This window comes from Hordeum vulgare, chromosome 4H (genome assembly GCF_904849725.1).
Source record: "Hordeum vulgare subsp. vulgare chromosome 4H, MorexV3_pseudomolecules_assembly, whole genome shotgun sequence".
Lineage (NCBI taxonomy): Eukaryota > Viridiplantae > Streptophyta > Magnoliopsida > Poales > Poaceae > Hordeum > Hordeum vulgare.
The window spans coordinates 498,010,824-498,155,002 of NC_058521.1; the positions used below are offsets into that span (position 1 = coordinate 498,010,824).

General features: G+C 44.8%; 1 protein-coding gene across 1 annotated transcript; it reads left to right on the forward strand.

Annotated features, from left to right (window-relative positions):
* The first annotated feature begins 140,382 nt into the window (after positions 1–140,382).
* Positions 140,383–141,400, forward strand: LOC123446693 (protein RADIALIS-like 3). The gene is made up of 2 exons (XM_045123251.1): positions 140,383–140,771; positions 141,053–141,400. The coding sequence occupies exons 1-2, from the start codon at positions 140,533–140,535 to the stop codon at positions 141,072–141,074; spliced, it is 261 nt and encodes an 86-aa protein (XP_044979186.1). The 5' UTR covers positions 140,383–140,532; the 3' UTR covers positions 141,075–141,400.
* The last annotated feature ends 2,779 nt before the right edge of the window (positions 141,401–144,179 follow it).

Genomic DNA, 144,179 nt, shown 5'->3' on the forward strand with positions numbered 1-144,179 from the left:
GCATCATTTGTATGGCAATCCCTACTCATTCACGTTGATATCTATTGATGAGCATCTCCATAGCTCATTGATATGCCTAGTCAATGTGACCATCTTCTCCTTGTTTGTCTTGCAACCTCCACTACACTCCACACCACTTATAGTGCTAAAACCATGGCTCACGCTCATGTACTGCGTGAGAGTTGAAAAAGTTTGAGAATGTAAAGGTGTGAAAAAAATTACTTGGCCAATACCGGGGTTGTGCATGATTTAAATTCGTTGTTCAATGATGATAGAGCATAGCCATACTATATGATTTTGTAGGGATAACTTTCTTTTGGCCTTGTTATTTTGAAAGTTCATGATTACCTTGCTAGTTTGCTTGAATTATTATTGTCTCCACGTCAATAGAAAACTATTGTTTTGAATCTAATGGATCTGAACATTCACGTCACATAAGAGGAGTTACAAAGGACATCTATGTTAGGTAGCATGGAAGCATCAAAAATTCATTCTTTATCACTTCCCTACTCGAGGACGAGCAGGAGTTAAGCTTGGGGATGCTTGATATGTCTCAAGCGTATCTATAATTTTTGATGGTTTCACGCTGTTATCTTGTCAACTTTGGATGTTTTGTTTACCTTTTATATCTTTTTTGGGACTAACTTCTTAATTCAGTGCCAAGTGCGAGTTCCTGTTTTTTCTGTGTTTTAAACTCTTTTCAAATCTGATTTTGGAACGGAGTCCAAACGGAATAAAATCCCCGAAATAAAATTTTCCAGAACGGAAGAAGATCGGGAGGCTTGAGGGCCAAGGCAGTGGGCCCACAGGGGGCCCACAAGCCGTGTTGCCGCGGCTAGGGGGGAGGCCGCGGCAACCAAGCTTGTGGCCCCCCTGGCGCTGCCCTGCCCTAGGTCTTTGGCCTATAAGTTCCCTAAAAATCCAGAAAAAATCAGGGCATCCATGAAAACACTTTTCCGCCGCCGCAAGCTTCCGTTTCCGCGAGATCTCATCTGGAGACCCTTCCCGGTGCCCTGCCGGAGGGGACTTTGGAGTTGGAGGGCTTCTACATCAACATCATTGCCTCTCTAATGACTCGTGAGTAGTCCACTTCAGACCTACGGGTCCGTAGTTAGTAGCTAGATGGCTTCTTCTCTCTCTTGCATCTTCAATACAAAGTTCTCCATGATCTTCATGGAGATCTATCCGATGTAATCCTCTTTGGCGGTGTGTTTGTCGAGATCTGATGAATTGTGGATTTGTGATCAGATTATCTATGAATTATATTCGAGTCTTTGCTGATTTCTTATATGCATGATTTGATATCCTTGTAAGTCTCTCCGAGTCTTGGGTTTTGTTTGGCCAACTAGATCTATGATTCTTGCATTGGGAGAAGTGCTTGGTTTTGGGTTCATACCGTGTGGTGACCTTTCCCACTGACAGAAGGGGCAGCAAGGCACACATCGTGTTGTTGCCATCAAGGGTAATAAGATGGGCTTTTATAGTAGATATGAGATTGTCCATCTACATCATGTCATCTTGCTTAAGGCGTTACTCCGTTATTTTGGACTTAATACACTAGATGCATGTTGGATAGCGGTCGACGTGTGGAGTAATAGTAGTAGATGCAGAAAGTATCGGTCTACTTGTTTTGGACGTGATGCCTATAGATATAATCATTGCCTTAGATAACGTCACGACTTTGAGCGGTTCTATCAATTGCTCGACAGTAATTCGTTCACCCACCTTCTACTTGCTTTCGTGAGAGAAGCCACTATTGAACACTATGGCCCCCGGGTCTATTCACACCTATCGTTTCCACTTTCACTTTTACTTTGCTTGTTTACTTTGTTGCTTTCAGTTCTCACTTTGCAAACAATCTATAAGGGATTGACAACCCCTTCATAGCGTTGGGTGCAAGCTCTTTGTGTTTGTGCAGGTACTTGAGGCTTGACGAGATCTTCCATTGGTTCGATACCTTGGTTCTCAAAACTGAGGGAAATACTTACCGCCGCTGTGCTACATCACCCTTTCCTATTCAAGGGAACACCAACGCAAGGCTCCAAGGCCGCGGGGAAATCCTTTGCATATTTGCTAAGGAAGTCCCTAAAGGCGTAGCCGTAGCAGCAGGATTCCTGACGCCGTACCAGGGAAGGTCTGTTGTCGCAGTAGCAATGTGGTTCATCATTTTCAAACTCACTCAATACATGAGCGTGAAGCATGGACATAGCGTATGGCTGGAATTTAATATGAACATAGGTATTAAAGAGTAAAAGTGGAGAATAAAGTCTCACATCAACTAGGTGGACCAATAGTCTATGGAGATGCCCATCAATCGATATCAATGTCGGGGGGATAACCCCGGGGTAGGCTCATCGAGCCTACTGCTTTGCCTTCAACCAAGAAGGAACAACAAGAACCATTCTGTAAAGACCAAGTCCCCCTGGCCGGCTAGGAAGTACTACTGGCTAGGGGCGAGACGGCCAACTCTCTGGCCGGCCAGGAAGCACCTGCCGGTTAGAGGCGAGACGGCTACCTCCCCCTGGCTGCCTAGGCAAAGCCATCCGGCTAGGGGCGAGGCGGCCGTGCCCAGGCCGGCTAGTCAAGCGACTAGCTGGCTAGGGAGCACAAGTCACATCACACCGTAGGTCATGACGAGACCCTACGGTTAAAGGTGGCTACGCGTGAGCAAAGGTACTGGATCGGGGTGCACGACAGGTACAAGCGTCGGTGGCCACACCGCTGACCTCCTCCGGCTCCGATCCATCACCCTGCACAGTGTCGGCCGTCAAACTCCCACTCCATTACTGCACTCGGCGTGGGAACAGTGGAGACGGTCGTATGATACATCTCCGTTGTATCTACTTTTCCGTACTCTTTTGCCCTTGTTTTGGACTCTAATTTGCATGATTTGAATGGAACTAACACGGACTGACGCTGTTTTCAGTAGAATTGCCATGGTGTTGTTTTTGTGGAGAAATAAAAGTTCTTAGAATGTCCTGAAAATTTACGGAGATTTTTTCTGGAATAAAAGAAAAATACTTGCGCTAAGATCCACCGGAGGGGGCGTGCGAGTGGGCCACAAGCCCACAGGCCGCGGCCACCCCCTAGGCTGCGCCGTGAGGGCTTGTGGGGCCCATGTGGCACCACCGCCCCCAAACTCAGCTCTAAATCTTCCGTCTCGCCCGGAAAAAATCAGAGAGAAGGTTTCATCGCGTTTTACGATATGGAGGCGCCGCCACCCCCTGTTCTTCATTTGGAGGGCAGATCTGGAGTCCGTTTTGGGCTCCGGAGAGGGGAAATCGTCGCCATCGTCATCATCAACCTTCCTCCATCGACAATTCCATGATGCTCTTCATCGTTCGTGAGTAATCTCATCGTAGGCTTGCTGGACGGTGATGAGTTGGATGAGATCTATCATGTAATCGAGTTAGTTTTGACGGGGATTGATCCCTAGTATCCACTATGTTCTAGATTGATGTTGCTACTACTTGGCCATGCTTAATGCTTGTCACTAGGGCCCAAGTGCCATGATTTCAGATCTGAACCTATTATGTTGTCACCAATATATGTGTGTTTTAGATCCTATCTTGCAAGTTGTAGTCACCTACTATGTGTTATGACCCGGCAACCCTGGAGAGACAATAGCCGGAACCACTCCCGGAGATGACCATAGTATGAGGAGTTCATGTATTCACCGCGTGGTAATGCATTGGTCCGGTTCTTTATTAAAAGGAGAACCTTAATAGCCCGTAGTTTCCATTAGGACCCCGCTGCCACGGGAGAGATGGACAATAGATGTCATGAAAGTTCTTTTCCCTAAGCACGTATGACTACATATGGAATACATGCCTACATTAGAATGACGAATGGGAGCTAGTTACATATCTCTCCGTGTTATAGCTGTTACATGATGAATCACATCCGTCATACTCATCCATCACCGATCCACTTCCTATGAGTCTTTTACTATTGGTCCTCGCTACGTTACTTTGTCTAGGCTTGTCCCTTGCTACAAAAGGGATTGGGCCACTTTGTTACTACTGTTGCTACTGCTGTTACTTTGCTGCTGCTACTACTGCTGTTCCTTGCTACTTCGTTGTTACTTGTTGCAAGATCTTTTCCGACACTGTTGTCGGGGAAGAATAGTTACTCGCTCACGTGCAACCAACTGGCGCTATTGATACAACAGTTAGGAATAGTCTGCCGTCAACAGATCGTCTCTGGCACCGTTGCTATCATACTACTTTGCTACTGATACTTTGCTTGCAGACACTAATCTTTCACGTGTGGTTGAATCTGACAAACTCAGCTGCTAATACTTGAGAATATTCTTTAGCTTCCCCTTTGGGGAAGCAACAAATTTGGGTTGAATACTCTACCTTCGAAAACTGTTGCGATCCCCTATACTTGTGGGTTATCAAGACCTTTTTCTGGCGCCGTTGCCGGGGAAGCACAGCTATATTCTCTGAGTCACTTGGGATTGACGTCTGCTGGTCACTATGAGGAATCCGAAAGATCCAAGAACTAAAATCTTGCCTTCCACTACGAGGAGAGGTAAGGAACTGCCATCTAGCTCTGCACTTGATTCACCTTCAGTTTTGAGCAAGTTTGCAATTTCGCCTCCTGCTAGAAATCTTGATATGTCGCCTTTGCTTGATGATGCTACTTCTGCTGCCCATGATGCTTATGATGATGCTATGCTTGATACTATGCCTGATGATGCTATGCTTGATGATGCTATGCTTGATACTATGCCTGCTATGCCTGATACTGCTTTGCCACTAGGTGTCGTTGATGCACAAATTGCTAGAGTTGCTACTAGACGTGATGATACTTGTGAAACTGCTGATATTATTGAAGTAGAACCTGCTACTATGCCTGAATTGCCTGTTATGCCTGATACGCGCTATGTTATGGAGGGAGAGATAGCTGAGGACTTTCTTGCGTGTAAGGATAGCTATGATGTTGAGAAACTACTACACAAGTGGAAAGAAAAATCTCTGAACGCTAGGATGAAATACGACCCGAAGTTTGCTACTTCGCCTATCTTTGTGACCGATAAGGATTATGAATTCTCTGTCAACCTTGAGCTAATCACTCTGGTCGAATCTGATCCTTTTCACGGTTATGAGTCTAAAACGGTTGTAACCCATCTTACCAAACTGCATGATATAGCCACCCTATTAACTAGTGAGGAAAAGATCCGCCACTACTATACCCTCAAGCTGTTTCCTTTCTCGCTAAAGGATGATGCTAAGACCTGGTTCACTTCTCTTGCTCCTGGTTGTGTGCGTAGCCCCCAGGATATGGTCTACTACTTCTCTGAAAAATATTTCCCTGCCCATAAGAAGCAAGGTGCCTTGCAGGAAATATAAAACTTTGCTCAAGCTGAAGAAGAGAGTCTCCCACAAGCTTGGGGGAGGCTCGTCCAGCTACTGAATGCTTTACCTGATCACCCTCTTGAGAAGAATGAAATACTTGATATCTTCTATAATGGACTTACCGATGCTTCCAAAGACCACCTAGATAGTTGTGCCGGTAGTGCTTTTAGGGAACGAACCGTAGAACAAGCTGAGATTCTGTTGAATAACATCTTGTGCAATGAGAATGATTGGACTATTCCCGAACCACCTCCTAAGCCAATTCCGAAGAAAAGAGGTATTCTATTCCTCAGTCCTGAAGATATGGAAGAAGCCAAGAAATCTATGCGAGAGAAAGGCATTAAATCTGAAGATGTCAAAAATCTACCACCTATCGAAGAGATCCATGGTCTCGATAACCCGACACAGGTAGTAGAAGTAAATTCTCTGCGTAGGTTTGATGAGAGTGATATTCCTCTTGATAAACCTGCTAGCTTATGCATGGATGAATTTGATAACTTTGTTGCCAAACAACAAAGTTTCAATGATTATGTTAGCAGACAATTGGAACAGAATGCTCATATGCTTAGTCATTTAAGTGCTTGTGTGGATAGAAACGTCAATGATCTTAAACTTCTGAGTAAGCATGCCTCTATGGTTACTACTCAGGTAGAACAAGTACTTAAAGCTCAAAATGACTCGCTCAATGAGTTGAATGCCAATTCTATCAGAGTCCTCACTAGAGTCGGTAGAATGACCCAGGAACCTTTGTATCCTGAGGGTCATCCGAAGAGAATTGAACAATATTCTCAAGGAGTTAGCACTGATGCACCTAGTCATTCTAGAAAGAAGAAGAAAGATGGTAGGAACTTGCACGCTAGCAACCTTGTTGCTGCTACCCCTGAGAGTCCAAACGATGCCTCTGTCTCTGATGCTGAAACACAATCTGGTGATGAACATGAGCCTAATGATAATATCAATAGTGATGTTCATGAAGATGCTCAACCTAGCAATGATAAGGATGTGGAGATTGAACCTAGTGTTGATCTTGATAACCCACAACCTAAGAATAAGAGATACGATAAGAATGACTTCGCTGCAAGGAAGCACGGTAAAGAAAGGGAACCATGGGTTCAGAAGCCTATGCCCTTTCCTCACAAACCATCCAAGAAAAAGGATGATGAGGATTTTGAGCGATTCATTAAAATGATCAGACCTGTCTTTCTGCAAATGCGTTTGACGGATATGCTCAAGATGTCTCCGTATGCTAAGTACATGAAAGATATTGTGACTAATAAGAGGAGGATACTTGAGGTTGAGATTTCCACCATGCTTGCTAATTATACCTTCAAGGGTGGAACTCCTAAGAAACTAGGTGATCCCGGTGTGCCCACTATACCTTGCTCCATTAAAGGCAACTATGTTAGAACTGCGTTATGCGACCTTGGAGCCGGTGTAAGTGTTATGCCTCTCTATCTTTATCGTAGACTTGAACTGGAGAAGTTGACACACACTGAAATCTCTCTGCAAATGGCCGACAAATCAACCGCTTTCCCTATCGGCATTTGCGAGGACGTGCCTGTTGTGGTTGCTAACGTCACTATCTTAACAGACTTTGTTATCTTGGATATTCCCGAGGACGATGCCATGGCTGTCATCCTCGGAAGACCCTTTTTAAACACCGCAGGGGCTGTTATAGATTGCAACAAAGGCAATGTCACTTTCCATGTCAACGGTAATGAGCATACGGTGCACTTTCCGAAGAAACAATATCGAGTACAGTGCATCAATGCTATCGAAAAAACTGCATCGATTCTTATTGGGAGCTTTGAATGCCCTATTCCTCGTGTCAAGATGAAGTATGATTTGCTTGTTGGGGATATACACATCCCTATTGAGGTAACCTAGTGACTATTCGGAAATTCTCCGTTCTCTTTTGCGATTCAAAAAGGTTTGTCGAGGAGACTTGATCAACCCCATTGACGGATTTCTTTCGATGACCATGAGATGGATGGAACAAGGAGTCACAAACCTCTGTTCCATGCTTTCACTTTAGGTTGCTTAGAGGAAAAATGATAGGTTTAGTTTAGTCTTCCCTGTTTTCTGTTTTAGCGTCCGGTAGAAAAGTACCCCAAAAATAAAAGTTCTCCGAACGTCCTGAAAATCAAGTATGATTTTTTCTGGATTTTTTGAAAAATTCTGAGACGAAGAGTTTGTCTAGGGGCCACACCAGTGGGCCACAAGCCCTTGGGGCGCGGGCACCCCCTGGCCGCGCCACCCAGGCTTGTGGGGTCCACAGGCACCCCCTCCACTCATTCTTACTCTCATCTAGTTCTCCTACCTCCAGAAAAAATCGTTTCGCAGCTCAAACCCTTGTTCTTGCTCCTCTTGCTGGGATTTTCGATCTCTTTGCTCAAATCACCATTCTCCAAAGTGTTTTGGGCAAATTACTCCTTGGTAAGTGACTCCTCCATTGGTCCAATTAGTTTTTGCTCTAGTGCCTTATACTTCGCGTATTTTTGTTACCTTGGTGACCCTGTTCTTGAGCTTTGCATGCTGATTCTAGCTGGTCCCAAGTAGTTTTGATGCGTAATATGGCCTCTAGGCACTTGTGGGAGTAGTTGCTACGACTTTCATTGAGCCTTATTCACTTTTCCTTAGAGTCACTGAAAATTTCAGAAATTTTCAGAGATAAGAAAGGGAAAAGATGAAGTGGTTCTTAAGAGGCTCGTCAAGCCGTGACCCCAAGGATGATGGGAGTGAGAAGAAGCCCAAGTATCTGGTCCCTCGAGTCGCGGAAGTTCGAGCTTCCGAATAGCCAAGTGACGTGTTCTGACGCGCCACTCGAATTTATGAGGACTTTTATCACTTGGTGGAGAACGCAGGCCTTACTGCCTTCGTTGAAGACAAGTGTCCGCAATACCTCCTCCTCACTAATATCTTCACACAAAGCTTTAACTTGTATCAGAGGAAGAATCCTCCTATGGTTGAGTTTAAACATTATGATATCCCCCAGCGCATGTCACTCCAGGATTTTTGGAATGTGTGCAAATTACCTTACATTGGGGATATTCATAAACCTCGTCCACGGGACTTGGAAGCTTTCATAGGCACAATTGTTGTAGGAGAGGAGAGAGGAGTGTCTTGCGCTAGAGCTGCTAGCATTCATTTTCCCGTGCTTCGGTACTTCTCATTATTTTTGGGAAAATGTTTGATTGGCCGTGGGAAGGCTGGGTCACTTAGTTCCCCAGATCTTCTGGTCTTGCACGAAGCCCTTTATAACGATAAAACTTATAGCTTGGGCGCTATAGTAGCTCAACGGTTGAACCTGAACCGTTCTAAATGTGCTGTCTATGGAGGTATCTATGCTACCCGTCTTTCCAGACAGTTTGAGATACCCATTAGACTGGAGGAGGAAGAAGAGGTTCTTCTTCCTGAGAGATATCTAGATTATGACAGCATGGTTCGCCATGACTTTCTTGATAGAGATATAAATAGAAGGATGATTTATAACCTGGTGTTTAGTCAGGGTACTCGTGAGACTATTACTTTGCCTGCTCCTTCTTTGTTCAATCTTCATGCAGACAGGTACATTATTATGCCCTCGGACATCTATGCATATTGGGGCTTGGCCGAGCCACAGTTGCCCGTACCCGAGCCGCCAGTCGTGTACCAGACGCCAGTTTATCAGTGGGAGCTAGAGGAGCTCACACAACAACGGCATCCTCAGTCCACTCCGGAGTACCCTGGAGCTGGTTATTTCCCTCCTTGGGAGTAGACCAAGTTAGGAAAAAAGCCTAAGCTTGGGGGAGTACGTGTTCTCACCGACTTTACATTCTTGCTTATGCTTTCACTTTGTTAGCCGGTGTTCACACTTTGCCACTGTATCATCCATGCTAGTTTATTTTCTTTTTCTCGTTTTCTTTTCGTGTGTCTATGTAGTTTGAGAAAAACCCAAAAAGATTTTATTTTTCTTCTTTTGCTTGTTGGGAGCTTTCCCGTGTAGATAGTTTTCTTTTTCTTTGGGTCAAGGTAGAAGATATTGGTTACAATGTTTAGTGGCTCTTGCATGCATACCTGTTTAGCTTTCAAAGAGCCATATTACTTTGTCTTCTCCTTTGTGTTTGCCTGCAGATTCCAGCGTAGTCCAATGCACGAGCACTCTTATTATTGTTCACATAATTCGGTCGTGCAAGTGAAAGGCAATAATGACGATATATGATGAAGTGACTGAGCCTGGAAAAGCTGGTATGAACTCGATCTATTTTGTTTTTGTAAATATGACTAGCTCATCATGCCTGATTCAGCTTCATTGTGAGAGAAACATGTTTCAATGACAACTTAGATATCATAGTTGCTTATGCCATGCTTACTTAGCTAGGAGCTTATAATGGTTTGTCTTGGTTGCCCACATGAATGTTGAGATGACTATGATGTAGTATGATAGGATGGTATCCTCCTTTGAATGATTCAAGTGGCTTGACTTGGCGCATGTTCACGCATGTAGTTGAAACAAAGTCAACATAGCCTCTATGATGTTCATGTTCATGGTGATTTATGTCCTACTCATGCTTGCACTCAATGTTAGTTAATCTCAATGCATTTTGATGACTGTTGTCGCTCTCTAGTTGGTCGCTTCCCAGTCTTTTGCTAGCCTTCACTTGTACTAAGCGGGAATATTGCTTGTGCATCCACCTCCATAAACCCAAAGTTGTGCCATATGTGTCCACCATTCCTACCTACGTGCGGTATCTACCTACCGTTCCAAGTAAATTTGCATGTGCCACTCTCTAAACCTTCAAGAAATAATCTGTTTTGCATGCCCGAACCGCTCATGTGGTGACAGGGGGCTATTGGTATCTTCCATGCTAGGCGTGTTATCCTCGATATGTGTTTATTCACTATCATTCACGAGAAATGGGCCGGTAATTGAAATTCCCAGTTCCATGCTCAAATCGAAAAGATAATCACCAACAAAACTCCCCCAGAATTGATGTTGGTATGGACGGTACCCGAGGATTTGGCTAGCCGTGGAATGTGATTGATTGGTGGTTAGGGGAGTCAAAACTTTACTTTTCTGTTTGGGAACCGCCTATAGCATGTGTAGCGTGGAAGATGTTGAGAACTCTTAGTCATTGCGTTTACAATGAAAGCATGCCACCCAAAATTATTATCTCTGTTTTCAAAGCTTGAGCTCTGGCACCTCTGCAAATCAATGCTTCCCTCTGCGAAGGGCCTGTCTATTTATGTTCCTGTTGAGTCATTCTCCTCTTACAAAAGCACCAATTAGGGAGCACCTCTCTCATTTTTATGCTTTGCTTTTAACTGTGTTGAGTATGACTATGACTAGATCTTCATTGCCTTGAATTACAATGTTTAGTCAGCCCTTGGTCTTTGAAGGTGCTCTGCATTTATGTTTTGCGGTCTCAGAAAGAGCTAGCGAGATACCATCCATTCGTACTGCTTCAAGTTGTTTTGATTGAAGTGTTGACACTTGAGGCTTATTATTATTTGCTCGCTAGTTGATTATGCCATTGATATGAGTTTACCGTGAGACCTAGATGTCATTTGCTTATGTGGTTTGCTTGTGATCTTGCTGAAATTCTGGTTATGAGTTAGACATAGTTGCAACAACAATATCAAATAGAGTTCGTCAAAGTTTTTCTTTTGTCTCTTTCAGTTTGTCAACTGAATTGCTTGAGGACAAGCAAGGCTTTAAGCTTCGGGGAGTTGATACGTCTCCATCGTATCTACTTTTCCAAACTCTTTTGCCCTTGTTTTGGACTCTAATTTGCATGATTTGAATGTAAATACCCGGACTGACGCTGTTTTCAGCAGAATTGCCATGGTGTTGTTTTTGTGCAGAAATGAAAGTTCTCGGAATGTCCTGAAAATTTACGGAGATTTTTTCTGGAATAAAAGAAAAATACCTACGCAAAGATCCACCGGAGGGGGCGTGCCAGTGGGCCACAAGCCCACAGGCCGCGGCCACCCACCTAGGCCGCGTCGTGAGGGCTTGTGGGGCCCACATGGCACCACCGCCCCCAAACTCAGCTCTATATCTCCCGTCTCGCCTGAAAAAAAAAATCAGAGAGAAGGTATCATCGTGTTTTACGATACGGAGGCCCCGCCACCCCCTGTTCTTCATCTGGAGGGTAGATCTGGAGTCTGTTTTGGGCTTCGGAGAGGGGAAATCGTCGCCATCGTCATCATCAACCTTCCTCCATCGACAATTCCATGATGCTCTTCATCGTTCGTGAGTAATCTCATCGTAGGCTTGTTGGACGGTGATGAGTTGGATGAGATCTATCATGTAATCGAGTTAGTTTTGACGGGGATTGATCCCTAGTATCCACTATGTTCTAGATTGATGTTGCTACTACTTGGCTATGCTTAATGCTTGTCACTAGGGCCTGAGTGCCATGATTTCAGATCTGAACCTATTATGTTGTCGCCAATATATGTGTGTTTTAGATCCTATCTTGCAAGTTGTAGTCACCTACTATGTGTTATGACCCGGCAACCCCGGAGTGACAATAGCCGGAACCACTCCCGAAGATGACCATAGTATGAGGAGTTCATGTATTCACCGCGTGTTAATGCGTTGGTCCGGTTCTTTATTAAAAGGAGAACCTTAATATCCCGTAGTTTCCATTAGGACCCGGCTACCATGAGAGGGATGGATAATAGATGTCATGCAAGTTCTTTTCCCTACGCACGTATGACTACATACGGAATACATGCCTACATTAGATTGACGAACGGGAGCTAGTTACATATCTCTCCGTGTTATAGCTGTTACATAATGAATCACATCCGTCATACTCATCCATCACCGATCCACTGCCTGTTACTTTGCTGCTGCTGCTACTGCTATTCCTTTGCTGCTGCTGCTACTGCTGTTCCTTGCTACTTCGCTGTTACTTGTTGCAAGATCTTTTCCGACACTGTTGTCGGGGAAGAATAGTTACTCGCTCACGTGCAACCTACTGGCGCCATTGATACAACAATTAGGAATAGTCTGCCGTCAAAGATCGTTTCTGGCACCGTTGCTATCATACTACTTTGCTACTGATACTTTGCTTGCAGACACTAATCTTTTAGGTGTGGTTGAATCTGACAAACTCAGCTGCTAATACTTGAGAATATTCTTTAGCTTCCCCTTTGGCGAACCAACAAATTTGGGTTGAATACTCTACCCTCAAAAACTGTTGCGATCCCCTATACTTGTCGGTTATCACCGTACTACCTGCCCATGATGATCCTTGTTGGACGAAGCCGGATGTACCACACATGTCCTGCGTTAACCTTATGCGAGAGCCTTATTGGCTAGCTGGCAGGTCCCACAGCCAGATGGGACCTCGCAGCCGGCGGGCCCCATCAGCGACAAGACAAGACCCCATGCCCCCCCTGGCCAGCCGGCGAGGCTGTCAGCCGGGCCCCACTCTTGTATCTTTTATCCATATTGTAGGTCGGTGGGTTCGTCTATAAACCCCCTGCCCCCTCCATGCACAGGGTCAGTCAACTCAGCACACACACACACACACCACATAGGAGAGGTAGACGCGAGCTGCAGCTCCTTCTTCCTCCTCCGCAATACAGCTCTAGGAGCACTTTGTAGTCCCATTCATAAATCATACACTCCGGCAGGATTAGGGGTGTTATCTCTACGGAGAGCCCTGAACCTAGGTACATCGCGCGTTCCATGCTTGTACCACCCTTGTTCCCAGTGCCCTCCGGTGCCACTTCGGTTCCCACCATATTTAGCCTACCCATGGCTTATGTTGTGAGTAAACACCGACATTTGGCGCCCACCATGGGGCCGTCCGCGGCATCGGCCGACTTCACGCGCTGGGCGGTGCCCTGCTCTTACACCGCCGGATGCATCGCGTCCGGAGCGATCTGCATGCCCGTGGAGCCTGCTTTCGATGAGGCTTCACCGATGACGATCGACGTCCCAGTCCATCATGCGGACTCGGACGGGGAGTCCGATGATGAGTCACTCCCCAGCGTCGTCGTCGCTGCTATGGAGAAACTCAGCGTTCTCTTTAGCGACTTGTGTCTCGGCGACGGTCCTTGCTACCCCGGCGAGGACTTCAATGTCGAGGCGTTATGCGCCAGCTTCAGTAGGCTCTCTATCACTGAGACGCCTACGTTCAACGTGTACACCAACAACGTACTCGTCTTCACCGGTCCTCCGTCTTCTGTGGGGCTCTTTTCCCCGTATCACGTGGCCACAGTCTCCAGTGTTGTGGAGGTGATGGTTATCGGTGCCGGCACCAGCAAGGCTCATGGCAAGGCGTCAGCAGACGCTGGTGAGCCCGCTGCTGTTTACGCCGATACGCTTCAGGCCACACCGGCTTGAAGACACCCATCGCCACCTCCACGAACCCCACCGACGCGCGGGCCTTGCTGGAGGAGGCTCGCAGGCAGATCTTGGAGGAGGGCATCACCATTGCCGCGGCTAAACGCCGGATAGAGGCCACACAACGCGAGTATAACTCCGCCTATGGCCTCACTCCGGTTTCCGAGGGCTCTAGCCGGCTTGGCGCGGTCATTGTCGAGATGCTAGGCGGCAAGCAGCCCATCTACGAGACTCCTGCGGCCAACTTACGGGCGGCCCATGCGGCCATGGCAAAAATGCCAGGTTTGGAGGGCGAGGAGCGTGTCCTTCAGGAGAAGCGGGTCAGGGATCTCCTTGACGCCGCCAACGAGCAGCAGACACAGCTTGACCCCAGTCAAGCTCGGTCGGAGTTTCCGGGACCTAATCCCGGAGCGCGCTGTAACCCCAACGGTCATCATCAAGTCGAGGGATCATCCTCGCATCGCACTTCCGACCGGAAGGGCGAGGGCAGCCACGACAGGCGTTCTCAGCGCCAGAGCGAGCCAACTTCGAGCCGGCGTTGCGGGGATGATGAGAGTGATTCGGTGTATGAGGTTCCTCGTCCGGGGAGGACCCATGCTGCCGGCTCAGAAGGCACCCTTCCGATCCTGGCTCGGATCGGCGCTCGCGTCCCACATGGCGACGGCGATGCTCGCAGGCGTCTCAACGCCTTGGCGCAGTCAACTCTTCTGGAGGAAGATGGTCCCATCGGTCCGGCGTGCTTCGGCCCTCGGATCCGAGGGGCCCTGTTTCCCTAAGGCTTCACTCTTTCTTGGGACACCCCAAATACAACGGCACAGCCAAACCAGAGGACTGGCTGATCGAGTACACCACCGCCGTTGGCATCGCCACGGGCAACAAGCACGTAGCCGTCTGCTACGTGCCACTCATGCTGGCCGGCTCCGCTCGGACATGGCTTAACAGCCTTCCAGCCGGCAGTGTCAACTCGTGGGTCGACTTCGAGGAGGCGTTCGTCCGCAACTTCACTGGCACCTACAAGCGCTCTGGCCGGCCTCGCGAGCTGGCCATGTGCGTCCAGAGGCCCGACGAACCCCTTCGCGACTACGTCACGCGTTGGACGGAGCTTCACAACTCCTGCGAGGGAGTGCATGAGGTGCAGGCCATCCAGTACTTCATCGACGGTTGCCGAGACGACACTCTCCTCAAGCACAAGCTCATGTGCTCTGAGCCCACCTCTCTGGCGGTGCTCATGGCCAAGGCGGACAAGTACGCCACGTACGACTCCACGATGCGGGTCAAGGTGACCGCCTCGGACAAAGCTGTTCCCACGCCGACTACTCCGAAGACGGCTGGCGACAATCGAGGTGGCTAGAACAACTACAAGCGCAAGGCGGATCAACTTGATTCGCACTCCAACAACAAGCTGGTAGCCAACATGGAGGGAGAGGCGCCTGCTACTCAGGCGGGCTCTCAACAGAGGCGGACCGGCAAGAACGATTGGCAGCCCAAGCTCAGCTTCGAGCAGATGCTAGACGCACCCTGCAAGATGCAATCTGGGGCGAAGCCCTCTACCCATACCCTTCGACAGTGGAGCTTTGCATGACGACTGTTGCAAGGGGAGGGCGTGCCGGCTGCCCTAGGTGCAGCTGCAGCGCTTCACGCTCCAGCTCTCGGTCTAGCTCCGGCTCCACCGCCGCCGCCTCACAACGACGAACGTCTCCATGACGACTACCCCCATCAAGACGGAGCATTTGTGGTCTTCACCAGTGAAGGCGAGAACAAGCACAGCCAGCGCCAACGTCGGCGCAAGGTTAATGCCATGGCCCCCCGGTTCCCCAATACATGCATTGGTATGAAAAGCCCATCACATGGAGCCGGGTTGACCATCCTGCAGTGATGCCAAACCCTGGCTCATACGCGCTCGTCCTTGACCCCACTTTCGCCTCCCAGAGGCTCACCTGCCAGTTCTCCCGGGTGTTGGTCGACGGCGCCAGCAGTATCAACATCCTTTACCGCGACACCCTCCTCAAGCTTGGGCTCATGGAGAAGGACGTCCTGCCGACCAGCACTGTCTTCCACGGCATCATGCCGGGACAGTCCTGCTCACCGATCGACAAAATCCAGCTGGACGTCCTTTTCGGTGACAAGGCTCACTTCCGCCGTGAGTCCATATGGTTCGAGGTGGTGGATCTCGGCAGCCCGTATCACGCGTTGCTCGGCAGGCCGGATCTGGACAAATTCATGGCTATCCCCCACTATGCCTACCTCAAGATGAAGATGCCGGGTCCGAAGGGCATCATCACCATCACTAGCGACTACAAGAAGTCGCTCGAGTGCGCACAGGATAGCAGCCGCCCGGCCGACACCAAGGTGATTGCTGAGGAGAAAAGGCAGATTGACCGGCTCGTGGCTCAAGCTACCGAGCAGCCAGCGATACCTACTCCTCCATCCCAGTCGGTCGGCGAAGGCTCCTTCAAGATGGCCAAAGAAACCAAGCAGGTGCCACTCGACCCTGCGAACCCCAAGCAGTGCGTCACCATCGGGGCTAACCTTAGCCCCAAATAGGAAGGCGAGCTCGTCGACTTCCTTCGTGAGAATCAGGACATCTTTGCATGGTCCCCTAAGGACATGCCTGGTGTTTCGAGGAAGTACGCCGAGCACAAACTTCACATGTGACCGGATGCAAAGCCGGTGAAACAACCTTTGCGCCGCTTCGCCGAGGGGAAGCGACGCAGAATCGGAGAAGAGATTGCCCGGCTCCTTGCAGCCGGCTTCATCATGGAGGTTTTCCACTCGGACTGGTTAGCCAATCCAGTCCTGGTGCTAAAGAAGAACAACACCTGGCGCATGTGTATCGATTACACGAGTCTGAATAAGGCATGCCCGAAAGACCCTTTTGCCTTGCCAAGGATAGATCAAGTGTTCGACTCCACAGTCGGCAGCGAACTGCTGTTATTTCTAGATGCTTATTCAGACTACCATCAAATCAAGCTGGATCCAGCTGATCGCCAGAAGACCTCCTTCATCATGCCCCACGGGGCCTACTGCTACACCACCACGATGTTCAGTCTAAAGAACGCTGGTGCAACATTCCAACGCTGCATGAAGCAGTGCCTACTACCACAGATTGGCAGAAACATCCACATCTATGTGGATGATATCGTCGTCAAGACCAAGCAGCATTTCAGCATCCTCGATGACTCGCGGGAGACGTTCGCCAACCTGCGCGAATACAATATCCGGCTCAACTCGGAGAAGTGCATCTTCGGGGTTCCAGGCGGCAAGCCCTTGGGGTTCTTCGTGTCCGCTTGTGGCATCGAAGCGAACCCTGAGAAAATCGGCACCATCGAGCGGATGGTGAAGTCGGCTCGAATCCTTGACGTCCAGAAGTTCGCCGGCTGCCTGGCGTCCCTTAGTTGGTTCATCAGCCAGCTCGGCGAGAAGGCGCTTCCACTCTACCAGCTCATGAAGAAAACCACCAAGTTTGAGTGGAACGACCAGGCGGACGAAGCCTTCCGCGACCTTAAGCGGGTCATCTCAAGCCTGCCAATCTTGGCGGCACCGGCTGAAAGGGAACCCATTCTCATATACATTGCAGCGACCACTCGCGTGGTTAGTGTAGTGTTGGTAGTTGAGCGCAAGGAGGAGGTCAAGGTACTGTTAGTGCAACGGCCTATCTACAACCTCAACGAGGTCTTGTCCGCCTCCAAGCAAAACTACCCCCACTACCAGAAAATGTGTTATAGTGTTTACCTTGCCGCAAAGAAGTTGAAGCAATACTTCCAAGAGCATGCCATCACTGTGGTGAGCTCTGCTCCACTTTCAGAAATCATGGGCAACTGTGATGCAACTGATCGGATTGCCAAGTGGTCTATCTCCATGGCCGACCACGACATCCGCTACGAGCCACGCACCACCATCAAGTCTCAGGTGGTGGCCGACTTCATTGTCGGCTGGGCTGAAACCCAGTTTGAGCCGCCACCTCCAGATTCCACTCATTGGCAGATGCACTTCGACGGCTCGAAGATGTGAACTGGTCTAGGAGCCGACATTGTCTTGACGTCTCCGAAAGGAGACCAGCTCAAGTATGCTCTCCAGATTCACTTCGCCGCTTCCAACAATGTCATCGAGTATGAAGCGCTCGCTCATGGCCTCTGGCTTGCCAGTGAATTTGGCATCCGACGACTCCTTTGCTTCGGCGACTCAGATCTCGTGGTGCAGCAAGTCTCTGGTGAATAGGATGCCAGGGACGCCAACATGGCGAGCTATCGCTTCCTCATCCAGTAGCTCAGCGGCCCTTTCGAGGGTTGCGAGTTTCACCACGTTCCCAGGGCGGACAATGAGGCGGCTGATACATTGGCCAAGATTGGCTCTACAAGACAAGCAATTACAGTTGACGTCTCCCTCGAACAGCTGCACAAGCCGTCCATCAAGCCTTCTCGAGAGTCGGCATCAATTTTTGTTCCGGCTGATCCCTTGGTACAAGCGCCGTCGGCTACGCCAGCTGTGCCGGCTACAACTCCTGTGTCGGCTACACTGGCTCTGCCGACTCCAATTGCTGCACCGGTTACAACTACTTCGCCGGCTACGACTACTTCGCCGACTACAACAACAAATCCGGCTCCATCAAGCCTCGAATCCTATCGTCTCGACACCCATTTGGTGGACGTCATGGAGGTAGACGGCGAGCCGGCTGCCACGACGGCATCAGAGACATAGTCTCGAGCCTGCGATGGCTTCATCAAGCGCGGGGGCTACAGAAGCCCCTGACACTCAGGTCGAGACAGAGCCAACCCTTGCATCGGCTCCGTCATGGGCTCAACCCATATTGGCCTTCCTTATTCGTGGCGAGTTTCCTCTAGATGAGGCAGAGGCAAGGCATATTCAGCGTAGATCAGCAGCCTACGCCATCATCAATCGCGAGCTGGTTCGGCGTAGCGTGACTGGCGTGTTCCAGCGCTGCGTCGAATCAGAAAAGGGGCAGGAGATCCTCAGAGACATCCACCAGGGGGAGTGTGGGCATCATGCCGCCTTTAGAACCCTGGTGGCCAAGGCGTTCCACCATGGATTCTATTGGCCCACGGCCCTCGAGGAGGCCGTGGACATGGTCAACAAATGCGAGGGCTGCCAATGCTTTGGCGCGCAGAGCCACATGCCACCTTCGGCCCTCAAAACCATCCCCTTGTCATGGCCATTCGCCGTCTGGGGGTTGGATATGGTGGGACCATTCAAGACCGCTCGAGGCGGCATGACTCATCTCTTGGTAGCCATCGATAAATTTACCAAGTGTATCGAGGTAGGCGCATCAAGAAGCTTGACGACCCCACGGCCGTCAGGTTCATCAAGGACATCGCTGTCTGATACGACATCCCCCACAACATCTTCACCAACAACGGCACCAACTTCGCCAAGGGTGCTTTGGCACTCTACTGCTACAAGGAAGGCATCCGACTCGACTTGGCGTCGGTGGCACACCCCTAGTCCAACGGCTAGGTAGAGAGGGCTAACGGCCTGATCCTGGCCGGCATCAAGCCAAGACTGGTGGCACCACTCGTCAGGTCAGCCGGCTGCTAGATCGAAGAGCTGCCGGCAGTGTTGTGGAGCTTCCGCACCACGCCCAACCGGTCAACCGGCTTCACCCCATTCTTTCTGGTATATGGGTCCGAGGCTATCATCCCTACGGATGTCGAGTTCGACTCGCCTCGGGTCACCTTATACACAAAAACGGAAGCGAAGGAGGCAAGAGAAGACGACGCCGATCTGCTCGAGGAGGCGCGGGATCTACCCTTGAGCTGAACGACCATTTATCAACAGAAGCTGAGATACTACCACAGGAAGAAGATCAAGCCTCTCTATTTTAGAGAGGGGGACTTGGTGCTCAGAAGAATCCAGCGAACAATCGGCCAACACAAGCTCTCATCCCCATGGGAGGGACCCTTCATCGTCAGCAGGGCATTGCACAACAATGCATACTACCTGATCGATGCCCAGAAGCCAAGGAAGCGCAAGAGAGATGACTCCGGCCAGGAGACAGAACGTCCATGGAATGCGGCGTTGCTTCGCCCGTTCTATTGCTAGAAGGCAAGTAAGAAAAATGGAAAGAGCATGTACATATGTATCTTTCTCCCTCTTCGGGATTTCTAATGAATGCAATGGGTGTTTCGTGCTGAGGCTTTAGGCATGCCCCCTTTGGATTCATAACTAGTCTTCACTCATTTTGTGAATCCCTTGGTCCAGCTCTAACGGGCTCGGGGGCTTGCTAGCCGCCTCGAACGATTACCTTAGTTGTAGAAGAACATATAGTGTACGCCGGGTCGAACCCTGGCCGTCTCGTAACATCTACAGACCGGCTCCCGGCTGTCTGGCTAGCGAGGCGGCGCCAGGTAAGGCTGGCTGCGTGAAAAGTTCAACTACAAAAAGGGTTGCCGGCTCGGGTTGGTTTGATCCTTTTTTGCGATCTTATTCTAGCCCACCTCTGCTGGCTTGTGTTTGAGTCTTTAAGTCTTGATGGCTTTGAAAAATCTAAGTCCAAAATTCTCAAAGGCAGAAGCCTTGACCCAGTCACAGACCGGCTCCCGGCTGTCGGGCTGGCGGGGTGGATGCTAGAGGGAGTAAAAGGGTTGGATAAAAAGAAGTCAAGTAGGAATCAAAAGATGAAAATACAAGGCGGCACACATGGTGTTACGAATTTCATGCAGAATTCATACATTCAAAAGCATTTGGCCCACGTCCGAAGTTCATTATACCCCCTAGTGGGTGGAACTGTTGGACTGACAATATATTGCAGACACCGAAAATCAAAAATAGGGCCAACTAAGGGGCGGAGACCTCGCCTGTTGCCCCGACTGCAGCTCCTGAAGTGCTGGCTTCACCATCGCCGGCTGCTCCTGAGGTGGTGGCACCGTCTCCTCCATGAGGGCTTTCGGCTCCGTCCATGGCGGAGTCGACATAAGCTTCCCTGCTGGAGTCGGCGTCTTCCTTCTCAAGGGATGCCTCGTCGGAGCTGCTATCGGCAACATATGGCGGAAGATGGTGCAAGTCCTCAGGGACCATGTTGCCTTCTTCATCCCGCTCCAAGTTGAGCTCGTCCCAGGCGGCATATGAGGCGATGTCGCTGGCCCTCATCCGCAGCTCGTCCTCCACGACCTGCAGCTCCTCCTCCGAGCTGTCGCGCTGGGCGACGAGCTTGCCCAAGTTCAGGTTCTGATACTAGGACTTGGCCAAGTGCAGCGCCATGTAGGCACCAGCAGACGCGGCTGAGGCGCACCAGGCGTCAAGGAGATCGCCACCAGCTGCAAGCCAGCGGGAGACCCGGCTCACTGACGCCGGCTCCACAACTTCGGGCCATAGAGCCTTTATCATCGATGTGCCGGCGCTCTGGAGCCGCTCCATGGATTCGGCCAAGACATGCAGGCGGGCTCTAAGGTCCACGCCAAGCTCCTCCACACTCCAGCCGGCACTGGCATCCACCTCCTGCCCGGTGGCGCGACACTCCTCCTGGCTGACCTCAACAGCCGTGTCAGCCGCTTCCCGTGTCTGAGGGAAGAGTCCTGGGGCAGGGGGAGGGGTGCGAAGAAGAATAAGAGGAGGGAGCAACAAAGAAGAAAAATTCAAGACAAAATGAAAGAAGGGCTTATGGTCGAAATGGCTATCGGTCTCGTGGGCATCCTCCAGGGCCTCTCCCCCCAAACCGTGCTTGCGTGGGCTGCACAGGAGAGCTCTTCCTGGAGGGTCACGACCATCTCCATCCCCTTGGCCAGATGCGCCTACTTCTAGATCAGGGCCTCCTCCTTCTCCTTCAGAGCGGCGTCCTTGAGCTTCATCTCCTCGAGATGGGCCGTCTTAAGACACTCCTTGTCTGCAGCATTGGAGGAGTCCTTCTCCTCAAGACTGTCACGCAGCTGGTCCAGTTCGGCCTGAAGGGCCGCCTCGCGATCCCTCTTCTCCGTCTGGAGAAGAGTCAGCTGCTGCTAGAGCCACTCGCCCGCCTCGCGCAAGACGTCTTGCTCCGAGACGGCCACGCCCAACCGGCCCTGAAGATCAGCAACCTGGCCATCAGCCGCTTGGGTCTGAGTCCGCAGCACATTATACGCCTGCACTTGGGCCTCATGAAGATCCTACGGGCAAAGAAAAAGAAAACAAAGGAAATAAGATTCGGCTCGGCTAATTCATAGCCGACCCGACTCTCGGGGGCTACACCGAGTGGGTGCGCTAGCACGCCCCCACTAGGAAAGCAAAGACAAGGCATACCACGAAGAGATTCGCCCCGACCAATGCTTGGCCGGTCCGATTCTCGGGGGCTACACCCAGTGGGTGCGCTGGCGCACCCCCACTGACTCAAGAGAAGAAAAAAATCAAAACCAAGACGAGGAAGACGCAAAGGATGAAGCACTCACCCTGGTGCATTCCTCCAGGCGCTCCAGATCGCTCTGGGCCACCCTGGTCGCTTGCTTCACCTTGTCCCGGCTGCTAGCAAACATTGCCACCAGCTCCGGGACATTGCTGAGCTCGGCGTCTCGGGTCAACGTCAGGCGCTCGGCGTTGGCCGCTCGCCAAGTCTTCAAGAGCCGGCTCCGGGAGCGGCCGGGCCACGGTTGGTCACAATGATGGCACCGGCCTCAGGTGGCTGGCTGGTGGCCGGCTCCATCGACGCCCCAGCCGGCGTCGTCTCGGCAGCAGGGGGAGGATCGGCCACATCCGACGCGTCCATGGCCATCTCCGGCGCCTCCAGGTTCATCTCCGGCGCGTCGGCCGCCTCGGCCTCCGGTGTGTCGGGGATCACCTCAAGGTCCACAGGTGCGGAGGCGTCCGGCTCGGACGGCTTGGCCGCCTCGGCCCTGTGGGTATGCCTCGGGGCTCCTCCGAGATGGCTGGGCTGAGATTGGCCCGCGGCCATCTTCTTCACCACCACTTCCCAGCGAAGGGCGGATTGATCGTCAAGAGCCTTCTGGGCAGCTTCAGCTATTGCCCAGCCGGCCCGTTCGACGGTGGAGGCAGTTTCTTGGTCCACGGCTTCTGCCTCCCTACAAGGCATGATTTGAGGAACCCATCCTCACTCGACAAAACTAAATGATAACAGCGAAGGATTCTTACCCCGCCACGACGGGCACCTGCTTCCTGATGGCGCCGACACGACTTTTCTTGGCGCCGCCTGCTCGCCCTCCGGCTGGAGGTCTAGGCGCGGCGCGTTTGGAAGCCGGCTTGGAGGTGGTGGCACCCTTGCCCTTATTCTTAGCTGCCTCGCCAGGCGCGGCCGTCTCACCAGCATGGTGGCGGCCTCGGGTCATTTGAGGGCTGGTGACTTCCTCCACCTCTTCGGCATCCTCCCCGAAGGCTACATCATATGAAGATGGCGGCGTCTCGTCATCATCCATCCAGTTAATAAGGGGAGGCCTCAGGTGCTCTCCAGACGGCTCGGAGCCTTTCGACTCCAGCGCCTCCTCCGAGATGGCATGCCGCGGATCGATCATCCCCTCGTCTTCAATCTCTGAGGGGTCTGACGTCTCCACGTCTAGAGCCGGCGGGGTGAGCTCTTGCAGCTTCCCAAACAGCTAATACAACAACAGTTGGCAGCCGACTTAACAAGAAGAAACAATAGTTTCAAGACATAAAGCAAATACCAGATCCATGAGGACACTTACCATTGGGGGAGGATGGTTCGTATCGTAAGGGACCAGCCCCCACTCCCAGTCTCCTCCTTCATCCATGTTGGCGGAGGAGATCTGGTTCACGTTCTTCGCCACCACTCCAGGGTGGAAATTCTTGGTGGAGGGCCGGCAAGGATCATGCCGGCCGCTCATCTGACATATCAGATGAGGCCGCCTCTGTACCGGCAAGATCCTGCGGGTCATCATGGTGGTAAGTAGGTCGCGGCCTATGAGGCTGCGAGCCTTCAGGCTGTCAGGGTAGACGCCAATCCGCGCTACCTCGGGAACCGACCGGGGGTACTTGGCCTGCCAGTTCTTCTTCGCCATCGGATGCTCGATGGAGAAGGGGGGCATGTTCATGGCGTCGCGGGTGGGGCTGGCATTCTTCATGTAGAAGAAGCCCCTCTGCCACTACTTGATGGAGTCTTGGAGCGACATCTGGGGGAAGCCGCACTTCGTCCGGTGATGCACCAGTGCTGCGCCGCACGGGGTCATTGAACGAGGGCCATCGAGCTTCTCCACCTCAGCCTTGTCCATCTTCTTGGACTGCTGCTTCAAAAAGAACAAGCTCTGCCAGAGGTCGAGGCGGGGCTCGATCCCCAGGAACCCCTCGCACAGGACGACGAATGAGGCGAGCTGGAGGATGGCGTTCGGCGCCAGATGGTGTGGCTATAAGCCGAAAAAGGTGAGGAAGTTGTTGAAGAAGGTGCTCGCTGGGAGCCCGAAGCCTCGGTAGAAGTATTCATCGGATACCACTACCTCTCCCTCCTGCGGCTTCGGAGCATTCTCGGATCCGGGGATCCGCACGGTCACAAGGGAGGCTAGAGGCAGCATTCGGTGGTGGCGAAGCGCGTCGATGTTCTGGGCACAGATATCGTTGCCGAGCCAGGCACCGTTGTTCTGCCCCTTCTTGGAAGAGTTGCTTGACATGGCGGCAAGCGGCAAGAACTCGAAGGGACGGCGGCGGTCTGCACGGCGGCAAAGACGAAGAAGAAGACGCGTCTCTCTCTCTGGGCTCAGGGAGGGAGGAAGCGCAAGTGTGGGGCGAGAAGGGGGGTGAATAACCTCCTCGGTACCCCCGCACCCTATTTAAACCCCAAGAAGGATCGTGGGGAGGGGATCCGGTGCGCATCGGTCCCATTACCTCCGATTATTACAAAGGCTTTTACGACTCCCTAAACCCAACCGTCACGGAGTAAATCCGCACAGGATCCTCCGCGCGGGGGCCGAGGGGGCGTCGTGGCGGGACCCAGGGCTCAGGCCCCATCCCGTCAAACTGAACAAACCATCACCACGTCAGGCCGGGTCTGGCATGTGGCGCGATCTGCGCGACCTACGACGAAGCCGAGCCGTCGCTTGGAAGCCACCCGGCTTCCGAGCCTGTGTCCCCTGCCGCACGCGGCAGTAGGAGTTCAACAACAAGCGATTTAAGCCGCGCGAGGCCGTCCGCTCCCAGTTGGCGGGCCTCCCCAGCTTCGGGGAGTACTGTCGAGGGGATAACCCCGGAGTAGGCTCATCGAGCCTACTCCTTTGACTTCAACAAAGAAGGAACAACAAGAACTATTCTGTAAAGACCAAGTCCCCCTGGCCGGCTAGGAAGTACGTGCCGGCTAGGGGCAAGACGGCCAATTCTCTGGCCGTCCAGGAAGCACCTTCCGGTTAGAGGCGAGACAGCTACCTCCCCCTGGCCGCCTAGGCCAAGCCAGCCGTCTAGGGGCGAGGCGGCCGTGCCCAGGCCCGCTAGTCAAGCGACTAGCCGGCTAGGGAGTACAATTTACATCAGACCGTAGGTCATGACGAGACCCTACGGTTAAAGGTGGCTACGCGTCAGCAAAGGTACTAGATCGGGGTGCACGGCAGGTACAAGCATCGGCGGCCACGCCGCTGACCTCCTCCGGCTCCGATCCATCACCCTGCATAGTGTCGGCCCGTCAAACTCCCACTCCATTACTGCACTCGGCGTGGGAATAGTGGAGACGACCGTACTGCCTGCCCATGATGATCCTCGCTGGACGACACCAGGCGTACCACACATGTCCTGCATCAACCTTACGCGAGAGCCTTATTGGCTAGCTGGCGGGTCCCACAGCCAGACGGGACCTCGCAGCCGGCGGGCCCCATCAGCGACAAGACAAGACCCCGTGGCCCCCATGGCCAGCCGGCGAGGCTGCCAGCCGGGCCCCACTCTTGTACCTTTTATCCATATTGTAGGTCGGTGGGTTTGTCTATAAAAGCCCCCGCCCCCTCCAATGCAGAGGGTCGGTCAACTCAGCACACACACACCACATAGGAGAGGCAAACGCGAGCCGGAAGCTCCTTCTTCCTCCTCTGCATTACAGCTCCAGGAGCACTTTGTAGTCCCATTCATACATCATACACTCCAGCAGGATTAGGGGTGTTATCTCTACAAGAGCCCTGAACCTGGGTACATCGTGCGTTCCATGCTTGTACCACCCTCGTTCCCAGCGTCCTCCGGTGCCACTTCGGTTCCCACCATCTTTAGCCTACCTATGGCTTATGTTGTGAGTAAACACCACAATCAATGCGAGGAGTAGGGATTGCCATGCAACAGATGCACTAGAGCTATACGTGTATGAAAGCTCAATGGAAGCTAAGTGGGTGGGCATCCAACTTGCTTGCTCATGAAGACCTCAGGAATTTGAGGAAGCCCGTCATCGGAATATGTAAGCCAAGTTCTATAATGAAAAATTCCCACTAGAATATGAAAATGACAACTCATGAGACTATCTATATGAAAAATATGGCGATCTATGTAAGCACAACTATGGAAAAAGAGATAGTACCACTGTCCCTTCTCTCTTTTATCTCATATTTTTTGTTTCTCTTTTTTCTGTCTTTCTGTCTTTCTTTCTTTCTAATTTTTTCTTCTTTTTATTTTCTTCTTCATTTGTCTTCTCTCTTTTTCTCAGCCGGAGTCTCATCCCCACTTGTGGGGGAGTCATAGTCTCCATCATCCTTCCTCATTGATACAATGCTCTAATAATGATGAACATCTCACTTCTATATACTTATAACTTGATATGAAAAACTACTAAACAAGACGACTCTATATGAAGGCATCTCACAGTGTAGCAGGATGTGTAATGATTAGCGTAACATTTAAATAATGATGAATGGTGGCTTTGCCATGAATAGTGTGTCATCTACATATTCATGCAAAGCAATATGATGATGAACACACAAGTCATGTGATGTAACGGTGGAAGTTGCATGGCAATATAACTCGGAATAACTATGGTAATGCCATGGTAGGTAGGTATGGTGGCTGTTTTGAGGAAGATATTAGGTGGCTTATGTGGAACAGAGCATATCATGTCGCGGGGCACGAGTGAAGGTTGCACTCACCCTTGAGGTGATAATGAGCAATGCAGGGTACTGAAGATGCTAGCAATTATGGAAACATGAGTGCGCATACATCCATGGATTCACAATAGTCAGAAAGAACTCATATAGTTATTGCAAAGACTTATTAGCTCTCTCGAATCAAAGTAATACTCACATGCCCCTAGGGAGGAGGTTTGTAGGAGTTAACCATCTAGATCCCCCGACGTGAACAATACTAGCATACCAACGAGGAATAAGAATGCTCACACATCATCATCATGCCATTACCAATATTTAGATGAACAACAAGTTAACACCCTTCAGTTATCAATATTTATACTAACCAAAAATCATGTACTCACGCCCTTTTATATTACCACATCAATATCATTAAACCAGAATTTCTCTTTTATGTGCTAAATGGAAGTTTTTATTATATCCTCCTTGAATACCTATCATTTTTGAACTAGTATTAAAACACATGAAAATTACCATTACCCCTATTAGACTCTCAAACAAACATAAGTGAAGAACCCGAGTGCAACTATTTCTACAAAAACTACACGCCACCGTACTCGAAAAGATATAAGTGAAGCACTAGAGCAACTACTTAGATAAAAAACATAAGCAAAGAACATAGAGAATTCTAACAAATCATGATGAACATGTGTGTCTTTCAAGTAGGTATGTCCATAAAACAATGACTGTCGAAAACTAAAACAAAAGAAAACTATAATACACGACGCTTCAGGCAAAAAACATATCACGTGATGAATAAAAATATAGCTCCAAGTGACATACCGATGGAATGGAGACGAAAGAGGGGATGCCTTCCGGGGTATCCCCAAGCTTAGATGCTTGAGTCTTCGTAGGATATTACCGTGGGCTGCATTGGGCATTCCCATTCTTAGTGTCTTGTTGTTCCTTATTCCTTCATCCATCGTGATTACACCCAAAACTTGAAAACTTCACCACAAAAAAACTCAACAGAAACCTCGCGAGATCTGTTAGTATAATAGTCAAATCATAAACTTTAGGTACTGTTATAAATTGATTCAGATTTAAGTATTGCATAAGTTACTGTATTCTAAAGTCTCCATGGCTTATACCCCCTGATAAAATCCATAACAACCATCAAAATAGCAAACTATGCAAACAAAAAACACTATATGTCTAAAATAGAACAATTTGTAATTATCAACACCAAAACCGTAGTTCTGTAACTCCGAAAATTCTGAAAAATTAGCAAAAATTTGAGAAATTTGTGTATCAATGCTATGTAAAAAATTCAAATCAAAACGATGTTCTAGTAAAATCACAGAAATTCTGCACCGAACATAAAAACACAATAATTAAAGTAGAAATTATCATGACAACACAAAATAAGAGAAAGTAGAACACAAAAATAAGATAACTATTGGTCTGCCTCCCAACAAGCGCTATCGTATTACGCCCCTAGCTAGGCATAATGCATAGTTTCAAGTGTTGTCATCCTTAACAGTTGCATCTTGGGATGTGTATTAATGAGGAAACACATCATCTAGTAAAATCTTAGCATTATCAAGGCTACTTTTCTTGAACCCTTCTTGATTATCTTTCACTATACAAGAATATTGTTTATTAATAGCATTGAAAATTGTTGCATAATATTCTCCGGACATAATTTTTTGCTTTCCTTCTTAGTATTTTCATCAAAAGTATGGTTATCATAAAATACACACCCCATCATATAGTCCTCATTGTATAAAATTTCATCTATCACATGATGTTCACGACTCATATTATGGAATTCAAAGATATCTCGAGCCTCTCGCACTATATAATCAAATTCATTCACGAGGATAAGAATGGCTATATTCTTAGCACTAGGTTTTTTTGATAACAGGTAATTCATAGAAAATCGTTTGCAAAGTAGGATGCGCGTGCATAAATCTACTTTCAAGTTTAAGAACCAATGCGGAAATAACATCGACATAACTATGGTTACTTTTAAGAATAGGCATGTCATTGCAAACCAAAGTACCACTACAATTAATTAATTCTTGGATAATGCTTTTCCCTATGATATTTTCCATTCCCGCAACAAAAAAAAAATTTAAATCTTGATTTTGGGGAATTTCCTCTTTAGGGATTTTTGCATCCTCACTTATCTCAATGATAAACTCAGACATGATAGCAACTTCAAGCAAGCAAACTAACAAGCGAAGCAAGTAGCTAGCAAGTAAAGCAAGGAAACAAGTAAACTAGCAAAGATAAATACTTTTTGTTTTTGATACTTTTAGGCAAACAAATATAAAGACATGTAAAAATGGAATAAGTAAATGGTAATTTGTGTGAAGGTACTTGATAAGAATTTGATGTCTCCTCGGCAACTGCGCCAGAAATTCTTCCTACTACTTGTAAATTGCATTGGATTTTACCCAAATAGGAGAGGAGATGCAATACATTAGAGGTAAGTATTTTCCTCAGTGATAACCAAGGTTATAGAACCAATAGGAGAACCACGCGAATTCCCGTCTTCAATGCCTACACACACTTGCACCCAACACATGCAAGAGGTTGTCAAGCCCCTTGAACTCGTTAGTTTCAAGGATTAAATATTGATAGATAGGTAATATAAATATAAAGTAAAATAACACAAAGTAAATGGCAGCAATATTGTTGGTGTTTTTGTAATATGATTTGTGAAGACCTGGGGGCCATAGTTTTCGTCAGTGGCTTCTCTCTCGAGGAAAACATGCAGTGGGTAAACAAATTACTCTTGGGAAATTGTTAGAAAAGCGCATAGTTATGAAATATTTATTCACGACAATGATCATATATATAGGCAACACACCCAGAAGCAAGTAGAACGACTCCTGCCTACATCTGATACTATTACTCCACCCATCGACTGCTATCCACCATGCGTCTAGAGTATTAAGTAAAAAAATAGTAATGCTTGAAGCAAGATGACATGATGTATATAAAGTAAAATCAACTAATATGAATAAACCCCATCCTTTTATCCTTAATGGAACTAGTACAATATGTGTTGTGTCCAATTCTTTCACTGGGATTGAGCACCCCCAGATTGAACCCATCACAACACACCACTCCTACTGAAGATAAATCAATCCAGTTGGCCAAACCAAATCGATAGATTGGAGAGAAATGCGAAGCTATCATAATCATGCATAACAAATTCAAGGAAGACTCAATATATTTTCATGAATAATCACATCATGAACCCACAATTCATTGGATCCCAACAAACACACCGCATAGAAGATTACATCGAATATATCACCACAGGAATCACGATGAACTTTGTATTGACCATCATAGAGAGAGATCTAGCCATCTAGGTACTAACTACAGACCCGTAGGTCTACGGTAGACTACTCACACATCACCATGGGAGCAGCAAGGTTGATGTAGAGGCCCTCCATGATTGACTCCCCCTCCGACAAGGCACCAGAACAAGGCTACAGATGGGATCACAATGGAAGAGAGAATTTCGTTGGCGGAGAAAGTATTTTGGGTGGCTCTCTGGTGTTTTCCCAACATATTAGGATTTATATAGTCACATTTAGGATGGGAGGCTGTGGGAGGTTGTCCCGTGCCATCAGGGCACATTCACCTCCCTAGGCGCACCCTGTTGTATCGGCAGCACACCGTGTGGCCTCTGGTCTCCCTCCAAAGCTTCGAGGTCATATTTTTATCCATAAAAAATCATCAAGAAGTTTCATTGCATTTGGACTTCGTTTGTACTATTTTTCTGAAAAGCCAAAAAACGCAGAAATCAACAACTGGCACTAGGCACTGTGTTAATAGGTTAGTTCCCAAAAATGATGTAAAACAACATATAAATGCATATGAAGTATCCAAGGTTGATAATATAATAGCATGGAACAATGAATATTATAGATACGTTGGAGACATATCACTTATATAAGCAAGATGCTATCTTACAAAGCGATCTTTGGAGGAACACAACTATATGATCCCGACTGCTAGTCACGGTCTATGAGATTGGGCTGATCTCTAATACGCTCATGAATAGGCCAAGAGTGTGACTAATATGCTCCACCTGAGGGGTTAGCCTTTGGCAACATAGTACTAGTAAGACATGTGGTGAAATTTATTTACGCCTAACTAACAATTCAAGGCATAGTCCATTGTTCAGTTGTGAAGGAGTGTAGATAATTTCTCTAGGTGAAGTTCAACCTTAACGGGTCTTCACTGATATATTGGTATATCGAAACAATAATTGGAACAAAGGAGAAAATGGGTCCTTGAGATCTGGTGGGGGATTGTTGAAATATCACTACAAGGGAAAACCTTATACGTGGAAGCTTAGCAGTAGTGCACCTTTGATCAGGGTGCTACTACTAAGTTAGAGTAGCTTGGTCATTACATAGGCGCTACTGCTATATTGTTAGCTATAACGTCCCTCTGCCTAAATGCACTACGGCTATGCGAACCAGACATTAGTTATTGGGCTTATCAGGGTAGCAGCGCGGCTCGGTGTAAGCGCGCTACTGCTAGATAGTTAGCAGTAGCGCGGGTAGAAGGCCCATCACTGCAAGAAAATCTGTACTGTGCCACATGGTGGGCCCCGAGTAGGAGTAGTGAAGCTCGTAAACACGCAATACTGCTAAAAGATTAGTAGTAGCGCGCTTCACCCACCGATGCTACTACTAAGGCACAACAACCACCTTTTCCCTCCCTCCCCCTCCCTTCTCCTCTCTCCTTTCACTTTTCCCTCCCCCTCCTCTCTCCCTCACTTTTCTTCTTCCTCACTACTTCTTCTCCCCCATTACTCTCTTTCTTCAAGCACGCTCTCTCTCTCTTTAATGCCCCTAGCTACTACACCACCTCCATGAATGCAACCCCTTTCTATTTTCCCCACTTTCCCCCTCTCCATTATTTAGAGCCATCTCCTTCCCCAGCTAGCTAGATAGATCTACCAATTTAATGAAGTGACCTATCTACCTCCCTAACTAGATCTAGCCCATGTCAAGGAGTAATCTTTGTCCACTTTTCATCACTATCTAGCTAGCTAGAGGTGTACGGAGACATGCAGATCAACCTCATCATCGTGCTTGATCTCTATCTCAAGATAGGTGAGTGAAAATTTGTGCTTTGCAATAATGGAAATATATATTTGTGTGTGTGTGTGCGATATATTGACCTAGTCGGGCGATAAGATGGAAATAGTGTGTGTGGCATGAGTTGCCGCTGAGTTTGCTTGAGTTGCCTATGTTTTGCCGAATTGTCGATTTATTTCCATTTTGACGAATTTTGGGAAAATTCTATATGTCCTATTTTTAGGGAAGGTCATGCCGAATTTTTGTATGACTTTGATGCATGCATGCATTTTTATAATAATTTTATTATTATTACCGCGCACGCGATCATGATGGTGAGTGGAACGATGATGGAAATGTGTTTGTGATTGGCGGTGCAGGACATGAATGAAAATAACCGGACATAGATCTTATATCCGTGTCGAAAATGCAAAGGAGGAGTTTAGCTCGACCTCAATGAGCATGGTCGTTTTAATGCGCACCTGCTCATGACTGGTTTCATGGATGGCTATACTCGATGGGTAATTGAAGAAGATGATGATGAGGACGTCGACGGGGCAACCAATGACGACATGGGGAAAGACGAAGAGATGAGAGACAATGGCAGCGGAGAAGGGGACAAACATGCAGCAGAGAAGAGGCCAGACATGATGGCAAAGAAGAAGCTGGACAAGGCTGCAGAGAAGAGGCTGGACATGGCGGCAGAGAAGACGTTGACACGCCACAACCTTCATTGCTAGTAAGTTCAATCGTGCGGGACCCTCATGTTTGAGAACTTCTTCGCAAGGAGACGAGTACCAATAGAGCTGCTTCCACACACGAGGCCAAGCTGGAGCAACTCTAGGTAGACTCGAACACTCCATTTTATGATGGTTGCGATCCCGAGGTGACCTGCTTGAGTTTCATGCTCGAACAGCTAAAGACGAAGGCTAAAAACAATGGATCAACATAGGCCTCAATGAGCTTCTCAAGTACCTAAAGAAGGTTGTTCCCGCAGGGAATCTATGTCCTAGTAGTGTGGACTAGGCCAAGAAGATCGTGTGTCCTCTTGATCTACCGCACATTAGATACCATGCATGCATCAACGATTGCGTCATTTATTAGAAGGAACACACAGATAAAACCAGCTGTCCGGTGTGAAATGCTTCTCGATACAAGAAGGCCAGAATGAAATCTATGCAGAAAATTATATGGTATTTACCAATCACTCCCCGTATGCAACGTTATTTCATAGATCGTAAGGAAGAAAATCTTATCCGTTGGCACGCGGAGAGGAAAAATCCCGATGATGGAGATGACCCGAAGCCGAGACACCTCGGAGATGCAAGCATGTGGAGAGCGTTCAACACCGAATATCGATATTTTGCAGGTGATGCAAGGAACATCGTGGTAGGCATGAGTACCGATGGCATGAATCCGTTTAGGGCGCCAACCATAGCACATGGCCCGTGTTTGCATGGATGTACACCCTCCCCCTAGTTGTGCATGAAGTCAAAGTAATATACATGAGCTTGCTTATTCAAGGGCCGAAACAACCAAGAAATAATATTAACCTGTATCTGGGGATACTTAAAGAGGAGTTAGACATGTTATGGAAAACACCAGCCAAGACATGGGATGCCAGTAAAGGCGAGTATTTCTATATGAGAGCCACACTGATGACGATGACGCACAACTATATAGGTTACGGACATGTCGCATGACAGGTGTGCCACGAATATTGCGGATGCATATGGTGCATGGATGATACAACGTCTCAGTAGCTAACATCAATGAAAGATGGCGGGTCTGGGAAGATTGTGTACATCGGGCATCGAAGATGGATGATGAAGGACTACCCATGAGGAACCGTGGAGATCTATTCAATGGTGAGGCTGAGCATCGAGGCCACCACGTAAGCGAAGTGGCACTAAAATCGATGAGTTGTTGAATAACTAGGAAAAGTGCCCCGCGTCAGGAAGGACGATGAAAAAGGCGCCGGAGCCGGTGCTGAAGGTATGGAAAACAAGGTCTGTTTTCTCGGACTTGGAGTATTGGCCCAAACTCCACACACCTCATTGACTTGATCAAATGCATATCACTAAGAATGTCCTTTAGTGCTTGCTTATGACACTGACGAACATGTCGGATAATACCAAGGATGGGCCGAAGGCAAGAAGAGACATGGAAGATTTGAAAATCATGGCAGATCTCCACATTCCACCACATAAAAATTCAAAGGAGACGGAGACGGAGATGGATGCACGAGACAAGGGCAAAAACACGAACAATAAGGAAGATAATTATTTCCCCCCTTCTTGCTTTACCTTAAGTCCGAAGGAGATAGATCAATTCTTCAAGTGCCTTACCGGAATGAAAGTTAGTTCTGGTTACCGTGGGAAGATAAGAAGATGTCTAGACACAAAGAAGAAAAGGTTCAGCGGGATGAAGTCTAATGACTGTCATGTGATGATGATGCAGACACTACCTATTTCCCTAAGAGGGATAATGGACAAGCACATCCGTGACACACTTATTGGTCTTTGAAACTTTTTCGATGTTATCTCTCGAAAGTCGATCAGTGTGAAGCGCTCCGAAGGCTACATGAAGAGAACGTTGTGATACTAAATGAGCTTGAGATGTACTTACTGCCCACATCCTTTAGTGTCATGGTTCATCCGTGTGTCCACATTGTGGATGACATAATAGACCTGGGACCGACATTCCTACACAACTTGATGCTATTCAAGAGGATGAATGGGGTCATCAAAGGATTCATTCGTAACATGTCCCATACGAATGGAAGCATCATCCAGGGTTATCTGACCCAAGGGTGCATCTCTTTCCGCGAGAGTTATCTGTTCAAGAGGGTGAATGGGGTCATCAAAGTATTCATTCGTAACATGTCCCATACGAATGGAAGCATCATCCAGGATTATCTGACCCAAGTGTGCATCTCTTTCCACGAGAATTATCTATATGGCAGAGACCCTATTGTTAGTTTTCCCGTTAAGAAGCACCTTGGGAGGCTTGAAGGAGAACGTCACTCCCCGGTCGCAGGGCACTGCATGTGGGTTACTCGAATCGATGCAACAACTTTGAAATAGCAAACTTAGTAGTGCTACAACACCTAGACATGCTAGATCCTTTCGTGACACTACAAAAATAAACCATCACAAAGAAGTATCATGATCGGGGCTATGCAGGACGAACGCCGAATTTATTAGAGAGAACAACTCCGCTTTACTGCCTGGGATCAAAGAGTATGTTCTTCCTAATCCCTTGGAAGAAGGCTCTACGGATGGGTTGCTCATGTACGCCTTAGCAAATGGCCCCGCGACCAACCTCGCGACCTATCAGGCATACCATATCAATAGATACACATTCTACACAGAGGCCGAAGATATAAACAATGATTTTCAGAACTCAGGGGTGACGATGGAATGCATGACCATCGACAACGCCGCAACATAAATATTCTACGGTAAGCTCGAGGAGAACTGGGAGCTTGACTACTCTCGACTGCTTAGTGCAACAATGTTTTGTATCAGATGGGCTAAGAATGTCGAAAGAGAAAACTCGTATTTCACTACGATGTCTATACCCGACGTCGATGGCAAGAGCGCTAATGTGAACTCCAATGCATAAAACAAGCCATGGGTACATGGTAAGCACGTGACACAATGCTTCTTCATAATCGACCCGAACAATCCCAGCCGTGCTGTCAAGAGAAGAGGCAAAATGAACATCATCCGAGTGGATGCAGTCGCCAACGAGGAAGACTATGACGAGTACATCAACCCGGTGAGGGAAGATGACGATGACAATGAAGTATACGTCAAAAGAAGAATCAATACTACATTAACTAAGAAGGATAGTACCCCATGGAAAAGTAAAAGACACATCGAGGGGCTCCATTATTCGACAACAAACAAGAAGGGAAAGAAGCTCACTCAAAAATGATAACATGGAGCTGAGAAAATAACATTTATATTTATACGTATTTTGTATACACACTTGACCACATTATCGGTCAAATGACGTAATATATATATATATCGCCTGAGTTATATACATTTTATCCGGCCCCTTCTTCGCACCACATGCACATGGTTACGCCTCGGTCATCTTTTGGAAAAGAAAAGAAAAAGAAAAAAAGACAAAGGAGAAACAAAAAATGAAAATAAAAAAGAAAAAAGGAGGAAGGAAAAATGAAAAGGAAAATTAATAGCAAAAATGAAATGAGAACGAAAAGGAAAAATGGGAAGAGAAAAAAATAGCACAAGCAGTAACTCGGTTTTAGTAAAACTCGCTACTCCTATTGATGATAGCACTGGTGCGGGTTATTGAAACCGCGCTACTCGTATTATTAACATAATGTAACCGACGTTGTTCTCTCCTTCTCTCCCTCTCCCTCTCCCGAGCTTCGCTGTCGGAGCTCCTGTCCTCGAGCGCTGCCAGAGCCCCACGGGAGCCCCTGCCCTCTTTGCGCTCCAGCCTCGTCACCTCCGGAGGCTCTGTCCTTCTCGATGTCGCCCCTCCGGTGTGCCAGCTTCATCGCTGCCTCGCCACCGTCTCCCCTGACCTCCACCCCCTTGTTGTTGTCTCCCCTGACAACCGCTATAAGTTGCTGCCCCTCCTCTCTCTCATTCTAGGGTTAGTTATTTTAGGTGTTTAGGTCTTTAGTTAACTAAATTCTAGGGTTAGGTGTTTTAGTTAACTGCATTTTAGGTGTTTAGTTAACTTAATTCTAGTGTTATGTAATTTAGGTGCTTAGTTAAGTTAAGGGTTAGGGTTTTTAGTTCCACCTAAATTAATTCTACGTATTTTAGGTGTTTTAGCTGTTTAATTAACATAATTCTAGTGTAATATTAGTAAGTGAGCGAGGGTGTGCCTGCTTGATATTTATGTGAGCTTTTTAGTGTAATATTAGTACCTTTCTAGTGTAATATTAGGTCTCATCAATGTTGTTGTGGACCAAATGTAGTTAACTAATTTTGTTTCTAGGGTTTATAGGAAATTTTCTTCTAGTCCGATTGTGGCCAAGTGGCCTATGAATGTGCCCAACTGGCCTTTTATTGTTTGTAGGGGATCCGAGTGGCCTATGTTTTTCCGGAATGTTGATTCATTTCCGTTCCGACAAATTTCAGGTGCTCGATATGTTCACTTTTTAGCAAAGGTCAGGCTGAAATTTCCCGTGAATTTCTGCATGACTTGTGCTAGAAAGTAGGACATATCGAGTGCCCAGGAATTGCCGGGATGGGAATGAAATGACATTCTAGCAAACCATTCGACTTTTTTATGTCATCACTCATTTTAATATAGTTTAAGAATTAAACGAGTAGACTAAATCATAGTAAACATGTCGAACAATGAAGAAACCCGGGCTTCTCACCACACTACAGACGACATACAATATGACCGTGAACATGATTACCTCGACTTTATGTCTAGTAAACATAGTCAAGGTTTGCAGGGCGCCCTCGACGACGATGGTACTGATGCTGACATCGACACCGATGGCACCGACACCGATGGCGGCGCCGAGATTGGTGCGGAAGGCACCGACACCTAAGCTACTAATTAATAGAAGAAGCAGAAGAAGCACAGGACATGAAAACCTAACAAACTAGGAATCGGAAGACTGTTGGTCACAAAGATGCACCCTGAACATTTGAGCCCGCAATGACTTAAGGAGTAAGCCAAATAATGAGCACTTTTTCCTAACGAAGCTGCACAAGAGATTCAAGTTCCTGGACCAGGATACGGACATAGAAGACCCGTGGAAAGATATTGCCATGGAGAAGATTAACAACCACGCCATGGACATGTCCAAGATTTTGGAGGAAAATCTGACACTTACAGAAGAGCAGTTCGAAAAGTTCAAGGACACTTGTGCTACCAACACAACCAAGGCTAAGTTTGAGAAATACAAGGAGCTTCAGCCAAGGAACACGGGGAACCAATGCCTCGAAAACTGTGTCTACCTTGGTAAAAGGCCCAGATGGGATAAGGAGGACGTGGAATGTGAAGCCACGGGGATTCCAGACCCCTTCACGCAGTTCACTGACCCACTGGAGCGTGACTTCATTAGGGCCCAGTACAAGTGGGACAAGCAAAAGAAGGTTTTTTACATGGAATCGATCACAAGGAAATTTATTAGATTACTGGTAATTATTCTTTTAGCACCTTACATTTAGCTTCTGATCAAGTCAGACTACACATTCGTAAACAATTCATGTTCCTTTTGCAAGAGAAGCAACACGGGCTTGCGGCCGAAAGCGACTCTTTGTCGAGGAGGCCCAAGTGGGACACCCCTCTCAAGAGGGCCTTGAACGAACTGAAAGGACTCCCTTTGCACCAGCGGTCGCAATATGGACGTGTGCACGGCGTCGGAGACGGTGCCACGTCGAAGTTCTATTACAACGAGGGCCCGGAGGCCATGAAGCAGAAAAAGAAGTTCAGTCAAACGGACATCAACGAGATGGTGAAGCTTGCGACCGAGAAAAAAGAAGCCAAGGACGAGGAAAAAGCAGCTCATCCCAAAAATGAGTTGCTCTAGCACACAGTTGATGCAGCTGTAGCCAACTGCAGAAATGATTTTGCTACTAACTTGATCCCGACTGTCATCAACTCGTAGAAGGAAAATCCAGACAAGACAACACATGATTTTCTCATGCCAAACTGCTTCATCGGAGGCAACTCGATGAACATCACAACCGCACCATCACCTGCTCTCGTAACCACACCTGCTCCCGCACCCGCACCCACACCCACTCATAGCAGACCTCATTTGTCTGTGATGTGCTAGGCGGGCCTTCTCTTTTTCTGACCTCGAATCCCTCATGGTAATTACCCGTCGCACCAACATATATCTACAATCTTCCATTTATGTTGCCTTTCTGATGTTTTACACTGCAGACATGTCTTTGGAGGCCAATGAAAACCCATGCACCATACTCTACATGATCAAAGGCAAGGACATGGATGTGGGAAAGGCAGTGATAATGAAGCCCTTGGAACTCATGTTCCACGGCCAGCCGATCCCTGTTGGCAACTTCAGGGTTAGCTTGTCGAGTGTGAAAGAGGGCGACGGGGATTTTCCTCCTCCAATACGGCTCGGGGGAGACGAGGACGAGACCCCGATGCATCTTGGAGATTGCAAGGGTTGGATTCTATTCTGGTTGAAGAATCTTCTTGATCCGAAGGCGACCGAGAGAACACCAATAACCACACATCAGCAAGCACGTATGAACACCACCACTCCGCCTACGCAATTACCAGTGGCTGTAGTGTCGGGTGTGAGCGGCGAACCACGCGAGCTAGGAGGTCTAATAGTGGATGGTGTGATCGCCCCCGTAGAACAAAGAATGGATGATGAGATGGACAAGGAATAACCTCTTCGGTTCCTCAATGAGGACGGAGAAATGATGAGTCAGCCATATGACTCCGGGTGTCAGCATGTGGTATTGGAGATGGATGATGTGCCCGGGCAGGAACGTCATAGGGTTGATTGCAAGAAGTCTGTCTTCATACAATCTGCACAGGACACACCTCCACATGCCGCCTCAATGCAGGGTCAACTAGCTGGGGTTCGTAGAGTGCTTATCCCGACAACACTGGTAGCGGTGTTAAGGAAGGGTCTGGAAGGTGAAACCATGAAAAAGGAGAGGAAGAGACCGCTGAAGAGAGGTTCTGGTGCCGCCAAAGCAGCTGCCCAAGCTTCTGGCAGCTAGTCGACTCCGTCGGCCAATTTTGAAGACCGTGTACCGGTCAAAGGTGCGGCGATGTTCCATGTCACGGGCGAGCTAATCCTACCACCAGGTCCGCTGGAGGGCATATTAGGGATCTCAGGAGACTTCACGGTCATGTGCTCTCGACTAAGATAAGCCTTCTCACCTCGCAGGATCCAGGATATCTGCTATACACTGTTCGTGTGCCTTAGGGGATGTGCTACGTCAACACACTACCCGCGGAGGTGTTCTTCTTGCGGGTTGATTTATATCTTTGACATATTTCACATGAGGCGGCTCGATTTTACAATCGTCCCCCTTTTTGCGCTTTGTTGTCAAGAGAGAACAAATCCCACAAATCTGTGTGGCGGATCCATACTACATGCACGAGTCCTTCTTAACTCTTGGTGACTTTGAGCGTAAAACTACTAGGAACTACATCGAAAACTTCATATTAAAGAATAAGGATAAGGAAACGGTTCTCCTGCCTTATCATCCAATGTAAGTCGTTGCCGAACAACCCTGTCGCACATTTCAATCATTCCTTATCGCTCATATGGAGAATAATTTGAGCTATTTTCTTTTTCACGCAGCAACGGGTGCGCCATCCTTATCATTCTTTTCCGGCGAGTCTCCCATGCGTTGTATTTTGACGCATCTAGAAACTATGAGAAGAATGACTACACCCACATAATGGATATTTTGGATGATGCTCTCCACACCTTCAGCATGAGGGGTGGCCACCTCAAGATCAGGAAACAAAGGAAGGGCTGGTCAGGTTTCTCGCATAAACCCACCTTGTGCTGCATGCTTCAACCGACATCAAGCAGGAACAATGGATTCTACCACATCCATCTCATGATGGAGCTCAGAAGGGATCACCAACAACTTTGCAGGAAAACCAGAAATGATGATCATATTCAAAAATGGGCAGAATCCTTAGGAGAAGAAACATATTATAAACCCAGAGATGACTTCTTTCGCATCTAGAGGGACATTGCAACGATCATCATGAAAGAAGTCGTCGAAGAGAAGGGGTTGTTCCACCATGGCCCTATATCGCGAGCTGACGTCCGAAATCGCATATGCTTACAACGTCAGAACCTGAGGCTGTTCAAGAAGCTAGGGTGCATCCTCAATGATCTGGATGGATGGAACTTATAGTAATGATTGACGATGCCTATGATGATGATGTGTTGGTTGAACTAGTACTTTATGTCGCGATGAAACTCTTTGTGATATCAATGATCCCTGCCGAACTTGCCTAACACTATATAGTTTGTTAGTTTGGGTACACGATGACCTGCATACCTCTAGTTAATTTGTTTGGGTACGGTGAACCTGCGTTGATTAATTATGTTTCCTATATGTTGCATCTATTTGCTAACACCCTTTCTTTTTGTGTTGCTCAATTACATTATGTTGCATATTTTTGTTGATTCCCTTGATGAAGATGCATCTCTAACACGTACATATATCCTTGATGGCAAAGAAGTGTTATGTCGTGTACATAGGGAAGGTTACGGGATTGTACGATGAGTGACCCGAGTGTCAGGCTCACGTGGATGGGTTGTCGGGTGCCAGCCATAAAGGGTTCGTTAGTAGACAAGAAGCAGAAGCTAGTCACTTGAGGTGGATGCTAGCGTGAGAGAGGAATCATTACCACGGCCTCATGTACTCCATAGTTCCGCTCTCACTCATAGTGTTAGCTCTTCTCTTCTACATCATTGTTTAGATGGATGGCGATGTAGTTGCAAGTATTTGAGACATGTCATAACTTGAATCGCTATTTCGAGATGATGACAAGAGACATCATTTGTGTTGGATAATTATTATGATGATGACATGACTTTATGACACTATTTGTATGTGTATGATATGATTAGATTTGCATGTATGATATGCTAGAGACTATTATATAAAACCTGTACAAATACAAAAAGGAAATGTGCACGCTTTAAATTGAGGCACTAAAGCTATTAGCAACAATGCAGTTTCATTACACCAGCTATTGCTATCTATAGATAGCAGAAGTGCGGGTCAACCCGTGCTACTGCTAAATGTTAGCTGTAGTGCCGCAGCAGTAACGCGGAACCCCGCGCTACTGCTAAATGTTAGCTGTAGTGCTGCACCAGTAAGGCGGAACCCCGCGCTACTGATATGTCTTTTAGTCGCGCTACTGCCAGGGTTTTCCCTAGTAGTGTATGAGGGTGGGCCTAGGGCCCATCTAACAATTTCAGAAAATCTACAAGAGCCCATGCAGGTATTATGGCAATGAGGGTGGTGAAAAGTTTAGTCCCACATTGCTAGTTGGAGAGGAATTGGACCTTCTTATAAGGGATTATCTTCCACATGCTATTGTATCTTTAGAATAGAAGTGGTTCCCACACATTCCTCCTCCGCCGCCCGCCTCGCCACGCCACGCCTCGGCACGAGCGCCGCAGGTTGTAGGAATGAGACGAGCTCACACATATACGCTTATTTTTGCAGGTTAAGAACGGAGAGTCTTTAAAAGACGAGCCACGATCTGAGACGTCGGATCGTAGGCTGTAACGACTCGGACGTGGGTCCAACCCACATCTCTCCACGGGGCTGCGCCTATATATTGGAGGTGCCAACCAACCCTAACCGTCACGAAACATATCACATGTGATGTGCCTCCATGCCAATTGTCGATCCTTTTGCTGCTACTGGCACTTGTGATCCCATCCTGTCCACCGCGTACACGGTTGACACGAGAACATGCCTCAACCCGCCTCTCTAGATCCTGCATGGGAGAGGTGCAATCAGGTTTTTAGGGAGCGTCTCCTACGCGACTGCCCGCTGCCGTTCGTCCACGTCTACGTCCACTTTGCCTTGAGCATAACCATGCCCAACAATGTTGAGAAGTCTTCTGTTTACGAGAAGGTGACAGAGGATGCTGCCACCGCAGGTGCTACGGCCAACTGGCCTACCAGAGGTTATAACATGTTTATCCTGCTCCTTTTTATTTCCTTGTGTGTAGTAGTAGCAATTTGCGTAGATGTTTTTACTATTTGACTAGTATGTGATAATATGATCTAGTATTACCACGTGGTTAGTGATGTTTACGTCATGCTCATCATATATACGTAGATTAAATTGATCAAAATATTGCTAAGTTACTCAACAATTTCTGCTAGCGAGCTCTCATGAGTTTAACGGGATCCAAACAAACATACCGGTTTTTGTTTGTTAAGTTACCAAGCTTAATGAGCCGAGCAACTCGTTAATTCACCACTACTTCAAGCTTCTGCTCCACTCCTACCTTTCCTCCACTTCTAGTCGAGCATACTTTGAGCGGGAGAGACAAATGTGTGTGTTTGAGTGAGTGGTCAAAATAGTTCGACCCAATCACTTCCACGCCTCTCTCTTGTTGGCCCGCTTTGGGTTGGATCTAGGACCAGTCCGAGGGGAAATCAAACCGAAGGAAACCGCCTTCCTACAACAGGTTGCTTTATTAATCAGTCCGGGGTGTCACAAACACTCTCAAACGTCCCAATGCGCCAGATAATCGGGGTATCATGATAAGATTATCCTCGGTTGTGTTTTGGTGAAACCCAAACCTGTTAGGCTACACAAAAATGGGTGTTTATTTCCCTCTGACTTGTGCACGGACGATTAGCCACCAACCCGATGACCTAAGGTTGCCGGGGAATTATACCACTCCATCAAGTCTCGGCCCAGGCCAGAGAAGCCGCCCTACGAGAGGTCAAGGAGCGCATCAAGAAGACCAAGACTCCGGCGGATGCGGCCCCCGATGGCCGACGACACCAGCAAACCTACGCAAGCAGCCCAAGACATGCTAAGAACCCCCGGTGCCTGCCAGAGGCGAAGGCACATACATCCTCGACAAGACCCGACATACGCCCCCGACAAGCATGGGATAGTTTGCGACCGCTCCATCTGATCGCTACACCAGTCACATATGGATGAGGTGTCAAGCTCCGAGATGGCTAAGTGGCTCTCACTAGATAAGTGGCGGCGCACTGAAAGATAGATTACGACCAGTTGACACCCGTCAATAGGCATGTCAAGACACCAAGCCCCGACCAGCTAATAGGTGGCAGGAGGTTGCTGGGAACGCACCCCTGCTCGCCACCCAAGGCCGCATTTATGACACTTTGTCTTATGTGCTAGAGTTAGGTATGATAGCACTGTTATCTATCTAATCATGACTATTTGCCACTGTGGACGCCCCTTGAGCTATAAAAGGAGGCCCAAGGAAACTTAGCAAAGGATTCGACACTTGGTAGATTCGGACCTCGAGGGGATTAGAACCAAGTGTATTTGTACGTATGTGATAACTCTCCGCGGCAACCCTTGCCGGGAGATAACTCCGTACGAATTTTGATACGTCTCAAACGTATCTATAATTTTGATGGTTTCACGCTGTTATCTTGTCTTCTTTGTATGTTTTATGTACCTTTTTATATCTTTTTGGGGACTAACTTATTGATGCAGTGCCAAGTGTCAGTACCCTTTTTTCCATGTTTTTGACTCTTTTCAGATCTGATTTTGGTACGGAGTCCAAACGGAATAAAATCCCCGAAATGATTTTTTCCCGAACGAAAGAAGACCAGGGAGCCTTTGGGCCAAGCCAGGTGGGCCCCAGGGAGCCCACAAGCTTGCACCACGCCACCAGGGGGGAGGCGGCGGTGGGCAAGCTTGTGGCTTCCCTGGCCACGTCCTGACCTAGGTTTTGCGCCTATATATTCCCAAATATTCCGCAAAAATTCAGGGGAGCCTCAAAAATACTTTTCCGCCGCCGCAAGCTTCCGTTTCAGCGAGATCTCATCTGGAGACCCTTCCCGGCACCCTGCCGGAGGGGACTTTGGAGGTGGAGGGCTTCTTCATCATCATCATAGCCCCTCCAATGACTCGTGAGTAGTTCACTTCAGACCTACGGGTCCGTAGTTAGTAGCTAGATGGCTTCTTCTCTCTCTTGGCTCTTCAATACAAAGTTCTCCATGATCTTCATGGAGATCTATCTGATGTAATCGTCTTTGGCGGTGTGTTTGTCGAGATCCGATGAATTGTGGACTTGTGATCAAATTATCTATGATATATATTTGAGTCTTTGCTGATTTCTTATATGCATGATTTGATATCCTTGTAAGTCTCTCCGAGTCTTGGGTTTTGTTTGGCCAACTAGATCTATGATTCTTGCAATGGGAGAAGTGCTTGGTTTTGGGTTCTGTCATGTGGTGACCTTTCCCAGTGACAGTAGGGGCAGCAAGGCGCACATCAAGCAGTTGCCATCAAGGGTAAAAAGATGGGGTTTTTATCATTGGTTTGAGATTATCCCTCTACACCATGTCATCTTGCTTAAGGCGTTACTCTGTTCTTATGGACTTAATACACTAGATGCATGCTGGATAGCGGTCGATGTGTGGAGTAATAGTAGTAGATGCAGAAAGTATCGGTCTACTTGTTTCGGACGTGATGCCTATAGAAATAATCATTGCATAGATATCATCACGACTCTACAAAGTTCTATCAATTTCTCGGCAGTAATTTGTTCATCCACCGTCTACTTGCTTTCTTGAGAGAAGCCACTAGTAAACACTACGTCCCTCGGGTCTATTCACATCCATCGTTTACAACTCCGCTTTTACTTTGCTTTGTTACTTTGTTACTTTCAGTTCTCACTTGGCAAACGATCTATAATTAAGGGATTGACAACCCCTTCATAGCGTTGGGTGCAAGCTTTTGTGTTTGTGCAGGTAGCTGAGATACTCTTCCGCCGGATTGATACCTTGGTTCTCAAACTGAGGGAAATACTTACCGTCGCTGTGCTACATCTCCCTTTGTGCTTCGAGGGAATACCAACGTGTCGTAGTAGGAGTATTTCTGGCACAATTGCCAGGGGTACACAGCAAACATCAAATTTCATCTTCCTCAATCAACCCACCAAAGAAGGAGTAGGGTTTTATGCTTCACAACGGCCTGATACGTCCATTTTGCATCATGTTTTCATGTTGATATTTATCGCTTCTTTGGCTGCTATTTCACTTCACGGTACAATTCTTATGCCTTTCTCTCTTATTTTAGAAGGTTTACATGAAGTGGGAGAATGCCGGCAACTGGAATTCTGGCCTGAAAGTGGAGGAAAGTTGAGATACCTATTCTGTGCAACTCCAAACACCGTAAAAATCAACGCGGAATTTTTTCCCGATTTATCAAAAATACTGGGCCGAAGAAGTGCCAGAGGGGCACCAGGGGGTGCCCACAAGCTGCACGGTGCGGCCACCCCCAGGCCGCGCCATGGGGGCTTGTGGGCAGCCCACTGGCCCACTGGCCCCCCTCTTTTGTTATATGGAGGGTTTTGTCCAGGAAAAAAAAATCCGGGAGGAGCTTTTTCGTGGTTTCGCCGCCGCCACGAGGCGGAACTTCAGCAGAACCAATCTAGAGCTCCGGCAGGACGATCCTGCCGGGGAAACTTCCCTCCCGGAGAGGGAAATCGTCGCTATCGTCATCACCAACACTCCTCTCATCAGAGGGGACTCGTCACCATCAACATCTTCATCAGCACCATCTCGTCTCCAAACCCTAGTTCATCACTTGTAACCAACCTCCGTTTCACGACTCCGATTGGTACTTGTAAGGTTGCTAGTAGTGTTGATTACTCTTTGTAGTTGATGTTAGTTGGGTTATCTGGTGGAAGAGTTTATGTTCAGATCCTTGATGCTACTCATTACCTCTCTGATCATGATTATGATTATGCTTTGTGAGTAGTTACTTTTGTTCCTGAGGATATGGGTTAAGTCATGCTAATAGTAGTCATGTGCATTTGGTATTCGTTCGGTATTTTGATGTGTTGTATGTTGTTTTTCCTCTAGTGGTGTTATGTGAATGTCGACTACATAACACTTCACCATTATTTGGGCCTAGAGGAAGGCATTGGGAAGTAGTAAGTAGATGATGGGTTGCTAGAGTGACAGAAGCTTAAACCCTAGTTTATGCGTTGCTTCGTAAGGGGCTGATTTGGATCCACTAGTTTAATGCTATGGTTAGACTTTGTCTTAATTCTTCTTTCGTAGTTGCGGATGCTTGCGAGAGGGGTTAATCGTAAGTGGGATGCTTGTCCAAGTAAGGATAGTACCCAAGCGCCGGTCCACCCACATATCGAACTATCAAAGTAACGAACGCGAATCATATGAACATGATGAAACTAGCATGACAGAAATTCCCGTGTCTCCTCGGGAGCGTTTTTCCTCCCATAAGACTTTGTCCAGGCTTGTCCCTTGCTACAAAAGGGATTGGGCCACCTTGCTGCATCGTTTCTACTTTTGTTACTTGTTGCTTGCTACGAATCATCTCACCACACAATCACTTGTTACCGACAATTTCAGTGCTTGCAGATTTTTCCTTGCTGAAAAGCACTTGTCAGATCCTTTTGCTCCTCGTTGGGTTCGACACTCTTACTTATCGAAAGGACTACGATTGATCCCCTATACTTGTGGGTCATCATGGCCCAAACCTGGGTAAAAACGCCCCGAGTCTCATCATCGTGCTGCCTTGTAGTTTCTGTTCTTTGTGCCACACGGCCTCCCCGCCGAACCACAAAGGGGCCAAAGGTCCCATAGTTGATCGAGTGCACATATTTGTTTTGTTCGCATCTTTGGCGCGCCACGTAGGGGGCTTTGTTTGCATAAACCCGAGATTGCAAGCGCTTCATCTATCTTCATCAGCATTCCCTCCGCCTGAAGCGTTGATGAAGAAGAACATCATTGCCTTACTGGTTTTTCATCTCCGTCTCCATGCCACACACAAATATTGTGGGTGGGTCAATAGCAATGACAACCATCGACGCCGCTGCTGCCGCGTCCAACGCGGACGACGCGACCATGGTGAAGACCTCGGCAGGGGAAGAAGCAGACTAGGCAACGACACCATCCCAATAACAATCATCGATCTGGCCCACCTACCCCTCGGGAGGTGCGGCTATGATTGAATGGGCAAGGTAGAAGGAAAGGTGCACGGCGATACCCTTCCTCTCTTCTCTCTCCCACATGTGGTCGGTTTTGCGTCACCGCGGAGTCGCCGAGGTCGATGAGCTCGTGTGCGACTAGATCCTGCATTTGCCCCATGTTGGTAAATCCCAGGCCAAACGCTCGAGCGAATCCATTGGTCGGCGACCCCGGTGAACGAGCTACATCGAGGTCCCATTTCCTAGCGTTTCCAACATCATGGTCGTTACGGGACTGTTGGGCAAGAAGGAGAAGAAGGAAGGTTCGACTGAGCATATTTACTATTACTTCCCTTCCCGCTAACTTGAGAACACTTGCATTGGCCGAGTAAGCTCTTGCCGCAGACCACGCTTATAACTAACATTTCCCTAAGTACCTCCATTTCCTATCATTTCGTTCTTCTCTTCCTCCCATAACATCAACATTTTACACCATGCTCGTGCTGGAAAACACGAAGGGAAGAAACACCGATGGAAGAAGGAGGGAATGGCAGATGTGAGCACATGAGCACCAAGATAGATAAGAAGCCTTAACGAAATATAAGTCGGCGCGACTGCCGGTTTTTCGTTAAAAAGCTTACATTTTGCATATTCCCCTTTGCTACCAAGGTTTTTGTATGGTGAATCTGCTACGTAATGGAACCTCGCTATCTTCTTGATCGCGCCCCTATTTTATTTTGAGCCTACTCAACGAAACCCACGACATCATCAAAGAAGGATGAGGAAAAACTCGTCGGCAGCGTGTCCTCGCGTGTATAATGCTAAGGACCCGTTCCTCGAGGCAATCGTGGCAGCACATTGTTGGCGGGCAACCAGAGTACACATCCAGAGTACTCACCTCGAACAGAAGCACAAATAGTTGCTCCTCAACCTGCTTTACCTACTGAAAATATTTGCTTTGAATTTCCTTCTGGTATGCTTGAGAAACTGCTCGCTAATCCTTTTACAGGAGATGGAACATCACATCAGACTTGCATCTAATCTATGTAGATGAAGTTTGTGGTTTATTTAAGCTTGCAGGTGTGCCCGAGGATGAGGTCGAGAAGAAGGTCTTTCCTTTATCTTTGAAGGATAAGGCGTTGACATGGTATAGGCTATGTGATGATACTGCATCATGGGACTACAATCAGTTGAAATTGGAATTTCATCAAAACTTTTATCCTATGCATTTAGTACATCGTGATCGGAATTATATTTACAATTTGTGGCCTCGTGATAGAGAAAGCATCGCTAAATTTTGGGGGAGGCTTAAATCAAAGTTATATTCATGCCCCAATCACGAGCTCTCGAGAGAAATTATCATTCGAAACATCTATGCTCGGCTTTCTCATGATGATCGCACCATGCTTGGCACTTCTTGTACCGCTTCTTTTTATGAAGAGAGATATTGACTTCAAATGGAATTTATTGGATAGAATTAAACGCAACTCTGAAGATTGGGAGCTTGAAGAAGGTAAGGAGTCAGGTATGAATTTCACGTTTGATTGAGTTAAATCCTTTGTTGAGACAAATACTTTTAGTGATTTTAGCACTAAGTATGGACTTGACTCTGAGATAGTAGCTTCATTGTGTGAATCCTTTGCTGCTCATATTGATCTCCCCAAAGAGAAGTGGTTTAAATATCCTCCTCCCTTAGAAGTCAATGTAGTTAAACCCACTCCAGTTGAAGAGAAAGTCATTGCCTATAATGATCCAGTTGTTCCGAGTGCTTACATTGAGAAACCACCTTTCCCTGTTAGGATAAAGGATCATTCTAAAGCTTCAACTGTGATACGTAGAGGCTACATTAGAACACCTACCCCCTTGAGCAAATTAGAGTTGAACCTAGCATTGCTATTATCAAAGATCTTCTGTCTGAAGAAGTTGAGGGACATAATATTCACTTCTGTGAAGATGCTGCTAGAATTGCTAAACCTCACGTTAGAGACAAACATAGGCCTGTTGTTGGCATGCCTGTTTTTTCTGTTAAGATAGGAGATCATTGTTATCATGGTTTATGTGACGTGGGTGCTAGTGTTAGTGCAACACCTCAATCCTTATATGATGAAATCAAAGATGAGATTGCACCTCTTGAGATAGAACCTATTGATGTCACTATTCAGCTTGCCAATAGAGATACTATCTGCCCTGTGGGAATTGTTAGGGATGTTGAAGTCTTGTGTGGTAAAATGAAGTATCCTGCTGATTTCCTCATTCTTGCTACCGCACAAGATAGCTTTTGTCCCATCGTATTTGGTAGACCTTTTCTCAATACTGTCAATGCTCATATTGATTGTGAGAAGCAAACTATCACTGTTGGCTTTGAAGGTGTGTCACATGAGTTAAATTTCTCTAAGTTTGGTAGACAACCTCATGAAAAGGAGTTGCCTAGTAGGGATGAAACTATTGCTTTAGCCTCTATTGTCGTGCCTCCTACTGATCCCTTAGAGCAATACTTTCTTGAGCATGAAAATGATATGCATATGGATGAAAGGGATGAGATAGATAGAGTTGTCTTAGAACAATAGATAGAGTTGCAGAGATGTAAAGATACCAATCTTGTCTTGAATTGGGAGAAGTGCCACTTTATGGTTAATGAAGGCATCATCTTAGGTCATAAAATTTCTGAAAGAGGTATTGAAGTCGATAAGGCTAAGGTTGATGCAATCGAGAAAATGCCATACCCCATAGATATCAAAGGGATAAGAAGTTTCCTTGGTCATGCTGGTTTCCATAGAAGGTTCATCAAAGACTTCTCTAAGATTTCTAGGCCTCTTACCAATCTCTTACAAAAGGATATTCCTTTTGTTTTTGACGATGATTGTGAAGAAGCCTTCAAAATACTTAAGAGGGCTTTGATAACTGCACCTATTGTTCAACCACCTGATTGGAACTTGCCTTTTGAAATCATGTGTGATGCTAGCGATTATGCTGTTGGTGTTGTTCTAGGGCAAAGAGTCGATAAGAAGTTGAATGTTATTCACTACGCTAGTAAAACTCTAGAAGTGCCCAAAGAAACTATGCCACTACGGAGAATGAATTTTTAGCAGTCGTGTTTGCATGTGAAAAGTTCAGGTCTTATATAGTTGATTCCAAAGTTAATATTCACACTGATCATGCTGCTATTAAGTACCTCATGGAGAAGAAGGACGCTAAACCTAGACTTATCAGATGGGTTCTCTTGCTACAAGAATTTGATTTGCACGTTGTCGACAGAAAGGGTGCTGATAACCCCGTAGCAGATAACTTGTCTAGGTTGGAGAACGTTCTTGATGACCCACAAGCTATTGATGATAGATTTCCCGATGAGCAATTGAATGTCACAATGCTTCACGTAGTGCACCGTGGTATGTTGATTATGCAAACTATATTGTTGCCAAATACATACCACCTAGTTTCACATACCAGCAAAAGAAGAAATTCTTCTTTGACTTGAGACACTACTTTTGGGATGATCCTCACCTTTATATGGAAGGAGTAGATGGTGTTATTAGACGTTGTGTACCTGAACATGAGCAGGGACATATCCTACAGAAGTGTCACTCCGAGGCCTACGGAGGACACCATGCGGGAGATATAACTGCACACAAGGTATTGCAATCAGGTTTCTATTGGCCCACTCTCTTCAAGGATGCCCGTAAGTTTGTCTTGTCGTGTGAGGAATGTCAAAGAATAGGTAATATTAGCAAACGTCAGGAAATGCCTATGAACTATTCACTTGTCCTTGAACCATTTGATATCTGGGGCTTTGATTATATGGGACCTTTTCCGAAATCCAATGGGTATACTCACATCTTAGTTGTTGTTGATTACGTCGTAAGTGGGTAGAAGCTATCACCACTAGTAGTGCTGATCACAACACCTGTATCAAGATGCTGAAAGAAGTTATCTTCCCTAGATTTGGAGTCCCTAGATATCTAATGACTGACGGTGGTTCACACTTCATTCATGGTGCTTTCCGTAAAACGCTTTCTAAGTACGATGTCAACCATAGAATTGCGTCTCCCTATCACTGTAAGTGCATCTAGTGCCCCTTAGTGATTTTGGTGGTTTGAAGACTTATAGGTTAAGTATCTAATGTGTTTGTGAGTATACACAGGATCTATAAGTCATTGAGGAGTTTGAGATATTTGAAGAATATTGACCCCTAAAAATATATGTCTTCATTTGAAGAAATTGGTCTGAAGCTGAAGAAATGAATCGCGAGGAATCTGCGATGAAATTGATATTCCTCATGAAGATACTGATATTGAGATGTCCGGTGGTTCCTGAAGAAAATCATTCTGAAGAATTTGAAGCATAAAGATTTACGCTTTCTGTTTTACTTTCTTCGCATTTGAGTAATAGGAACACCGTACTGTTAAAGGGGGTCGAAGTTACACTATGGAATGAATTTCCTCATGATGCTCAACCCAAGCCAAATCCTACCAAAAGCCTCAAGTGAGGAACATGAGTGACATGAGGACTCTCACAGTTGAGGGCTCTGACCGTTTCGATAACCTCGCCAAGTCACTGGTCTAATCCACTCCAACGGTCATATTATTTAAGGGCATTAGTGTCAAATCATGTCGGGATGCTCCCAGGCTATAAATAGCCACCCAAATTCCTTAGAGCCTTCGAGAGTAATTCATCAGTGAGGAAATACACCACCCACCGAAACCACAAACCAAACCTAGTGATTGAGCATCACTGAAGAAGTTGTTCCTGTGTGGGGCTGAAGCCTTTTACCTTTGAGGACTGTGCATCCTCCAAACAGTTAAGCGTCATGGTCTAGAGCTTTCCAGCAGTCAATTGTGGATCGCCGGGTGACCAAGTTTGGGAGGGTTTGGAAGTCTGCCCTGAAGACTTACCACGAGTGTTGGGCGAGGACTGTGTGTCCTTAGCTCAAGGAGAATACGGTAGGGACTGTGTGTCCCGGAACTGGGTGTCCTTTGGTTTCAATACCAAGCCGCTCCAAACCAGATGTACAACTGTCACGGCAGTTGGAACTGGGTCATCAACAACTGTCTTCGCTGAGAAACAGGTTCTAATTCCTCAACTCTTTACTTTCCTTGTATTGTGTGTTGATGACTTTCACTGTGACTGTTTGAAGAATTTGCTGAAGACTTTCTCTGAATTTCCTCAACCCCAAATTCTTCAGATAGTTAATCATCATCTGTATTCTGCGTGCCTGCTTACTGTGCAATCTGTTTTCACATTCTTCACTCTGAAATACTGCTGTTGTGAACGTTTGCACGTCTGATCCTTTACTGTTTCCGCTGTAAGTTAGTCATCTGTGAGGAATTTCCTCAACATGAATTTCCTCAGTGATGAAATTCTAAAAATCTCCTATTCACCCCCCTCTAGTCGATATAACGCACTTTCAATTGGTATCAGAGCAAGGTACTCCCTTGTTCTGTGTGATTTTGGTTTAACCACCTGGAGTTTTAGTTATGTCGACTGCAGGCATGTTTAAGGTGACTGCAGCATGTCCTACCTACGAAGGAAAGAACTTTCCCTTCTGGAAGAACGAAATGCAAATGCATTTACAAGCTATTGATAATGATCTCTGGTATATTGTGGAAACTGGTGTCCCCATTATCTCTGCCAGTGTCACTGCAGCTGATGTGAAGAAATTCAAGCAACTCGATTCTCAAGCGAAGAACATCATCAGTGGCCATCTGAGCCCAGGCCAGTTTGGAAGAGTAAGTTCTTTGGGCTCTGCAACACTGATCTGGGAGAGACTGTGCAAGGTAAATGAAGGAGTATCCACCCAGCGTGACTCTCGTGTTGATATTCTTCGCAATCTCTTCAATCGCTTCAAGAGACATGACAATGAAAGCTGCCAAGACACCTTTGATCGCCTCACTGACATATCAAATGAAATGCAAGCACTGGGAGCTCGAGACATCACTCATCACGAAATTGTGAAGAAACTGCTGAGATCTTTGGATTCTTCATTTGACACTTTAGTTCTGATGATTCAAGAAAGACCAGACTACAAGATGCTGGATCTAGGTGATATACTTGAAAGGCTAAATACTCATGAATTCCAGCTAGAAGAAAAGAGAGATCTGTATGGACAAAGCTATTCCAGACCACGTGCAATGAAGGCTAGAGAAATTTCCTCATCTGAAGAAGAAGACAAAGATGACAGCATTTGTGACCCTGAAGAATTTGGACAGGAGCTTGCAATGCTCGTGAGGAAATTCCAGAGATTTACACGACGTGGTCAGTTCGGTAAATCTTCAAGAAGAGACATGAGGAAATCAGAATCTTCATCTGAGGACTACAAGAAACGAACCTGTCACAAGTGCAAGAAATCAGGTCATTACATTGCTGATTGTCCCCGTTGGGGAAAGGAATCAAAGAAGAAGAAATACAAGGATGACAGTTCTGATGACTCGAAGAAGAAGAAGCAATCTTCAAAATCCTCATCTTCAAAGCCCTCATCACACAAGAAGACTAGTTTCAGAAAGGCTCGGGCTCTTATTGGCAAGGAAATGGACTCGAGGCAGAATCAGAGGAATGTGATGAAGAAGAGGGTTCTGGAGAAGACTCAGAATCTGGACAGGCTAGTCTTGCACTAGCAACCACTTTCGTCAGCAAGTCAATCTTCAATCTTGAAGAAAATGATTGCACCATCCATTCATGGCAAAAGGTTCAAAGGTATCAAATAATGCCTCCTCCAATGATTCAAGTGACTGTGAACCTAATGATTATAAGAAACCCAGTTACAGTAAACTTGCTATTGTTGCCACTAAACAACAAACTGCTCTGGAAAAGCTTCAGAAACTGCTAGACAAAAGTGATGATCTGTTGAATGATGAAATGAACCTTATCCAAATCCTCACTAATGACATGAAAAGTCTTCAGTCTAGATTTGATAATCTTCAGGATCGTTATGATACACTCTTCACTGATCATGAGAAGCTTTCCTATGAATTTCTTCAAAGGAAGCTTGATCTTGAGAAGCTGAGGATGTCTCATGATGATCTTCGTATGGAAAATGATTCATTACTAGCTCAACAGATCAGCGCTAGTCAAGTTGAATTTATTCCTCCATGTCTTAAATGCATTGAACGCAAAACTGCTAATTCCTCACCAGAATCATCAAATGCTACCATTGCTACAAATTCTTCAACTGCACCTGTTGTGTCTATTTCCTCACTTGAGGAAAACACAAATGTTACTGATGAAAATGCAGGGTTGAAGGAATTGTACGTGACAGGCATGTACAAAAGCCTCAAAGGACATCAAACCCTTTGTGATGTGCTCAAAAAGCAGATCTTGAACAGGAACCCTAGGAAAGAAGGAATTGCCTTTGAGAGGAAATTAAATGCTGATGGATCTTATTGGAAACCTGAGCAGTATCCCAAAACCTCATGGGTTGCTGCTACTGGGCCTCCTTTTGATCCATCTAATCTAACTGGCTTTTCATGTGAATTATCCTATTCCTCGGATGAGTCATTTGATTCCAACTGTAAACTGTTCAAAAATCAATCTGGTGAAGTATTTGCTCGATATGTTGGAACTAACTACAGGAATGGCCCTCCTCTGAGGAAATTCTGGGTTCCCAAAAGCTGTCTTGAAAATCTTCAGGTGAATGTCCTCATGACACCACCACTGAAGAATCTGAACCCAGATCAAATTCCTGAGGAGGATGAAAATCCTCAACTGGTCAAAACTATGCTCGTACCCCTGCTTATGCTTCTAACATGCAGGGAAACTACAAGGAATATGAATATGATCGTTACTCCTCAAATCATTATGTTCATAAATCCTCAAACCAGTTCTCTGCATATTCATATGAGTACTTTAATCCCCCTACTGTTAAGAGAAGTGCATTGGCTTCAATGCCACCTTTCTCATATGGTGCTCGCAGGATGATGTACGCTTTGCCACCCCTTCAGATGTGGGTGATGAAGAAATCAAACTAATCACTTCTGCAGGTCAGGTCTCCAGATGAAAATCATCATCTGCAGAATTTGCTGGAGACCTGAGGAATTGCTTGATAGGACGCAAGCTAATGATTGATGAAATAGAAATATTTCACACGTCCTTACATTTCTGTTATAATGAAATTACTGATCTGATGAAATTAGTATCATATTCTTCAAATCTGAAGCATATGAGATGGTAAGCTGTACTAATTCATCTGGACGATGACAAACCCAAGAATACTGAGTGGGTTCTTGATAGTGGCTGCACACATCACATGACTGGTGATAAAAGCTTACTGATGAATATGCCACTAACTCCATCACCTCTGAAGCAAATCACATATGCTGACAAAGGTAAAAGCAAGGTATTGGGACTTGGCAAAGTGGCTATTTCCAAGGATAGGCATATGGACAAAGTGATGCTTGTTGAATCCCTTGGTTTTAACCTTATGTCAGTCTCGATGCTTTGTGATCTTGATATGATTGTTATCTTTGATAGATATAGATGTGTAGTCATCATGGAATCTGGCAGATCCAAAGTCTTCGAAGGTGTAAGAAGAGGGGATTTGTACATTGTTGATTTCTCTACAGGTCCTCAACCAGTCACTTGCTTACTAGCAAAAACCTCAGAAGGATGGTTGTGGCACCGAAGATTAGGTCATGCAGGCATGAGGAATTTGCACACGCTCGCGAAGAAGAAGCATGTCATCGGCATCGAATCAGTCAAATTCCTCCAGGATCATCTCTGCGGTGCTTGTGAATCTGGGAAAATGACCAGATCCAAGCATCCCTCTAAAACCATCATGACCACTACACGTCCATTCGAATTGCTTCATATGGATTTATTTGGACCTACTCACTATGCCACACTAACCAATGCAACATCTTTATATGGCTTCGTCATAGTTGATGATTATTCCAGATACACTTGGTGCATATCATAGTGTATAAAACTGAAGTGCAGGAAATCTTCAAACGATTTTCTTCAAGGGCCTCGACGAACTTTGGCATCAAGATCAAACATATCAGGAGTGATAATGGAACCAAGTTCAAAAACACTGGTCTTGATGATTATCTTGATGAACTTGGTATTACTCACGAATTGTCTGCTCCTTATACTCCTCAGCAGAATGGTGTCGTCGAAAGGAAGAACAGGACTCTGGTTGAAATGGCTAGAACTATGCTTGAAGAATATCAGACTCCTCGTCGCTTTTGGCCTGAAGCAATCAACACTGCATGTCATATCATCAACAGGGTATATCTTCACAAATTCCTCAAGAAAACCTCATATGAACTCCTCACTGACAAGAAACCCAATGTAAGTTATTTCAAAGTCTTCGGTGCAAAATGCTGGATTAGAGATCCTCACCATAGCACAAAATTTGCAGCTAAGGCACATGAAGGTTTTATGCTCGGTTATGGAAAGGACTCGCACACTTACAGAGTCTTCAACAACTATCACAAAAAAGTTGTTGAGACTGTAGATGTGCGGTTCGATGAAACTAATGGCTCGCAAAGAGAGCAATTGCCTTCTGATCCAGATAAGCTGTCTCCCGAGGAAGCAACAAAGCTTAAGCCTACTTAAGACATTGTTCCCACTGAGGAAATTGGTGAAGAAACGATCCCCATCGCTGATAAAAACCAAGAAGATGCTCCTGAGGAAATTGCACCGGCACCACTTCCTCAGCCCAGACAAAATCCTCAACCAGCTCATCCGAGGATTGCAAATGAACTAGAACTTGACAAAATCCTCAACGACATCAACGCGCCAGGTCCTCTCACTCGCTCAAAAGCTTCACACTTAGTTAACTTTTGTGGGCACTTTTCCTTTGTATCCACCACAGAACCCTCAAAAGTTGCTGAGGCTTTTCTGGAACCGGAGTGGATCCAAGCTATGCAAGACGAACTTCTTCAATTAAAGCTGAATGATGTATGGGAGCTTGTCAAACGACCAGATCCTCGCAAGAACAACATCATCGGCACCAAGTGGATTTTCTGAAACAAGCAAGATGAGGACGGTAAAGTGGTGAGGAACAAGGCACGACTTGTAGCCCAAGGCTACACCCAGGTTGAGGAAATAGATTTCGATGAAACTTTTGCACCTGTTGCTAGACTTGAAGCTATTCGAATATTACTTGCTTATGCTAATCATCATAACATCACCTTATATCAAATGGATGTGAAAAGTGCATTCCTCAATGGTAAGCTTGCGGAAGAAGTATATGTTGCTCAGCCTCCAGGTTTTGAGGATCCAAAGAATCCAGACAAAGTCTTCAGACTCAAAAAGGCTCTGTATGGCCTCAAGCAAGCCCCTCGGGCATGGTATGATACATTGAAGGAATTCTTCATGAAGAAAGGCTTCAAACCTGGTTCACTCGATCCAACTCTTTTCACTAAATCCTATGATAATGAGCTATTTGTGTGTCAAATATATGTCGATGATATCATATTTGGCTGTACTGACAAACGATAGAGTGATGAATTTGCTTACATGATGAGTGAAGAATATCAGATGTCCATGATGGGGGAGCTGAAATTCTTCTTAGGTCTTCAAATTCGTCAACAAAGCAATGGAATCTTCATATCAGAGGAGAAATACCTCAAGGATGTTCTAAGGAAATTCGACATGCACGAATGCAAAGGTGCCAAGACTCCGATGCCTACCAACGGCCACCTCGGCACTGATGAAAATGGTAAAGATTTCGATCAGCAGGTATATCGTTCTATGATTGGCTCTTTATTGTATCTATGTGCATGTAGGCCAGATATAATGCTTAGTGTTTGCATGTGTGCACGTTTTCAAGCAAAACCGAAGGAATCACACCATAAGGCTGTGAAACATATTATTCGATACTTAGCTCATACACCAACACTAGGATTATGGTATCCCAAGGGCTCCAATCTTCATCTGGTAGGGTATTCTGATTCTGACTATGCTGGTGACCGTGTGGATCGCAAGTCAACTTCTGGCACATGCCATTTCCTCGGAAGATCACTAGTTTGCTGGTCCTCAAAGAAGCAGAACTGCGTATCACTCTCCACTGCTGAAGCTGAGTACATTGCTGCTGGTTCTTGCTGTGCTCAATTGCTATGGATGAAGCAAACCCTCAAGGACTACGGCATCAACATGAAGAATGTATCTCTCTACTGTGACAATGAGAGTGCTATCAAGATTGCATACAACCCAGTACAACACTCGAAGACGAGGCACATCCAGATTCGTCATCATTTTCTTCGGGACCATGTCCTCAAGGGCAATATCCTCATCGACCATGTGAAGACTGATGATCAACTGGCTGATATCTTCACTAAGCCCTTGGATGAGAAAAGGTTTTGCAAGTTGCGGTGTGTGCTAAATATGTTAGAATCTTCAAATGTTTTGTAAAAACATGCACACATCCTAACATTTATGCAAAGTTGATGACTTGGATGTGCAACACATGATGAATCGATTTTCTTCAAGTGATGAAGAATGTCACTCTGAATGTGAAGAAATTAACGAAGAAATTGATTCTCAGGGCCCTACGACAATTGTACGCGGCTTCTGTAATCAACATTCTTATATGGTGGGTAACGCCACCGCCCAATGTGAAATTCCTCAAGATGATTTTCTTCAAAAGATCAATTTCTTCACAATGCGTTTTTCTTCAAAACAGCTATTCTTCATTGTGATGATATATTACAAAATCTTCAAAAACACTTGATGACTTTCATTTGACTAGATAGACTGTGATTTCTAGTCCTCAACAGCATTCACTTATTGCTATTTCTTCAAGTTGATGTTTCTGCTAAGTGAATGTGATCGGACCCTACTTTCCCTTTATGCTATACTTATCCAGTCTATTCAATTCTTCATATGCGTTCTACTTGAAACTTTGTTCAAAATCCTCACTTCATCCTTGTCAGCTGATGATTTTGTAACGAAAATCCTCAAATCTTCAAAAATTGTTTCTTTAAAGACACAGTAACTGAACCCCCACTTCCCACGATCGGATAACCACGATCTCCACTATCTCCACCCCATCGTATGGGAGCTACACGTGTCCTGCGGAGACGTAGAGGCAGGGCTATTTTGTCCGACATTCTCGCGCCAATAGCAACTTTTGCCTATAAATATGTCCTTATCCCCCTCGGCATCCTCTTCTTCGCCTCATCGCTCTCCTGCCACAGCACACTCCACCGAACCCTAGCGCCACCGCTGGTAGTCTCGTCGCCGGTGAGGAAGAGCTTCACTGCCTCGACTTCTTCGTCGCCAAAACCACGCGGGAGACGTACCATCTTCGTCCGCCGCCGCCATAGACGTCCTCTGTCGCCAAGTTAGGGTGCATTGGACACTCGAACGAAGAGCCTCTCCAACACAACTTTCTATGTTCTTCGTGCGCACCTTCCAGGGTAAATATATCCCATTTTTACAGCAAGTTAGATCTAAAATTTTACATCTTCTATGTGAAATCTGTTCTTCCTCAAGATACGATGCGCACTTGATTCCTCAAACACTACCTATCACCACAATCATTGATGAACTATGCTAAGCATCTAAGATTATCACGAGATTCCTCAATTGTGTGAATTTTCAGATCTGTACAACTCTGGAACCCAAGAACAGTATGCTTAGGCAAATTCCTCAACCACTGGTTATATTTCTGAAACTGTCAAACTCTTTCATTTTCTTCAAATCTGAGAACGCATATGACCTCTCCAAATTCCTCGCAACTATACTCTGTTCACAGGTACACACATGGCAGCCGATGAATCTCTCGGTTCTCATCACATTAACTCATTTGCAGCGTTTATAGAAGAAACTCTTCAAGGCTCATCAAAATCCTCAAGAGTTCAAAATCATCAGCAAAATCCTCAACTGAGGAAAATGGAGGAAGACAGAAAACAGAAGGGAGGAAAGAAACTTGAGCAAAACATAGCTGCCGATATCCGTGAAGACATTTACTTGGACTATTGCACGCCTGCTGAACATGAGACAATGGCCAAGAGAAAGATACGGCTGCAGAAGATTGAACGCTGATGGGCGAAGGAATGGAAGGAGTACAGGTTTGTGACTCCCAAATATGCGAAGAAATTCGCTTTGAAGCCTCCTGGCAGAAGGGCCCGAGTTGAGGATCATCAAGTAGCACATCCCTCAAGCCTCAAGACCATTGATGACTATCCAGATGAAAAGGAAAAGCATCTGGCCAAGCTCAAGAGGCAGGCAGAAGCTGCAGTGAGGAAATTTAATGAATCCTCAGCTGCTGCCTCTGGCGCTGCTAATTCCTCAGCTGCAGAAACCTCAGGCTCAGAAATTCCTCAAATGCAGTCTGCGCCATCAAAGCCAAGGGCTCCAAAGCCTCAAGAGAAGTATGCTCACGCTTCTGTCACAAAACCCTCAGCACCAAAACCCTCATTACCAAAATCTTCAACACCAAAACCATCAGCGCCAAAGTCCTCAGCACCAATCTCCTCAGTATCAAAACCCTCAGCTCCAACCACAAAGCCTCAAGAGAAACCAGTACAGAAGCAAGTCGTGAAGCCTACGACCGCCAGCTCCAGCTCCTCACTCCCAGCTGCAACTAGCTCGGAGACAAAGTCTTCAACACCTCATGTGAAGACTTTGGCGACTGCTGAACGTGCACCTCTGCCCAGCCCCAGCAAAATCATTGCAGTCCCGTCTGCATCAGAGGGGAGTGATGAATATGATGATGAAACCCTGCAAGCCATCATCAGACTCAAGCAAGAAAGAGTAGCTCAAGCATCAGGCAGTGCTATTCCTCTGGCCATGGACCCCAAGGTCCTCCTTGACTACATCAATATCTGGTATGAGGACCCAAACACTCCTATTGATGATTTGAAGCTTCCCCCTGGCATCAACCACATGGTGGCCACTTTCATAAATGAAGCCAAGTGGAAAGAACAACAGGCCAGGCAGGCAAAGGTTGCAAAGATAAAAAAGGAGAAATTCCTCAGGCAGAATCTCCTCAAACTGACTCCTGATGCACTGGTGACAACACAGGCAGAGCTGCAGAAATTGACTGACAAGTATGCCAAGCTGTCAGATCGCAAAAACCTCAAGAGCAATTTCATCAAGCTGGCCACTAGTGCTGTTGATGACTACAACAAGAGAACCGCACCCCGAGCACCAACTCCTCAGCCCTTGATCAAGGAGCCAACAGATGCATCTCCTCATGAGGAGGAAACTCCTCAAGCTGGGGAAGTACACCAAGAGCGCCGTGTTGATGAACCGGCCATTGAAGAAATCATCACGGAAACTCCAACTGATGAAATTGCTGCCACTGATGAGACTGCTCCTGATCCAGCTGCTTCATCAAAGCAGGCTGATGACTCTGTTCCAACTGGTTCTTTAATACCAGCTGAAGAAACTATAGAGAGAACACCTTCACCAAAATCTGCATAGGTGAAGAAGATAATTCCGTCTGCATCAGACGTGAAGAAAACAAGGGCTGCTGAAAAGGAAGCCAAGAGGAGAAAAGCCTCCTCAGCAGTAGAAGAAATAGAGGCAAAGCGCCTCAAAGAAATTGAAGAAACTGCTCCTCTGGACCCGGTACCTCTCAATGTCGCCCCTTCCTATGAGATGGTCGTCATTGATGACCCAGCTACGAAGGCAAATGAGGAAATGAAGGATGTCGCTCCTGAGGAACACACTGATGAGGAAATTCAGATTGACGACAGTCCTCAACCTCTTATTCCTCAGACAGAAACTGCTCAAGCATCAGCTGCACCAGCTGATGAAAGTGCTTCTGCCACAGAACCAGCTGAGGAAAAACAAGCTGAAAATCCTCAGACTGATGAAATTCAACACTCTGAGCAGACTCCTCAAGATGAGGAACAGGCTGATCCAACTCCCCCAACTGATAAAGAAGCAGAAATTCCTCAGCCTAAAGCTGAGCCAGAGAAAGCACCATCTCCTCAGCACGAAGTACCAGCTGATGAAATTCCTCATGTTGAGCTTGAAGCAATACCTTGCCTGGAGCCAGTCCTCAGTGTACTCCACGATGCAGGTTTGCTCCCAATGTGCTCAGACATGTCAGACTGGAACAACGAGCTTATTCTTCAGTTCTATGCCACTCTTCACATATCTGGCAACCCTGAAGACATCAACACTTGGGTGTTTGAATGGATGTCACAAAACACTCACTATAAGGCTCCTGCTTCTGAACTCCTCAGAGAACTGCCCGTACCAATTCCCTCAGATGGGGCTGTGAAGCTTTATGGTGAGCGTGAGCTGCCAAATGGAATGATGGAAGTCCTCATGAAGCCTTTGGCTGCAGGCAAATCTTCAAGAACAACCTTCCTCGTCCACAAGCTGAAGTACACACCCCGGTTTGTCTACAGAATCCTCTGCAGTGTGCTCGCACCGATCAAAGGCCATGACGATGAAGAAGATGTTGTAGGCCTCATGAAGAATATCCTCTTCAACATCATCCACGGTATTCCTATCAATATCCATGATTTCTTCTTGAGGACTTTGGCTGACAATGCCATGTGCCCCTTTGATCACAAGATATATGCCCCGTGGATCATAAGATTCATCACGACAAGGACAGACATCAACTTGCACGCTGATTGTCAAAACCATGTTGGTTATATGCCTCCTATCCGAGTCAACAAGAAGACTTCCGAGCCCATTGAAGGAAAAGGAAAATCTGTGATTGAAGAAGGCAGCAGGCCCCTTGATGGCCAGTTCAGAGAGCCAAAAGCTTATTCTTCATGGGACGATATCGAGACTCGTCCAGAAAGCCCCGTTCCTCCTCGCATGCTGAATACCAGAGAGCTCCTCCTCAGTCTTCACCAGAAGGTGGATCGCAACCACAAATGGGTCAAACGCCAGTTTGGTGCCATTCTGAAAACCCTCACTAAAACACAAAACTCGATGAAGATTAACCATCACTATCTGCATGAGGTTTTTGATCGCACCTGGGCTATACTTGCACATCTGAAGACTCAAACTGAGCTTGAAGAAATGAACTTTGAGCGAGACTTTGACTGGTCGTGGCCTCCCAAGAAGAAGTTCAGGCACATTCCAGTGCCAGACCTTGAAGACAGCTCCTTTTCTTCATTCCGCACTGCTGAATCTGATGAAGAACAGCTCGACACTGCAACCGGCCCATGGAAGAAGACTACTCCCAAGAAGCATCATGCCTCTTCCTCGACCGCCAAGAGATGAAGTCTTCACGGGCGTTAGTCCTCAGTTTGTTCCTTTTTGTCACTTGATGACAAAGGGGGAGAAACTCGAGAGTTAGTCTTCAAGCGGGATATTTTTGGGGCTTATAAATTATATTTAAGTTAGAAACTTTTGGTTCTTCTGAAGTTTTTATGTAATGAGTTGTAACTTAAGACCGATGGTACTCTGGCGCTTTTGAACGTTTTTCTTCGCATGCTTATTCTTCAAGTTTTAATGCACGCATGCTGAAATTCATCAGATACCATTTGTCATCATGCATCTTCATTTTCTTGATCAGATATGTTACATATATGCATGATTTACAAGACTCAGGGGGAGATCTCCATGATATAAATCATCAATGTGCATTTGCTATAAAAGCAAAATCCTCAAGGTATGCACATCTTCAGGGGGAGTCTCTCTGAATCTTGTTTTCAAATTCCTCAAATGAGTATTTACACTTCATACTTTTGATCCCTGTTGTATACTTAACCTAATTGTCATCAACCACCAAAAAGGGGGAGATTGTAAGTGCATCTAGTGCCCCTTAGTGATTTTGGTGGTTTGAAGACTTATAGGTTAAGTATCTAATGTGTTTGTGAGTATACACAGGATCTATAAGTCATTGAGGAGTTTGAGATATTTGAAGAATATCGACCCCTAAAAATATATGTCTTCAGTTGAAGAAATTGGTCTGAAGCTGAAGAAATGAATCGCGAGGAATCTGCGATGAAATTGATATTCTTCATGAAGATACTGATATTGAGATGTCCGGTGGTTCCTGAAGAAAATCATTCTGAAGAATTTAAAGCATAAAGATTTACACTTTCTGTTTTACTTTCTTCGCATTTGAGTAATAGGAACACCATACTGTTAAAGGGGGTCGAAGTTACACTATGGAACGAATTTCCTCATGATGCTCGACCCAAGCCAAATCCTACCAAAAGCCTCAAGTGAGGAACATGAGTAACATGAGGACTCTCACAGTTGAGGGCTCTGACCGTTTCGATAACCTCGCCAAGTCACTGGTCTTATCCACTCCAACGGTCATATTATTTAAGGGCATTAGTGTCAAATCATGTCGGGATGCTCCCAGGCTATAAATAGCCGCCCCCACAACCACTAGCGGGTTGGCTGCTCCGTTAGAAACTCACACTTGTCATAAGAGCAACCCAAATTCCTCAGAGCCTTCGAGAGTAATTCATCAGTGGGGAAATACACCACCCACCGAAACCACAAACCAAACCTAGTGATTGAGCATCACTGAAGAAGTTGTTCCTGTGTGGGACTGAAGCCTTTTACCTTTGAGGACTGTGCATCCTCCAGACGGTTAGGCGTCATGGTCTAGAGCTTTCCAGCAGTCAATTCTGGATCGCCGGGTGACCAAGTTTGTGAGGGTTTGGAAGTCTGCCCTGAAGACTTACCACGAGTGTTGGGCGAGGACTGTGTGTCCTTAGCTCAAGGAGAATACGGTAGGGACTGTGTGTCCCGGGACTGGGTGTCCTTTGGTTTCAATACCAAGCCGCTCCAAACCAAATGTACAACTGTCACAACAGTTGAAACTGGGTCATCAACAACCGACTTCACTGAGAAACGGGTTCTAATTCCTCAACTCTTTACTTTCCTTGTATTGTGTGTTGATGACTTTCACTGTGACTGTTTGAAGAATTTGCTGAAGACTTTCTCTGAATTTCCTCAACCCCAAATTCTTCACGATAGTTAATCATCATCTGTATTCTGCATGCCTGCTTACTATGCAATCTGTTTTCACGTTCTTCACTCTGAAATACTGCTGTTGTGAACGTTTGCACGTCTGATCCTTTACTGTTTCCGATGTAAGTTAGTCATCAGGGAGGAATTTCCTCAATAGGAATTTCCTCAGTGATGAAATTCTAAAAATCTCCTATTCACCCCCCCTCTAGTCGATATTACGCACTTTCAATCACCCTCAGTCCAGTGGTCAAGTAGAGCTAAGTAATAGAGAGATTAAACTGATTCTGCAAAAGACTGTCAACAGGTCTAGAAAAAATTGGTCTAAGAAGCTCGATGATGCACTGTGGGCTTATAGAACTGCCTATAAGAATCCCATGGGCATGTCTCCGTACAAAATGGTGTATGGTAAAGCATGTCACTTACCTCTTGAGTTAGAGCATAAAGCTTATTGGGCAATCAAATAGCTCAACTTTGATTTCAAACTTGCCGGTGAGAAGAGGTTATTTGATATTAGCTCGCCTGATGAGTGGAGAACTCAGGCATATGAGAATGCCAAGTTTTTCAAAGAGAAGGTTAAGAGGTGGCATGATAAGAGGATACAAAAGCGTGAGTTCAATGTAGGTGATTATGTCTTGCTATATAACTCTCGTTTAAGATTCTTTGGAGGCAAGCTTCTCTCTAAATGGGAAGGTCCCTATGTTGTTGAGGAAGTATATCGTTCCGGTGCTATCAAGATCAACAACACGAAAGGTAATTGTCCGAGAGTGGTAAATGGGAAGAGAATCAAGCATTATATCTCATGTACTCCCATAAATGTTGAAAGCAATATCATCAATACCATAACTCCGGAAGAATACCTAAGGGACATTTATCAGCCCGTTTCAGACTCCGAAAATGAAGAGGTACGTGATTCGGTAAGATAATAGAGTCCAAAACTTTTCCAGTAGGAAATTTTCTCCGTTTTGGAATATTTGAAAAATACAAAAATTGGAAGTAGTTCGGAAAGTGCGCGAGGAGGCGACAAGCCTGCACGGCGCAGGCCCACCCTCTGGTTGCGCCGTGAGGGCTTGTGGCCACCTCGTGCGCCTCCCAGACTCCGTTTTCGTGCAGGGTACTCCTTCTGGTCTAAAAAAACAAATCATTATATATACTTCCGTTTGGTCTGACCCCTGCATGACGCAGATTTCCTCTGTTTTTCGTTTTGAGCCTGTTTCTGTTGCAGATCAAGATCGCCATGACTTCCCCCAAAGCTCTGAAGGACAAGATCTTCGAGAAGGTCATCAATCCCTACCTCACAGGAGTGCTGCAACACCCTCAATCTATCGAGATGCGTGAGGGGATGTTGCACATCCGTGATGCTGAGGGGCCCAAGAAGACCGGAAGCATGGAGACGAGGCTCGAAGCAATGGAGGAACAAGTCTTCAAGTGTCAAGGGATGGTGGAGCGTGGACTCAACGCCAACCACATGATGATCTCGGAGTTCACCAACAAGCACAGGATTGATGCCAATGATATTGGGAAGCATCTCTCTAGGCTCTATGACAGGATTGATCAACTCCAGGGCCAGATCTATGACCTGCAGAACCAAAACTGTGAGTATGAGTATAGATTTAAATCAATATGGTTGGCTGTAGATTTGAGGATTCCGGAGACTCGTTCATATTTCCATGATGGAGCACCTATGGCTTGGAAGACGGAGGATCAAACTCATGTTGCAACAACTCCAGCTTCACCACCAAAGGAAGACAACTGAGAATTGGTATGGGCAATCCCCTTGGGTTTTGCCAAGCTTGGGGTAGTTGCCCCGGTATCGTATCACCATCACATCTTTTACCTTCACCTTTGTTTTAGTTTTCCTTTTCAGTTTTCTTTTTCTCTAGTAGTTTAAAAGTCTTAGTGTTTTAGTCTTGAGTTTTACTTGGTGTCACCCCCGATGTATTCTTGCTCGTGAGCCTTATAATAAAGAGTGTCTTAGTTGAAGGGCTTTGCCTCTTGCCATGATCAAACGAGTAAGAATAGAACAAAAGCATAAAAGATCATGTAATGATCTTATGGGAAGTGATGGCTTCACATATAAAAAGAATGAGGATTGAAACTTGTTGAGGGTAGGCAAACGTAGACCTTGGTCATTGTTGCAATTAATAGGAAGTGATGAGGAAGGAGAGGTTCACATACAAATATATCATCTCTGACACCATCTATGATTGTGAACACTCACCAAACTATTGCATGCCTAGAAGTAGATGTTGGACAAGGAATACAACATAATGAATTGTGTTTGCTTGGTTCCGAACAATGTTATATGGTTAGAGATCCCTTAGCATGTGACGATTGCTTCCACCTCATATTAGCCAAAACCTCCAGCACCAAGTAGAGATACTACTTGTGCATCCATAAACCTTCAAACCAGTTTTGCCATGAGTATCCACCATACCTACCTATGGATTGAATAAGATCCCTCTAGTAAGTTGTCATCGGTGCAAGCAATAAAAATTTCTCTCTAATATGAATGATCTATTAGTGTGTGGAAAATAAGCTTTATACGAACCTATGATGAAGAAGACATAACATCGACAGACTGCATAATAAAGTTCTTTATCACACGAGGCAATGTAAAGTGACGTTCCTCCGCACTAAGAGGACATGCATCCAAACCTCAAAAGCGCATGACAGCCTCTGCTTCCCTCTGCGAAGGGCCTATCTTGTACCTTTACTTTTTGCCCTTGAAAGAGTCATGGTGATCTTCACCAATTCCCTATTTTGCCTTTGTCTTGGCTAACGTCATATGCTAGGGAAAGATCTATATTCATATGTCAACTTGGAGGGAAGCATTCATAAATTATTATTGTTGACATTACCCTTGAGGTAAGCAGTTGCGAGGCAAAACTGTAAGACCCTATCTTTCTCTGTGTCCAGCTGAAACTTTGATCTCATGAGTACCACGTGAGTTGTAGCAATTGTAGGGAACGAAAGAATGATTGAGTATGTGGATTTGCTTTACAAGCTCTTATTTGACTCTTTCTGATGTTGTGATAAATTGCAATTGCTTCAATGACTAAAGGCTATCTGTTGTTACTTCTCGGTAAGGTTCTTGATACATGCTTTACTTTGTGAAGGAATTATCACTTTAGCATCAGAGATTATATGTTGGTATTGTTGTTCTGATCTTGATCATGATGCATGAATGTTTGTATCTTGTTTTGTCGACACCTCTCTCCCTAAACATGTGGACATATTTAGTGAGCTAGGCTTTCGCTTGAGGACAAGCGAGGTCCAAGCTTGGGGGAGTTGATACGTCCATTTTGCATCATGTTTTCATGTTGATATTTATCGCTTCTTTGGCTGTTATTTCACTTCACGGTACAATTCTTATGCCTTTTCTCTCTTATTTTGCAAGGTTTACATGAAGAGGGAGAATACCGGCAACTAGAATTCTGGCCTGAAAGTGGAGCAAAGTTGAGATACCTATTATGCGCAACTCCAAACGCCGTAAAAATTAACGAGGCATTTTTTCCCGATTTATCAAAAATACTGGGCCGAAAAAGTGCCACAGGGGCACCAGGGGGTGCCCACAAGCCTGCACGGTGCGGCCACCCCCCAGGCCGCGCCATGGGGGCTTGTGCGCAGCCCACTGGCCCACTGCCCCCCTCTTTTGCTATATGGAGGGTTTCGTCCAGGATAAAATCAGGGAGGAGCTTTTTCGTGGTTTCGTCGCCGCCATGAGGCGGAACTTGAGCAGAACCAATCTAGATCTCCGGCAGGACGATCCTGCCGGGGAAACTTCCCTCCCGGAGGGGGAAATCGTCACCATCGTCATCACCAACACTCCTCTCATCGGAGGGGACTCGTCACCATCAACATCTTCATCAGCACCATCTCATCTCCAAACCCTAGTTCATCACTTGTAACCAATCTCCGTCTCGCGACTCCGATTGGTACTTGTAAAGTTGCTAGTAGTGTTGATTACTCTTTCTAGTTGATGCGAGTTGGATTATTTGGTGGAAGAGTTTTTGTGTAGATACTTGATGCTCCTCATTACCTCTCTGATCATGATTATGATTATGCTTTGTGAGTAGTTACTTTTGTTCCTCAGGACATGGGATAAGTCATGCTAATAGTAGTCATGTGAATTTGGTATTCGTTTGGTATTTTGATGTGTTGTATGTTGTATTTCCTCTAGTGGTGTTATGTAAATGTCGACTACATAACACTTCACCATTATTTGGTCCTAGAGGAAGGCATTGGGAAGTAGTAAGTAGATGATGGGTTGCTAGAGTGACAGAAGCTTAAACCCTAGTTTATGCGTTGCTTCGTAAGGGGCTGATTTGGATCCACTAGTTTAATGCTATGGTTAGACTTTGTCTTAATTCTTCTTTTGTAGTTGCGGATGCTTGCGAGAGGGGTTAATCATAATCGGGATGCTTGTGCAAGTAAGGGCAGTTCCCAAGCGCCGGTCCACGCACATATCAAACTATCAAAGTAACGAACGCGAATCATATGAACCTGATGAAACTAACGTAACTAAAATTCCCGTGTGTCCTCGGGAGCGTTTTTCCTCCTATAAGAGTTTGTCCACGCTTGTCCCTTGCTACAATAGGGATTGGGCCACTTTGCTGCACCGTTGCTACTTTTGTTACTTGTTGCTTGCTACGAATCATCTCACCACACAATCACTTGTTACCGACAATTTTAGTGCTTGCAGATTTTTCCTTGCTGAAAACCACTTGTCAGATCCTTCTGCTCCTCGTTGGGTTCGTCACTCTTACTTATCGAAAGGACTATGATTGATCCCCTATACTTGTGGGTCATCATGGCCCAAACCTGGGTAAAAACTCCCCGAGTCTCATTATCGTGTTGCCTTGTAGTTTCTGTTCTTTGTGCCACATGGCCTCCCTGCCGAACCACAAAGGGGCCAAAGGTCCCAAGGTTGATCGAGTGCACATATGTGCTGACATATTTGGCGATATGTGCACTCGATAACGTGTGGGACCTTTGTCCCCTTTGTGGTTCGGCGGGGAGATTGTGTGGCACAAAGAGGAGACATCTTTGGCGCGCCACGTAGGGGGCTTTGTTCGCGTAAACCCGAGATTGCGAGCGTTTCATCTATCTTCATCATCATTCCCTCCGTCTGAAGCGTTGATGAAGAAGAACATCATTGCCTTACGGGTTTTTTCATCTCCGTCCCCATGCCACCCACCAATATTGTGGGTGGGTCAATAGCAATGACAACCATCGACGCCGCGGCTGCCGCGTCCAACGCGGACGACGCGACCATGGTGAAGACCTTGGCAGGGGAAGAAGCAGACTAGGCAACGACGCCATCCCAATAACAATCATCGATCTGGCCCACCTAACCCCTCGGGAGGTGCGGCTATGACTGAATGGGCAAGGAAGAAGGAAAGGTGCACGGCGATACCCTTCCTCTCTTCTCCACTCCCACATGTGGTCGGTTTTGCGTCACCGCGGAGCCGCTGAGGTCGATGAGCTCGCGTGCGACTAGATCCTGCATTTGCCCCATGTTGGTAAATCCCAGGCCAAACACTCGAGCGAATCCTTTGGTCGGCGACCTCGGTGAACGAGCTACATCGAGGTCCCATTTCCTAGCGTTTCCAACATCATGGTCGTTACGGGACCGTTGGGCAAGAAGGAGAAGAAGGAAGGTTCGACTGAGCATATTTACTATTACTTCCCTTCCCGCTAACTTGAGAACACTTGCATTGGCCGAGTAAGCTCTTGCCGCAGACCACGCTTATAACTAACATTTCCCCAAGTGCCTCCATTTCCTATCATTTCATTCTTCTCTTCCTCCCATAACATCAACAGTTTACACCATGCTCGCGCTGGAAAACGCGAAGGGAAGAAACACCGATGGAAGAAGGAGGGAATGGCGGATGTGGGCACATGAGAACCAAGATAGAGAAGAAGCCTTAACGAATATAAGTCGGCGCGACTGCCGGTTTTTCGTTAAAAAGCTTACATTTTGCATATTCCCCTTTGCGACCAAGGTTTTTGTATGGTGAATCTGCTACATAATGGAACCTTGCTATCTTCTTGATTGCGCCCCTATTTTGTTTTGAGCCTACTCAACGAAACCCACGACATCATCAAAGAAGGGCGTGTCCTTGCGTGTAGAATGCTAAGGACCCGTTCCTCGAGGCAATCATGGCAGCACATTGTTGGCGGGCAACCAGAGTACACAAAGGAAGCATCCATACGAATACCAGAAGGAAAGAAAAGGGGGGTGGCATGCAATTACATAAAGACATTAATTTAGCACAAAGCAAAGATAGTGCATGGACTAATACGAGATACACATTGTGTCTTAAGTACATGGTGGCATGACGACAACAGGTGTAGGTCGAAGCTAACTCCGGCGGCCTCCTTGGACCCTGTCGGCAAGAGAGCGTGCCTTGTCCGCGGTAGCTGACATATTGGCCCCAAGAGGCAGCTTCTTGAAACCGTCGGAGAGGTCGAGCTCCGGGTGGAAGAAGGCAAGGTTGCTGAAGAGCATGGAGAGGGCATCACGAGTCCACTTTCGGGATTCGTTGGCAAAGTAGACAGCCCTCTCATCCTCATATGTCTTCAGCCCTTCGATCAAGCCCTCGAAGAAGAGTGTTAGCTTGACGCTTGAGACCTCATGTCGGCCGATGCAAAAGGCCCAACTCTTCATATTCATGTTCACAAGCTGGGTGGTTAGGTGCTGAGTGATGTCAACCATGATCTTGATGCATATGTCATGTTGCTCGATCTGGTTCTCCAGTTTGTACTCTGCCTCTTTCTGGAGATCTTGGGCATTGGTCAGGTCCTTCTGCAACAACTTCTCTCAAACACTGACAGATTCATGGTTCTTCTCCAACGAGGCAATTCTAGATCGCGGACTGGAAATGACATTGTCAGCCGTGTCGAGGCTTTGGCTCTTGGAAGAAAGCTGCGAGTGCGCGTCTTCCAACATGGTTTGCACTCTCTGTGCTTCTTCTTTGAGGGCCTTTGTCTCCTCGCCATTTATAGCAAGTTCCTACGTCAGTGTGCTCAGCCCGGCCTCCAGTTTGGTCTTGGCGGTAGCCGCGACAGCAAGCTCGTCGAACACCTCCTTCAACTGGGCAGCAAAAGTTAAGGAGAGCACGAAAAGAGTTGCTTTGTGGCCGTCCTCTAGCTCCTTGGTGCATTGAAAAATACGAACCTCCAACTCCTCTTCCTTATCACGAAGGGAAAGTTTGAGGACCTCTTCTCGGGAAGAGATCTCCATCTCTCTTGCGTCAAGATGAGCTTTGCGCTCCGCTAAACTGGCCTCATGGGCTGCGACATCTTCCTCAGCCATGGATAGCATCTCATGCTGCCTCTTAAGGGAATGGACCTGCTAGTTGTACCACTCCCGCAGTTTGTTTCCCTTGTGCCTCAATTGCTTGCCCACAAGGCGGGCCTGCTCGCCTTGCTCTTTGACTGCTTGCTCCTCGAGGTTGTACCTGCTCTGCATATCCTTGATCTCAGCAGGCATTGCTTCCAAGAAAGCCAAGTCCTTGGCATTGTTGACAGGGTCATCGACCCCTCCAACTTTCTGACGCAGCGGTGCTACCGCCCGCTCGATTCCTTCGACGATATCTGTGCCCGCTGAGAAGGACAAATCTGGAGTTGGAGGGCACAGTGCACCAGTGATCATCGCCAGTTGATCCAAGGAGGATTGCAGAGACGACGGCACAGGATGCCACGGAGGCAAGTGTGGGATCGAAAGAAGGTGCGTTTACAGAGGGGGGCTGAATAGACTACTTGTCAAGATAAAAATTCTAGCCTTACCAACTTTGATAGAGGGCAGAATTTCAGCAATACTAGAGAATTTAGTACACCCTACACATGCTAGTGAACACATATGGTAGCGGAAAAGTAAAGACTTTGCACATGTAAAGAAGTAGAGTTTAGGAGATCAAACACAAAGAGGTTGACACAACGATTTTTGCAATGGTTCCGATAGCTGGCGCTATCGTACGTCCATGTTAGTGGAGACTTCAACCAACAGAGGTAACGACTGTGAGAGTCCACGAAGGGCTCCACCCACGAAGGGTCCACGAAGAAGCGGCTATGTCTATTCCACCATGGCTTGTGTCCACGGAGGACTAGCCTTACTCACATTAGATCTTCACGAAGTAAGCGATCTCTTTTCCCTTACAAACATCTTGGTTCAACTCCACAACACAAAGTAGGAGGCTCCCAAGCGAAACCTGACCAATTTAGGAGGCACCACTCTCCAAAAGGTAATAGATGTGGTACAACAATGAACTCCTTGCTCTTGTGCTTCTAAAGATAGTCTCCTCAACACAAAATCAGTCTCTCAAAGAATAGGCATGGGTAGGAGAGATTGATTTGGTGGAAAGCAGTTTGGGGAGGCTAGAGATCAAGTTTCAAACGATTGGATTGGAATATCTTGGTCTCAACACATGAGTAGGTGGCTCTCACTCAGACAATGGATCTGGCAATGAAGTGTGTGTTCTGAGTGCTTCTCCCACGAATGAGAGGTGGGTGAAGGGGTATATATAGGCAACACACAAAATCCAACCGTTACACCAAAAGTGACGAACTCGGTGACACCGAAGTGGAAAACTCGATAGTACCGACATGCACTAAAGGCAACAAATTTTGAATCTCGGTGAGACCGATATACACAACTTGGTGGCACCAGAAAAGTAAATAATGGTCAGATGAGCAAACTCGGTGAAACCGATACTCAAACTCGGAAATTCCGATTTTGTGTATCGAGGCAACCGAAAGTTGGTCACCCAAAATCGGTAGCACCAATATGGTTTCGGTTGCACCGATTTCATGGGATGGTTAGGGTTCTGTCTGAGGTCAAACTCGATGGGGGCTGAAATGAAAAACTTGGTGGCACCAAATTTGAGTATGTAGTTTTGGAAAAAATGGTTATGTGGGAAAAATGACTGAATATTTTGGTGGCTAACTTAGAACACTTGAGCAACCAATTCATTTTAATACCTCACCCCCTTTTAATAGTATTGGATTTCTTAAGGACTCAAAAGTGATTTCTCAAAAATATAAAATGAAGAGTCGTCTAGCTTTAATCTTGAGCCAATCCTATTCTTTTCTTCGATCAAGGGGCATCTCCGCATAATCCTTAGCCAAAGCATCTCCATGGACTATTATGTAATATCTAGGTAAAAGTGTTAGTCCAAGAGACAAGGTAGCATATGTTCTTTGAATCTCACCCTTTTTGGTAATTGATGACAACATACAATTGAAGCTTCAAATAAAGATAACCATTGAATATGATGCATATACTTACCTTGAGGATCTTGAGCATCTTAGCAGTAGGAGTACGAATGGGAAAACAAATATTAGAGAACACAAGAGTACTCCATTGTAAAGATGTAAAGAGCTTCAAAAATACCAAGATATTGAAGACATATTTCAAATAGGATTTGACGATGGATATGTCTCCAAAATAAATAATAACTTTCTACCCCAAGAATGAATATGTAGGATTACCTCTCCCCATGAATCATAACATGTAGATATTGGGAGTAGGCAAGGAAAGACAAGTTCAATCTCTTAATAGAGATAACACAAACACATTTATCTCCCCCCCTTAATATGTAAGGTTTGATACATCTCCCCATAGGTAGATCTTCCTTTAGGTAAAACTTCCTTATGGAACATATATCTCCCCTTATAGATATTTTCCCTCTTTAAGTATATATCTCCCCCATAAATAGGTTCATTGGAAGCTTTGATATTTCTCCCCCTTTGGCATTAATTTCCAAAAAGATTAGAGGGTAAGGGCTCATGGAGAGCAAGGGATCCTTGATACTTCTCTCTTTAATAAGGGTTCCTTGAATTTGAGTTTTCTCCCCCTTTGATAGTTGGTAAGGGTTTATTGAAATTTCCCCCCGTTAATATGAATTAGAGTTCCTTGAACTATCTCCCCCTATGATAGGGATCCTGGATAACTATACCTATTATAATGTATGGGATCACTGAGGTTTTCTCCCACTAGAAAAACAATGCTAAGACTGATTTTGTTTTATAAAATGTTCAACAAAAACATATAAGGCAATGAAACAAGGGATCATTAATAATATTTCTCCCTCTGAGACAAAGATTCAGAAAATATCAAAAAGATAAAGGCAGTGATAATATCGGAGTCATCAAGGCAAAGTGATTCGGTAGAACCGAGAATGAGACTCACACCTTTGGGAGAAATCGGTTGGACCGACTTTCCGAAATAGGTGAAATCAAGTTACAGTGAAAATCAACTCCTTAATTGTAGAAGAATAGGAAATTTTCTTAAAGGAAAATAAAATGTCTAAAGATTGAAAGAAAATAAGATACCAATTGTAAAAGTAACAACTGTAAGAGAAAAGAAAAGAAAACCAAATAATATATTTTTTGATTTTATGAAAATATACATATATAGATGAGAGTTGAATGGTTCCAAGAAAGTATGCAATGACAAAAGTGGACCATACAAGAATCTCCATCTAGATGAGGGGCGGTCAGTAGGTCACCTATATTAGAGTATTTGACTTGAGGAGTCAAGAAGAATTACTTGATCATAGGCCATACTCATCGTTAAGCACAAAAATGGGGCTACCATTTTTCGAGTAAGCTTTTAATTTCTTCATATCACTTGAGTTGCTTTAACTCATGAGTTGGTGTAAAGCTTTATCAAGGATATGAGTACACACCTTAGAATGATGTCGATGATGTGGCATGTAGGTGAACTTGTTGTGGATGCTCAAGGTTAACGAAGATCATCTTGAGTTGGGAGCAATCCTTGTCATTTTGGTTCAATTTTCACCTACAATGGTTAATCATGCAAGGAATACTATAATATATCCAAATGACATAAGTGAATGAATTCAAGAAATTGTTGTCAAGGATATGATTTTGTTGTCTTCTTCATCCATCTCCGAAGAAGGGATTGTTGATACTTTGCCATATTAAGATTGCTTTTGATGTGAGTTGGTTGCAATCTTGTGAGATGTATTTCTTCCAAGTACCTACAAAAGATTAGGTGCACTACAAGGGAGCATAGTTTCCAAGATATAAGATAGTATCAACTCAATGTCATAAAGGAATAGTCATTCCAGCTCATGCCCTTGCATGGATCCGAGTGAGTCTAGCTTAGATTTGAAACATCAATGATGTTCAACTCACTTCTCAAATGACATAACACTTTCTCATCAAGTGGTATGGTAAAGATATCAGCTAATTGCTTGTCAGTACGAACATGCTTGAGATTTATATCTCCTTTAGCAACATGATCACGAATGAAATGATGTCTCACTTGGATATGTTTTGTCCGAGAAGACAGCACAGGATTATAGGCAATTTTAATGGCACTTTCGTTGTTGCATAAGAGTTTGAGTTTTCTAACATGAATGCCATAATCCTTAAGAGTTTGAGTCATCCAAAGTAATTGAGCACAACATGATCGAGCAGCAACGTATTCAACTTTGACAGTTGATACGGATACCGAGTTTTGTTTCTTGGATGACCAAGACACAACAGATCTCCCAAGAAATTGACATGTACCCGAGGTAGATTTTGTGTCAACCTTGTCTCCAGCATAGTCCGAGTCGGAATAGCCACAAAGATTAAAAGAAGATCCCTTGGGATACCATATGCCAAAGTTTGGTGTATGTATGAGGTATCTCACTATCCTTTTCACATCCAATAGATGACACTCTTTAGGTGCCGCTTGGTAGCGGGCACACATGCAAACACTCAGCATGATGTCAGGATGGGAGGCACAAAGATATAGTAATGAATCAATCATTGATCGGTAAACCTTTTGATCAACTGGTTTGTCCTCCTTAGTGAGGTCAAGATGTCCACTAGTAGGCATGGGGATTCTCATACCTTTGCATTCTTGTATGTTGAACTTCCTGATTAAGTCCTGGGTGTAATTGATTTGAGAGATAAACGTACCTTCTCTCAATTGTTTGATTTGCAATCCAAGCAAGAATTTCAGTTCATACATCATGGACATCTCATACTTCTTAGACATCAACTTTCCAAATTTCTCACTAAAATGTGGGTTAGTAGAACCAAAGACAATATCAACCACAAATATCTAGCACACAAATAGTTCACCATTAACTATTTTAGTGAATATGGTTGCATCAATCTTACCAATCTCAAAACCCTTTCAATGAGAAACCTCGTTAGGCATTTGTACCAAGCTCTAGGGGCTTGTTTAAGACCATATAAAGATTTACCAAGTTTGTAAACATGATTAGGTTTCTTAGGGTTCACAAAACCGGGAGGTTGTTTAACATAAACTTCCTCCTCAATTACACCATTTAGAAAATCACTTTTTATATCCATTTCGTAAAGAGTAATATCATGCTGATTGGCATAAGCGAGAAGAATGTGAATGGCTTCAAGGCTAGCAATAGGTGCATAAGTCTCACTGTAGTCCATACCTTCGACTTGTGTGTATCCTTGGGCTATGAGACGTGCCTTGTGTTGGAAATATTCCCTAGAGTCAATAATAAATTGGTTATTATTATATTTCCTTGTTCATAATAATTGTTTATTATCCATGCTAGAATTGTATTGATTGGAAACTCAAATACATGAGTGGATACATAGACAACACACTGTCCCTAGTGAACCTCTAGTTGACTTGCTCGTTGATCAAATATGGTAAAGGTTTCCTGGCCATAGACAAGTGTTGTCACTTGATAACGGGATCACATCATTGGGATAATGATGTGATAGACAAGACCCAAAACTATGAACGTAGCATATGATCGTGTCAGTTTATTGCTACTGTTTTCTGCATGTCAATGTATCTGTTCCTATGACCATGAGATCATGCAACTCCCGGACACCGGAGGAATACCTTGTGGGTTATCAAACATCGCAACGTAACTGGGTGACTATAAAGGTGCTCTAAAGGTATCTCCAAAGTAGTCTGTTGGGTTGGCATGGATCAAGACTGTGATTTGTCACTCCGTGTGACGGAGAGGTATCTCGGGGCCCACTCGGTAATACAACATCACAACAAGCCTTGCAAGCAATGTGACTAAGGAGTTAGTTACGGGATCTTGTATTACGGAACTATTAAAGAGACTTGCCGGTAACGAGATTGAACTAGGTATGGAGATACAGACGATCGAATCTCGGGCAAGTAACATACTGAAGGACAAAGGGAACAACATACAGGATTAACTGAATCCTTGACATAGAGGTTCAACCGATAGGGATCTTCGTAGAATATGTGGGAGCCAATATGGCCATCCAGGTCCCTCTATTGGTTATTGACCGGAGAGTGTCTCAGGTCATGTCTGCATAGTTCTCGAACTCGCAGGGTCTGCACACTTAAGGTTCGGTGACGTTTCGGTATAGTTGAGGTATATGTGTTGGTGACCGAAGGTTATTCGGAGTCCCGGATGAGATCCCGGACGTCACGACGAGCTCCAGAATGGTTCGGAGGTAAAGATTGATATATAGTAAGTCCTTTTTTGGTCACCGGAAAGTTTTCAGGCTCATCGGTAGTGTACCGGGAGTGCCGGAAGGGGTGCCGGGGACCATCGGGAGGGGTGTCACGCCCCAAGGTTGCCTCATGGGCTGTAGGAAGAGATAAACCAGCCCCTAATGGGCTGGAATAAGTTACCACTAAGGCCCATAAGGTTTGAGAATGAAAAAACACAAGGTGGAAAGAGTTTCCAAGTGGGAAGGGGGAATCCTACTCCAAATAGGATTAGAGGAGGACTCCTCCTCTCCTCCTTGCGGAAGGGAAGAAAAGGCTGTCCTAGGGCGCAACCCTCGCCCTCCTCTCCTCCTATATATACTAAGGGTTTTGAGGGTTTTAGACACAACAGAAAACAGCCACGTGCTGCCCTCTCTCTCTAGATCTGTTTCTCCTCTAGTTTCAGCGGTGCTTAGGCGAAGCCCTGCTGGAATAGCACCACCACAACTACCACCACGTCGCTGTGCTGGAGAACTCACCTAACTATTCGCCCCTCTTGCTGGATCAATAAGGTGGAGATCGTCATCGAGCTGTACGTGTGCTGAACGCGGAGGTGCCGTCCGTTCGACACTAGATCGGGAAGCATCGTGATGGGATCGCGGGACGGATCATGATGAGATCGCGGGACGGGCTGCAATTTGGATCACAAAGATGTTTAACTACATCAACCGCGTTATATACGATTCTGCTTAGCGATCTACAAGGGTATGTAGATTCACTCTCCCCTCTCGTAGATGATCATCACCATGGATAGATATTGCATGTGCGTAGGAAATTTTTTGTTTCCCATGGAACATTCCCCAACAATGGCATCATGAGCTAGGTTCATGCGTAGATGATATCTCGAGTAGAACACAAAAGAGTTTGTGGGCGTTGATGTTCAATTTTCTACCCTCCTTAGTCTTTTCTTGATTCGGCGGTATTGTTGGATTGAAGCGGCCCGGACCAACTTTACCCGTACGCTTATGAGAGACCGATTTCATCGACTGACATGTAACTTGTTGCATAAAGATGACTGTCAGGTGTGTGTTTCTTCAACTTTAGTTGAAGCATATTTGACCGAGGCAGTCCTTGGAGAAGGTTAAATAGCAATTTGCATATCACTGTTGTGGCTTTGCGTAAGTAAGATGCGATCATACTAGATACCCATAGCAGTCACGTAAAACATGCAACAACAAATTAGAGGACGTCTAACTTGTTTTTGCAGGGTATGCATGTGATGTGATATGGCCAAAGACATGATATGATATATTGGATGTATGAGATGATCTTGTTGTAATAGTTAAATATAGACTTGCACGTCGATGCTACGGCAACCGGCATGAGCCATAGGGTTGTCTTTAAACTAACGTTTGTGCTTGCAGATGCGTTTACTATATTGCTAGGTAGTAGCTTTAGTAGTAATAGCATAGATAGCATGGCAACCTCGATGGTGGCACAATGATGGAGATCATGGTGTGGCGCCGGTGACGATGAAGATCATGTCGGTGCTTTGTTGATGGAGATCAAGAAGCACAAGATCATGGCCATATCATGTCATTTATGATTTGCATGTGATGTTAATCCTTTTATGCACCTTATTTTGCTTACTACGACGGTAGCATTATAAGGTGATACCTCACTAAAATTTCAATATGAAATTGTGTTCTCCCCGACTATGCACCGTTGCGACAGTTCGTCGTTTCGAGACACCACGTTATGATCGGGCGTGATAGACTCAACGTTCACATACAACGGGTGCAAAATAGTTGCACACGCGGAACACTCGGGTTAAACTTGACAAGCCTAGCATGTACAGACATGGCCTCAGAACACAAGAGACCAAAAGGTCGAGCATGAATCATATAGTTGATATGATCAACATGGAGATGTTCACCACTTAAACTATACTAAACTCACGTGATGATCGGACTTGAGTTAGTGGATTGGGATCATGCGCTACTCGAATGACTAGAGGGATGTCTTTCGGACTGGGAGTTATTAGTAATATGATTAGCTAAACTCAATTCTCATGAACATAGTCAAAAGGTATTTGCAAATTATGTTGTAGCTTGCGCTGTAGCTCTACTATTTTTGATATGTTCCTAGAGAAAATTTAGTTGAAAGATGATAGTAGCAATTATGCGGACTGGGTCCGTAAACTGAGGATTGTCCTCATTGCTGCGCAAAAGGCTTATGTCCTTAATGCACCGCTCGGTGTGCTGAACCTCGAGCATCGTTTGTGGATGTCGCGAACATTTCACATTCACCTTTTTTATGAATACATGATATTTTAGTGCATAATGCTTAACAACTTAGAATTAAGGCACCGAAGACGTTTGAACGTCGTGGAACATGTGAGATGTTCCAAGAGATGAAATTAGGATTTCATGCTCGTGCCCTTGTTGAGAGGTATGAGACCCCTGACAACATTCTTTGTCTATAAAGTAAGGGAGAAAAGCTCAATCGCTGAGCATGTGCTCAGATTGTGTGAGTGCTACAATCGCTTGAATCAAGTGGGAGTTAATCTTCCAGATGAGATAGTGATGGTTCTCCAAAGTCAGTGCCACCAAGCTATTAGAGCTTCGTGATGAACTATAACATATCAAGGATAGATATGATGATCCTTAAGCTATTCACGAAGTTTGACATCGCGAAAGTAGAAATCAAATAGGAGCATCAATTGTTGATGGTTAGTAAAACCACTAGTTTCAAGAAGGGCAAGGGCAAGAAGGGATACTTCATGAAACGGCAAACTAGTAATATAGATATATTAATGCATATAAAACAACATATTAATGCATACAAAACATCCAAAACATATGGTATAATAGCATGGAACAATAAAAAAATATAGATATGTTGGAGACGTATCAGCATCCCCAAGCTTAATTCCTGCTCGTCCTCGAGTAGGTAAATGATAAAAACATAATTTTTGATGTGGAATGCTACTTAACATATTTATCCATGTAATATTCTCTAATGTGGCATGAATATTCAGATACATAAGACTCAAAACAAAAAGTCTATATTGACATAAAAACAATAATACTTCAAGCATACTAATAAGGTAATTGCTTCCTTTCGAAATAGCATGGTCTAAGAAAGTTATCCCTACAAAATCATATGGTCTCACTATGCTCCATCTTCACCACACAAAGTATCTAAATCATGCACAACCCCGGTGAAAACCAAGCAATTGGTTCACACTTTTTATGTTCTCAAACCTTTTCAACTCTCACGCAATACATGAGCGTGAGCCATGGATATAACACTATAGGTGGAATAGAATGTGGTGGATGTTGCAAAAAGAAAGGAAGAACATAGTCTCACAGCAACTAGGCATATCAAAGGGCTATGGAGATGCCCAACAATAGATATTAATGTGAGTGAGTAGGGATTGACATGCAACAACTGCACTAGAGCTATAAGTGTATGAAAGCTCAAAAAGAAAACTAACTGGTTGTGCAAAATATGTGTACCACTAGTTATATGAAAGTGACAACATAGGAGACTCTCTATGAAGAACATGGTGCTATTTTGAAGCACAAGTGTGGAAAAATATAGTAGCATTGTTCCTTCTCTCTTTCTCTCTTTTTTTCTTTTTATTTTCTTTCTCTTTTTTTTGATGGGCTTATATGGCCTCTTTTATTTTTTATGGGCTTCGCTGGCCTCTTTTTTTGCAAAGTCCGGAGACTCATCCCAACGTGAGGGAATCATAGCTTCCATCATCCTTTTTTATCACACAGGAAAATGCTCTAATAATGCAAAATAATCACACTTTTATTTACTTACAACTCAAAAGATTACAACTCAATAGCTAGAACAAAGTATGACAAGCAATATGGAAGTGATGGTGCATGTCATAAAAATGGGATGGTTGTGTTGCATGGCAATATATCTTGGAATGGCTGTGAAAATGCCATAATAGATAGGTATGATGGCTGTTTTTAGGAAAATATATGGTGGTCGATTTTAGGAAGGTGGGTTTAAAGTCCCAACAAAAGTTGCGGTACTAGAGAGGCTAGCAAAGGTGGAAGGGTGAGAGTACGTATAATCCATGAACTCAACATTAGTCATAAAGAACTCATGTACTTATTGCAAAATCCTATTAGTTATTGAAGCAAAGTATTAGACGCATGGTCCTAGGAGAAGGGTTGGTAGGAGTTAACCATCGCGCGATCCCGACCTCCACACAAAGGTTGACAATCATTAAACAAGTCATGCTCTGACTTCATCACACAACGGTTCACCATACGTGCATGCTATGGGAATTACAAGCTTCAACACAAGTACTTTTTCTAATTCACAATTACTTACTAGAATGACTCTCATATCACCACCCTCACATCTCAAAACTATATGGAAGGAATCAAACTTCTCATCATATTCAATGCACTTAATATGAAAGTTTTATTATATCCCTCTTGGATGCCTATTATATTAGCACTAAATTCATAACCTAAACCAGTTAACATGTTGTTTAAAGAACTCCCAAAATAATATAAGTGAAGTACGAGAGTTTACTAATTCCACAACACCGCCGTCCTCTAAAAGATATAAGTGAAGTACTAGAGCAACATTGCCTAGCTCAAAAGATATAAGTGAAGCATAAAGAGTATTCTAATAAATTCCCGATTCAGTGTGTCTCCCTCTCTCAAAATATGTGTGCATCAAGGATAATTTTGGTAAACTAAAAAGTAAAGGCTCATATCATACAAGATGCTCCAAGCAAAACACATATCATGTGGTGAATAAAAATATAGCCTCAAGTAAATTTACCGATGGATTGAAGACGAAACAAGGGATGCCTTCCGGGGAATCCCCAAGATTAGGCTCTTTGTTATCCTTGAATATGGCTTGGGGTGCCTTGGGCATACCCAAGATGAGGCTCTTTCCACTCCTTATTCCATAGTCCATCAAATCTTTACCCCAAACTTGAAAACTTCACAACAGAAAACTCATGAGATCCATTAGTATAAGAAAAGTAAACCACCACTTAGGTACTGTTGTGAACTCATTCTTTATTTATACTAATGTAATATTTAATGTATTCTAACTTCTCCATGGTTCATATCCCTCGATACAACCCATAGATTCATCAAAATAAGCAAACAACATAAAGAAAACAGAATCTGTCAAAAACAGAACAGTCTATAGCAATCTGTTTATTTCGCATACTTCTGTAACACAAAAAATTCTGCAAAATCAGGAAAATCTGTGAAATTTATAATCCAAACATTTGTAAAAACTTCAGATCAAAAGCACGTTCCAGTGAATTTATAAAATTCCTGGACTGAGAGCGAAAGTTTCTGTTTTTCAGCTAAATCAACTTGGAAGCACCATAGATCATCCCAAAGGTCTTACTTGGCTCAAACACTAATTTAAACAAGAAAACACAATTATTACAGAGGTAATATATGTGAAGCACACAAAAACAGAAACAAAAACAAAAGCAAAACAAATAAAATTGGGTTGCCTCCCAACAAGCGCTATTGTTTAACGCCCTTAGCTAGGCATAATGCAATAGATCTAAGTATTATCATCTTTGGTATTGACAATTTTCGTGAGGGCTTTATCAAATCCGGGGGGCTCTTTCCTCTTCCCCAGGTTTGTAGGTGAAGAAACCACCTTATTGCCCAAAATATCCAAAAGCTTATTACAAAGGCTAATCAAATTGTTCAAACGGTTGAGGTTTCCATTGATATGTTTAAGGGGTTCGTGGTATTGTTGTAACTCGATTAAGTGCTTATGTAAGTAACTCGATTTGTCGAGAACTTGAACTCTCTGTTCTGAAAAACTAAGCCCCTTTTTTTGCAGAGGAGCCCCCCCCAAATCCCCTCCAAGACTTCATAAGCAGCGTTTGTATTTAATTCAATAAAATTCCCTTTCGAGGCAAAATCTAAAAGGTCTCTATGATGCAAAGAAAATCCAATGTAAAAATTTCTGAGCAAAACCTTTGCATCCCCTTTAAAGTTGGAAACACGATAGGATTCCATTAGCCTATACCAGGCATCTTTCAAAATTTCCCTGTGTTTTCATTTGAAGTATAGAACTTCGAAATCTGGTGACAAAGGGGAAGTGGTAATGCTAGTCATGGAGACGAGTAAAAGACAAAGAAAAAACGCGAATAAAAGGGCAAATCCTTTTAGAAGTGGGGGAGAGGAAAAAAGGCAAATAAAAGGGTATTTTCTGAAAATCTTTTTAGAAGTGGTGGACAGGAAAACGAGAGGCAAATGTCAAATAAAGTAAATGCAAGAGATGAGTTTGTGATGGGTACTTGGTGATCTTGCTATGTATCCTCCCCGGCAACGACGCCAAAAATCCTTCTTGCTACCTCTTGAGCTTGCGTTGGTTTTCCCTTGAAGAGGAAAGGGTGATGTAGAAAAGTAGATAAGTATTTCCCTCAGTTTGTTGAGAACCAAGGTATCAATCCAGTAGGAGGAACAAGCAAGGCCCCAATCGTAGTATCTACACAAACAATCAAACAGTTGAACCCAACGCTAAAAAGGGGTTGTCAATCCCTTCAGAGTTATTTGCAAGGATGAGATATCATAGAGATAGATATAAAATATTGATAGATCTGAGAGTAAAACTAAAGTAAATAAATTGCAGCAAAGTATTTTTGGTATCTTTGTTTATAGATCTCAAAATATGATATGGAAAATAGACTCGGGGGCCATAGGTTTTACTAGAGGCCTCTCTCATAAAGGAAAATAATACGGTGAGTAAACAAATTACTGTCGAGCAACTGATAGAAAAGAAAATAATTATGAATATATCTAAGGTAATGATTATGCATATAGGCATCATGTCCGTATCAAGTAGACCGAAAGGATTCTGCATCTACTACTATTACTCCACACATCGACCGACTCCTTCCTGCATCTAGAGTATTAAGTTCATGAAGAATAAAGTAGCGCATTAAGTAAGATGACATGTTGTAGAGGGATAAACTCAAGCAATATGATGAAACCCCCATCTTTTTACCCTTGATGGAAACAATACAATACGTGCCTCACTACCCTACTGTCACTGGGTGACGACATCGCAAGATTGAACCCAAAACTAAGCACTTCTCCCATTGCAAGAATTACCAATCTAGTTCAGCAAACGAAACAAATAATTCGAAGAGACTTGCAAAGATATGAAATCATGCATATAAGAATTCAGAAGAGACTCAAATAATATTCATGGATAATCTGAACATAAAATCACAATTCATCAGATCTCGACAAACACACCGCAAAAGAGTATTACATCGGATAGATATCCATGAAGATCATGAAGAACATGGTATTGAAGATCAAAGAGAGAGAAGAAGCCATCTAGCTACTAGCTACAGACCCGTAGGTCTGTGCTGAACTACTCACACATCATCGGAGGGGCAATGGAGTTGATGTAGGTGCCCTCCGTGATCAATTCCCTCTCCAGCAAATTACTGAAAAAGTCTCCCAGATTGGATTTCTAGGGAATAGAGGCTCCCCGCGGTGTAAAAGTATTTCCGTGCATCTTTTTGACGTTTCCGGAATATTTGGGATTTTATAGGCCGAGAATTAGGGTTAGGAGAGCTGCAGGGGGCCCACAAGCCAGGGGCGCGACCACGCCCAGGGCGCGCCCTGCAGGCTTGTGGCCTCCCGAAAACTGCCATGCCCCCTACTCCAAGTAAGTTGCGTGTCTTCTGGTCCAAGAAAAATATTTCCGGAGATTTTATTCCATTTGGACTCCGTTTAATATTCCTTATCTCCAATATTCAAAAACAAGGAAAAAACATAAACTCGCACTAGGCTCTAGGTTAATAGGTTAGTCCCAAAAATAATATAAAACATCATATTAATGCATATAAAACATCCAAAACATATAATATAATAGCATGGAACAATCCAAAATTATAGATACGTTGGAGACGTATCAATGGTAAAGGCCATGAATGGCTCCACCCACGAAGGGTCCACGAAGAAGTGGCCTTGTCTATTCTACCACGGCTGCCATCCACAGAGGACTAGCCTTATTCACGGTAGATCTTCACGACGTAGGCGATCTCCTTGCCCTTACAAACATGTTGGTTCAACTCCACAACACAAAGTAGGAGGCTCCCAAGCGACACCTAACCAATCTAGGAGGCACCACCCTCCAAAAGGTAATAGATGTGGTAGAGCAATAAACTCCCTGCTCTTGTGCTTCTAAAGATAGTCTCCTCAACACAAAGTCACTCTCTCATAGAATATGCATGGGTAGGAGAGATTGATTTGGTGGAAAGCAGTTTGGGGAGGCTAGACATCAAGTTTCAAATGATTGGATTGGAATATCTTGGTCTCAACACATGAGTAGGTGGCTCTCTCTCAGAAAATGGATCTGGCAATGAAGTGTGTGTTCTGAGTGTTTCTCCCATGAATGAGAGGTGGGTGAAGGGGTATATATAGGCAGCACACAAAATCCAACCGTTACACCAAAAGTCACAAACTCGGTGACACCGGAGTGGCAAACTCGGTGGTACCGACATGTACTAAAGGCAACAACTTTTGAATATCGGTGAGACTGATACACACAACTCGGTGGCAACAAAAAAGTGACTAACGGTCAGATGAGAAAAATGAGTGACACCGATACTCAAACTTGGAAATTCTGATTTTGTGTATCGAGGCAATCGAAAGTTGGTCACCCAAACTTGATAGCACTGATATGGTTTCGGTTGCAACGATTTGGTGGGAATGGCTAGGGTTTTGCGTGAGGTCAAACTCGGTGGGGCCAAAATGGAAAACTTGGTGGCACCAAATTTGAGTATGTGGTTTTTCATAGAATGATTATGTGGGAAAAATAACTGAGTTTTTTGGTGGCTAACTTAGAGCACTTGAGCATACAGTTCATTTTAATACCTCACCCCCTTTTAATAGGCTTTCCTAAGGACTCAAAAGTGATTTCTCACAAATATAAAATGAAGAGTCTTCTAGCTTGAAGCTTGAGCCAATCCTATTCCTTTCTTGCATCAAGGGGCATCTGCACATAATCCTTAGCCAAAGCATCTCCATGGACTATTCTGTAATATCTAGGTAAAAGTGTTAGTCCAAAAGACAATGTATGTTGTCATGAATTATCAAAATCACCAAGGGAGCATATGTGATTTTAGCAAGGGCCCGAGAGAGTGAAGGGGGGCTTTCCCCTCAATGATTGAGGCTGGGACAATTGAGCTGTCGGGGTTTGATGCCGTTATCTTAAGGGAATCCTGAAGTTCCTCGGCAACCAAGACCCAGCCCTCCACGAAAGCAATCTTCTCCGCCTCCGCGGCGGCGTCCTTCCTGATAACAGCCACATCATCCAGCAGCTCTAGTTCTTTAGATGGCAATGATGTGATCAAAGGCAATGGACAGCAAGATAACACTCGAATATCATAACAAAGGAAAAATAAAGGGACAAAGGAAATAAAGTCACATGCAAGTAGGATACTCGATGGAGTGTGGCGCACAAGAACATATGTTTCACCGGCAAGATCAACTACTGGGGGACGGTCCTTTCATTGCTTCATCTGACAGCTTCTACGCGGACACACTCTTTGACGGAGGCCCTTGTCGGAGAATCCCTCCCCATGCAGATGTTTGTAGTGATGTCTTGAAGGAAAGGCCCCTCCTGGCGGGGCTCTCACTGATGAACCTCTCCCATTTTCCTGTCGAGGGTAGGTGTTGGGTAACGTAGCATAAATTCGAAATTTTCCTACGACATATTCAGATCTTCCTATGGAAAGACCATCTACGAGAGAGGGGAGAGTGCATCTTCATACCTTTGAAGATCGCTAAGCGGAAGTGTTGCTAGAACGCGGTTGATGGAGTCGTACTCACGGCGATTCAGATTGCGGTGTGATTCCGATCTAGTGCCAAACCACGGCACCTCCGCATTCAACACACGTGCAGCCCGATGACGTCTCCCGCACCTTGATCCAGCAAGGAGGAGGGAGAGGTTGGGGAAGATATCCGGTAGCATGACGGCGTGGTCTCGATGGAGAGACGAGGTCTCCCGGTAAGGCTTCGCCAAACACCGTGGGAGAGGAGGAAGAAGAAGAGCAGGGCTGCACTGAGAGAGATGGAAAACTCGTGTCTCCAATGGCCAAACCCCCCGCTATATATAGGGGGAAGGGAGGGTGGAACCCCCTTTAGGGTTTCCCCCTTGAGGGGGGGGAGGCAGCCCCAGATGGGGAAAGGGGTGGCGGCCAGGAGGGGAGGAGGGGGTGGCGCACCCCCTGGTGGGCCTTAGGCCCACCTGCGCTAGGTTTCCCCCCTTTCCCCCTCTTAGGCGGCATGGGCTGGGTGTGGGGGCGCACCAGCCCACCCAGGGGCTGGTTCCCTCTCACACTTGGCCCATGTAGCCTCCTAGGGCTGGTTGCCTCTCCCGTGGGCCTCCGGAACCTTTCCGGTGGTCCCGACACTTTGCCGGTGGCGCCCGAAACATTTCCGACGTCCAAACCCATCCATCCTATATATCAATCTTTACCTCTGGACCATTCCGGAGCTCCTCGTGACGTCCGGGAGCTCATCCGGGACTCCGAACAACCTTCGGTAACCTCATATAACAATTCCCTATGACCCTAGCGTCATCGAACATTAAGTGTGTAGACCCTACGGGTTCGGGAGGCATGCAGAAATGACTGAGACACCTCTCCGGCCAATAACCATCAGCGGGGTCTGGATACCCATGGTGGCTCCCACATGTTCCACGATGATCTCATCGGATGAACCACGATGTCAAGCATTCAATCAATCCCGTATACAATTCCCTTTGTCTGTGGGTATAGAACTTGCCTGAGATTCGATCGTCGGTATCCCATACCTTGTTCAATATCGTTACCGGTAAGTCTCTTTACTCGTTCCGTAGCACATCATCCTGTGGATAACTCCTTAGTTACATTGAGCTCATGACGATGTTCTACCGAGTGGGCCCAAAGATACCTCTCCGTCACACGGAGTGACAAATCCCGATCTTGATTCGTACCAACCCAACAGACACTTTTGGAGATACCCGTACTGCACATCTATAATCACCCAGTTAAGTTGTGACGTTTGATACACCCAAAGCACTCCTACGGTATCTGTGAGTTGCACAATGTCACGGTCGAAGGAAAAGACACTTGACATTAGAAAAGCTTTAGCATACGAACAACACGATCTAGTGCTATGCTTAGGATTGGGTCTTGTCCATCACATCATTCTCCCAATGATGTGATCCCGTTATCAATGACATCTAATGTCCATGATCAGGAAACCATGATCATCTATTGATCAACGAGCTAGCCAACTAGAGGCTTGCTAGGGACACATTGTGATATATTTATTCACACATGTATTACTGTTTCCTGTTAATACAATTATAGCATGAACAACAGACGATTATCATGAACAAGGAAATATGATAATAACCATTTTATTGTTGCCTCTAGGGCATATTTCCAACAGTCTCCCACTTGCACTAGGGTCAATAATCTAGTTACATTGTGATGTATCGAACACCCATAGCATTGTGGTGTTGATCATGTTTTGCTCGAGGAAGAGGTTTAGTCAACGGGTGTGCAATATTCAGATGCGTGTGCACTTTACAAATATCTATTACTCCTCTCTGGACCTGGTCCTGGATGGAGTTGTAGCGGCGTTGGATGTGCTTGGTCTTTCGGTGAAATTTGGATCCTTGGCTATGGCAATGGCTCGAGTGGTATCACAGAAGAGTGTCGTCGGACCAGATGCGCTTGGAACCACTCCAAGGTCGGTGATGAGCTCCTTCATCCAAATCCCTTCATGAGTCGCTTCTGAAGGAGCTATGTACTCTGCTTCACATGTAGATGCTGCCACGACGTCTTGCTTGCTGATGCACTAGCTCACTGCCCCACCATTCAATACATAGACGTATCCGGTCTGTGACTTAGAGTCATCCGGATCTGTGTCGAAGCTAGCATCGGCGTAACCCTTTACGACGAGCTCTTCGTCACCTCCATAAAAGAGAAACATCTCCTTAGTCCTTTTCAGGTACTTAAGGATATTCTTGACCGTTGTCCAGTGTTCCATGTTGGGATCACTTTGATACCTCCCTACCAAACTTATGGCAAGGTTTATATCAGGTCTGGTACACATCATGGCATACACTAGAGAGCCTACGGCTGAAGCGTAGGGGACAATACTCATCTTCTGTCTATCTGTTGTCGTGGTCGGTGACTGAGTCTTACTCAATGTCATACCTTGCAAAACTGGCAAGATCCCCTTCTTTGAGTTTTCCATATTGAACTTCTTCAATATCTTGTCAAGGTATGTAATTTGCGAAAGACCTATGAGGCGTCTCGATCTATCTCTATAGATTTTGATGCCTAATATGTATGCAGCTTCTCCAAGGTCCTTCATTGAAAAACTCTTGTTCAAGTAGGCCTTTATGCTCTCCAATAACTCTATATTATTCCCCATCAATAATATGTCATCCACATATAGTATGAGCAAAGCTACAGATCTCCCACTCACTTTCTTGTACAGACAGACTTCTCCATAAACATGTATGAACCCAAACGCTTTAATCACCTCATTAAAGTGAATGTTCCAACTCCGAGATGCTTGCACCAGCCCATAAATGGAGCGCTGGAGCTTGCATACCTTGTTAGCCCTCTCAGGATGGACAAAACCTTCTGGTTGCATCATATAAAACTCTTCCTTAAGATGCCCGTTAAGGAACACTGTTTTGTCGTCCATTTGCCAAATTTCATAATCATGAAAAGCGACAATTCCTAACATGATTCGGACTGACTTCAGCTTCGCTACGGGAGAGAAAGTCTCATCATAGTCAACTCCTTTAATTTGTCGAAAACCCTTTGCGACAAGTCGAGCTTTGTAAACGGTCACATTACCGTTTGCGTCAGTCTTCTTCTTCAAGATCCATTTATTTTCTATGGCTCACCGATCATCGGGCAAGTCCACCAAAGCCCATACTTTGTTCTCATACATGGATCCTATCTCGGATTTCATAGCCTCAAGCCTATTTGTTGGAATCCGGGCCCGCCATTGCTTCTTCATAGTTCGAAGGTTCACAGTTGTCTAACAACATGATTTCCATCAAAAAGGGTTGTCGTACCACTCTGGTGCGGATCGTACCCTTGTGGACCTTCGTGGTTCAGTAGCAACTTGATCCGAAGCTTCATGATCATCATCATTAACTTCCTCTCTAGTTGGCGTAGGCGCTACAGGAACAATTTCCCGCGTTGCGCTACTCTCTGGTTCGAGACGGGGTGTAATTACCTCATCAAGTTCTACTTTCCTCCCACTTACTTCTTTCGAGAGAAACTCTTTCTCTAGAAAGGATCCGTTCTTGGCAACAAAGGTTTTACCTTCGGATCTAATATATAAGGTATACCCAATAATTTCCTTAGGGTATCCTATGAATACGCATTTCTCCGCTTTGGGTTCGAGCTTTTCTGGTTGAAGTTTCTTCACATAAGCATCGCAGCCCCAAACTTTTAGAAACGACAACTTAGGTTTCTTGCCAAACCATAGTTCATACGGTGTCGTCTCAACGGATTTAGACGGTGCCCTATTTAAAGTGAATGCTGCAGTTTCCAATGCGTATCCCCAAAATGATAGCGGTAAGTCGATAAGAGACATCATAGATCGTACCATATCCAATAAAGTGTGGTTACGATGTTCAGACACTCCGTTACGTTGCGGTGTGCGAGGCGGCATTAGTTGTGAAACAATTCCAGACTTCCTTAGGTGTGTGCTAAACTCATGACTCAAATATTCTCCTCCACGATCAGATCGTAGACACTTTATTTTCTGTCACGTTGATTCTCAACCTCACTCTGAAATTCCTTGAACTTTTCAAACGTCTCAGATTTGTGCTTCGTCAAGTAGATATACCCATACCTACTCAAATCATCGGTGAGAGTGAGAACATAACGATAGCCACCGCGAGCTTCAATGTTCATTGGACCGCACACATCAGTATGTATTATTTCCAATAAGTCGGTTGCTCTCTCCATTATTCCTGAGATCGGAGTCTTAGTCATCTTGCCCATGAGGCATGGTTCGCATGTGTCAAATGATTCAAAGTCAAGAGACTCTAATAGTCCATCAGTATGGAGCTTCTTCATGCGCTTAACACCAATATGACCAAGGCGACAGTGCCACAAGTATGTGGGACTATCATTATCAACTTTAAATCATTTGGTACTCACACTATGAATATGTGTAACATCATGATCAAGATTCATCAAGAATAAACCATTCACCAGTGGAGCATGACCATAAATCATATCACTTATATAAATAGAACAACCATTATTCTCTCACTTAAATGAGTAGCCGTCTCGCATTAAGGAAGACCCTGATACAATATTCATGCTCAAAGCTGGTACTAAATAACAATTATTAAGGTTTAAAACTAATCCCGACAGTAGATGTAGAGGCAGCGTGCCGACGGCGATCACATCGACCTTGGAGCCATTCCCGACGCGAATCGTCACCTCGTCCTTGGCCAGTCTCCGCTTATTCTGCAGCTCCTGCTTTGAGTTGCAAATGTGAGCAACATCACCGGTATCAAATGCCCAGGAGCTACTACGAGCGCTGGTAAGGTACACATCAATAACATGTATATCATATATACCTTTAATGTTGCCGGCCTTCTTGTCCGCTAAGTACTTGGGGCAATTCCGCTTCAAGTGAACTTTTCCCTTGCAATAGAAGCACTCAGTCTCAGGCTTGGGTCCATTCCTTTTCTTCTTCCCGGTATCTGGCTTACCGGGCACGGCAATGGCTTTGCCGTCTTTCTTGAAGTTCCTCTTACCCTTGCCCTTCTTGAAACTGGTGGTCTTATTGACCATCAACACTTGATGCTCTTTCTTGATTTGTACTTCTGCAGACTTCAGCATCGAGTACAACTCGGGAATGGTCTTCTATATCCCTTGCATGTTGTAGTTCAGCACAAAACCTTTTTAGCTTGGTGGGAGAGACTGGAGGATTCTGTCAATTACAGCGTCATCCGGAAGTTCAACTCCAAGCGAAGTCAGACGACCATGTAACCCAGACATTCTGAGTATATGCTCACTAACAGAACTGTTCTCCTCCATCTTACGGCTAAAGAACTTGTCGAAGACTTCATATCTCTCGACACGGGCATGAGCTTGAAAAACTAGTTTCAACTCCTGGAACATCTCATATGCTCAGTGTTTCTCAAAACACCTTTGGAGCCCCGTTTCCAAACTGTATAACATGCCACACCTAACCAGAGAGTAGTCATCACTCCGTGTCTGCCAGCCGTTCTGAATGGCGTGGGCCGCTGCGGGAGCAGGAGGGTCACCTAGCGGCGCATTAAGGACATAAGCCTTTTTTGCTGCTTCAAGGATGAGCTTCAAGTTGTGGACCCAGTCCGCATAGTTGCTACCATCATCTTTCAGCTTGTTTTTCTCTAGGAATGAGTTGAAATTGAGGTTGACAGGTGCGTTGGCCATTGGATCTAGAATATTTGTAAAGATAACTTTTAGAATAAGTTCATGACAATTAAGTTCATTTAATCAAATTAAGTATGAAATCCCACTTAAATCGACATCCCTCTAGTCATCTAAGTGATACATGATCCATGTCAACTAACCCGTGTCCGATCATCACGTGAGACAGACTAGTCGTCATGGTGAGCAACTTCATGCTGATCGTATTCAACCATATGACTCATGTTCGACCTTTCGGTCTCTTGTATTCAAGGTCATGTCTATACACGCTAAGCTCGTCGAGTCAACCTAAGTGTTTCACGTGTGTAAATATGGCTTACACCCGTTGTATGCGAACGTTAGAATCTATCACACCCGATCATCACGTGGTGCTTCGAGACAACGATCCTTCGCAATGGTGCACACTTAGGGGAATACGTTCTCGAAATTTTTATGAGGGATCATCTTATTATGCTACCGTTGTTCTAAGCAATAAGATGAAAAACATGATAAACATCACATGCAATCATATAGTGACATGATATGGCCATTATCATCTTTGCTCTTTCGATCTCCATCTTCGGGCATCGCATGATCATCATTGTCACCGGCGTGACACCATGATCTCCATCATCCTGTCTCCGTGAAGTTGTCACACCAACTACTACTACTACTACTACTACTATAGCTAACCGTTAGCAATGAAGTAAAAGTAGTAAACACATGGCGTTGCATCTCATACAATAAATTAAGACAACTCCTATGGCTCCTGTCGGTGGTCATACTCAACGACATGCTAGTTGTGAATCCTATTACAATAACTTGATCATCTCATACATCACACATGTAACATCACAACTTTAGCCATATCACATCACATGTCAAACCCTACAAAAGCAAGTTAAACGTCCTCTAATTGTTGTTCCAAGTTTTACGTGGCTGATTTGGGTTTCTAGCAAGAACGCCTTCTTACTTACGTGACAGCCACAATGATGATATGCCAAAGCTATTTAACCTTCATAAGGACCCTTTTCATCAAATCCAATCCGACTAGAGTTGGAGAGACAGACACCCGCTAGCCACCTTTATGCACGGTGTGCATGTCGGACGGTGGAGCCTGTCTCACGTAAGCGTACGTGTAAGGTCGGTCCGGGCTGCTTCATCCCAGAATACCGCCGAAAAAGAATAAGACTAGTAGCGGCAAGCAATTGAAAAATCAGCACCCACAACCTTTTGTGTTCTACTCGTGCATGGAATCTACGCATAGAAAACATGGCTCTGATACCACTGTTGGGTAACGTCGCATAAATTCAAAATTTTCCTATGCCATATTCAGATCTTCCTATGGAGAGACCAGCAACGAGAGAGGGGAGAGTGCATCTTCATACCTTTGAAGATCGCCAAGCGGAAGTGTTGCTAGAACGCGGTTGATGGAGTCGTACTAGCGGCGATTCAGATTGCGGTGTGATTCCGACCTAGTGCCGAACCACGGCACCGCCGCGTTCAACACACGTGCATCCCGGTGACGTCTCCCGCACCTTGATCCAGCAAGGAGGAGAGAGAGGTTGGGGTAGATCTCCGGCAGCACGACGGCGTGGTGTCGATGGAGAGACGAGGTCTCCCGGCAGGGCTTCGCCAAGCACCGTGGGAGGGGAGGAATAAGAAGAGCAGGGCTGCACCGAGAGAGAGGTGGAAAAACCGTGTCTCCAATGGCCAAAACCCCCGCTATATATAGGGGAATGGAGGGTGGCGCCCCCTTTAGGGTTTCCTCCTTGAGAGGTGGGGGGCGGCAGCCCCAGATGCAGAAAGGGGTGGCGGCCAGGAGGGGACGAGGGGGTGGTGCACCGCCTGGTGGGCCTTAGGCCCACCTGCGCTAGGGTTCCCCCATTTCCCCCTCTTAGGCACCATGGGCTGGGTGTGGGGGCGCACCAGCCCACTCAGGGGCTGGTTCCCTCTCACACTTGGCCCATGTAGCCTCCTCAGGCTGGTTGCCTCTCCCGGTGGGCCTCCAGAACCCTTCCGGTGGTCCCGACACTTTGCCGGTGGTGCCCAAAACATTTCTGGCGTCCAAACCCATTCATCCTATATATCAATCTTTACCTCCGGACCATTACGAAGCTCCTCGTGACATCTGGCGTGTCATCCGGGACTCCGAACAACCTTCGATAACCTCGTATAACAATTCGCTATGACCCCAGCGTCTTCTAACCTTAAGTGTGTAGACCCTACGGGTTCGGGAGGCATGCAAACATGACCGAGACACCTCTCCGGCCAATAACCATCAGCGGGGTCTGGATACCCATGGTGGCTCCCACATGTTCCACGATGATCTCATCGGATGAACCACGATGTCAAGGATTCAATCAATCCCGTATACAATTCCTTTTGTCTGTTGATATAGAACTTGCCCGAGATTCGATCATCGGTATCCCATACCTTGTTGAATCTCGTTACCAGTAAGTCTCTTTACTCGTTCCGTAGCACATCATCCTGTGGCTAACTCCTTAGTTACATTGAGCTCATGATGATGTTCTACCGAGTGGGCCCAGAGATACCTCTCCGTCACACGGAGTGACAAATCCCGATCTCGATTCGTACCAACCCAACAGACACTTTCAGAGATACCCGTAGTGCACCTTTATAGCCACCTAGTTACGCTGTGATGTTTGATACACCCAAAGCACTCCTACGGTATCTGGGAGTTGCACAATCTCACGGTCGAAGGAAAATACACTTGACATTAGAAAAGCTTTAGCATACGAACAACACGATCTAGTGTTATGCTTAGGATTGGGTCTTGTCCATCACATCATTCTCCCAATGATGTGATCCCGTTATCAATGACATCTAATGTCCATGATCAGGAAACCTTGATCATCTATTGATCAACGAGCTATCCAACTTGAGGCTTGCTAGGGACACATTGTGATCTATCTATTCACACATGTATTACTGTTTCCTGTTAATACAATTATAGCATGAACAACAGACGATTATCATGAACAAGGAAATATGATAATAACCATTTTATTATTGACTCTAGGGCATATTTCCAATAGTCCCCGCCACGGGACGGGGATTGCGCCTGGATCTCATGGTGGAGGCTGGCCTAGGGGCTAGACATGGGGTTTTCCCATGCGTCTCCTGCCATGCTTGTGTGTGCCGTGCGATCCTGCCTTGTCGCGGATTTGGCCCGTTTGGTGGCACCTAATTTGAGTATGTGTTTTTGGACATAATGGTTATGTGGTAAAAATGACTCAGTATATTGGTGGCTAACTTAGAGCACTTGAGCAACCAATTCGTTTTATTACCTCACTCCCTTTTAATAGTATTGGCTTTCCTAAGGACTCAAAAGTGATTTCTCACAAATATAAAATGAAGATTCTTCTAGCTTGAATCTTGAGACAATCTTATTCCTTTCTTGTATCAAGGGTCATATCCACATAATCCTTAGCCAAAGCATCTCCATGGACTATTCTGAAATATCTAGGTAAAAGTGTTAGTCCAAGAGACAATGTTTGTTGTCATGAATTATCAAACTCACCAAGGGAGCATATGTTCTTTCAATCTCCCCCTTTTCATAATTGATGCCAACATACAATCAAATCTTCAAATAAAGATAAGCATTAGAATATGATAGCTTTGAAAGATACATGACTAGTCGAAGCTCCCCCTAAATGTGTGTAATCCCTCTTTAAAGGATAGTTGCTTTGGAATGCATGGGCACACACATAGTAGAAGGACAAGACAAGTTATATAGATCTTGGCTATATGCATCAAACATATGTGAATGAAGAGATTCCATGTTCAAGACTCCCTCTTGCAAACAATATGTGCAAGAAACAAGAGATCATCATGAACAAGGATATGATGCATATACTTACCTTGATGATCTTCAGCATCTTAGTAGTAGGAGTACAAATGGGAAAACAAATGTTAGAGAACACAAGAGTACTCCGTTGTAAAGATGTAAATAGCTTCAAAAATACCAAGATATTGAAGACATATTTCAAATAGGATTTGACGATGGATATGTCTCCAAAAGAAATAAGAATTTTCTCCCCCAAGAATAAATATGTAGGATTACCTCTCCCCCTGAATCATACCATGTAGATATTGGGAGTAGGCAGGGCAAGATAAGTTCAATCTCTTAACAGAGATAACACAAACAAATTTATCTCTCCCCCCTTAATATGTACTGTTTGATACATCTCCCCATAGGTAGATCTCCCCTTAGGTAAACCTTCCTTAAGGAACAAATATCTCCTCCTATAGATATTTTTCGCTCTTTAAGTATACTAGTCGTCAACCCATGCATTCGCACGGTCTAGCCAATAAACGGTATGTATTAATTGAAAACAACTTACTTATAGTTAACACAGAATGCCAACTACTGTTTAACCTAGTAGTTTTATTTAACAAAAATTTATAAATGTATCCTCTAACTATCAAATATATCATTTTTCTAGTTACTACACATAGTTTATTTAATACAAAAAATATTGTATTCAATATGATATTATTAAACTTTGATTTTTGTAGTAGCACAACACTTCAGAGACAAAGCTGAAAGCCAAGTATTGTCTTCCAATCACTTGTAACGTTTAACCGCGCTTTCTATTAGAAGCTAATATAACAAACAACATGCTACCTTAAAAATCAGAGTAGATCAATGATATATCATATGAGGCATCTGCCATCTTGCAAGGATGCAATTATGCATCTAGAAAAGTCTAAGGAGATGAGAACAAATCAATCAGGATTATATTTTACATTTACCCTTGACTTCTATTAAACTAACTATGTTCTAAAAATCATGACATGATGCTACTATTTTATGGAATACAATTACAGAAAATCATTGACTTGTCGTTGTGGTTTTAAGGATAGTTGTCCATAGCTAATCGCACATAGCACTTGATAGTCTAAAGTAAAACCATGTGAGATGTTGTAAAAACATTTGTGTATACCTAATTAATGAAGTGTTTCCGTGTCTGCACACATGATTTAGCACATGCCAACATAACTTATTAATATACCATGCCTAACCGTGTTGATATAGTAGCGAATCCAATTCTCCGTCTTAATCTATATATTTTTTCTAGGATATGAGTCAACCACATATATTGAATGCACCGAGAGGACATAATGAGATTTTTATAGAAAGGGCAACAAATTGCAAGTCCCATATATCTACAATTCTCATGTTTTTGCTGCTAAATTATATGCATAATTTTCTCGCAAATTGATTATGGAAAACAAAGTAGCGTACTTGTCAAATCTTTTCAGACTTTCGTATCTGGAGGGTACCCTGTATTCATATAGAGGAGGTATACAAAGTCATACTTGGGTATGGAAGGTTATGATAATTAGAAAAAAAACACTCACTTTAAGCACATCCATCATTTTGGGCTCATACTTTACCCAATAACTTCTATAAGAATATGAAAATGACCATTTCTTCAGCCAATCGCAGCTTGTGATAACATGTGGTACATATAGGTTTCCCAAATGACAAAACCATACCCTTAGGCATGTAATCTATATATTATCAACAACCTAGTTACACATATGGAGGCTATTTAAGGAGACAGTATAACATTTACCCAAATATTTACTTGCTTGACAGGTCAAAAAATCACTTCCGTTTGTGCGCAACAAAATTATTTATAAAACAGATACCCCGATTAGTCCAAAGCAAATCCAAAATTGAGTACTTGCTACCATTGTCCCCGAACACCAAATACTACTAAACATCTATGTTGTTAAAATGCGCGTCCAAGGATCCAGTGCCTCGGCAACTCTATTTGATACCTAAGTGCTGCATCTTGCATTACATGATGCTAATCCAGCTCTTCAATATCAAATTATGTACTTATTGTACCCTGCAGCTGCTTTAAGTAAATAAATACAACTTTTCATATCAGTTTACGTACTTATGCAAAATCTTCTCTAAGAAAACAAATGCAAAACTTCTAGTTTATTTTTCACTAACTCCTCACAAATCACAACTGGCTACCTGCTTGGCATGGTATGTTTCATCTCCCTTCTGACTGAATAGATAAAATATATCATATTTTTCATTGGGTTGCGCCACCCATAGTGATAAGGCAGCAGCGTGAGGAGACCTTCGTCATGGCCGGAAGCAACACTTCTATTTCCTTCCTTGCACTCGGAAGCAGTCCACAAAGACCACCGTCGTTGCAGGCGCCATGTGGTCATTGGCCCTTTGTTTCGTTTCCCCGGGGAAGACAGACCACCGTTGTTGCCGGCGCCATGTGATTTCGGGCAGCCATGGATTTCCATTATGTGACGGCTATAGATGACACAGAATTCTGAAGATCAGCGGAAGCTGATGATATCTCTGCATCGAAATTAGACGTACAGGGAGACCTCAAAGTTAGGATCGGATGGTGAGTGAGGATTTAAGAGGCGGCTGGAATCCATTATGTCATAATCTCTAAGTAGTTGTAGCTATTGATTTGTGCTTACCTACCATCCTGCTGAAGGCGCTAGGGGCACACGGCCAAATCTGAAAGTCCTGCTCTTGAATTTGTTAGTTGCATATCTGGAAGGAGTCATGCTATGAAAACGCCGAAGGTTGGAAGACAGAGATACTCGATTAATTGGATTTGTACCATGATATAAATCCTACGATGTGGATAGTATAAGGGGATCAAGACAGACACATGGAGAGGCGAGGCAAGGCGGCAACGGAGAGAGATTGTTGTTGGGTCGCTCGACGATGCATGCTGTTCTTTTACGTAGCAGATTGAATCCGACCTCATGTGTGCCATGGATAATTTTTTGTGAAGTGCCATGGACAGGGTTTTTTACGTAGATTGGTTCTTATTTTTTTCAATAAAATAATGAAAACCACAAGGTTAGCTCGATTATATAGGTCAAATGGTTAAATTATATTTGGTGAATGTGGATAGACAAAGGAGAATCCCACCGTGAAAGGGTGTGTTTTCCCACGATGGAATCGTGCATGCCATAGAGTCCAACCGTAAAAAGATTATGTGAGTTCCCTAGAAAAAACATTGCATCAATTAATCTACACCGTAATAATCCGGTCCCACAAGATAAACGGCTCCTATTTTCTAATTAACGTAGGAATTTCTAGAGAGTCCATAATAAGTATAAGTATAGATTTCTCCCCTATAAATAGGTTTATTGGAAGCTCTGATATTTCTCCCCCTTTGGCATTAATTTCCAAAAAGGATAGAGGGTAAGGGATCGTGGAGAGAAAGGGATCCTTGATACTTCTCTCTTTAATAAGGGTTCCTTGAATCTGACTTTCTCCCCCTTTGATAGTAGGTAAGGGTTCATTGAAAGTTCTCCCCCTTAATATAAATTAGAGTTCCTTGAACTATCTCCCAATATGATAGGGATCCTGGATAATTCTCTCTCTTATAATGTATGGGATCACTGAGGTTCACTCCCCCTAGAGAAGTTTTCTCCCCCTAGAAAAAACAATGCTAAGACTCATTTTGTTTCATAAAATGTTCAGTAAAAACATAGAAGGCAATGGAACAAGGGATGATTGATAATATTTCTCCCCCTGAGACAAAGATTCATAAAATATCACAAAGATAAAGGCAGTGATAATATCGGAGTCACTGAGGCAAAGTGATTCGGTAGAACCGAGAATGAGACTCGGGCCTCTAGGAGAAATCGGTTGGACCGAGTATCCCAAATTGGTGAAACCGAGTTGCAATGAAAATCAACTCCTTAATTGAAAAAGAATAGGAAATTTTCTTGAAGGAAAAGAAAATTTCTAAAGATTGAAAGAAAAAGATACCAATTGTAAAAGTAACAATTGTAAGAAAAAAGAAAAGAAAACATAATAATAAGTTTTTTTGATTTTATGAAAATATACATATATATGATGAGAATTGAATGGTTCCAAGACAGTATGCAATGACAAAAGTGGACCATACAATAATCTCCATCTAGATGTGGGGCGGTGACTAGGTCACCTATATTATAGTATTTGACTTGAGTAGTCAAGCATAATTGCTTGATCATAGGCCATACTCATCGTTAAGCACAAAAATGGGGTTACCATTTTTTATTAAGCTATTAATGTCTTCATATCACTTGTGTTGTTTTACCTCATGAGTTGGTGTAAATCTTTATCAAGGATATGAGTACATACCTTCGAATGATGTCGATGACATGACATGTAGGTGAACTTGTTTCGAATGCTCAAGGTTGATGAATATCATCTTGAGTTGGGAGCTATCCATGTCGTTTTGGTTCACTTTTCACCTACAATGGTTAGTCATGCAAGGAAGACCATAGTATATCCAGATGACATAAGTGAATGAGTTCAACAAATGGTTGTCAAGGATATGATTTTGTTTTCTTCTTCATCCATCTCCTAAGAAGGGATTGTTGATACTTGGCCATATGAAGATTGCTTTTGATGTGAGTTGGTTGCAATATTGTGAGATGTATTTGTTCCAAGTACATATAAAAGATTAGGTGCAATACAAGGGAGCATAGTTTCCAAGATATAAGATAGTATCAACTCAATGGCATCAAGGAATAGTCGTTCAAGCTCATGCCTTTGCATGCATCCGAGTGAGTCTATCTTAGATTTGAAGCATCAATGATGTTGAACTCTGTTCTCAAATGAGAGAACACTTTCTCATCAAGTGGTTTGGTAAAGATATCAGCTAATTGTTTGTCAGTACAAACATTCTTGAGATTTATATCTCCTTTAGCAACATGATCACGAATGAAATGATATCGCACTTGGATATTTTTTGTCCGAGAATGCTACACAGGATTATAGGCAATTTTAATGGCACTTCCATTGTCGCATAACAATGGAAGTTTTCTAACATTAATGCCATAATCCTTTAGATTTGAGTCATCCAAAGTAATTGTGCACAAGATGATCCAACAACAATCTATTCAGTTCGACAGTTGATAAGGATACCGAGTTTTGTTTCTTGGATGACCAAGACACAAGATACCTCCTAAGAAATTGACATGTACCCGAGGTAGACTTTCTATCAACCTTATCTCCAACATAGTCCGAGTCGGAATAGCCAACAATATTAAAATAAGATCCCTTGGGATACCATATGCCAATGTTTGGTGTATGTATGAGGTGTCTCACTATCCTTTTCACAGCCAATAGATGACACTCTTTAGGTGCCGCTTGATAACGGGCACACATGCAAACACTCAACATGATGTCAGGACGGCAGGCAAAGAGATAAAGCAATGAACCAATCATTGATCGGTAAACCTTTTGATCAACTGGTTTGTCCTCCTTAGTGAGGTCAAGATGTCCACTAGTAGGCATGGGGGTTCTCATACCGTTGCATTCTTGCATGCTGAACTTCCTGATTAAGTTCTTGGTGCAATTGGTTTGCGAGAGAAAAGTACGTTGTTAGGAATTTGTACCAAGCTCTAGAGCTTGTTTAAGACCATATAAAACTTTATGAAGTTTGTAAACATGATTAGGTTTCTTAGGGTTCACAAAGACGGGAGGTTGTTTAACATAAAGTTCCTCCTCAATTTCACCATTTAGAAGCACTTTTGATATCCATTTGGAAAAGAGTAATACCATGGTGATTGTCATAAGCGAGAAGAATGTGAATGGCTTCAAGTCTAGCAACATGTGGATAAGTCTCACTGTAGTACATACCTTCGACTTGCATGTATCCTTGGGCTACGGGACGCGCCTTGTTGCGTACAACTAGTCCTTCTTCATCTTGCTTGTTCTGAAACACCCATCTTGTACCAATGACGTTCTACTCTCCTTCGGGATTTTCAACAAGTGTCCACACTTTGTTCCTGTTGAAGTTGTGTAGCTCTTCGTGCATAGCATTCTCCCAATCCGGGTCTTGAAGGGCTTCTTCAACCTTCAAAGGTTCAGTGCTAGAGATGAAAGAATACTGCTCACAGAAGTTAGGTAAGCAAGATTTAGAGTGAGTGATTCTCCCATTTTTATATCACCGTAGATTCCATTCAGGGGGTGATCTCTATCCACTCTTGCTCTAACTCTTGACAGCTTCATATTGTTGGATGGAGGAGCTTCCTCTTCTTCATCATCATCATAATCTTGCACGTTGTCGTTGATGACATCATCTCCTTGAGGTGGTGGTGAGGAAGGTAGAGGTGGATCTTCATGATGTAATTCTTCCACTTCTTCATCATGTCGTGTACCGCTTGTGGATGCTTCCATGTCGTTTTGTGGTTTTCCTTGACGTGAAGTAGGAGCTTCCACTTGAGTTGATGAAGTACTTTCCATCACCTCCATGGGACATATCTTGCCAATAGGTACCTCTTTGATGGCTTCCGAAGGTTCCTTATCTCCTACATCATTTGCCAATTGTTCGACTTGCAAACCATTAGTCTCATCAAAATTCACATCTATGGTCTCTTCAACTTTTTGAGTGAAGTTGTTGTAGACACGGTAAGTGTGGGATCTCGATCCGTAATGGAGTAGGAAACCTTCATAAGATTTAGGAACAAATTTAGAGTGATGATGCTTATCAATAATATAGCACTTAGAGCCGAATACCCGAAAGTATCCAACTTGGGGTTTGTTACTGGTGAGTAGCTCGTATGCCGTTTTACCAAGAAGCTTGTGTAGGTAAAGTCGGTTTCTTTCATGGCAAGCTGTTTCCACGTCTTCTGCCCAAAAGTGTCTTGGAGTCTTGTATTCGTCAAGCATCACTCTTGCCATCTCTATGAGAGTCCGGTCTTCCTCTCAACAACTCCATTTTGTTGAGGTGTGTACGTCGCCGAGAACTAATGTGAGATACCTTCTTCGTCAAGAAAATTATCCACATTAGTTTTCTTGAACTCGGTTCCGTTGTCGCTCCAAACTTTCTTGATCTTCACTTCAAACTGATTTTGAGCTTTCCGAGCGATTTTCTTGAAGATATTTTGTACCTACGACTTATCATCAATAAAGGATACCCACGTAAATCTGGAAAAATCATCAACAATGACTAAACCATAAGAATTTCCACCGAGGCTCTTGTAAGTATTGGGACCAAAGAGATCCATGTGAAGTAGCTCGAGTGGTCTTCTTGTAGTCATGATTTTCTCTACGGGGTGACTTCCACCAACTTGCTTTCCTTCTTGACAAGCACTAAAAAGTATATATTTGTCAAAGATAACATCTTTAACACCAAGAATATGATTACTTTTGATAAGTTTGTCAAGATTATGCATACCTACATGTCCTAACCTTCTATGCATAACCAACCTTTAGAGGATTTAGCAATAAGACATGTACGAGGTTTGGATATTTTAGAGAAATCGACAATGTATAGATCACCTCTACGGAAACCTGTAAAGACAATTTTATGGTTGTCTCTACGAAACACTCGGCAGTCAACTTTAGTAAATAGCACATCAAAACCAAAGTCTACTAGTCTAAATACGGAAATAAGATTGTAACTGATGGATTCAAAAAGCATGACATTTTGAATGGAACTGTCATGAGATACGGCCACCTTACCAAGACCAAGTACCTTACCTTTGGAGTTATCTCCAAAAGTCACATACTTTCGAGGTCCACGGTTTGGTGTAATCTCATGGAACATGTCTTTATCTCCGATCAAGTGATCGGTGCATCCACTCTCGAGAACCCACTCCTTTCCACCAGCCATGTAGTCTCTAAGGTTAGCCATAAGACTAAGGTGTTGGAATTATGCCCTAGAGGCAATGATAAATAAGTTATTATTATAATTCCTGTGTCAAGATAATCGTTTATTATCCATGCTATAATTGTATTGAATGAAGACTTCGATACATGTGTGGATACATAGACAAAACACCATCCCTAGCAAGCCTCTAATTGGCTAGCCAATTTATCAAGGATAGTCAGGGTCTTCTGGCTATGAGCAAGGTGTTTTTGCTTGATAACTGGATCATATCATTGGGAGAATAATGTGATGGACTTGACCCAAACTAATATACGTAGCATGTTGATCGTGTCATTTTGTTGCTACTGTTTTCTGTGTGTCAAGTATTTATTCCTATGACCATGAGATCATATAACTCACTGACACCGGAGGAATGCTTTGTGTGTATCAAACGTCACAACATAACTGGGTGGCTATAAAGATTCTCTACAGGTATCTCCGAACGTGTCCGTTGAGTTAGTATGGATCAAGACTGGGATTTGTCACTCCGTGTGACGGAGAGGTATCTCGGGGCCCACTCGGTAATACAACATCACACACAAGCCTTGCAAGCAATGTGACTTAGTGGAAGTTGCGGGATCTTGTATTACAGAACGCGTAAAGAGACTTGACGGTAAACGAGATTGAAATAGGTATGCGGATACTGACGATCGAATCTCGGGCAAGTAACATACCGAAGGACAAAGGGAATGACATACGGGATTATATGAATCCTTGGCACTTAGGTTCAAACGATAAGATCTTCGTAGAATATGTAGGATCCAATATGGGCATCCAGGTCCTGCTGTTGGATATTGATCGAGGAGTCCCTCGGGTCATGTCTACATAGTTCTCGAACCCGCAGGGTCTGCACACTTAAGGTTCGACGTTGTTTTAGGCGTATTTGCGTTATATGGTTGGTTACCGAATGTTGTTCGGAGTCCCGGATGAGATCACAGACATCATGAGAGTTTCCGGAATGGTCCGGAAACGAAGATTAATATATAGGATGACGTCATTTGATTACCGGAAGGTTTTCGGAGTTACCAGGAATGTACCGGGAATGACGAATGGGTTCCGGGAGTTCACCGGGGGGGCAGCGCACCCCGGGGAAGCCCATAGGCCTTAGGGGTGCGGCACCAGCCCTTAGAGGGCTGGTGGGCAAGCCCAGAGAGGCCCCTGTGCAGGAGATAAGAAAATCAAAGAGAAAATAAAAAAAAGGGGGAAGTGGGAAGGAAGGGAAGGACGCCACCTTCCAATCCTAGTTGGTCTAGGATTGGAGGAGGAATCCTCCTCCCCCCCATCGGCCGAACCCCTTGGGGCCTCTTGAGCCCCAAGGCAAGGCTCCTCCCCTCCCACCTATATATACGGAGGTTTTAGGGCTGATTTGAGACAACTTTTCCATGGCAGCCCGACCACATACCTCCACGATTTTTCCTCTAGATCGCGTTTCTGCGGAGCTCGGGCGGAGCCCTGCTGAGATTAGATCACCACCAACCTTCGGAGCACCGTCACGCTGCCGGAGAACTCTTCTACCTCTCTGTCTCTCTTGCTGGATCAAGAAGGCCAAGATCATCGTCGAGCTGTACGTGTGTTGAACGCGGAGGTGCCGTCCGTTCGGCACTAGATCATGGGACGGATCGCAGGACGGTTCGTGGGACGGTTCGCGGGGCGGATCGAAGTACGTGAGGACGTTCCGCTACATGAACCGCATTTACTAACGCTTCTGTTGTGCGATCTACAAAGGTATGTAGATTGGAAATCCCCTCTCATAGATGGACATCACCATGATAGGTTTTCGTGCGCGTAGCAAATTTTTTGTTTCCCATGCGACGTTCCCCAACAGTGGCATCATGATCTAGGTTCATGCGTAGATGTCTTCTCGAGTAGAACACAAAAGTTTTTGTGGGCGGTGATGTGCGATTTTCTGCCCTCCTTAGTCTTTTCTTGATTCCGCGGTATTGTTGGATCGAAGCGGCTCGGACCGACATTACTCGTACGCTTACGAGAGACTGGTTTCATCGCTACGAGTAACTCCGTTGATCAAAGATGACTGGCGGGTGTCGGTTTCTCCAACTTTAGTTGAATCAGAATTAACCGAGGAGGTCCTTGGATGAGGTTAAATAGCAATTCATATATCTCCGTTGTGGTTTGTGCGTAAGTAAGATGTGATCCAATATATCAAAATTTTGACTATCACAATATTCATATTTATGCATGTGAATGGCTTCAACAATGATATTGTTATTAGTAATGACATCGCCTTTAGCACGCATGAGGTCACATAGCTCAAATAGACATTTATCAAAATTAGGATCGGTTGGCTTCATTTTGTGAAAGGCGATGCATTTGTGAAAAATGATATCAAGATTTTTCAAAGAATAATTTGGATAACTTTCCTCTAAGTCTTTCCACAAGGTATAAGCACACTCGAAGTTTTGCATATGATTAAGCACACTTCTTGGTAATCCTCTAATGATTAGATTAACAGTGTTAAGATTACCAAGCATGTCAACTTTATCATCTTGAGAAGGATTTATAGGATCAATGGGAGGTGCATAGGGTATTCAACATACTTACGCAAACGGAACTCATCAAATATATCAAGCATTTCATCTTTCCATTGTCTATAATACTCACCTTTGAGAATGGGCACTCTACAACTAAAAATCCTTGTACTAGTCACATTCATCTTCCTCCAATGGTGATTAAACAAAGGTTTTGGAGACTTTGCTCTGATACCAATTGTGGGATCGAAAGAAGGTGTGTCTAGAGGGGGGGGGTTGAATTGACTACTTGTCAAGATAAAAATCTTAGCCGTACCAACTTTGATAGAGGAAGAATTTCAGCAATAATAACAAGTCTAGTACACCCTACACATGCTAGTCAACATATATGGCAGGAGAAAAGTAAAGACTTTGCACATGTAAAGAAGTAGAGTTTAGGAGATCAAACGCAAAGAGGTTGACACGACGATTTTTGGTATGGTTCCGATAGGTGGCTCTATCGTATGTCCATGTTAGTGGAGACTTCAACCCACGGAGGGTAAAGGCTGCAAGAGTCCACGAAGGGCACCACCCACGAAGGGTCCATGAAGAAGCGGCCTTGTCTATTCCACCACAGCTTTCGTCCACGGAGGACTAGCCTTAGTCACGGTAGATCTTCACGAAGTAGGCGATCTCCTTGCCCTTAAAAACATCTTGGTTCAACTCCACAACACGAAGTAGGAGGCTCCCAAGCGACACCTAACCAATCTAGGAGGCACCACCCTCCAAAAGGTAATAGATGTGGTAGAACAATGAACTCCTTGCTCTTGTGCTTCTAAAGATTGTCTCGTCAACACAACGTCACTCTCTTATAGAATAGGCATGGGTAGGAGAGATTGATTTGGCGGAAAGAAGTTTGGGAAGCTAGAGATCAAGTTTCAAATGATTGGATTGGAATATCTTGGTCTCAACACATGAGTAGGTGGATCTCTCAGAAAAAGGATCTGGCAATGAAGTTTGTGTTCTGAGTGCTTCTCCCATGAACGAGAGGTGGGTGAAGGGGTATGTATAGGCAGCACACAAAATCCAACCGTTACGCCAAAAGTGATAAACTCGGTGACACCAAAGTGGAAAACTCGGTGGTACCGACATGCACTAAAGGCAACAACTTTTGAATCTCGGTGAGACCGATATACACAACTCGATGGCACCAAAAAAGTGACTAACAGTCAAATGAGCAAACAAGGTGACACCGATACTCAAACTCGGAAATTCTGATTTTGTATATTGACGCAACCAAAAGTTGGTCACCCAAACTTGGTAACACCGATATGGTTTCGCTTGCACCGATTTGGTGGAAATGGCTAGGGTTCTGTCTGTGGTCAAACTTGGTGGGGCCGAAATGGAAAACTTGGTGGCACCGAATTTGAGTATGTGGTTTTGGACAGAATCGTTATGTGTGAAAAATGACTGAGTATTTTGGTGGCTAACCTAGAGCACTTGAGCAACCAGTTCATTTTAATACCTCACCCCCTTTTAATAGTATTGGCTTTCCTAAGGAATCAAAAGTGATTTATCACAAATATAAAATGAAGAGTCCTCTAGCTTGAAGCTTGAGCCAATCCTATTCCTCTCTTGCATCAAGGGTCATCTCCACATAATCCTTAGCCAAAGCATCTCCATGGACTATTATGAAATATCTAGGTAAAAGTGTTAGTCCAAGAGACAATGTATGTTGTCATGAATTACGAATATCAGCAAGGGAGCATATGTGCTTTCATCAAGGGTCCCAAAGATTGAAGGGTGGCTTTCCCCTCAATGACTGAGGCTGGGACAGTTGAGCTGTCGAGGTTTGATGTCGTTATCTTAAGGGACTCCTAAAGGTCCCCAACAACCAAGCCCTGGTCCTATGCGTAAGCAATCTTCTCCGCCTCTGTGGGAGCATCCTTCCCGATAAAAGCCACGTCTTCCAGCAGCTCTGGTTCTTTAGACGGCGATGCTGTAATCAAAGGAAATGAACAAAAACATAAAAGTCAAATAGCAGAACAAAGGAAAGAGAAAGGGAAGTAAATAAAGTCACATGCAAGTAGGATACCTGATGGAGTCTTCCGCACAAGAACATCTGTTTCCCCGGCAAGATCAACTACCGGGAGACGGTCCATCACTGCTTCATCAACGAAAGCTTCTACACGGACAAGCTCTTCGGCGAAGGCCCTTGTCGGAGAATCCCTCCCCATGGAGGTGGTTGTAGTGATGTCTTGAAGGGAAGGCCCCTCCTGGCGGGCCTCTCCCTGATGAACCTTCCCATATTCCTGTCGGGGGTAGGAGGATGCCTTTCTTAGTCCTCGCCATGGGATGGGGATTGCGCCTGGATCACATGGTGGAGGTTGGCCTAGGGGCTAGACATGGGGTTCTCCCATGCGTCTCCGGCGAGGCTAGTGTGTGCCGTGGGATCCTACCCTGCCGCGGATTTGGACTGTTTGGCCCTATGCATGAGGGGCTCCTTGTCCTCATCCCTATCAAACATATGATTATACCAAATCAATCAAGGCATCAAAAATGAAGAGTTGTGACGACACTCGTGGTCGAAGGACTTTCTCTGAAGCCATGAGCATGGATCCCAGCTCATATGATGCAGGCGGCGGAGTTGATCTGCCCCTCTTCAGATTCAGTGAAGCAGGGTTTGGCGACACAGTTGGGGCTTCGGGTAGAGGCGAGGCAGGCGAAGAAGTTGGGCTTAACAAGGGGCTGGGGTCCACCCTGATACGTCCATTTTGCATGATGTTTTCATGTTGATATTTATCGCTTCTTGGGCTGTTGTTTCACTTCACGGTACTATTCTTATGCCTTTTCCTCTCTTATTTTGCAAGGTTTACATGAAGAGGGAGAATGCCGGCAACTGGAATTCTGCCATGAAAGTGGAGCAAGTTTGAGATACCTATTCTGCACAACTCCAAACGCCGTAAAAATCAACGAGTATTTTTTTCCGGATTTATAAAAAATACTGGGCCGAAGAAGTGCCAGAGGGGCGCCAGGGGTTGGCCACAAGCCTGCACGGCGCTGCCACCCCCCAGGTCACGCCATGAGGGCTTGTGGGCAACCTGCTGGCCCACTTGCCCCCCTCTTCTACTATATGAAGGCTTTCATCTAGAAAAAAAATCAGGGAGGAGCTTATTTGTGGATTCGCCGCCGCCACGAGGCGGAACTTGAGCAGAACCAATCTAGAGCTCCGGCAGGACGATCCTGCCAGGGAAACTTCCCTCCCGAAGGGGGAAATCGTCGCCATTATCATCACCAACACTCCTCTCATCGAAGGGGACTTGTCAGTGCTACTGCAACAAAAGACCTTCCAACGGCGCCAGAAACGTGCTGACGTGAGACTGTTCTTGTCTTGATGCTCCTCAGCAACGGCACCAGGAATCCTTCGGCTACGTCTACGCCTTAAGGGACTTCCTAGGCAAATACCTTGGAGCCTTGTGTTGGTGTTCCCTCAAAGAGGAAAGGGTGATGTAGCGCAGCGGTGGCAAGTATTTCCCTCGGTTTGAGAACCAAGGTATTGATCCAGTGAAGGAGTATCACAAGTACGTGCACAAACACAAAAAGCTTGCTCCCAATGCAATGAAGGGGTTGTCAATGCCTTATAGATTGTTCGCCAAGTGAGAACTGAAAGCAACAAAGTAACAAAGCAAAGTAAAAGCGAAAGTGGAAACAATAGGTGTGAATAGACCCGGGGGCCGTAGTGTTCACTAGTGGCTTCTCTCATGAAAGCAAGTAGACGGTGGGTGAACAAATTACTGTCGAGCAATTGATTGAACCGTGCAAACTCGTGACGTCATCTATGGCAATGATTATATCTATAGGCATCACGTCCAAAACAAGTAGACCGATAATTTCTGCATCTACTACTATTACTCCACACGTCGACCGCTATCCAGCATGCATCTAGTGTATTAAGTCCAAAAGAACAGAGTAACGCCTTAAGAAAGATGACATGATGTAGATGGACAATCTCATATCTACGACAAAGCCCACCTTGTTACCCTTGATGGCAACTACATGATGTGTGCCTTGCTGCCCCTACTGTCACTGGGAAAGGTCACCACACGGTAAGAACCCAAAACCAAGCACTTCTCCCATTGCAAGAATCATAGATCTAGTTGGCCAAACAAAACCCAAGACTCGAAGAGACTTACAAGGATATCAATCATGCATATAAGAAATCAGCAAAGACTCAAATATATATCATAGATAATCTGATCACAAATCCACAATTCATCGGATCTCGACAAACACACCGCCAAAGAGGATTACATCGGATAGATCTCCATGAAGATCATGGAGAACTTTGTATTGAAGATCCAAGAGAGAGAAGAAGCCATCTACCTACTAACTACAGACCCGTAGGTCTGAAGTGAACTACTCACGAGTCATTGGAGGGTGATGATGTTGATGTAGAAGCCCTCCAACTCCAAAGTCCCGTCCGGCAGGGCACCGGGAAGGGTCTCTACATGAGATCTCGCGGAAACGGAAGCTTGCGGCGGCGGAAAAGTATTTTCGTGGATCCCTTGATTTTTTTCTATATTTTAGGGAATATATAGGTGAAGGAGCTAGGTCAGGGGGGCGCCAGGGAGGCCACAAGCCTGCTAGCCGCCGCCCCCCTGGTGGCGGCTACAGGGCTTGTGGGCCCCCTGTAGCTCTCCTGGCTTGGCCCTCAAGCCCCCTGATCTTCTTCCGTTTGGGAAAAATTTATTTCGGGGATTTTATTCTGTTTGGACTCCGTTCCAAAATCAGATCTGAAAAGAGCCAAAAACACAGAAAAAACAGGAACTGGCACTTGGCACTGAATTAATAAGTTAGTCCCAAAAAAGATATAAAAGGTACATAAAACATCCAAAGATGACAAGACAACAACATGAAACCATCAAAAATTATAGATACGTTTGAGACGTATCAAGCATCCCCAAGATTAACTCGTGCTCGTCCTCGAGTAGGGAAGTGATAAATAATGAATTTTTTATGCTTTCATGCTACCTAGCATAGATGTCCTTTGTAATTCCTCTTATGTGACGTGAATGTTCAGATCCATTAGATTCAGAACAATAGTTTGCTATTGACGTGGAAACAATAATAATTCAAGCAAACTAGCAACGTAATCATGAACTTTCACAATAACAAGGCCAAAAGAAAGTTATCCCTACAAAAGCATATAGTCTGGCTATGCCCTATCATCATTGCACAACGAATTTAAATCATGCACAACCCCGGTATTGGCCAAGTAATTGTTTTCACACCTTTACTTTCTCAAACCTTTTCAACTCTCATGCAATACATGAGCGTGAGCCATGGTTTTAGCACTATAAGTGGTGTGGAGTGTGGTGGAGGTTGCAAGAAAAACAAGGAGAAGATAATCACATTAACTAGGCATATCAATGAGCTGTGGAGATGCTCATTAGTAGATATCAATGTGAATGAGTAGGGATTGCCATACAAATGATCCACTAGAGCTAAGAGCATGTGAAAGCTCTTAAAGAAAACTAGTGGGTGTGCATCCAACTTGCTTGCTCACGAAGACGTAAGGCAATTTTGACGAAGCCTATCATTGGAATGTACAAGCCAAGTTATATAATGAAAATTTCCCACTAGCTATATGGTGGTGACAAAACGAGAGACTCTCAATCATGAAGATCATGGTGCTTAATATGCACAAGTGTAGAAAGGTGGTAGCATTGTCCCTTCTCTCTTTCTCTCTCATTTTTTTTGGTGGTCTCTTTGGCCTCTTTTTTTTATTTTTTTATTTTGGTGGGCATCTTTGGCCTATTTTATTTCCTCACATGGGACAATGCTCCATCAATGATGATCATCACACTTTCAACTCAAAACTTAGAGCAACGATGACTCTATATGGAATGCCTTCGGTAGTGTACCGTGACAATGATCTAGCATGGCATAGACATTAAAGGAAACATCATGCTAGCTATCTTACGATCATGCAATGACAATGTAGAAGTGCTGGCACATGTCATGTTGGTAGTTGCATGGCAATATATCTCAGAATGACTTTGAAAAAGTCATAGTAGGTAGGTATGGTGGCTGTTTTGAGGGAGGCTAATGGTGGGTTTTGTGCACCGGCGAAAGTTGCACGACACTAAGAAGATAGTGATGGTGGAAGGTGAAAGTGCATCTAAACCATGGACTCAACATTAGTCATGAAGAACTCATATACTTGTTGCAAAAGTTTTATTAGTAATCGAAACAAAGCATTCAACGCATACTCCTAGGGGAATGGTTGGTAGGTATAAACCAGCGCGCGATCCCGACCGCCACACAAAGGATGACAATCAAAAGACTAATCATGCTCAGACTTGATCACATAGCGGTTCACCGTACGTGCATGCTATGGGAATCACTAACTTCAACACAAGTATTTCTAGATCCACAACACCTTACTAGCATAACTTCAATATTACCATAACCACAACTCAAAACTAATTGAGATGAATCAAACTTCTCTAAGTATTCAATGCACATGAAGGTGGAAGTTTTCGTATCCCTTTGGATAACTACCCCTTTTGAGACTACTTTCAAAGCATAGATCAACTAGCAAGCCACGCACCGCTGTGCTCTAAAAGATATAAGTGAAGCACAGAGAGCAAAAACATCTAGCTCAAAGATATAAGTGAAGCACATGTGAGTTGAATTGTCTACCAACGGATATAAGTGAAGCTCGACAAAATCATGGTGAGTGCATGTCTCTGTCTCTAGGTGTGCATCAAGGATGATTGTGACACAACAAAAATAAAAGACTCCTACGATACAAGACGCTCCAGGCAAAACACATAACATGTGGTGAATAAAAATATAGCCCCAAGTAACGTTACCGATGGATTGAAGACGAGAGAGGGGATGCCTTCCCGGGGCATCCCCAAGCTTAGGCTTTTACGACATCCTTGTATCTCTTGGGGTGCCTTGGGCATCCCCAATCTTGAGCTCTTGCCACTCTTTATCTCTTTGTCCATAAGAACTTCACCCAAAACTTGAAAACTTCACAACACGAAACTTCAACAGAAACTCGTCATAACATTAGTATAAGAAAGCAAACCACCACTTCCTTAGGTACTATAGCAAACTTAAATTCTACTTATGTTGATGTTGGGTTACTGTATTTTCAATCTTCCAAGGCTAATACCCCCCGATACTATCCATAGTTTCATCAAAATAAGCAACCAACACAACAAAAATAGAATCTATTAACAGCAGACCAGTCTGTAGAAATCTGTATACTTTGTATACTTCTGGTACTTCAAAGATTCTGAAAAATTACGACAGTCTGAAGAATTTGCGTAGAAATCAGCAGCAAAAAGAATCAACTCAAAAGCTCTTACAGAAAAAAAAAATGAAAATTGTTTTCGTGAGCAGAAAGTTTCTATCTTTTCCAGCATGACCAAACGATCATCCCCAAGACTAATCATAACGGTTTTGCTTGGCACAAATGCAAAAAGAAACACAAAAAGCACAATCATAACAGAATTATGAAAGTGTGGAAAACACAAAACAGAAATAAAAAGGATAGATTCGTTGGGTTGCCTCCCAACAAGCGGTTTTGTTTAACGCCCTTACCAAGGCAAAAGGTGATGGAATCACGTATAGTCATCTTTGGTGCTCAAACCATAAGTAGCCCTCATCATAGATTCATATGGAAATCTTATTTTCTTTCTAGGAAAGTTCTCCATGCCCTTCTTTAAAGGAAATTGAAATCTAATATTCCCTTCCTTCATGTCGATGATAGCACCAATAGTCCTTAGGAAAGGTCTACCAAGAATAATGGGGCATGAAGGATTGCAATCTATGTCAAGTACAATGAAATTCACGGGGTACATAGTTCTAATTTGCAACTATAAGAACATCATCGATCCTTCCCATGGGTTTCTTGACAGTAGAATCCGCAAGATGCAAATTAGGAGCACACTCTACAATCTCATGAAAACCAAGAATATCACATAAAGACTTTGGAATCGCGGAAACACTAGCACCCAAATCACACAAAGCATTGCACTCATAGTTTTTTATCTTGATTTTGATAGTAGGTTCCCACTCATCATGAAGTTTTCTAGGTATAGAGACTTCTAATTCAAGCATCTCTTCAAGAGATTTCATCATAGCATCTACGATATGCGCGGTAAAGGCTTTGCTTTGGCTATAAGCATGTGGAGACTTTGCAATGGATGGCATCAAAGAAATGCATTCAAACAAGGAGCAATTATCATAATTGAATTCCTTGAAATCCAAAGTGGGAGTTTCATTACTACCCAAAATTTTGATTTCTTCTACTCCACTCTCCACACCTTTATCATCAAGATGGGTGGACTCCGAATCATTGGGGCGTTTTTCAACCAAAGTGGATTCATATCCAGCCCCTTCATCAATAGGTTTGACACGCGAAAACAAAGATTCAAGAGGAGTCACACCAAGTACTTTAAGATCTTCGTGATTTGCATCACTAGGACGCACCCTTTTAAACCATTCATGCCTAGCGCGAATTTGGGCGGTTCTTTCTTTGCTCTCATTCATGGAGACACGCATAGCTTTCAAAGTTTCATCCAAGTTGACCATGGGAGGAGCACATCTAACTTTCAAACCATCAATATCACAAGACATCCTATCAATGCTCTTAGCCAAAACGTCTATTTTGAGTAGTTTTTCCTCTATGGACGCATTGAAAATCTTTTGAGAGTTGATGAACTCTTCGATATTACTCTCTAAATCAGAGGGTAATTTGTTGTGATTTCCATAAGTGTTGTTGTAGGAATTGCCATAATTGTTAGAGGAGTTACTAGGAAAAGGCCTAGGAACATAGTTTCCTCTAAAAGCATTGTTGTTGCCAAAATTGTTCCTACCAACAAAATTCACGTCCAAACTAGTTTTGCTACTCTCAATCAAGGAAGATAGTGGCATGTTAGGATCTAAAGGAGCATTTCTACTAGTAATCAAATTCATCAACTCGTCCATCTTAGCACTAAGCGGGTTAATTTCTTCTATAGCGTGTACCTTTTTGCTAGCAGGTGACCTTTCAGTGTGCCACTGAGAGTAGTTGGTCATGATATTGTCTAGGAGTTTTGTAGCGTCTCCAAACGTGATTTCCATGAACGTTCCACCTGAGGCGGAGTCCAAGGTATTGCGAGAAGCGAAATTCAAGCCAGCGTAAAAGATTTGTATAATCATCCACAAACTCAAGCCATGAGCGGGACAATTTCTAATCATAAGCTTCATCCTCTCCCAAGATTGTGCAACGTGTTCATGATCAAGTTGCTTGAAATTCATGATATCGTTACGTAAGGAGATGATCTTAGCCGGCGGAAAATACTTGGGTATGTAAGCATCTTTGCACTTATCCCAAGAATCGATACTATTTTTAGGCAAAGAAGAAAACCAAGTTTTTGCGCGATCTCACAACTAGCAAGAAAAAAGCTTCAACTTAATCACGTCATTATCGAAATCTCTTTTCTTTTGCATATCACAAAGCTCAATGAAGGTATTGAGATGGGATGCGGCATCTTCACTAGGAAGGCCAGAGAATTCCTCAGCAAAGCTGTGTTGATTTCATACGATTCCGCACTAGTGGCGGGAGCAATCGGAGTACTAATAAAATTATTATTATTGGTACTCGAGAAGTCGCAAAGTTTGGTGTTTTCAGCCATGATGACTTCAAAAACAAACAAGCACACAAGCAAGCAAGAAAATCGGCGAAGGAAAACGGCAAAAAGGCAAAAGGCAAAAGAAAACGGAAAAGGAGAAAGGCAAATGAAAACGTCAAATGTGAAGTGGGGGAGAGGAAAACGGGAGGCAACTGGCAAGAATGTAAATGCAAGAGATGAGTTTGTGAGACCTACTTGGATAGATCTCTCCTTCCCCGGCAACGGTGCCAGAAATACTTCTGCTACTGCAACAAAAGACCTTCCAACGGCGCTAGAAATACTTTTGCTACTGCAACAAAAGACCTTCCAACAGCGCGAGAAATGTGTTGACGGCAGAGTGTTCTTGTCTTGATACTCCTCAGCAACGACATCAGGAATCCTTCTGCTACGGCTACGCCTTAAGGGTCTTCCTAGGCAAATATGCAAAGGATTTCCCCCGTGGCGTTGGAGCCTTGCGTTAGTGTTCCCTCGAAATGGAAAGGGTGATGTTGTGCAGCGCTGGTAAGTATTTCCCTCAGTTTGAGAACCAAGGTATCGATCCAGTGAAGGAGTATCACAAGTACCTGCACAAACACAAAAAGCTTGCTCCCAACGGTATGAAGGGGTTTTCAATCCCTTATAGATTCTTCGCCAAGTGAGAACTGAAAGCAACAAAGTAACAAAGCAAAGTAAAAGCGAAAGTGGAAACAATAGGTGTGAATAGACCCGGGGGCCGTAGTTTTCACTAGTGGCTTCTCTCATGAAAGCAAGTAGACGGTGGGTGAACAAATTACTATCGAGAAATTGATAGAACCGCGCAAAGTCGTGACGTCATCTATGGAAATGATTATATCTATAGGCATCACATCCAAAACAAGTAGACCGATACATTCTGCATCTACTACTATTACTCCACACGTCGACTGCTATCCGGCATGCATCTAGTGTATTAAGTCCAAAAGAATAGAGTAACGCATTAAGCAAGATGACATGATGTAGGTGGACAATCTCATATCTACGACAAAGCCCACCTTGTTACCCTTGATGGCAAATACACGATATGTGCCTTGCTGCCCCTACTGCCACTGGGAAAGGTCACCACACGGTAAGAACCCAAAACCAAGCACTTCTCCCATTGCAAGAATCATAGATCTAGTTGGCCAAAAAAAAACCAAGACTCGGAGAGACTTACAAGGATATCAAATCATGCATATAAGAAATCAGCAAAGACTCCAATATATATCATAGATAATCTGATCACAAATCCACAATTCATCGGATCTCGACAAACACACCGCCAAAGAGGATTACATCGGATAGATCTCCATGAAGATCATGGAGAACTTTGTATTGAAGATCCAAGAGAGAGAAGAAGCCATCTAGCTACTAACTACGGACCCGTAGGTCTGAAGTGAACTATTCACGAGTCATTGGAGGGGCGATGATGTTGATGTAGAAGCCCTCCAACATCAAAGTCCCCTCCGGCAGGGCACCGGGAAGGGTCTCCACATGAGATCTCGCGGAAACGGAAGCTTGCGGCGGCGGAAATGTATTTTCGTGGATCCCTTTATTTTTTCTGTATTTTAGGGAATATATAGGCGAAGGAGCTAGGTCAGGGGGGCGCCAGGGAGGCCACAAGCCTGCTAGCCGCTGCCCCCCTTGTGGCGGCTACAAGGCTTGTGGGTCCCCTGTAGCTCTCCTGGCTTGGCCCTCAAGACCCCTGATCTTCTTCCGTTCGGGAAAAATTTATTTCGGGGATTTTATTCCGTTTGGACTCCATTCGAAAATCAGATCTGAAAATAGCCAAAAACACAGAAAAAGCAGGAACTGGCACTTGGCACTGAATTAATAAGTTAGTCTCAAAAAAGATATAAAAGGTACATAAAACATCCAAAGATGACAAGACAACAGCATGAAGCATAAAAAATTATAGATACGTTTGAGACGTATCAGTCACCATCAACATCTTCATCAGCACCATCTCATCTCCAAACCCTAGTTCATCACTTGTAACCAATCTCCGTCTCGCGACTCCGATTGGTACTTGAAAGGTTGCTAGTAGTGTTGATTACTCTTTGTAGTTGATGCTAGTTGGATTATTTGGTGGAAGAGTTTATGTTCAGATCCTTGATGCTACTCATTACCTCTCTGGTCATGAATATGATTATGCTTTGTGAGTAGTTACTTTTATTCCTGAGGACATGGGATAAGTCATGCTAATAGTAGTCATGTGAATTTGGTATTCGTTCGGTAATTTGATATATTGCTTGTTGTTTTTCCTCTAGTGGTGTTATGTGAACGTCGACTACATAACACTTCACCATTATTTGGGCCTAGAGGAAGGCATTGGGAAGTAGTAAGTAGATGATGGGTTGCTAGAGTGACACAAGCTTAAACCCTAGTTTATGCGTTGCTCCGTAAGGGGCTGATTTGGATCCACTAGTTTAATGCTATGGTTAGACTTTGTCTTAATTCTTCTTTCGTAGTTGCGGATGCTTGCGAGAGGGGTTAATCAGAAGTGGGATGCTTGTCCAAGTAAGGGCAGTACCCAAGCGTCGGTCCACCCACATATCAAACTATCAAAGTAACGAACGTGAATCATATGAACATGATGAAACTAGCATGACAGAAATTCCCGTGTGTCCTCGGGAGCGTTTTTCCTCCTATAAGACTTTGTCCAGGCTTGTCCCTTGCTACAAAAGGGATTTGGCCACTTTGCTGCACTGTTGCTACTTTTGTTTCTTGTTGCTTGCTACGAATCATCTCACCACACAATCACTTGTTACCGACAATTTCAGTGCGTGCAGATTTTACCTTGCTGAAAACCACTTGTTAGATCCTTGTGCTCCTCGTTGGGTTCGACACTCTTACTTATCGAAAGGACTACGATTGATCCCCTGCACTTGTGGGTCATCAAGACTCTTTTCTGGCGCTGTTGCCGTGGAGTGAAGCGCCTTTGGTAAGTGGAACTTGGTAAGGAAACATTCATTTAGTGTGCTGAGATTTATTGTTACTTGTCGCTATGGATACTAATCCTTTGAGGGGCTTGTTCGGGGTACCTTCACCTCGAACGGAAGCACAAATAGTTGCTCCTCAACCTAATGCACCTATTGAAAATATTTGCTTTGAATTTCCTTAGGGTATGCTTGAGAAACTGCTGGCTAATCCTTTTACAGGAGATGGAACATCACATCCAGACTTGCATATAATCTATGTAGATGAAGTTTGTGGTTTATTTAAGCTTGCAGGTGTGCCCGAGGATGAGGTCAAGAAGAAGTTCTTTCCTTTATCTTTGAAGGATAAGACGTTGACATGGTATAGGCTATGTGATGATACTGGATCATGGGACTACAATTGGTTGAAATTGGAATTTCGTCAAAAGTTTTATCCTATGCATTTAGTACATCGTGATCGGAATTATATTTATAATTTTTGGCCACGTGACAGAGAAAGCATCTCTCAAGCTTGGGGGAGGCTTAAATCAGTGTTATATTCATGCCCCAATCATGAGCTCTCGAGAGAAATTATCATTCAGAACTTCTATGCTCGGCTTTCTCATGATGATCGCACTATGCTTGACACTTCTTGTACCGGTTCTTTTATGAAGAGAGATATTGAATTCAAATGGAATTTATTGGAGAGAATTAAATGCAACTCCGAAGATTGGGAGCTTAAAGAAGGTAAGGAGTCAGGTATGAATTTCACGTTTGATTGCGTTAAATCCTTTGTTGAGACAAATCCTTTTTGTGACTTTAGCGCTAAGTATGGACTTGACTCTGAGATAGTAGCTTCATTGTGTGAATCATTTGCTGCTCATATTGATCTCACCAAAGAGAAGTGGTTTAAATATCATCCTCCTTTAGAAGTCAATGTAGTTAAACCCACTCCAGTTGAAGAGAAAGTCATTGCCTATAGTGATCCTGTTGTTCCCGTTGCATACATTGAGAAACCACCTTTCCCTGTTAGGATAAAGGATCATTCTAAAGCTTCAACTATGATACGTAGAGGCTACATTAGAACACCTACACCCCCTGAGCAAATTAGAGTTGAACCTAGCATTGCTATTATCAAAGATCTTCTGTCCAACGATGTTGAGGGACATAATATTCACTTCTGTGAAGATGCTGCTAGAATTGCTAAACCTCACGCTAGAGACAAACATAGGCCTGTTGTTGGCACGCCTGTGGTTTCTGTTAAGATAGGAAATCATTGTTATCATGGTTTATGTGACGTGGGTGCTAGTGTTAGTGCAATACCTCAATCCTTATATGATGAAATCAAAGACGAGATTGCACCTGTTGAGATAGAGCCTATTAATGTCACTATTCAGCTTGCCAATAGAGATACTATCTGCCCTGTGGGAATTGTTAGGGATGTTGAAGTCTTGTGTGGTAAAACGAAGTATCCTGCTGATTTCCTCGTTCTTGCTACTGCACAAGATAGCTTTTGTCCCATCATATTTGGCAGACCCTTCCTCAATACTGTTAGTGCTCATATTGATTGTGAGAAGCATACTATCGCTGTTGGCTTTGAAGGTGTGTCACATGAGTTCAATTTCTCTAAGTTTGGTAGACAACCTCATGAAAAAGAGTTACCTAGTAAGGATGAAACTATTGCCTTAGCGTCTATTGCCGTGCCTCCTACTGATCCCTTAGAGAAATACTTGCTTGAGCATGAAAATGATATGCATATGGATGAAAGGGATGAGATAGATAGAGTTGTCTTAGAACAATATCCTATTCTTAAGAATAACTTACCTATTGAACTGCTTGGGGATCCACCCCCACCAAAGGGTGATCCTGTGTTCGAGCTTAAACAGTTGCCAGATACTCTTAAGTATGCCTATCTTGATGAAAAGGAGATATATCCTGTCATTATTAGTGCTAGCCTCTCAGAGCATGAAGAAAAGAAGTTGCTAAAAACTCTGAGGAAGCACCGTGCTGCTATTGGATATACTCTTGATGATCTTAAGGGCATTAGTCCCACTCTATGCCAGCACAAGATTAAAACTAATCCTGATTTCAAACCAGTTGTTGATCATCAAAGGATATTAAATCCAAAGATGAAAGAAGTAGTAAGAAAAGAAATACTAAAGCTCGTGGAAGCGGGTATTATCTATCCTGTTGCTCATAGCGATTGGGTGAGTCCGGTGCACTGCGTCCCTAAGAAGGGAGGCATTACCGTTGTCCCTAATGGTAAGGATGAATTGATCCCACACAGGATTATTACTAGCTATCGGATGGTGATCGATTTTAGGAAATTGAATAAAGCCACTAGGAAAGATCATTACCCTTTGCCTTTTATCGACCAAATGCTAGAAAGGTTGTCTAAACACACACACTTTTGCTTTCTAGATGATTATTCTGGTTTCTCCCAAATACCAGTTGCACAATCTGATTAGGAAAAACCACTTTCACCTGCCCTTTCGGTACCTTTGCTATTAGACGTATGCCTTTTGGCTTATGTAATGCACCTGCCACCTTTCAAAGATGTATGATGGCTATATTCTCTGACTTTTGTAAAAAGATTGTCGAGGTTTTCACGGATGACTTTTCCGTTTACGGGTCTTCTTTTGATGATTGCCTCAGCAACCTTGATCAAGTCTTACAGAGATGTAAAGACACCAATCTTGTCTTGAATTGGGAGACGTGCCAATTTATGGTTAATGAAGGCATCGTCTTAGGACATAAAATTTCTGAAAGAGGTATTGAAGTCGATAAGGCGAAGCTTGATGCAATCGAGAAAATGCCATACCCCACAGATATCAAAGGTATAAGAAGTTTCCTTGGTCATGCTGGTTTCTATAGAAGATTCATTAAAGACTTCTCTAAGATTTCTAGGCCTCTTACCAATCTCTTGCAAAAGGATATTCCTTTTGTTTTTGATTATGATTGTGAGGAATCCTTTGAAATACTTAAGAGGGCTTTGATAACTGCACCTATTGTTCAACCACCTGATTGGAACTTGCCTTTTGAAATCATGTGTGATGCTAGTGATTATGCTGTTGGTGTTGTTCTAGGGAAAAGAGTTGATAAGAAGTTGAATGTTATTCACTATGCCAGTAAAACTCTAGACAGTGCCGAGAGAAACTATGCTACTACGGAGAAGGAATTTTTAGCAGTCGTGTTTGCATGTGAAAAGTTCAGGTCTTACATAGTTGATTCCAAAGTCACTATTCACACTGATCATGCTTCTATTAAGTACCTTATGGAGAAGAAGGACGCTAAACCTAGACTTATCAGATGGGTTCTCTTGCTACAAGAATTTGATTTGCACGTTGTCGACAGAAAGGGCGCTAATAACCCAGTAGCAGATAACTTGTCTAGGTTGGAGAACGTTCTTGATGACCCACAACCTATTGATGATAGCTTTTCCGATGAGCAATTGAATGTCATCAATGCTTCACGTAGTGCACCGTGGTATGCTGATTATGCAAACTATATCGTTGCCAAATAGATCCCAACTAGTTTCACGTACCAACAAAAGAAGAAATTCTTCTTTGACTTGAGACATTACTTTTGGGATGATCCTCACCTTTATAAGGAAGGAGTAGATGGTTTTATTAGACATTGTGTACCTGAACATGAATAGGGACAGATCCTACAGAAGTGTCACTCCGAGGCCTACGGAGGACACCATGCGGGAGATAGAACTGCACACAAGGTATTGCAATCAAGTTTCTATTGGCCCACTCTCTTCAAGGATGCCTGTAAGTTTGTCTTGTCTTGTGACGAATGTCAAAGAATAGGTAATATTAGCAAACGTCAGGAAATGCCTATGAACTATTCACTTGTCATTGAACCATTTGATGTCTGGGGCTTTGATTATATGGGACCCTTTCCAAAATCCAACGGGTATACTCATATCCTAGTTGTTGTTGATTACGTCACTAAGTGGATAGAAGCTCTCCCCACTAGTAGTGCTGATCACAACACCTCTATCAGGATGTTGAAAGAAGTTATCTTCCCTAGATTTGGAGTCCCTAGATATCTAATGACCGACGGTGGTTCACACTTCATTCATGGTGCTTTCCGTAAAACGCTTGCTAAGTACAATGTCAACCATAGAATTGTGTCTCCCTATCACCCTCAGTCCAGTGGTCAAGTAGAGCTAAGTAATAGAGAGATTAAACTGATTCTGCAAAAGACTATCAACAGGTCTAGAAAGAATTGGTCTAAGAAGCTCGATGATGCACTGTGGGCTTATAGAACTGCCTATAAGAATCCCATGGGTATGTCTCCGTACAAAATAGTGTATGGAAAGCATGTCACTTACCTCTTGAGCTAGAGCATAAAGCTTATTGGGCAATCAAAGATCTCAACTTTGATTTCAAACTTGCTGGTGAGAAGAGGTTATTTGATATTAGCTCGCTCGATGAGTGGAGAACTCAGGCATATGAGAATGCTAAGCTTTTCAAAGAGAAGGTTAAGAGGTGGCATGACAAGAGCATACAAAAGCGTGAGTTCAATGTAGGTGATTAGGTCTTGCTATATAACTCTCGTTTAAGATTCTTTGCATGCAAGCTTCTCTCTAAATGGGAAGGTCCATATGTTCTTGAGGAAGTATATCGTTCCGGCACTATCAAGATCAACAACACGGAAGGTAATTGTCCGAGAGTTGTAAATGGGTAGAGAATCAAACATTATATCTCGGGTACTCCCATAAATGTTGAAAGCAATATCATCAATACCATAACTCCGGAAGAATACCTAAGGGGTATTTATTAGCCTGTTTCAGACTCCGAAAACGAAGAGGTATGTAATTCGGTAAGAAAACAGAGTCCAAAACTTTTCTAGTAGGAAATTTTCTCCGTTTTGGAATATTTGAAAAAATACAAAAAATGGAAGTAGTCCGGAAAGTGCGCGAGGAGGCGACAAGCCTGCATGGCGCGGGCCCACCCCCTGGCCGCGCCGTGAGGGCTTGTGGCCACCTCGTGCGCCTCCCGGACTCCGTTTTCGTGCGGGGTACTCCTTCTAGTCTGGAAAAAATCAATATATATACTTCCATTTGGTCTGACCCTGCATCACGCAGATTTCCTCTGTTTTTTGTTTCGAGCCTATTTCTGCTGCAGATCTAGATCGCCATGACTTCCCCAAAAGCTCCGAAGGACAAGATCTTTGAGAAGCTCATCAATCCATACCTCACGGGAGTGCTGCAACACCCTCAATCTATCGAGATGCGTGAGAGGATGTTGCACATCCGTGATGTTGAGGGGCCTAAGAAGACCGAAAGCGTGGAGACGAGGCTCGAAGCAATGGAGCAACAAGTCTTCAAGTGCTAAGGGATGGTGGAGCGTGGACTCAACGCCAACCACATGATGACCACGGAGTTCACCAACAAGCACATGATTGATGCCAATGACATTGGGAAGCATCTCTCGAGGCTCTATGACAGGATTGATCAACTCCAGGCCCAGATCTATGACCTGCAGAACCAAAACTGTGAGTATGAGTATAGATTTAAATCAATAAGGTTGGCTGCAGATTTGAGGATTCCGGAGACTCGTTCATATTTCCATGATGGAGCACCTATGCCTTGGAAGACGGAGGATCAAACTCATGTTGCAACAACTCCACCACCTTCACCACCAAAGGAAGACAACTGAGCATTGGTATGGGCAATCCCCTTGGCTTTTGCCAAGCTTGGGGGAGTTGCCCTGGTATCGTATCACCATCACATCTTTTGCCTTTACCTTTGTTTTAGTTTTCCTTTTCAGTTTTCTCTTTCTCTAGTAGTTTAACAGTGTTAGTGCTTTAGTCTTGAGTTTTGCTTTGTGTCACCCCCGATGTATTCGAGCTCGTGAGCCATATAATAAAGAGTGTCTTAGTTGAAGGGCTTTGCCTCTTCCCATGATCAAAGGAGTGAGAATAGAACTAAAGCATGAAAGATCATGTAATTATCTCATGGGATGTGATGGCTTCACATATAAAAAGAATGAGGATTGGAACTTGTTGAGGGTAGGCAAACGTAGACCTTGGTCATGGTTGCAATTAATAGGAAGTAATAAAGAAGGAGAGGTTCACATATAAATGTATCATCTCTCACACCATCTATGATTGTGAACACTCACTAAACTATTGCATGCCTAGAAGTAGATGTTGGACAAGGAAGACAACATAATGAATTGTCTGTGACATCCTCGACTTTTGCTACAGTAAAGATTGTAATTAAGCGACAGTGATCCCGCGCTAATGATGCCACGTCATCGTTAATTATATCAATGATCTCGTGTTGGTTGAAACCGAATCAAAATTCAAAGCTTTAAAATAAAGTCAAACGAGAAAAGATTTTATGTTGTTGAAATAAAAACGTCGGAGAGTTATAAAAATTCCCTAGCGGATTATAATTTCAAATCGGGCACTTTAGGAATTATGGGTAACCCCCTATATATTTAAAAGTGGAGTTTGAAATCAAATAAAGAAAAGAAATATAGTAAATGTAAAAGAAATAAATAAAAGAAAGAACTAAAAGTATATATAATAAATTATAAAATATAGTAAATAATATTAGGTAATAAAAAGAATTAAAAATAATAGGAAAATAAAAAAACAAAAAGGAAAGGAAAGGAAAAAGAACCCCCACCCCGTGGCCCAACTAGGCCTAGTGGCCCATCCGGCCAGGCCACAACCACCCGGGGGGGAAACACTAGCGAGACCCCCGCTTCCCTGCTGCCGCCGCGAGCCCCCACGACCGAGAGGATCCCATCCCCCTCGGTCCTCCTCCCGTCTCACCAACCCTTCGTGGCCCCCCACCGACGAGCCCCCCCACCTCTCGTTGCCCCCCCATTGTCCCTCTCCCTCTCCTGCTAACTCCCAGACCGAGCCACCTCGTCCGCTCGTTCCCTCTCCTCCCCACGAGGACCCCTCCTCCCCTCGGTTACTCTCCCTTCACTCCCCCACGACCGAGACAGCCCCCAGATTCCTCCCCACCTCACATCCTCTAAGGGACCGAGCCCCTTCCCTAGGTTCCTCTCCCCTGCACCCGTCGGTCTCCCTCCCAGATCGCCACCGAGCTCAGCCCCTCCCCTGCGCTCCTCCCGCCGGCGGCCCCCCTCCGGCTCCCTCCCGAGCCCCAGTCCCTGGAGCCCCGTCGACCGGCCCTCCCGGTTCCCCCTGTCGGCCGAGGCACCCCTTGGTCACCCCGTCGGCCGAGCTCCTCCTCGCCATCCGGCCGGCCCCGACCTCCGGGAAGTTTTCTCCGGCGACCCACCTCGCCGGATCCGTCATCACCGCCTCCGGGAACGCCTCCACGTCGTCTCCTCCGCCCCTTCCCGTGAACTCCGGCTTCACCGGGCCCTCCCGTCAACGTCGGTGAGCCCCTCCTCGGGCTCCTCCCACCATCTTGTTCTCCTCGTCGTCCCGATTCCGTTCCGGCAAACGGGGCTTCGATCCGTCGACGGTAGAGACCGGTAGGGAGGATTGAAGATTTTGTTCTTCTATGTTGAGTTAGCACAGAGAACTCTGTGTTGTCTCTTCTGTTAACACAGAGAGTTATGAGAGAGATGAGAGTTAGAAAGAAACAAAAACAAATGATGTATTCTGTATGTGTGTATGTATGTATTTGATGCCCGTATTCATGTATGTATTTGCGTATATAGGTATGTGGAGGAATACGATAATTGTATGGTTATGTATCTGTGAATAAAAATATGTTTTTGGCCTAAAGCCACTTACCGGTGGGGCCAACGCACCCCGCTGTCTATGACAGGGAGGCCCCACACCCCCTTTTAAAGAAAAGTGAAAATTACAATATAAAAATAAAAATAATGTTTTTATTAAATAAATAAATAGATATATTAGTTAATTAATTAATTAGAATATGACACGTGGGTCCCCCACTAAATTAATCTGATTAATTAAATATTTAATCTTAATTAAAACTTGTGCCTATGACGTTTGGGACCCGCTCGTCAGTTGACTAGTCAACTGTTGATGTCAGCATGACATCATGCTGATGTCATAATAAAATTTTATTAAATTATTTAAATCTGTTTTTAATTCTAAATTATTGAATAAAAATTTAATATTTAATATTAAATAATCCGTAAGTCAGATCGAAATATTTTCAACATGAAAATTGATGAGGAGAACGAGACGAACCCGGATACATGGTCCATTCGTGTGTCACGCGTCCCTAGCATAGCAAACATGGAACATTTTCATCGTTTCCAGTCTGACCGGAATTAGCCCGAGACCTGGAAAATATCGTCAGTTCCGACCTGACTATGACGGATGTTGCTGCGTTAGCTCATGTCTAGCCTGCATCTTGCCATGTCATGCTTTGTGTTGCACCGTTGCTATTATTTATTGTTTCTTCCCCCTCTTCTTACCGGTAGACCCCAAGACTGACGCTGCTGTCGGGTACATCTACGACCCTGTCGATCAGTCCTTTGCCGCAGAGCAGCAAGGCAAGCAAACCCCCCTTGATCATTCCTATATCGCCTATGTCTTTCTTCCTACTGCTTGCATTAGTATTTTGCTACTGTTATAGTTAGCTCCTATATCTGATGCATAGCCTCTTTTTGATGAACTGCTACTTTCAGTCATGTACCTTTAATCTGCTTAGTATAGGTGGAGCAGTCATCCCCTCTGACCCCGTAGTCCAGTTGCCTCGCTTGTTTTCAAATCTCGATCCCTGATCGATGAGCCAGACCTGACACAGCACATACACCCCCCTTAGTTGTACGACGCTAGAGAGATACTATCGGGTACCGAGGGTGACTCCTCGCTAAGTACTCCTGATGATATCTCTGTAGTATTGCTAGTCGGTCGTGGTTATCGAGGGTTATTCCTCTTTCACCATTCCCGATGACGCCTCTGTCGTGCAACCCCTCAAGTGTGGGACCCCCGAGGGTGATTCGTCTAAGCCCACCTTGACGGGTACATCGTTCGGAATCCAACGAGGGTGATACCTCGGATTCCCCCTGATGTTACAACCACACAGTTACTCGACCATGTTACTAGGATCATTGGTGATTAGTTGTAAGACGGGTGGATTCCCGTGAGACTGTGTTGCTGGCCTAATTAAAATGTTAATGGATTTGGGTATTTGATCTGGGTTGGTCGGAGACCTTTTTGCACTAACCAGCTACGCGGGCAGTATTATGGGTACTCGGCGTCGCGGTTTGAGCTGAAGCTTTTCAGATGTCAGCAATCATAGTGGCGCGCGCACGAGTGGTCCCGAGATGCATTGCGCTTGTGATTAAGGGATGCTAGGACTGACGTCAGCCGCCCTCGCATCGTGCAGGAGCGCGGAGGGGAACTGAGCCCATGAACCCTTTGCGCTTAGGATTTAGACCGGCGGGCTGACCTCTCTGATTAGTCTTAGGTGGGGTTGCGACGTGTCGATATTCCAAGGCTGGGCAGGACCCAGAAAAGTATGTCGGGCCAGAGTGTTATCGAGCGTGACGGGACATGTGGTGCACCCCTGCAGGGATGAAAATTAACTATTCGAATAGCCGTGTCCACGGTTACAGGACGACTTGGAGTTGTGCCCCGATCTTTTACAACTACAATTGTTACTTAACTGGATTTAGTTTGCCTCGGGATTGCTTCCTCGCAGGGAGTCGAGGGAGGATCTTTAGGCGTGACCTCACTTTAATATTGCTGCAACAATATGACTATTAATGTTTTACCCCTGTTCTACTCTCGTCTATTGCTGCAAGACCCTGAAGATGCTAGTCTGCGATAGGAGTAGGCCTTCTCTCTCTGTTCTTGCATTGCTGTAGTCAGTCCACATATAAAACCCCTTCTTTGATACTGGTGCATTTAGCATAGTTCTGATGTAAGTCTTGCGAGTACTTTGGATGAGTACTCACCGCTGCTTTGCTCCCCCCCTTTGTCCCCTCGATCCGTTGCTGCGACTAGATGATGGAGCCCAGGAGTGGAGTTTCCTGTCGATGTCTTCCGTCCCATTGGTGTCTTCTTCATGGAGGCTGTTGAAGATAGGAGTAGTTTAGGAGGTTCCCAGGCAGGAGGCCTCGCCTCGTTCGATCGTGTTTCTTTTGTGCTAGCCTTCTCTAAGGCACCCCCATGTTTTATGTTTGTACTCGGATATTGTTGCTTCCGCTGACTCGTGTGTTTATCGAGCTTCTGTATTCTAGCCCTCGAGGCCCCTGGCTTGTAATATGAAGCTGATATTGTTTTATTTGTGTCTAGTGTTGTGTTGTGATATCTTCCCGTGAGTCCTTGGGTTTGATCGTACTCATTTGCGTGTATGTTTAGCGTACGATTAAACCGAGGGCGTCACACTGTGTTTGCTTGGCTCTGAACAATGTTATATGATTAGAGATCCCTTAGCATGTGACGATTGCTTCCACCTCATATTAGCCAAAGCTCCCGCACCAAGTAGAGATACTACTTGTGCATCCATAAATCTTCAACCCAGTTTTGCCATGAGTGTCCACCATACCTACCTATGGATTTAATAAGATCCCTCAAGTAACTTGTCATCGGTGCAAGCAAGAAAAAATGCTCTCTAATATGTATGATCTATTAGTGTGTGTAAAATAAGCTTTATACGAACTTGTGATGAGGAGGACATAAAAGAGACAAACTACATAATAAAGTTCTTTATCACAGGAGGCAATATAAAGTGATGTTCCTCCACACTAAGAGGACACGCCTCCAAACCTCAAAAGCGCATGACAACCTCTGCTTCCCTCTGCGAAGGGCCTGTCTTGTACCTTTACTTTTTTCCCTTGACAGAGTCATGGTGATCTTCACCAATTCCTTATTTTGCCTTTATCTTGGCTAACGTCATATGCTTGGGAAAGATCTATATTCATATGTCAACTTGGAGATAGGCATTCATGAATTATTATTGTTGACATTACCCTTGAGGTAAGTAGTTGGGAGGCAAAACTGTAAGCCCCTATCTTTCTCTGTGTCCAGCTGAAACTTTGATCTCATGAGTACCACGTGAGTTGTAGCAATTGTAGAGAACGAAAGAATGATTGAGTATGTGGATTTTCTTTACAAGCTCTTATTTGACTCTTTCTGATGTTGTGATAAATTGCAATTGCTTCAATGACTAAAGGCTATCGGTTGTTACTTCTCGGTAAGGTTCTTGATCCATGCTTTACTTTGTGAAGGAATTATCAATTTAGCATGAGAGATTATATGTTGGTATTGCTGTTCTGATCTTGCTCATGATGCATGCATGTCCGTATCTTGTTTTGTCGACACCTCTCTCCCTAAACATGTGGACATATTTATTGAGCTAGGATTTCGCTTGAGGACAAGTGAGGTCTAAGCTTGGGGGAGTTGATACGACCATTTTGCATCATGCTTTCATGTTGATATTTATCGCTTCTTGTGCTGTTATTTCACTTCACGATACTATTCTTATGCCTTTTCTCTCTTATTTTGCAAGGTTTACATGAAGAGGGAGAATGCCGGCAACTGGAATTCTGGCCTGAAAGTGGAGCAAGTTTGAGATACCTATTCTGCGCAACTCCAAACGCCGTAAAAAATCAACGACGATTTTTTCTGGATTTATAAAAAATACTGGGCCGAAGAAGTGCCATAGGGGCGCCAGGGGTTGGCCACAAGCGTGCACGGTGCGTCCACCCCCCAGGCCGCACCATGAGGGCTTGTGGGCAACCTGCTGGCCCACTTGCCCCCCTCTTCTGCTATATGAAGGGTTTCGTCTGGAAAAAAAATCAGGGAGAAACTTTTTCGTGGATTCTCCTCCGCCATGAGGCGGAACTTGAGCAGAACCAATCTAGAGCTCCGGCAGGACGATCCTGTCGGGGAAACTTCCCTCCCGAAGGGGGAAATCATCGCCATCGTCATCGCCAACACTCCTCTCATCAGAGGGAACTTGTCACCATCAACATCTTCATCAGCACCATCTCATCTCCAAACCCTAGTTCATCACTTGTAACCAATCTCCGTCTCGCGACTCCGATTGGTACTTGTAAGGTTGCTAGTAGTGTTGATTACTCTTTGTAGTTGATGCTAGTTGGATTATTTGGTGGAAGAGTTTATGTCCAGATCCTTGATGCTACTCATTACCTCTCTGGTCATGAATATGATTATGCTTTGTGTGTAGTTACTTTTGTTCCTGAGGACATGGGATAAGTCACGCTAATAGTAGTCATGTGAATTTGGTATTCGTTCGGTAATTTGATATGGTGTATGTTTTTTTCCTCTAGTGGTGTTATGTGAACGTCAACTACATAACACTTCACCATTATTTGGGCCTAGAGGAAGGCATTGGGAAGTAGTAAGTAGATGATGGGTTGCTAGAGTAACAGAAGCTTAAACCCTACTTTATGCGTTGCTTCGTAAGGGGCTGATTTGGATCCACTAGTTTAATGTTATGGTTAGATTTTGTCTTAATTCTTCTTTCGTAGTTGCGGATGCTTGCGATAGGGGTTAATCATAAGTGGGATGCTTGTCCAAGTAAGAGTAGTACCCATGCGCCGGACCGCCCACATATCAAACTATCAAAGTAACAAACGCGAATCATATGAACATGATGAAACTAGCATGACAGAAATTCCCGTGTGTCCTCGGGAGCGTTTTTTCTCCTATAAGACTTTGTCCAGGCTTGTCCCTTGCTACAAAAGGGATTGGGCCACTTTGCTGCACCGTTGCTACTTTTGTTACTTGTTGCTTGCTACGAATCATCTCACCACACAATCACTTGTTACCGACAATTTCAGTGCCTACAGATTTTACCTTGCTGAAAACCACTTGTCAGATCCTTCTGCTCCTCGTTGGGTTCGACACTCTTACTTATCGAAAGGACTACGATTAATCCCCTACACTTGTGGGTCATCACACCCCCATAACCCTCCATTGATTGGCAGGAGAAACATTGACTTGAGAAGGGCGGGGGGATTGACGACGTGCACGCTCGCGTCCTCTTTCCTTGGAGGTTGTCATCTTCGTCTTCGGAGGATCCGTGAAAGCGTGGGAGCTGCCGCTTCTCAGCCGACGCGCTCGCGAGGGTGCTGCCCTAGTTCTGGAGCTTGGGGGCACGTTTCGAGCCCCTCTTCCTCCATTGCCGGTCCTCTTGCCTTCTCCACCTCACCCTCGGTCTGGAGAGCTCCAGCCCCTGCAGACTCCAACCCGACAGCTTATTCCGGGGGAAGATTTCGTCTTCCTCTCCGGAAGAGTCGTTTTCTCTAGATTCCTCCTCTCTTTCGTTCCCGGAGGCCGTTCCCTTGGCGGCTCTGGCATGTTTATCCCCCGCGACTCAGGCAGCAATAAAATCCCTCTTCGCATCCCTGGTGGGTGCAGTGAGGTTGTCGTCTTGCTTGGAGGCCCTTTCCTCCAAGGTGGAGAACCCCGCCATCTCGTCTTCCATGGAGGGTAAAGCCCAATCAGGCTTGACCCCGGAAGCGTCGCAATCTGGCATCCACTAAAAAATCTAGTTCCTGACAGTGTTAATGTGCAAGGGGATGACCCCTGCCGGGAGATGGAACGACCCTATGGCACCAAACAACTGATCGCACAACCAGCCATGAAAATAGATCGTGTGGTTGTTGCCAGCACCGGCGTACAACCGCATCTAGTCGGCGGGGCCATTGAACTCCCATGCAAACCTGTCCCTCTTCTGCCGTGGGGCAATGCGGCGCCAAAGGAACTCGGCCCCTACGTGCTGAATGGTAAGGCCGACTGCTTTGAGGCGGATGACCCTATTCAGCACGGGGGGAAGCTTGTCATCAGAAAGAACCAAGTTGCTCTAGTCGTTGTCGCGCGAGACACAAGCAGTCCGTGCGGAACATAACTCGGGGGCTTCGGCATCCTTGATCCAATACCAATCGCCCCTCCACTCTTCCCACTTCCCGGGATATTGGCCAGGGAGGTACTCCGGTCCTCCTTCTTGGCCCGGGGGATCCAGCTATCATTCCCCGAGCGATGATTCTTGTCCTCTATCCGGGGGATGAAGAAGTGCCTGAACAAATCCACGTTGGGGTCAACTCCGATGAAGTTCTCGCACAGATGGGCAAAGATCGGCATGCACTCATTGCATTGGGCGTGAAATCCAGGAGGTGAAATCCATACGTCACCATCATGGCGCAGAAGAAATTAGAGAAGGGGAGAGAGGCCATAGTAAAAATACACAAACAAGAAGTGATACGTATTTGATGGTGTCTTCTCCTTGGGGCTGTCTCGCAGAACTTCAGGCGCCCGACCCGTTCCCCTTTGTCTCTCTCCCCCACATATAAGCATACCTTTTGATCAAGGTGTTGCCATACAGATTCGACGGGAAGAAAACCACATCTTTCCACCGTCCCTTCTCCGCTTCCTCTGTTCTCCTCTACTTCTCAACCCGGTCCTTTGCCTCAACTGCCTGTTTTCCCTTGTGGCGGCCATCTTCTTGCCCATCTCCCTTGAGCAACAGGAGATCCGGCGATGCTCGTTGAAGGACCGAGAGTGGCGGAGGCGTTTTCTTGGCTCGAGGAGGGGGGTGAAAGGCAGACGGGCAGATGTGAATGAGCAGCGCCCCCTTTGTAGGATCCCTTCCTTATGTATGGGGTCCACACATTGGGGGCTGGCTCTTCGCTGTCGCTATAAGGAACTGCCATTTATTTATTGGCGGTTCCCCTTTTTCACTCCCCAACGACTACTGTTGGGCGGACCCACGACCTGTGGTAAATGCGCGTATTGGACGTGGGTCGGGGGGTGCAGCAGTTTCTCGACACGTGTCCGTGCATTAAGGGAGCCTAACCCAACATGCCGAGCGACACGTATGGCTCAGGTTCGGGGGCTTCTGCCGGGGTACACAAACAAGGGTGTTTATTTCCCCCTTACTTGTGCATGTCCTAAGGTTGTCGGGGAATGCTACCACTCCATCAAGGCCCGACCCAAGCCGGAGAAGCCGCCTTACGAGAGGTCAGGGGGCGCATCAAGAAGACCAAGACTCCGACAGACGCGGACCCCGATGGCCGACGACACCGGCAAGACCTACACAAGCAGCCCAAGACATGCCAAGAACCCTAGGCACGTGCCAGGGGCGAAGGCACACACATCCTCGACAAGACCCGGCAAGAATCCCCCGGCAAGCATGGGCCAGTTTGCCACCGCTCCACCTCGTCGCTAAACCAGTCATTTATCCATGATGTGTTGAGCTCCTATATGGCTAAGTGGCTCTCGCTAGATACGTGGCGGCGCGTCGGAAGATAGATTACGACCAGTTGACACCAGTCCAGAGGCGTATCAAGACACCAAGCCACGGCCAGCTAATAGGTGGCAGGAGCTTGCCGAGAACGCACCCACGTTCGCCACCCAAGGCCACATTTATGGCGCTTTGTCTTAAGTGTCAGAGTTAGGTATGATAGCACTGTTATCTATCTGATCATGACTGTTTGCCACTGTGGACGCCCCTTGAGCTATAAATGGAGGCCCAAGGCAACTAGCAAAGCATTCGACATTTGGTAGATTCGGACTCCGAGGGGATTAGAACCAAGTGTATTTGTACGTATGTGACAACTCTCCGTGGCAACCCTTGCTGAGGTAGAACTCCGTGCGAACTTCGTATTCCTCAATCAATCCAACAAAGCAGGAGTAGGGCTTTACGCGCCACAGGGGTCCGAACCTGGGTAAAAACGCCACACGATATCGGGGAACCACAAAGGGGCCAAAGGTCTCATAGGTGATCGAGTGCACATCTCTGCCGACAAAACCTCAATAGTTTTCATTTGAAGATATGTTCTCTAGATTGATGGAACCATAATTTGCAAATCAGAATTTTATTTTGATATTAATCACGAAGTAGACAGAGCCGTGGACAGGCGAAAGTTGCTCTCGCTGGAGCTCACTATAACCACGGATGGTTGGACAATTGGGTGCCTCCGATGTTTTAGATATACATGGGAGTACAAATATTGTACGTTACGTACCTTGAGAGCACTAAAAGTTACAAACGAATCCAGGAAGGATCAGAGGCTGTGTTCATTATTTTTTCATTCCCCGTAGGGCATCTATGCTCGTCTGATTTGCTTACGTAGAGGAGGAATATATGGTGCCTAGCTTTTAATTTAGTACGTACAATACGTGGAAAGCTACTACAAACGAACAGAGGCAGTGGTATCGCTGGTTACGCTATGCCCTGAGTTATGGTGAGCTCGAAGAGTCACTCATCCTTTTTATTGCGTTATATTAATATAAACTAGCTAGATTCATAGGATTTCCCATCACCGGTGTGTAACAAAAGTATTGTTGCGATCAATGAAGCCTATCAATTTTAACTTGTTGTGGTGCCAGATGAATGAGTTGATAAGAGATGAATCTTCAACGAGCCAAAACTGGAGAAGAACGGTAGACAAAAGTCAAGATTAGAGCGTGATTGTTAGAAGTAATCTTATTTGCGTCCGAAAGTCGGACGTGTAAAGTTAGGTTTGACGGTTTATGAAGTAATTAAGCAGGTTGCCACAGAGTTATAGGCTGGAGTTCTAGTAGAATTAGTAATTGTGATCGACGTTGCCGGGTCATTAGATTAGGTAAACATAGATGAGTCCGGTTAGTAGTCTCACAATTGTATTCGAGTAGGACTTAGCCTGAGTCGGTGTCGGCAGCTTGTCTGGTCATGTATATATACAAGAAGAGGGTACGTCAATTGTAAGATCGAGTTGAGAAAACAGAAAATAATAGAGGAAAGAACTAGGGCACGACAAGAGGACCCTTGGCTACATGATTTTGTAATACGCGTGTTTGCCGTGATTTGGTGTAATCGATCCATAGATGAGTTTCAACAAAAAGTGCTGGGAGTGTTTTTATTTTTGTTTTTTATTTACAGGGTTGAAGGGATTTCATGGCTCAAGCTAGAGGAAGATCCTGCAAGCACAGTTCAGGTGCATTAGCAGGGCCAAGATTTTAACCACACAACAGTAGGTTCTAACTTCTACATGACCAAGCGAAACTAGTCGCGACTGACATAATTTTGATGCCTACTAATATGAGCAATAGAACAGTCCCTTTCACCTCGAAATAACTTGACTTCATTTATCAACATCGTATGTTGCGATCTGTCATCCGTTCTGGTCCTAACTTCTGCACGATCAAAGGAAACTAGTTGTGACTAACACAATTTTGATGCCTGCTAATATGAGCAATAGAATCATCCCTTTCACCTGGAAATAACTTGACTTCATTTATCATCATCGCATGTTGCGATCTGTCATCCGTTCTGGTCCTGATCGATAGCATCCACTGCTACCAAACAATCCATGCACGCATGATTCACACAAGGCATGAAGGCAAGTCACTAGATCATTGGGTTGCCTCGTTTTTTTAATCCGTGTGGCTTCTAATCAACTCGTGCACAAATCGCGCTGCGTCAACAGATCGTGTGTATTCTTCGCAAAAAAAAAAACAAAAAAAAAAAACCAAAACAAAAACAAAAACAGATCGTGTGTACAACACTTCGAATGTAGAGATACATGCTGATGCTGTTAGGCGACAGCGCACATGTACACGAGGGATGCGGTTAGGCGACAGCGCAGCATGCACGTGGAGATAAGATGTATGCGTCGGTACATTCTTTGAGATAGCTTTCCTATGGAAGATTCTTTCAAAGAGAGATTGGCACGACATAAGTAATTAATACTACCATGCATGCCTACATGTACAATGGGTACAAATATAGTGGCCCAAAACAGTTGTAGATGCTGATGCAGTGAAACAAAATCTAGTTGCCGGAGCATCTAATCTTTCGGCGTCTGCCCACAGAATTTGGAGAAGAAACCTAGCATTGTAGAGGACGGTGAATTAATTGCATGCATGGCACGTATATTCTCACATTCTTCGTCTAGGACCTTCCAAGGCATGCTTGCCACCTTTCTCCCAGTGGTACGTAGAATTCTTTCTTCAGATAACATGGACCAATTGTTGTACATTCTCGTGGAGCTTCTTTCCCTGATTATTCTGACCCTCTACCTGGAGAATACGTCACTATTCACTGATCAAGTATGTGATTTGCATTGGTTGGTTAGCTAGCTTTCAACCGGCGCGGTAGTTGCGTTCGGTTGGGAGAAGCTCCTTTTTAGCGTCGAATCGCATATGATATTGAAAATAATACTGCACCACCAAGTTAAAAAAAAGAAGCATGGTATACAGGTAGCTGAATCTGCCTGACTTAGACAGTAGAGCACTAGTCAACCGAAGCTCTGAAAGAACATCATCGATCACTAGCTAGTATCCCACACCGACTAGTCATCAGGGCACCACTCGTGGTGGCAGCATATGCATGCGTAGCAACAGGCCGGGACGCTAACCTATAGCTAGCCAACTATGCATGATGTCCAAAGCCCAGTGACACCATCATTACAAGCAGAGACACGATTCCTTGATTCAAAAAAAATATATATATATGCTACCTGGTGCATGATTTATCTCATATATGAACTGCAATAATAATCCACTTGGGAAGTTGTTAATGTTCCATAGTGTTGGAGGGAATCGATGGCCTTTGGTGCACTTGCGCGAGATATTACAGATTATCAATGGACGCATCATTCCTTGTCATTTGCATGCTTTGCTTTCTGTCCATAGCCTCCAAACGAGCAATCTTGTGGCCTAAAAGCTGGGTGTAGGCTGTGCCGTAGTATGCTTGTTAAATGTTGGGCATAAAGTCAGCTTGACAACTTGGCCCATTTCCCATCTTTTTTGTGATGGAACCTCTGTGTGTGCCGGTCATGGGCCATGCCAAATTCGTAGGATCGTACATGATTGGCTCATCTCCTTTTCAATATAAGGCAAACAATCCAGGATGCAGATCTAGCTAGCTCCTTGGAATTTTTTGCTTTTTATGGCCCTGACCTAAGAAAAGATAAAAGTTGTTTTGTTGAGGAGAAAATTCTAGACTATCCAGTTCCATCCATGCATCTACTAGCGTGGTGCCGACTGCCGACCATCCAGTTCACATCGATCATATACACAATTTCAGAATACGCTGGAGACAATCCTTGGCGTCTTGCATGAAGTCTGGCTTCAAGAGTCGACGATCTTGAAATGAAAACTTTCGTGTGAAGAGATGAAAACTTCCCGCTGGCTAGCTAGCCCAGGGTGAGAAATTGGCATCGATCAGCTGATCTGGAAACCAATTAACCCTCCAGACCATTAACAAATCTAGCCAAGCAAGAGGCAGTTAAAATAAGGAGCTTATTGGCACCCAAAGCAGCGATGCTTTCCTACGTACGTTGGCCCGGTCGAATAAAACGCATCCCCCAATCGCTGGCCGGCGCGCGCGCGCGCACGCTCGGGCTAGGCATTCCTCGTTGCCGCGGCGACGTCGGAGTTGCCTTTGCCTGTCTGCCTAGTGCAATTTGCATCGGAGCGCTTTCGCGAACGCTAGCTAGCTAGCCTCGTTAGTTTAATGGAGCGGCACTGCTCTGCTGCGCCATTTGCGGCAGTTTTTATTAGATCCATGTTGCCGCGAAGCCAACGGCTTTCGTCCACGGCCCTATAAATATGGATCCATCGAGTACTCCTCCAGCAGCAGCAACGCACAGGTCGATCCATCCATTGGTCGCCACAAGAAGCCAAACTAGTCCAGTCGAGCTAGCGTAGCGAGAGAGAGAGAGAGAGAGCTTGAGGGGTAGAGATAAGGTCGATCGTCGACATGGCCTGGAGCGACGCAGAGAACGAGAGGTTCGAGCGCGCGCTGGCCACGTACGGCCGCGACACAGCCGGTCTCTGGGAGCGCGTGGCGGCAGCGGTCGGCGGCGGCAAGACGGCCGACGACGTCAGGCGCCACTACGACCTGCTGACGCAGGACATCGGCGACATCGAGTCCGGCCGCTACGGTTACCCCAACGGCGGAGCCAACAGCAGCACCAACCCCAACAACGGCAGGAACAGGTACGCATAACAGTGTACGATCATCAGTGATTTTCGATATTTATATATGCACTTCCGATCAATATTCTACTCCCTCCGTTCCTAAATATAAATCTTTGTAACGATTTCACTAGTGGACTACATACGGATGTATATAGATATACTTTAGAGTGTACATTCAATCATTTTGCTTCGTATGTAGACATCCAGTAAAATCGCTTAAAAGACTTATATTTAACAACGGAGGGAGTAGTACGGTACTAGTAGTATTCACTTGATTAACTTTGTCCCGCCGCATGCAGGGCCAACCGGCCCCAGACATGATGGGATCATGCTGTTCACACAGTCGATCGAAGGACACGTACGTACCAAGTACGAGCAAACCGAGCTAGCAGCTAATTATGCATGCAAGCTGCCGTGTATTTGTACTTCGGTTCTACAGTGGTATTTTATGTTTGCTTCTGGAGAGTATATGTAGTAATAGCTCTGTCGCGAGACGAGAGCAAGTACGTGTGCGTGTGGCAGCAGTGTGCATATGGGTGTAAACTGTAAAGCTTGCACTACTGCTTTTGTGATGGCAAGTTTGCTACGATATGAATGAATGAATACGTATCGCTGTTATTCCTGCCTGATTCTAAATGGCAATGAAGAACCACATACATCTATCATGTTCGTCATAAATTATTTGCCGTCCCATTCTGTATAATATAATTTCTTGTATATGCTCTGATATTGGTATCCTTTTCCATTGCCCGTTTGTTTTAGCCAAGACAACACTCGCATGTTACCCTATCTTCCCCTTATAACTCACCAAGCTAATTCGGCATCGATTTCTGCCCCTGCATCATGTCATCAAAAGGAGAAAATGATCGACCGATTAGAATAGACAGTCGGGGTCTTTGATGGGCGCTCTTGATTAAGCTTTGACGGTCTCACTTTTGATGATGGCGGAGGGAGTCGAAAGAAATTCCATGACCTCTTTCTCTTCGACACCTGAAGACATGCCTCGATTTCGCTCAGAAGGAACTAGAGTGAAGATCATTAAATAACTGGCAAGCTGAAAAGGTGGAGGTGAATGACCTTGAGATCGAACTACCTCAAACTGCTCATTGTCATCACCATCACTGAGAGAATCATAGTAGCCTCTTCGTCTTCATCTTTTCCTTCCATAATGGCCTTCTCATCCTTGGCGATGGAAAAAACTTTCTTGTGAAAGGACTGTAACTCGCTCACCACATCTTCAAAGGCTTCTCGGCAGAAAGCAAAGGCAGCTATGCTTTGCTTGATATAGACAATAGAAGCACATGAGAAGGATATCTGAATAAGAAGTTCATGGAGTTGACCGAGGTTGATGTCGGGCCCTTCTTCTTGGACATCTTTACTTTGGGTGGCCGAAACATTTGCATCAGCGTGAGGAAGGATGTCATGGCGCTCAATGGACCGTGTAAACAAAGTGTTACATAACCTCCATCTCATAAGCACCTTCATAGAAATGATAGAATTTAGAGTTGACGAGCTTCTGGATGTGTGTTTAAGCTTGTTACTTGTTTTCTTGAGCATCTCAAGGTTGAATCCTTAACATATATGAGGTTCACCGACCAAGACGAATGAGAAATTCGACGGAATACGTCCTAACATGTTTTGATTCTCCAACCTTTGGCGAGATAGTTTGCCCAAGTATACTATTGATAGTGTATAGACCAAGAAATAGAAAGTTGCTATGCCCCAACTCAAGCACTTATCCTTCTTTGAAATATTTCTTGTACATCCCCACAAGCTCTAGCTCTAACATTTGGCTTCTCGTAGACACCGAAATTTTATTGATAGGGTAAAGCCTCGGGGGTGTCTCATTAGGACGGACCCGACAAGAGGCCCGATTAGTGTCCATGGAGCCCACCGTGTGGGTGAAGTGACTCACATGCATCTTGCTCTCGAAGCCATGGACGAGCGTCGACCTAGATCGCATCTCCTCGGTGTAAACCCTAAACCTTCACCGCCTATATAAGGGAAGGTAGGAGAGAACCCACATCATCTAATTTTAGAGTAAACAACTCTCGATAGTGGCCTAGTCCATACTATTGTGCTCCCTCGCATGAGGCATCTGATACTTGTGATCTGCGTTGGGTTTACTGTGAAGAGGAACGGGTGATGCAACACAATGTAGGTAAGTATTTTCCTCAGTAGAGAACCAAGGTTTATCGAACCAATAGGAGTAAGAACCAGCCCCCGCCTTCAGCGACTGCACACAAGAGAAACAAACACTTGCACCCAACGCAGGAAGAGGGTTGTCAATCCCCTTGTCTCATTATTTGCAAGCAAGTAAGTATTGTGGTTGGAAGTTTCAAAGTGAAAAGTAAATAAAAAGAAAATAAAGGCAGTGAGGAAATCATAGCATTTGTAAACTTATAAGTGAATAGACCCAGGGGCCATAGTTTTCCCCAGTGTCATCTCTCATGAAAGCAAGCATACACTGGGTAGACAAATTACTGTTGGGCAATTGATAGAAAAGCACATAGTTCTGTGATATTCACAGAAATGATCATGTGTATATAGGCATCAGTCCATAAGCAAACAGGCCGACTCCTACCTGCACCTATTACTTTTACTCCATCCATCGACCGCTTTCCAACATTAATCTAGAGTATTAAGTAAAACAGAGTAATGCTTGGAGAACATTGACATGATGTAGACAAAGAGAATTCAATTAATATGAACTAACACCCATCGTTGTATCCTATTGGTAACAATACAAATATGTTTCTTGTACCCTACTATGTCATTAGGATATAGAAATCCATCAGATTGAACCCACTACAACGCACCCCTCTCACTGAAGAAAGATCAATCTACTTGGCCAAAGCAAATCAATAGACCGGAGAGATTTACGAAGCTATGATGATCATGCACATAAGACACTACAAGAAATATGCTCATACATGACCTTTTTTAAGACGTCGTTGATGAATTCGTCATAAATCTATGACGATTTCACCCGAGATTGTCGTAAGCCGTTTGAGGGGATCAAACCTACATATAAATTACGACGATGTGAGTCAAAAACGTTGTGACCGCATAAGATGAGATCGTCATAACTTCTACGACGATTATAAAAATGTCGTAACGTGTTCTAACTATGTTGACATGTCACTCGTGGGTCCATTCTATCCCATCTCATCCTAGTTTGTGAATCAACCTAATATTTTGTCATTCCAAAAATTCTCGAAGAATTCTCATAAATACTTTGGATCATATATTCCTCAAATATGTGAAAACCCTTCCTTCCATAGTCCAAAAATAATGCAGCAATATTCATTTTCCTATTCTGTTCAAAATAGCACTTTGTGAAGGAAGTGCTATTTCTATTTCTTTGATTATCCTCGTATTTTTTGGGCACTCTTTCCTATACAAATAATTGCCTCATGAAAAATC

What these genes read in the sequence shown, in the direction of transcription:
- LOC123446693 (XM_045123251.1), top strand. Translation starts at nt 140,533, where the DNA reads ATGGCCTGGAGCGACGCAGAGAACGAGAGGTTCGAGCGCGCGCTGGCC. An exon ending in CCCAACAACGGCAGGAACAG is followed by an intron (nt 140,772 to 141,052) that starts GTACGCATAACA and finishes CGCCGCATGCAG; the next exon opens with GGCCAACCGGCCCCAGACAT.